This window comes from Ictalurus furcatus, chromosome 20 (assembly GCF_023375685.1).
Source record: "Ictalurus furcatus strain D&B chromosome 20, Billie_1.0, whole genome shotgun sequence".
NCBI lineage: Eukaryota > Metazoa > Chordata > Actinopteri > Siluriformes > Ictaluridae > Ictalurus > Ictalurus furcatus.
In genome coordinates, this window is record NC_071274.1 from 22073445 (window position 1) to 22217623 (window position 144179).

The following is a 144179-nucleotide window of genomic DNA, read 5'->3' on the forward strand; positions in this document are numbered from 1 at the left end:
ATGGGAAGTAGGATAACATGGCGGGTTACAGAAGGTATTAGCGGTAACAACTTGTATGTTGTATTTTGATAATTCAGAAGTGCTATTTAATTTAGTGAATAGATACTGCATGAAGTGTTTATAAAAGTAGTTCTGGCATGCAGGAAAGCAGTAAAAAGTGGCAAAAATAACATCGCTAACTATCTAGCACCTGACAACCTGTTGATTGATTTAAAAGTATAAATGTAAATATGGTTAAAGTAGCCTATCTTTCTATTTAAAGCTTAAGTTAACGCAATTTAGTGTCGAATAATCCAACGTGCATGTGTACCGTGTGTTTTTATCGTTGCAGAATTAAATCAGAAATGCCGATCAGAAATAATCCGATTATTTCTGTGTCATGTAAACCCGAGTGAATCGGTTCCTTCTGCTCCTCACTCGGCTATGAGAGTTCCTGATGTGTAACTCCGACCGAGAGCTGGTTGAAGATGTGCTGTCCTTGAGAAATCAGTTGAGAAGAACCGAGAGGAACCTACAGGCTCTGGGAGAACAGTTAAGGTAAGAACAAGTGATTCACAAAGAGTCAGAATCATTGATTCACAAAGAGTCGGATCCTGTAATGAATCATATCTATCTGTACGACACCAGGTAAGTTAAAGATCTATTTATTTATTTATTTTTGTAAAGAAAGCGATTAATTCGGTCCACAATTACGTTTAACTCTTTTGGAAATCTTTGAGGAAAAACTCCACTCTGAAACGCGTTAAAGGTGCATTAGGTAAGTTGTTTTTTTTGGAAGATTAGGTGTCTTAACGGTTATTTAAACATGGCTCCTGGCCATGTTCACGAAACTCCGTCCCTCTGGATCTTAGAGTTAAAATTTTTAGTGATTTTGGAGCTAATTTCTTGGTTGGTGTTCTATGCGTTATTCCTGTGAGTGCGATGTCCATCCAGCGTAGAAGTAGTGCAGACATCTACGCAAAGGCTGGACCCAAATTCCCAGAATACAATGCAGCTGTATGACCCTGAGTTAGACGGCAGAGAGTCTGAGACTCGGCTCGGCGAGTTAGAGGTCTACGAGATGACTCGCGATCAGCATGAACGTCGTCCGTGACCGTTATTACGATTACAGAGGTCTGATTTTCTGCATTTATTTTCAGCCAGTCAGAAAATGACGGCGTCGACAGCATCACTGGGCACAAAAGCGGGAGCGGATCAGATGGTTACGTCACCTTCGACGATCTTCACAAGCCTGGCGCCTTGAAAGCATCCTCATATCCAGGAAGAGTGGCGAGATCCAGCACTCCGAAGCCGGCGGGGCAGAAAACCCGTGCAAGAGCGCGCAGCTCTGACTGTAGGGTGAGTCTGAGTTTTTTGTTTTGTTTTTTACCCTTCAGCGTATTAGACGTTAGGCACTTTAAAAGAACGGATGCTGTGTTTTCCCGCAGCCCCGATCAGACCGAGACATGGAGAACGAGGCGGCTCAGCTCAGGAGGAAGCTCAGCTCGGTGAGGGAGGAGAACTCGTCTCTGGTGATGGAGAACAGGCAGCTGATCAGTGACCTGGAGGCCGCGCAGATCGAGATCGCCAGCTCCAAGTCTAAGGTACCACACATCTCCTGGTCCGACCCACCGACTCTGACCCTGCCACACGCTGGTACAGTAAAGCCCTCCTGAAAAGACTCTGGAGGCGTGATTTGATTCCGTACGTTGACGTATTTCCTTTTGAAACAGGAAGTGAAATGTTTGACAGTAGTGAAGCAGTTCAATTTTTCAATTGGCTAATGAATGGCCACTGTAGAGCAACACCTGCTCTGGGGGCGGGACTTATAAGTTTTTTTGGAGAGCATTTAATTGGACCAACATGTATGTATGCATCACAGACTATAACATTTAACTGAGAATATCTCCAAACTATTTTTTTTAAATCTCTAGATAAACTATCATACGGTCCCCTCCGAAACTATTGGAACGGCGAGGCCAATTCATTAGTTTGTGCTATACACCAAAGACATTTGATTTGAGATGAAAAGATGGATATATGAAACGAGAGTTTAGGATTTCAGCTTTTATTTCCTGGTATTTACATCTAGATGTAAATTTCAGGACGATCCAGAATCGTTGTATTGGCTATCGCCCGATGTTTATGCAACGCCTCTGATTGATTTTTTTCCCTTTTTTCTCAGCTTCACAATGGTTTGCTTTTCTCCCATAGACAGCTCTCTGGTCTTCATGTTGGTTTATCCGTTTTAACAGCAAATGCAAACCCAAATGTCTTCAGTCTACAGCAAAAACAAATGAATTGGCCTCGCTGTTCCAGTAGTTTCAGATGCGGACTGTATTTGTATCCGCAACACTAAGCGAGAGGGACTACAAGATGCGAAAACAATTCATGGGACATTTTCTATTCTAAATAATAAGAATAAGTATATTCTGTCTCAGGCAGTCGATTGCTCTTGGAGTTAAAACATTGATCGGGGCTTTACTGTCTCATTTTGTCCTGCAGATGCGTGTTCTCGGTTCCACCATAGGTGCACGGACCTCCAGCGTCTCCATCATGAAGGAGCGAATCCTGGACTTGGAAGCACAGCTGGAAGCTCAAGCCACAGCTTTACGGTAACTTCACTGTTCTGCTGTTCTTCCTCACTCAAAATGGCCGCCAAAAAGCTCGGTCTAGCCGCATGTTTTCATTCCGCGTGTTAAATCAGTCCACGATTGAAATCCACGTTTAAGGGGAAGCCTTAAAGGTTCCATGTATTACGTAGTTCCAAGCAAATCTGTTCTAAGCAGCTAAAAACTCTTAACCTGCTTTAAAAAAAAACCCCAAAAAAACCCAACAAGGAAGCTTTTTCTCTCCAAGAGTGTGGTAATAGATCATAGCTAGTGATGAGTTAAAACAGGAATAAATTAGGAATTAAAATAGATTGAAATTAGGAATAAATGATAGATTGTGGGTAGAGATCGACCGATGTTGATTTATAATTTTTTTTAATAAGCGATTTCGATTATCTGCATGTTTGTGCCCGAGAACCGATATTTATTTATTTATTTATTTATTTATTTATTTATTTATTGTTTTAGTTCTGTTTTTGACACAATGATAATGACACCGCTGAACTGAACAAACCGTTTTATTTATAACAATTTTGTCAATGTCACTTCCTCCTTGCATAAACAAAACAACTCTTACTTATACACCAATCAATAGAGGGGTCTGAAAGAGTTGAAAAAAATAAGTGCATGGTTACTGTTTGTTTTTGTTTTTAAATAAATAAAAGCTTCGATGAGGCGAACAAATAAAACACAAACAAAAAAACAGATCAGATGCAGTGCAATTCTCAAAACGCACACAAGATGGCGCCATTTATAGGTGGAGCCGATATTACAAAACCGATATCCGGTTATGGAAAAATGCTTAAATGTCGGGATAACCGATTATCGGTCCATCTCTAATTGTGTGCAACTATCTAACTGTGTGTTGTAGGGAAGCGGACCTGAAGCGTGCAGCGCGCGAACAGACCGCGCTGCAGTGTAACAGAGCGGTGGAGAAACTTGAAGAAGAGCTGAACGCGGCGAAATCGGAGCTGCGTGATAAAACTCGGCAGTGGAAGCGGTAAGGGACGCGTGTACGACTGCGTCCGTGTGTCTAGGCCTTTTTTTTTTTTTTTTAATCATGTGCGTGCTACACATCTTAAATTCGAACGCCGTGAGGTCACGCAAAAACCGATCCCGGTCACGTCCGTATAAGCCGATAACGTAATTATCGTGACGGGGCTACGCGTATCGTTAATGTACATTAATCTGAGGGTAAGCCGTTCTTTTTAAAGGACGGAGCAGCAGAGGAACCAAGCTCTCCGAAACGCAGAGAGACTCACTGCGGCTTTCAGAGACTACAAAGAAGACGTTGCTGAAAAATTAAAGAAGGTAGTGCACAGTTTCTCCAAACTTCTTAAAGGGCCAGTCAGTGATATGTTAAACAGACTGGTTCCGTTAGGCTTTGTTCGAGATCGGTTCTGATGGGATGAAATTTTGTTTTAATTCCCCATGTGCAATGTCTCTGTCGCACGCAGGTGATTGAGAATGAGGGCAAGCTGAAGGCGAGTTTAATCGAGTGCGACCGAGAAAGAGAGGAGCTGGAGAAAAGATGTACGGAGGTGGAGAGAGAGAGGGAGAGGACGAGTCACAGCCTGAGGTAAGAAACATCTCCGAACTCCGTCGCTGCCTGTGAGTAGAAGTCTGACGTCCAGCTGCGAAGCATAAACTATGGAAAATCTCTTTGGTTTATCGGACCTTCTAAATAAGTAATATATTTAGAAATTCTTCCACCGGCACTCTCCTCTCTCTCTCAGTAGGGAGCTGATGGAAGCACGAGTCCATTCCGAGGCTCTCTCCGCCGAGCGCCAGGAGCTGCAGGGCCGAGTCCGGCAGGCGTCGGAGCAGCTGGGTCGCCTGCAGAGGGAGCTGGAGCAGAAGGAGACGCAGCTGCAGGAGGTGGAAGGACTCAGGAGGGAGAGGGAGGACCTGCGACTCCTCACGGCGTGTCAGGAACAGAGGCTGACTCAGACTCACAGGGACGTGGAGCAGGCCAGAGCGGAGCTGGCCAGTCTGGAGAACGTTCTGGACATGTTGCATCTCCGAGAGGTGTGTGTGGACTCCTACAGGTCCTGCTAAGCACGTGTGTGTATACATATGTCTGATTATACATGAAGCCTAGTCCTGATGTATAGTCTCATCTTCTTGTTCGAAAGCTCACTGTGATTTACACAGGCCACGCCTCCTTTAGCTGAGACTGACACACAGGCCATGCCTCCTTTAGCTGAGACTGACACACGGGCCACGCCTCCTTTAGCTGAGACTGACGCGCGGGCCACGCCTCCTTTAGCTGAGACTGACGCGCGGGCCACGCCTCCTTTAGCTGAGACTGACACACGGGCCACGCCTCCTTTAGCTGAGACTGACGCGCGGGCCACGCCTCCTTTAGCTGAGACTGACGCGCGGGCCACGCCTCCTTTAGCTGAGACTGCCGCGCGGGCCACGCCTCCTTTAGCTGAGACTGCCGCGCGGGCCACGCCTCCTTTAGCTGAGACTGCCGCGCGGGCCACGCCTCCTTTAGCTGAGACTGCCGCGCGGGCCACGCCTCCTTTAGCTGAGACTGCCGCGCGGGCCACGCCTCCTTTAGCTGAGACTGCCGCGCGGGCCACGCCTCCTTTAGCTGAGACTGCCGCGCGGGCCACGCCTCCTTTAGCTGAGACTGCCGCGCGGGCCACGCCTCCTTTAGCTGAGACTGCCGCGCGGGCCACGCCTCCTTTAGCTGAGACTGCCGCGCGGGCCACGCCTCCTTTAGCTGAGACTGCCGCGCGGGCCACGCCTCCTTTAGCTGAGACTGCCGCGCGGGCCACGCCTCCTTTAGCTGAGACTGCCGCGCGGGCCACGCCTCCTTTAGCTGAGACTGCCGCGCGGGCCACGCCTCCTTTAGCTGAGACTGCCGCGCGGGCCACGCCTCCTTTAGCTGAGACTGCCGCGCGGGCCACGCCTCCTTTAGCTGAGACTGCCGCGCGGGCCACGCCTCCTTTAGCTGAGACTGCCGCGCGGGCCACGCCTCCTTTAGCTGAGACTGCCGCGCGGGCCACGCCTCCTTTAGCTGAGACTGCCGCGCGGGCCACGCCTCCTTCACTAAAACTGGCACACAGGCCACGCCTCCTTTTGCTGAGACTGTGTTTAAAGGCTTATTGGTGCTTTTCCTATATCCGTGTGATTTTCAGAATCGAGATGGAGAGTTATGTGTGAACCCCTGTCTTTTACCCTCGCTGACTTCGACCGCAGTCACAGAGAATCTCCAACACAAGCCAGGTGAGGGGTTAAGTCTGAAAATGTGTGTGTGTGTAATGGGTACAAGCAATTTCCTGTGTGGTGCTAAATAACTCTAAAGGTTAAAGCGATTCATTTCTCTCTAACGTTAGCCCATGGTCTTGTCTGTGCGCTGAATGACGCCACTAGGTGAGCGGTATGGGAAGCTGCTGGTGGCGCTGCAGAGCGTGGAGAAGGAGAAGGCGAGGCAGGCGAGCGCCGCACAGAGCCTGCAGGACAGACTGAGCCGAGCGCAGGAAGAGATCTCGTCCCTCCAGACCTCCATCACTCAGAGGGCCTCTCACTACCAACAGCTTCACAACCAGCTCCTGGATAAAGCTGCTCAGGCCACCACGCTGGAGAAAGAGGTGCTTCACGCAGCGTCGTGGCTCAAAGCAAACGCATCGTTCGCCTTTTAGCGCAGATATGATATGATGGGTCTTGACCTCATGACCTTCAGATTAGTAACCCAGAAAGCCTTAACCAGAAAAGTCCCAAAAGCACAAATTCAATTAAAAACATGCTTTTGAATAAAAACAGTGTTCTGTAAGGAGACGTTTATGCAGCATGTCGGAAAGGAGTCTCCAGTGTCGGCGCCTTCTTATATTTTTAAACGATCAAAGGCAGTACTGTAACTTGAGGTGTCTTCAGGACAGAGGAGTTTACGCTGTTCACAGTACGACACGTCCTTTAATACATGAATAATGTAAAAAAAAAAAAATAAAATAAAATCATGACACATTACTGTTGTATAAGTCTGTCACGTTAATATCCTACACACTCCACGCGTCACTGTGTGAAGTTGTGTGCGTTCAGTACGGATACTGAAAGGACTTTAACGGTGTAATGGAGTCTGATCTGTGTCCTGATGTGTCCTGATGTGTGTGTGTGTGTGTGTGTGTGTGTGAGCAGCTGAAGAAGAAGAGCGCTCGTCTGGTTGTGGTGGAGAAACAGCTGCAGGAGAAAAGTGCCGCTTACTCACAGGCTGCTATTAAAACCAGCCAGCTGGAGCAGGAGATCATGGTCTCACACACACACACACACACACGCATCACAGTTTATGAGCTTATCATGATGTATTTTCTAACGTCTATACTTTGTTTTGTTTTAATCTTAACGACTATAGATTACAGCTCACGGAAATCCAAAATCCTGTATCTCAAAATATTAGAATAAAGTGTAATGAGTCTAGAGAACGTGAAAAAGTTCCACTTTTTGAGTTAAATTTCAGGGAATAAAAATGAACAGCTCCCACGATATTCGAATTTTTTGAGATGCACCTGTATACAAGTATATTCGTGTTTTTATTTCGTCCTCCGCAGGAAAAGGACGGCAGCATCCATCACTACCAGTCGCTCCTAAAGAAGAGACAGAGGGAATACCAGCAGGCTGCGGAGACCTCCAAGATGGCCGAAACGCACAGATGCAGGGAACTGGAGGACAGGATGGAGGAGGTGAGTGCGTGAGGCGTGCGTGAGGCGTGCGTGAGGCGTGCGTGAGGCGTGCGTGAGGCGTGGATTTTGTTGACGGGCGTGTATTTGTGTGCCCGTGCGTAGTTGCGGTCGTGTCTGGATCAGAGTCAGGCCGAAGTAGCGGCGTTGAAGCAGACCGTGTCCGATCTCCAGTCAGAGAAACAGGAAGTAGAACATCAGGCCGGTTTACTGCAGGCGTCTGTGGATCAGCTCACACAGGTCGGCTTCCTGAAACGACAACAGCGAATCATAGTGCTTTTCTAAATATTAATATAAACGTACGGTTTATTTACAGGAAATGGAGATGAAGAACGCGCGTAGTGAAGAAGCAGCGCGTGCTTTTGAAGAGCAGGCCTTGGAGTCGGCTTCTAGAGTGAGTGTGTGTGTGTGTGTGTGTGTGTGTGTGTGTGTGTGTTAGTATAACTAAAAACGTAGTTATAGGGCCACCCTGATTTCAGTCTGCGGTAAGTAGGGAGTAGAACACGCAGCGTTGTGCTCTTCTAGGAATGTTTAGACAGTACCGTGGCGTGGAATGATGCTTTATAGCTGTTGCGTGCAGATGAAGTTCATGGAGTCGGAGCTGTCGTGCTGTAAGGAGGAGCTGAGCGACGGCCTGCGGCGGGTCGAGAAGGTCAAGCAGCAGTACGAGAAGCAGCTGGAGCTGAAGAACTCGGAGGTCTGCGTTTAACGTTTACGCAATAATATATAACACGATCTGTACACAACATCTTGCATGATGATCCAGAATAATGCATTACTCGGCGTAAATAACGTTCACTATTAATACAACCCCAATTCCACAAAACTTGGGACGCCTTGTGAAATGTAAATACAAACGGGAAATCTCATAAACCCGGATGTTCTTCACGATCGGACATAGAAAACATGTCAAAGGTTTAAACTGAGGAAATGTACCGTATAATGCTGCATGGATAAATTTTGTGGGTGTGTGTGTGTGTGTTAGTTGTCAGTTCTGCAGGAGGCGGTGAGGAGCAGAACGCTGGCCTGTGAGAGCTCGAGTGAGGAGAACCTGCAGCTGCAGCGCTCCATGCAGAGACAGCACGCCATGTTGCAGGAGAGCACCAGCCGCATCGCACAGCTCGAGGATAGCCAGAGTCACCTGCAGAGCCAGGTACACACACACACACACACACACACGCCGCACGAGTGTCCCTGCATCGATGCTCAGCTCAGGGTGCTGACTGTGCAGAGTTTCGCATGTTCTCCCCGTGTACATGTGAGGTTCCTCCATGCCCTCTGGTTTCCTCCCAGCTCCCAAAACCCCAAAAACACTGGTAGGCGGGTCGGCGCCGCTTAATCGCCCCAGATGTGAACGAGTGCGTGAATGTGTACGAGTATTCCCGTCTCACATCCGGCGTTCCCGGGATCCACCATGAACCCTGATCATGATAACGTGCTTAAGTCGATGCAGAGGCGAGTAGGCGGGGGGAAAAAGGCTCCGGGTTACGGATCAGAAGGTCGGAGGTTCAACCCCCAGCACTTCTAAGCTGCTAAATTTGGGCCCTTGAGCAAGGCCCTTAACCCTCTCTGCTCCAGGGGGCGCCATATCATGACTGACCCTGCGCTCTGATACAGTTTATGGAAAAAAAGATTTTCCCTTTGCTGTAATGCGTATATGTGACAAATAAAGGCTGAATAAAAGCGACACCCGGTGCTGTGGGTCGTATCACAAAGAAGAAGGAAACCGAAACGGCGCTAGAACCAAACCTTGCGGGACCACCGTATTCCATCGACGTGAACCTGACAAGAACGAGTCTGTCATTTACTACTTTAACCAGCGCTTATTTTGCGCCGTTCTCTCTCGGGATGCACGAATGTCGTACACCCATATTTATTATTTAGACTTTAATACGGAACATAGATTTTGGGCGGTTTTCTTATCAAAACACTGACACTAACAAACCTCTCACAATGTATTCATCGCGGTACTTCTAGACGTTTTCATGAATAACCGTTCCTCGAGGAGTTCCTTCTCGACCGGGACGAAGGATTACAGACGACTCCTGTGGGAAAATTAATCTGCGTAGGTTTGCGACACCGAAGTGGGTCAGAGCGTGACACACCGAAAAAAAAGACAGTGCTTGTTTCAAGCTTAGTTTAACTTTGACGTTATGCCTTTAGGCGAAATGGCTCATTTGGTGTATTTAAAAAAATAAAAGAAGAAAGAAACAAATAAATAAATAAAAAGAGCTCACCATGATGTCTGCAGCATTCTGTAACACTATAATAAAATACAATACTGTGACTATATAATACGTTATAATGGTATAATATTTGAAATTTAACTGTAATACCACAGAATTCTGGATACTGATTGGTCAGAAGGTGTTGGTTAATATTCTCTAACGGCGTGCAAATCACAGGTTTGTATAAATGCACTCGTTCTAATACGTTATCGTTTCTACAGTAACAGCTCGTTCACAGGGAGTCGTACGTCAACGGAAGGAGTCTCCAGTGTCGGTGCTTTGTACGAGTCAGAGGTAAAGCTGTAACTTGAAGTTTTCCGATTTCGCTTCATCCGGCGTTTCCGTTCTGCAGGTTTCTCAGCTGGAGCAGGAGCTGGAGAGGGAACGCACCACGTCGTTACACCAGCTCAGGAGGAAGCAGGTGGAGGTGGAGGAGGCCAAGCAGGAGGTGCAGAAGAAGGAGAAGGAAACTGTTGATCTCTCTTCTTCCATAACGTGAGTCTCAGACGGTCGGTAGTTTTTTTTTTTGTTTTTGTTTTTTTTCCTTTTCAGTCGCTCGGGTTCTTTCGAAGCTCTCGGAGAAGCTCCTTCGGGTCCGTTTAATCGACCTGACCAGTTTCACGCCAGCTCTCACGCAACTGGAACCAACATCGCGTCACTCTTGTATGATATGGTCTGATTTATATATACACCTACTATATGGCCAGAAGTATGTGGACACCTGACCGTCACACCAAAGTGCACAAAAGGTGCGAGCCCCGTGAAGACATGTTGGCGTTAAGGTTGGAAGAAGGTAGAAGAACTCGCGTGTCCTGCACCGAGCCCTGACCTCAAACCCACTGACTCATCACCTTTTGGGATGAACCGGAGCAGGAGCCTCATCGCCCGACATCGGCGCCTGACCTCGACCTCGCTAATGCTCTTGTAGCTGAACGAACACCCCACCCCCACCCCCACCCCCACCCCCAGCCCCCCACAGCCATGCCCCAAAATCTAGTGCAATGCCTTCCCAGAAGACAGGAGCGCATTTATAAATGTAGAGCAAGGGACCAACTCCGTGTCGGCACCCACGGTTTTACAACGGGTGTGACTGATGGAGGGATTTATTACTCCGCACACATACCCTGCGCCGACGTCTGCCTTGTGATCTTTCCCACCGTGATGTTGTGAATGAGCTTCCTTTACCCACAAAACATCCCCGTGCAGCTGGTATTTGAATTCCAGGCCGCCGCACAGCCTCGGGCGCTGTTTGTCGTTCTCGGAGAGTCTTATGACTCAGTCACGTTGTCTCGACAGCTGCATACGTCCGTATAAATATCGAGCCTTTCCTTCTTTTCCTCAGCAGTAGAAGACTGCACGGCAGACCGATTCTTGTCTATAGCAGTTGTGATAAGGTTTGATAGACAAACATTTTGATTGTTTGTTTATCATTTTATTCATTCTGCACTTGCACACACGTGTGTTTTTTTTTTTTTCTTTTTCCAGGCAGCTGAGCTCCGAGATGAACGCATGCAGAGAGGAGCTTTCAGACATGGAGAAGGAGCTGCTGCAGCTGAGGAGGGACAGCAGCTCTAAAGCCACACAGCTCAGTCAGATGGAGGAGACGCTGCAGGAGACCAGGGGCATGCTGGATAAGAAGAGTGAAATGGGTACACGATAAATAAAATCGCTGTAACGTAGTAACCATCTTCTACCACGGCACGGCGCTGTAGAATCTGATTGCGTCTGATCGGTTTTTGCTCAGTGGTGGACCTGGAGGAGAAGCTCCACCGGAGCGAGATGGACAGGCGGAACTCTCTGCAGCGGGCTCGCCTGTTGGAGGAGCAGTTAAACACGGTGCGCGGCGAGCTGTCCGACACGCTCGGCCACCTGGAGGAGCTGAGGGACGTGCTGCAGAGGACTCAGCTCGCCGCCGACCAGCGGCAGGCCACCATCCACCAGCTCACCGCAGAGCTCAGGTGAGGCTCCTCCCCCCCAGCAGCTACGCTGTCGGTCGAGGAGAAAGCCAGCGAGGCTCGTCACGTTCGGCGACCTCGTCGGCCCCAGAGAGCGTGTATGTATGTGTGGGCGTGTCTCTTCTAGCGCTTCAGCTCCAACTGGGTCAATCATCACGGTCTCTCACTCTCCTTTTTATTTATTTATTTTTAATTCGTTTTATGTAAATATATGCAAATCTGCCTCTTTTTTTTTTCTTTTCTGAATAATAAATTGCTTGATATGGTGCTTTTAAGATAAATAAATAAATAAAGTAAATTGATACATGAAAACATACAGCAGTATCTACACTTTAAATCCTCATTCCGAAGTTCTATCCTCAACCCTACATGCCCCGCCCTTCATTTTTCCTGGTAAACCTGTGTCACAAGACCTGCATTTGCATATTGTAACCTGATTGGCTGTGATATTTTAACGACGCAATAACTCTTTCCTGAAACGTGGTTAAGACGAAAAGCAGGTCAATTTAAGGTGATTTTAAAGAGCCAATACCCTGAGGAGAACCGTGACTCCTCGGCGTTTTTATTTTTCTTTCGTGGACCCGGTGTTGCAGTTCACTCGGGCGTGTTTAACACGCTGAAGATTCTCCACAAGGGGGAGCTAGTGCCACTAAAGGAAGCTCAGAGTCCGCCACCTTTTTACGAAACACCTACAGCGTCATCACACCAAGCACAGTAGGGTTCCTTAGTAGAACCGAACTGAAGGAGGACATTTTGTATCCTCGCTCCTTCAAAATGGCTGCTCAGGATGTGCGTCAAACCTGTAATGTCGGCCTGTTTTTATTTTTATTTACCATCATTTTTATTGTAAATTACATCATATACAGATTTTGAGTTATGAATATATATAATAATATATATATATTTTTATATATATAATATATCTTAAGAAAAATATCCATCCTCACAGTGTCCCATGAAAACAGAATCGCATCATAACCCTGAAGAAACATCGACAGTTTCAAGTAGAATTTTATTTACCCTAAGGGGGAAACAATAAATATATCGTTACAGCACGTGTTCCATGCTGGTGCAAAGTTGAATTCAGCAGCTTAAGATAGTTCTAGTACGTTGCAGAAACGACCGTCTACAATCATCTATGCCATGTTTATCGGTTGTTTAAAATAATAAATAAATACAACGTCTTTAAAAGGTGCCATGTAATTATATGACCCAAATACACACACACACACAACTCATAATTACTGTAAAGATGTGTATTTCTCCTTCTCACACACACCGTGAGTTTAACACCAGACCTTTCGTGCATTGTGTGTTCATGGAGCTCCACCCACTCCGCGGTCCGGCTCGATCCAGTTCGCCTTGTCGCTTGTTTATTTAATTTCATACGTTTCAAAAGGTGCACAGAAGAAGGAACGATAGAAACGCAACGTAAACCAGCGGGTAGAAATATGGCCTCGTATGTTTAGAGGTATGAAGGTTAGGTGGTCGGTGTAAATGAGAAGGAAGAAAGTGTTTTGTGCCTCAAGCAAATGATTGAGGTCTCAGATTTAGGGCAGAAGGGGGATGCTCAGTTAAATGTGATGGATTTCTGTTTAACTGTGTGTGTGTGTGTGGACAGGGAGAGCCAGCAAGAGCTGGAGGAGAGGAATCATGAGGTGTTGGATATGGACACTGCACTGAAGGAGAGACAGGGGGAACTGCAGCAGAGAGCAGAGCTGGTAACACACGCACACGCACGCACACACACACCCGACACGAGAGTAGAGCGGGTGTTTGCCATTAAACCGAGAACCCATGAGGCATTTTGCTTTAGACGTTACAACCAAAATTCAGAAAAATTCTGTATTGTACAAAAGTCTCTCTTCCTTTGCATTAAAGCGGCAGTATGCAACATTTTTGCCCGAAAAATTTACAAGCGCCAATACTTGGACAGTTTCGAAAAATCCTCAAAGGCAAAAAATATAAATTAAGGGTCAAAGGTGGAACGTGGAACTGATGCCAGACGTCCGGATTGTTTATTAAATGTGTTTACATGATCTGATTATCTTATTTACACGGTTTATTTATTTACATCCTTTTCATCATTTTACTTGCATCATAAATGATGACAGTGTCAAGCGCGGTTTGCATAGATACCGTTTAAAAAAAATACAAAATAGATATTTACAGATAAAATGACTCGGGTGTTAAAATGTAGGAATTTTTTCCTTCACCTTCAGGGTTTATTGGCTCGGTTGCTAGGCAACCGGTGAGGTGCGACATTATGAATTTCGACGCCGATGTGTAGACCTGAAGTTTTCCCATTACATAAGTGCAAGTCGGCGTGTTGGATGAGCTATGTCCCGAAATCAGATCTTTTTATTTTGAAATGAAAAGTGCATGCAGTAACACATTTCTACCAGAGGGGTCTCCAAAAATCGGCGATTGTGACTATTCACAAACAATAGTGTAAACAGTGCGTGAAAAGAGAGGGAGAGTTTTAAATAGGCTTAAACACTCGCTCGCTCATCGGAGAATGTATCGCAATTAAACCAAGTCATTTTTTTTGTTCTTGGAACTAAGATTAGAGTTTGAAAATCTGTTATGTTCCTTGGCCGTTCTGAACCCTAAAACTTATTATATTCTGACAACACGGTGAATTATTAAGTAAATATTACATCTGGGTTCCCTTAAAGGTTAATAAAGGTGCCTCGTTTGTGTTTGTTTTTTGTTTCTTTTTAAAAAAAAATTATTTCCCCCCAATGTCCAGCAGATGGCGCTATGAAACACAATTTGGAGGCTGTTACTCTTTTTCAGTGCTTTTAAAGTATATACAGATAAAATGTTAGTGAAAACATGTTTGTTTCACTTGCAGCTCGGACAGCTGGATGTGGTCATTAAGGAGCATAAGCTGGAGATGGAGAGGAAGGTGGAACATCTGCAGGAGGTCCAGGAGAAGACCGAGAGAAAGCTCAGAGAGAGAGAGAAACGGGTACAGAGCTCCTTACACATGTTTAAAAACCCACATGATGCGGTTATCTGAGGACAGAAAGGGGCGTCTCTGACTCTGCGGCTTCGTTTGTAGGTGGGGTTTCTGACTGAGAAACTGGAATTGGTCAAATCCCAGCTCCAGGGGAAGGAGGATCTGGAAAAGGTGAGAAACAGCATTGTTTAAAAAAATTTTTTTTTTTTAAAAGTCAAAAAACCCGACACAGCTGTGCTGTTGGATCAGAGGATACGGAGTGAAGCGGTGTGACTGTTGACACAGCGCGGTTGAGTTCTCGGTTCTGATTGGTCAGAAGAGGAGGTGTCGATGAGTTGTCTATAACAGCAGCCCTGTCCGTAGCAGGTTTATATTAACGCGCTCATTATAGTAATACTTTATCGTTTCTATAGTAACAGCTCGTTCACATTTCACATACGGTGAGGTTTTCTGTACGGAGATGTTCATTTGATATTTATGGAAGGAGTCTCCAGTACCAGAGGTAAAGCTGTAGCGTTACGTTTTCCGACGTCTTCGGGTTTACATTCTGCGGTTTCTCGTTAACGTGACAAGCTGCGTTTAGAGAGTGAGAGTGTGTGAGTGTTTATAGAGGGTGTGAATGTAGGATTACACTTCTAACTCCTGAGTGTGTGTGTGTGTGTGCGCGTGTGTGTGTTTCAGAGTGCGTTGGAGCTCGGTCAGCAGCTGCGTGTGTGTCGCGAGCAGCTCCAGAAGAGCGCTCAGGATCTGCAGGACACACACACTCGCTGTGACGCTCTGAGCAGGCAGCTGGACGGCGTCTCACAGCAGGAGAGACAGAAGGTACAGGCTTACACACTTTCCTAAACTCTTATACATTCATATACACAGGGTAGGAAAGTGTGGCATGGAGGAGCAAGAGGCCACGCCCCCTTCAGTAGGACTGACTGGCATAGAGGCCATGCCTCCTTTACCATTACTCTGTGTGTGTGTGTGTGTGTGTGTGTGTGTGTGTGTGTGTGTGTGTGTGTGTGTGTGTGTGTGTGGACCTTTGGCCAGTGTTGTATTTAATGAGTAACTGTGTGTACGTGCGCAGAGTACGATCGTTAAATGTGACTCAGGCGTGAAGTAAAGCCACGAGCTCTTACCCTGTAACTTCACACGTGTTTTCTCCAAAAGAGCAGGAACTAAAAATGTTCCTAGAACTGTGGAACAGGAACTAAAAGCTTTGTTTGCTTTTTTTATTATTATTATTGAATTTTTTTATTATTATAACTGCAAACAAGATGATGAGGTTCTGAGAAAGTTCCTCATATGGTGTACATGCAGCATCTGTCTCTGCCACTCTCTCTTTCTCTGAGCCGTCGGTTATCTCTCCCGATCTCAGTCATTCTCTCTTTTTGTCTCTTTTTTGGGGGTTTTTTTGTCCTTCTTTTTCTCTTTTTACACTCTCTTTGCTTCTCTATGCCTTTGCTTTCTCTCTTTACTTCCTTTTTGCCTCTTCTTACTCTGTTTCTCACGTTTCCTCTTTCTCTTTACTCTTTCTCTCTTAACACTTTCTTTCTCTCTCTTTACGCCTTATCTTTCTCTCAACGCATTCTCTCTTTCACTTACTCTCTTTACACTTTCTCTCTCTTTACACTTTCTTTTTCTCTTTACGCTTTCTGTCTGTCTTTACACTTTCTCTGTCTCCCTCTTTACGCTTTCTGTCTCTCCCTTTACACTTTCTCTGTCTCCCTCTTTACGCTTTCTGTCTCTCTTTACACTTTCTCTGTCTCTCTCTTTACACTTTCTGTCTCTCTCTTTACACTCTCTCTGTCTCTCTCTTTACGCTTTCTGTCTCTCTCTTTACACTCTCTCTGTCTCTCTCTTTACGCTTTCTGTCTCTCTCTTTACACTCTCTCTGTATCTCTCTTTACGCTTTCTCTCTCTCTCTCTTTACACTTTCTCTGTCTCTCTCTTTACACTTTCTGTCTCTCTCTTTACACTCTCTCTGTATCTCTCTTTACGCTTTCTCTCTCTCTCTCTTTACACTTTCTCTGTCTCTCTCTTTACACTTTCTCTGTCTCTCTCTTTACACTTTCTGTCTCTCTCTTTACACTTTCTGTCTCTCTACACTTTCTGTCTCTCTCTTTACACTTTCTGTCTCTCTACACTTTGTCTCTCTCTTTACACTTTCTTTTTCTCTTTATGCTTTCTCTGTCTCTCTCTTTACACTTTGTCTCTCTGCACTTTCTGTCTCTCTCTTTACACTTTGTCTCTCTTTACGCTTTCTGTCTCTCTTTACACTTTCTTTTTCTCTACACTTTGTCTCTCTCTTTACGCTTTCTCTTTCTCAACGCTTTCTCTTCGCTCTTTACACTTTCTTTTTCTGTACACTTTCTGTCTCTCTCTTTACGCTTTCTGTCTCGCTCTTTACACTTTCACTGTCTCTCTCGTTCCGCTTTCTCTGTCTCTCTCTTTACGCTCTGTCTCCCTTTATTCTTTTTTTTTTGCTGTTGTCTCACATAACGTCCCTCTTTACATGTTCTCTTGTTTTACGCTGCTCAGGAACCAGGTTGTACATTAACATTAATGGCTTTCTTGCTCTGTGGGCAGTGCATCAGTGATCCAAACTACTCGTGTGTTCGCACGCGCGTGCGCGCGCGTGTATGTGTGTGCGTAGGAGACCGACGTGCAGCAGCTGCAGGAGAAGCTCCGTGTGGTCGAGAAGTGGCGGCTGCAGAGTGAGGCTCAGTTGCAGACCACAATCACTGAACTACAACATGAACTGCAGCAGCAAAGAGAAGAGCACAACAGAGAGGTACACACACACACACACACACACACACACACACACACATTGCTACAGCAGTTCTCCGATGAAAAATCAAAATGTGTTGAAGCGGAGGTACTGTTACCACCCCGACCTTGATTCATCTCCTGCAACAGCACGTCGTCCTAAACCACACAACTACACAAATCCAGTTGTCCACATTCACGCCGTTCACTTGTGCGTCTGTTTGTTTCTTCCTCTCTTTTTAAACCCCCAAGGTGTCGGCTCTTCAGCAGACCCGTGGGCAGCTCCTGAAGGTGTCCGATCAGATCTCCATCAGCCTCCGAAGCTCTCAGGAGCAGCTGGAGGAAGCCAGAGCCGACGCCGCCGAGCTCCACACGCAGCTCCAGTCCACACAGCAGCTCTTGCAGCACGCCAACGATACGCTGCTCGTTAAGGTCAGGACGAGAACCCTCAGTATCGCGCACCCAATCCAATCCGATCCAATCAACCAGGGGGTGGAGCCTGTAACTGTTAGTACAAGTATGAAAACAAACCAACAAAAAACCCGAATTTATCCGAGTCAACATTCACACTTGGTACGGAATGTGGGGCAGCCATTTTAAAATTTGGCCCAGATGTGCTTCGTGACATGCCACGCCCACTTTTTTAAAACACTCTTCCGTTAATAACTCAAAGTATACATGCTGTGAAGAGGAAAAAGATCCGAAAAACCATACAAACATTATAAAGATATCACAGTATGTTTATATTATTAATTATAGATACATTATTGTTGATTTTTCTTTGTAATCTGGCTTACACACCCACACACACACACACACACACACACACACACAATTTACACTTATTTAAAAGATGAAGCGATGCTAAATGTCTCGGTCTGTGGAGTTTTCATTTCGTTCATATATTACGGATATACTAAATTTGTAGCTTCTGTTTCTAAATATTAAAGCGTAGTATACGTTTATAGAGCTGTTGTTGTTGTTGTTGTTGTTGTTGTTGTTGACACTGTTGAGATGTTGAACATTTTTATTATTGTAACACTGAGAATTTACAGAATGTCCTGATTTATCGACCTTGATCTTGCCATGAAAACAGCCGTTGATGCTGACATGGCATTAAAAGAACGATAAATAAATAGATTCTGATTTCACATCAAAACTTAAACGTCCCGACCAAAGTCCGGACCAAATTTTGAGACGGCCGCCATTTTGTAACGCACGAGAGCTGACTCAGGGGTGTTCAGGGGTGTTCAGGGGTGTTCAGGGGTGTGTGTTTTCATACTTGTACTAACATGAGGTTTTCAGTCGTCACCGTCGTAGCGTACGAGTCGAGCGTGTAGGCTGAAGTGGGCTTTTAATCTTGCTTTAATCAAACCCAAACATTTAGCTGTGGAATATCTGGCTGGCGTTCATCAGTTCTGATGAATTCATAGGAAAAGTTTGAGGTGTTTAAACACCGTGCATCGATGTAGGATAATCGTAGTAGTGATACGCCAAGCATGGGAGTGTCGGGTCTGTTTACCTGTAAGCACTGGGTGTGCACGTGAGGCGTTAAACCGATGAGGAAAGATCTGTTTTGGCACACCTGAGGACATTTAAAGCCGCTGAAGCTGTTTGTTGAAGAATTCTCAAGGTTACACCCTCGGAGCCTGTTCTTCTGGCTGCTTTTGGGTCGTGTCGTGCCATGCCCTGTCGCTTGATTTACAACTTTGACTCTGGATCACAAAAGATTTTTGTTAGGAGAACGCCGTAAAGCATTTCGAAACTTGATTTGCCTGTGAGGAGTCTTCACGGTCGTTTGTTGGCGTCCACCAAGACCGAAAACACGACACGAACTCCTTTCTTTGGCTTAGCGTGACCTGTTTTGTCATTGGTTGCAGGTGGAGAAGGTCTGCACAGGCACTCTCTCTACCCCCACCCACAGATTCCCTCTCCTCTTAGATGGACATTCCCATACCAGTGTCCCCTTCAGGGTTTCCAACTAGTTGTCTTTCCCGACACTGTTCGATCAAGCACTGACCAGGAGGCATCTTTGTAAGGTCTCTGAACCGCCTCGACTTGCGCCTCTCGATTAGCCGGAGCGGCGTCTCTTCCCACAATGCTCTCCCATGCTGCAGAGGGCCTCACGATGTTTCAGAGCGCAAGCCCGGCAATCAAAGACTTATAATCTGAAAGGAGAATTCAAGCCAATTCAATTTCTATTTAATTTGATTCGTGTAGCGCTTTCAACAGCGGACGTCGTCTCAGAGCAGCGTTACAGAAACGTATAAACACAGGATGGAGATTTTAAGCGTGTGGATTTATCCCTATTGAGCGAGACGGTGGTGACGGTGGTGAGGAAAAACTCCCCGAGACGATACGAGAAGGAACCTTGAGAGGAACCGGACTCGGAAGGGAACCCGTCCTCATCTGGGGAACGAGAGCCAAGCATGCTAGTTTATAGACGTAAAATACTGTCGTAGTTACACGGTATTTATTACAATCTTGCAAGTTTTTCAACCCGATAAATTCATTAAAACTCGTACCCTTTGGGAATCTATGACAAGTTATCCTAACCTTAAGAAGTTTAAGGTTAGGTTTAAGAAGAGTTTTTGAGAACACAAAATATTCGTAACTTTTTCCTTAAGTTGGAAATAAGAAGAAAACGGCAGTTAAGAAGAGTTTCATTCATTCTTAGGAATGTTTCTCAGATCCAGTCCGAGGTTCCCAGCCCTGGTCCTCGAGGAACTTGTTTCTGTCTGCGTTGTGGTTTTTTTTTTTTTGTTGTTGTTGTTGTTTGTTTTTTTTTTTCCTTGCTCTAATTAAATCAACTAATTAACAGGTTCCTGATTGGTGGCTTGTGCGTCCGTCTACAGAATCTGATAAATCCTTAAGACCATGGGAAAGTTTTTATTTTTCCTTTACAAGAGTTTTAAATCAAGTAGCTTATCAGGACTGTTATTTATTTATTTATTTATATTTTTTTTTTACCCGAGTAGCAACGATAAACTCCCCGTCTGTAGATAACTCCACATCTGCAGTCTGAACCGTGGTTTTTATTTAAATTAAACACCGACTCTTTTTCGGTCAGCGATCAAAGTTAGCGAGGTTCATATTTCCGGTCAGTTTGTTGGCGTCGCTTATCTGCTTTCAAGTAAAAACACTGCACGTTCACGTTTTCCGTTAGACATCCATCCATCCATCCATCCAGCCATCTTCTATAGCGCTTTATCCCAGGGAGCATGGGGCACAAGGCGGGGTACACCCTGGACAGGGTGCCAGTCCATCGCAGGGCACACTCACATACACACTCACACACACACTCACACACCCGTTCATACACTACGGACACTTTAGACACGCCGATCAGCCTACCATGCATGTCTTTGGACTGGGGGAGGAAACCGGAGTACCCGGAGGAAACCCCCGCAGCACGGGGAGAACATGCGAACTCCGCACACACAGGAACACGGCAGGAATCGAACCCCCGACCCTGGAGGTGTGAGGCGAACGTGCTAAACACTAACCCACCGTGCGCCCTCCATTAGACATGTATTTATTATTTTGCGTCGCTGCTTACAGACGAGGCCACGCCAAAAAAACGACATTCTCTCGGTCGAAAGCGGCAGAAAACGAACCGCATTCTCACCTCCTCCCTTCATTCCATAAATATCTGGCACCCTTACTGCGGTTTTGAGAACACAGGAACGTTCCTTTCTGATTGACGCTGGCGTGAGATGATGTGGGTGTGTCCGAACAGGAAAGATTCGAAAACATTCAAGCATTATATCCTGAGGTGTATAATAATAATAATAATAATAATAATAATAATAATAATAATGATGATGATAATAATCCATAATAAGGTTTCAAACTCCACGACTGTATAATCGTTTATTCGGTTTGTCAGTTGAAATTCATGAAGCTGTCGCCTTAACCAATCAGGAGTTGAAAAACGTCACGCACGTGTTTTATTCACGTTAGATGAATCCAATTTTATCTGGTTTAGTGCGTGCAGAACGCTGTCTAATTACACAACTCGCTCCTACGTTCCAGGAATCGGAGATGGCACGTCTCCAGGCGAAGATCTCCAGCCTTGAGAGAGCCTCCGAGCTCCACAGCTCCACGCTCCATCACGAGTCTGGCACATTTCCTCCCCTCTCGCCTCCTCTCAAAGACCCTGTGCCAAATGTTCCCCCTTCCGTCAACGACCCCCTCGGTCGCTCCAGCATCTCCTCCAGCTCCTGGAGGGAAGCCTCGTCAGACGGGTCTCTGGAGCTCTCGGAGAGCCTGAAGGCCAGCGTGAAGGCGGCTCTGAAGCCTCCGGGTTCCCCGTGCGGCGGCTGGCAGGGCCTGAGCCACACGGAGCTCTCCTCCGGCTCAGACGTGACCTTCAACCCACTCACCTACATGCTGGATGGAGAGGAACCCGAGGAAGCGGAAATGGACTCTCTGTCAGGCATGCTGAGATTCGTTAATCAGACTCTGGCCCTGCAGGAACGGCACTCGGACACGCACGTCCAGGCAAGTTAGAACAGGAAATAAAGGATCTCTTAATGCAGAGGTTTCTCAACGGCTTTACGATCAGACCCCGAGGATTACGCAGTTCTTGATGGTTTCTTCAGACGCTTAAGAGTCGAGGTTCTTTTTGTTTTCCTTTTATAAAAGGACCGCAGCGAGGACGGCTTTGGAGGGGAGGGATCATAACAGGAAACGACGTTTTGAAGAGGATCCTTTGATCTTTCCAGAGTTTAATACATCCTGGTTGTGGTTCCTGACCATGTGATGATCTGGTGTTCTCCCGTAGGACTCGTTCATGAATTAAAAACAATCCTGGCCACTTGAAGTTTCAATTTTCCTTTTTTTTTCTAATGTGAATATTGTGTGTTTGCCCCCTTTTTTTTTTTTTTTTTTTTTTTATACGTCTTCAATAAAATGAATCTGTTTTATGACTTATGAATGTTTTCTCTTTGATGTTTGTTTACGTCACCCACTGGTCAGTTTAATCCAATTCTATACCACGGGATTTGCTGTTGCAGGAAATGACGTCACTTCAGCGACGGTAAGCGTCAGGCCGCGTCACATGACTCCGTTGTTGATTATTTTCCTGACACGGCATGCCCCCTCCATTACTTCTCACATGAAACATGAACATTACGCGATGGCAGCAGATTGCTCGTACGAACTTCCCCCGGTTCTTTATGCGTTTCTGGACCGATTCACCTCCATTAGCGTAAGGAGCTAGCATAAGGACTTTTAGTAAGTCACTCTGGATAAAAGCATAATCCTTGTTCCAGTAATTACATCCAAAAAAAACCCCAAACGTTCAGCTGTGGAATGAATCGGAACTCAGAAACGATGCTAGATAGCTAACGTGAACTCTAGCGCTGTCTTTATCTACTCCACGGCTAATTTCTCGGTGCTTTAAATCGACGTACGGCGGTACTTCCTTCTAAACGTTACGTGCTTTTGGCTCGTTTTGAGGCGGGTTTGTAGAGCAATAAAGAGCACCGGTAGCGGTGGCGAAAGCCGACAGACAAGCAAACAAAGGACTTGATAAACAATCGCTCGCGAACAAAAGACGGGGGTTCTGCTCAAAGCTCGCTTTAACTCTTTCTCACTCAAAAGCCAGCTTTGTGCATCGAAAACGTCCTTCGTTTGAAATACGATGCCGAAACGAGCGGCGACGGCGAATCCGTTCTCGCTGTTCAGATCGGATGATTTTCACGCCAGCATCACTTCACGCCTCATCTCCACTGAGGCTCGTCGCTTCACTCCAAGAACAGGAACGAAAATAACTGAAGTAAAATTAGAAACGTGTATAAGATTGTAGATGTGCAGTACGATCCTGAAGGATGGGGTTTGTCGTGTAAACTCTCTGGATCGAGAATTGACCGAACGTCACGTCGTTCATCGTCACGACGCACGACGACCATAAACGAGGACAGAAGTGGAGCTAGTCTCACCCGAGAGCAAGAGCGAGAGCACGGACGGTGCCAAAGAAAACCTGCGCTAGGCTGGATTTCAAGTAGCTGACCTGACTCCCAAAAACAAACAAAAACGCGCTAACTACACTAGGCTAAGCTAACAAGAAATACAAGGGTGTCGGTGGAACCCGCCCTCTAGCCTAGGGTGTCTAGAGATTCAATCACACCCACGTGATGGGATGTAGGTCACGCACAACCTTACCCCTTCTCAAAGCAAGGGAGAGTAGTATAAGGGTGGAAAGGAGAACAAAGCAACAAACAAGCCAACGCTCCAAACAGCAGGCTAACTCAAGGGCATCGATGTTCTGCTTTTAAATGGATGGCTCCGCCTCTTTCAGCCAGGTTCCTGCCTTCCCATCGGTCAGGTCTTGTCGAACAGTAAATGGCGACCTAATAAATCTGCCGTTCTGTTAATCCGTGTAACAGTGATGGTGTGGAGAAGGACTAAATCGCCTTATTAAATTCATTAAACGTCAGTTTATATTTTTACACTCCAGCTCGGCCTTTTTTTACTTCTTCAATGATGTGTGATTTATGATCGTTGCGTTGATTCGATTCGATTCAGTTCTATTTGTGCAGCACTTTTAACAGCGGACGTCGTCTCCGAGCAGCTTCACAGAAACGTATAAACACAGGATGGAGATCTTAAGTGTGTGGATTTATCCCTGTTGAGCGAGCCGGTGGAGACGGTGGTGAGGAAAATCTCCCTGAGACGATCTGAGGAAGAAACCTTGAGAGGAACCGGACTCGGAATGAAACCCGTCCTCATCTGGGCAACGACGGAGAGTGTGAGAGTGAAAGAAAGGTCATTATGGTGTTTATACGAAGTCTGTTTGTTGAACTTGTTCACTAAAGGAGACCCGAGTGTAAACCTGCATGTGATGCGTTTCACTCGTTCCCTTTTAAATCGATGCGTCGAGCCAAGTCACCCCCGTACACCTTTTAGTACCGGCCCGGTCGGGGCTGCGATAGTTTAAATGACACCAATTGTTTGTTTATATTTCGGGAAATCGAACCAATTAAATTGGCTAGGAAATATCGTGGGTAGGTACGTCCGAGATGATAACTGCACGGGCACGACGATGAACTGGAGTGATGTAGCTGAGGTTGAGGAACTGTCAGATTTCACACACCATGTCGACACTGCTGACATTTCTACATCTGGATTAGTTCCAGTGTTTACAACGTGCAGCGTGATTAGAGATTCGATTTAATCCCCTCCCAACAAAAAACAGGTTTGGTTTAGGCCCCGCCCACTCCGGGCTTAAGCCTGAACACAGATACGAGTATGTTAAGCTATCTCTCGGATGGATGAAGCGATGTGGAAAAGCTCCTTCTTTCAGGTATACATCCTGCACTGGACTTCCTGCAATATGAGCGTATAATTATGCAGGGTTTGGTTTTGTTTGTTTTGGGTGTGAGGCAGCGTTTCTCTCTGTGCCCTGGGTCACGTTTGAACACATCGCTATCCCAGACTGTAGGCGTGTCGTTTCTGCTTCCGTCCTCGTTCCGCCGAAAGACGTTTCCAAATCCTTCTGTTTCCGAATCACTACAATCGCTTGAAATATCACAAAGATATCTTCTGTCTAAAAACAACCACATTACAAACACATCATGAATACACGCAGTATAAATGCATTGGTAATGTCTTCTACAGCGTACCTAACCCCGTACAACCCCCTGACCTGTATAAAGGATCGTAAAGGTTCAGGAAACCTTTATACGTTCATAAGAGCATAAGAGCACGTTCGCCTCACGCCTCCAGGGTCGGGGGTTCGATTCCCGCCGTGTTCCTGTGTGTGCGGAGTTTGCGTGTTCTCCCCGTGCTGCGGGGGTTTCCTCCGGGTACTCCGGTTTCCTCCCCCAGTCCAAAGACATGCATGGTAGGCTGATCGGCGTGTCTAAAGTGTCCGTAGTGTATGAATGGGTGTGTGAGTGTGTATGTGAGTGTACCCTGCGATGGACTGGCACCCTGTCCAGGGTGTACCCCGCCTTGTGCCCCATGCTCCCTGGGATAGGCTCCAGGTTCCCCGTGACCCTGAATTGTGAAGTTTTCTCCTCACGAGGTCTCGCTGATCGTCACATATGCGATCGTGAGAGTAACACGTCGCGCAGTTCTGCTTTTGTGTCGCGGTTGTGTGTTTTCAAGCGTGGCAAGAGGATGTGAGTCAAGACTGACCTGATTGCCAGAGTTAATCTCACGCAACAATTCTGTCTCGTACGAGAATTTGGAGCCTAATTTTCTTTCCTTACACCGGTGGAAATATTCTGCCATTTAATATAAACTCGCAGAACCAATGAAAAGGCTTTTTCCACGTTCGCTCACACCTCCGGGATGTTTTATTATTAAAACGCATCATGACCTCGTTTGTGAAGACGTCCCCATGGTTTTGACAGCTTGCACACGGTTGTGTGCCAGAGGGTTTTGTGGTCATGTCAATGGCGCTCTCGGAGAGGAAGTGGGGTTGTTGTTTTTAAAGTTGGCACGCTGTTTTTGCGAGCTGCAGAACCCTGCTTTGAGACCTGGTTTGTGTGCTTTGATTACCTTCGGCTCATTGCAAAGCTGTTTATGTGAGGACTGGATTTGAATGTTGTCTTTGTCTAATGCGAGAACGCAGCTTTGCAATTCAAATCCGACAAAGCCGTGAATCTTATCTGCGAATCCCCTCTGGAGCATCTGATGGGCCTGGCGACGTTGTCAGCTTTCTGCCCTGGACAGAATCTACACCACGGTTTCCTCACTGGTTGGTCTGAATGGAAACTGATGCTCTTATCTGCAGCGTTGGTGCTGCAGGGCTTTGTTCTTTTCCTGATGCGTGCTCAGAGCTGCGCTGATCAGAGTCATGATAACTATTTATAGTGAGATGCTTTAGAGAGAAGAGAACAGCGAGCTGTGACTCAGTCACGCACATTACACGAACGGTTGTGTCAGTTTGATATACTTAATCTATCATATACTTAGTCATATTACGTAAGACGATATACACCCCTGCACTGGGACTTATAGTATAGGCCCAGAGGCCACGCCTCCTTCACTGGTACTGACAGGCACAGAAGCCACACCTTATTAAATGGGACTATCAGGAATAGAGGCAGACGCCCCACCTTTGTCAATGGGATTGTTCAACCCAGGCCACACCTCCTTCGCTTTGACTGACAGGCACAGAAGACATACCTCCTTGAACTGACAGGAGCAGAGGAGGAAGCTACACTCCCATTGCTGGTAGTGAGAGACACAAGGCCACACCTCCTTTTACTGGGATTGACTGACTTAGAGGACACGCCTCACCGACTAGGATGAATAGCAACTGACGCCACACCTCCTTCACTGGGACTGAAAGGCACAGGAAGCCACGCCTCCTTAACTAGAATGCACAGGTACAGAGGCCACGCCTCCTTCAATAATACTGACAGAAATAGATTCAGAGGCCACGCCTCCATTCACTGGTTCTGACAGGAATGGAGACAGAGGTCATGCCACCTTTACTAGGACTAATAGGAATAGAGACCGAGGCCACGCCTCCTTCAATAGGACTGATAGGAATAGAGGCAGAAGCCATGCCTCTTTCCATGGGACTGACAGGAACAGAGACAGAGACCACACCTCTTTCACTGAGACTAATAGAATTAGATTCAGAGGTCACGCCTCATTCACTGGGACTAGAAGGAGTAGAGACAGAGGCCACGCCTCCTTCCATGGGACTGACAGGATGAGAGACTGAGGCCACGCCTCCTTTACCGGAACTGACATGAATAGAGACAGAGGCCACACCTCCTTCACTGGGACTGATAGGAATAGAGACAGAAGCCACGCCTCCTTCCATGGGACTAACAGGATGAGAGACTGAGGCCACGCCTACTTTACCGGAACTGACATGAATAGAGACAGAGGCCACACCTCCTTCACTGGGACTGATAGGAATAGAGGCAGAAGCCACGCCTCCTTCCATGGGACTAACAGGATGAGAGACTGAGGCCACGCCTCCTTTACCGGAACTGACATGAATAGAGACAGAGGCCACACCTCCTTCACTGGGACTGATAGGAATAGAGACAGAAGCCACGCCTCCTTCCATGGGACTAACAGGATGAGCGACTGAGGCCACACCTCCTTCACTGGGACTGATAGGAATAGAGGCAGAAGCCATGCCTCTTTCCATGGGACTGACAGGAACAGAGACAGAGACCACACCTCTTTCACTGAGACTAATAGAATTAGATTCAGAGGTCACGCCTCATTCACTGGGACTAGAAGGAGTAGAGACAGAGGCCACGCCTCCTTCCATGGGACTGACAGGTTGAGAGACTGAGGCCACGCCTCCTTTACCGGAACTGACATGAATAGAGACAGAGGCCACACCTCCTTCACTGGGACTGATAGGAATAGAGGCAGAAGCCATGCCTCTTTCCATGGGACTGACAGGAACAGAGACAGAGACCACACCTCTTTCACTGAGACTAATAGAATTAGATTCAGAGGTCACGCCTCATTCACCGGGACTAGAAGGAGTAGAGACAGAGGCCACGCCTCCTTCCATGGGACTGACAGGTTGAGAGACTGAGGCCACGCCTCCTTTACCGGAACTGACATGAATAGAGACAGAGGCCACACCTCCTTCACTGGGACTAACAGGCTGAGAGACTGAGGCCACACCTCCTTTACCGGAACTGACAGGAATAGAGACAGAGGCCACACCTCCTTCACTGGGACTGATAGCAATAGAGACAGAGGTCACGCCTCTATTCACTAAATCTTGGCGCCCCTGCTGTACAGTAATGACCTCATCGTGCTGACCTCGCTCCACAGGCCTGCCGCTGTTTATGACTCACTTCACACCAGATGAAGCAGCACTTCCTGTCCCACAGCCTGACTCTTCCCTTATACTTTTCTCTGTATTATTCATCATAGTGGATCCTTTTCCTTTTTGGTTTAGCTTCCGAAGCCTGAAGCGGGTTCTCCATGCTCACCTTCTAATCAAGTTTACTGTTTTTTCACATTTCTTTGATGGGGGGCTACACACAGTCTCTTCAGGGTTTTTCAGAGTGTGGGCCTCCCAGGTCTGTGATGTGATGACAGGCCTCACTGTGGCCTAAACACGTCCTCGCGGTTATTTAAAAGGAAGTTAGCGCACCAGGAGGCATGCTAATCCTAGCTTTATTCTGGACTGCACAGTCAGCGAGACCCGCTGCCTCTCTGTGTGTGTGTGTGTGTGTGTGTGTGTGTGTGTGTGTGTGAATTATCAGTTGGTGCAATGTAAACAAGCATGGGTGAAGCTGTTCATTATGTTCTTCATAATAATAATCAGATTGTGCTTGTGCTCTGATGCGTGCCGTGACGCAGATGTTTGCTAGTCATCTAGCGTGCACACAGAGAGCTATTAATGCTGCGTGTGGTAAAACACCACGCTGTAGTGGACTGATTGAGGTTCCTTCGTGCCGAAATGAACATGGTTAACTATCTAACAGGTTCATATGGGACTTTCCAGCATTGGCACATCTTTATGTAGCAACCAGGCTTAAATGAAGACACCTTCTCTTAACGAAACAGGCTCTAGCTAAAGGAATCACTTAAAGGAACGATTTCACCAGCGTTGACGATTCCCCAATATCTATAGATATCTAACTTCCTGATTCAGTGGTCACCAACCTTCTTCCTGGAGGTTTCATCTCCAAACCGAACTCTAACGCACCTGTTTTTGTTGATCAAGGACTTCCTGAGGTAAAGATTAGATGCTCAGGTGGTCATCATTATGGTTGGAGCTAAAATTTTCAGGAAGGTAGATCTCCAGGAACAGGGTGGGGGACCGCTGACCTTAGACATGTTTGGCAGGGATCGAACCCTGAACCCTGAACCCTGGAGCATTGAGGCACCAATCAGAACTAATATTCTAATATTTCGAATGATGAATGTCCTCTAGTCTGAACGGCAGGAACCTGTACGGTGGACGCTCCAGATAAATCTAAAAATACGACTAGTAAGAAACAGTGTGTAAAGATCGTGTGTGATTGTAGTTGATGTTTATGGAAGGAGTCTCCAGTGTCAGTCCTGATAACAGAACGTACTTCTCTCGAACCTTTTTCTTTATTCTTTCAATTTCCCGCTGTGCTCGAAAAGTCCTCCTGCACTTCCGTCTTCTAAACACTTGTTTGTTTGTTTTTTACGTCTGTAAACGCACACGGCTCCGGACACGACGCCGGCCTCTGAGCGTGACGTGTGAAGTAAATACGAGAGTTCTTCGGTGGAACGGTTTGCGCGAGCCGTCATCCGATGCCGCTTTAAGGGCGGTTTCTTTCCGGCAGGATTATCGCAAACACATGACTGTGGAACAAAACAAACGAAGAACAAGAAACCCACTGAGCACGGCTGCTTTTAATAATCGGGCGTCTAAACAAATCAGCGGCGGCTTCTTTGCCGTGACGCAGAGGACAGTCAGGAGGTCGAGACCTTCGAGTTCTGGGTGTGCCTTTGGGTTCAAACCTGTTTTTGACGTTCCTCTGCACAGGAGAACGTGGAAGTGTGGTTTATAGTCATTAACAAGACCGTCTTCATGCCTGCGTTGACGGAGGACGATAAATCTAGTTCATGTTCTCGTCTCGCTGGTGTTTCCACACCAAATTTCCATGCAAAGTGTTCAGAAGGTCTCTGAGTGTCGCACTGAACCAGCACGGTTCCCGATTTAGCAAATCACCTCAAGAGTGGCGGAGAGATTCATTTAAATGAGCAATTCGGCGATTTAAAAAAAAAAAAAAAAAAAAACGAAACGTACACAATTTTCCAGGTTACGCCAAAACACGACTGATGGTTGACGTTTACGAGGCGCGAGGGCAAATTCAGCTTAAAAAGTAAAGAAAATCTCAACCAAATTGCTCGGGGATGTCACGCGGTCTTCCTCTAAACACAAACTAAACTTTTCTTTGCGGGGCGGCCATGTTATCTCGGACTGTAGTACTTCAAAACACCGCTTCGGTATAACTCCGCCCCCTCGGGCCCCACCTCACAGAGTTTGAAGCTGGATGTCGTGGGTATGCAAATATAGTTCCTTAAAGAGTAAAACACGGCAAATTACAACGTTCACGTAGTAAAGAAGGACACGTCGTACGTCTTGATCCGTTTAGAGTTACGAGTAATGTTGCGAAACATCCCTGAAACAAGTTCTCGTTCTGACTTACGTTAGAGCAGCTCCGTATAAACGGTCGTTCCCTCACCAGCCTCCTCTCGTTCTTTCTCTCTCTTGAAGATAATAATAACAAACAAAATGAACGCAGCTTGTCATGTTACCAAAAAAAAAACAACAACAACAACAACAACGCGACACCATGGGAACTCCGTCGTGCCGAAGATGTCGGAAGATTTACAAGGTTACAAAGTGTTGACACTGGAGACTCCTTACTTTAATGTTACGTCACGATATTGACTTTTGAAATAAAATGAAAAAAGCTGTTTATCCGTACAGGATTTCGCTGCGTTTTTTTGTGATCGTTGCAAAAACTGCGTATCTTTTTCAGGGTCGCGGGGAACCTGGAGTCTATCCCAGGGAGCATCGGGCGCAAGGCGGGGTACACCCTGGACAGGGTGCCAATCCATCGCAGGGCACAATCACATACACACTCACACACCCATTCATACACTACGGACACTTCAGACACGCCAATCAGCCTACCATGCATGTGTTTGGACTGGGGGAGGAAACCGGAGTACCTGGAGGAAATCCCCGCAGCACCACACACACAGGGCCACAGTGGGAATCGAACCCCTGACGGCGTGAGGCGAACGTGCTAACCACTAAGCCACGGCGTGCCCCTTTCAAATTAGCCTCGTGTTGGGTTTTTTGTTTTGCTGAACTCTTTGTTTAAACTCTATTTGCCTGCATTTCCTCATTTGTAAGTCGCTTTGGATAAAAGCGTCTGCTGAGTGAAAAAATGAATAAATGTAAATGTAGAAACAGCACTACGCATCTGGTTGACATGTGACAGCTGTTACCACTGTGCATGGGGACGCATTAATTATGCTTCACTGCCCAAATATTTGCTTTAGATGTGGCTTTGTATTAGTGCACACACTGCAACAGGAATGACACACAGTAACACATCCTGCTGAAGGAGCGTTCTTTTAAAAAGACAACATTTGGACCTTAAAAATCTTTATGCATTGTAATTGTTGTGGTTTTCCCTTTAGCTTTTATTAGTAGTAGTATTTTTTTAAAATATATATATATATCTTTTTTTTTTTAATGCACATGCACTCTAAACTTCTGTAAAACTGGTTTGTACATCAGCACTCCTTCCAGCCTCATCCACGCCTCCATGTCAGGAGGGTTTCAGGGCTCATAGTGTGTACAGAACTGTGTGTGTGTGTCAGTTTGGACAGGAAACTCCACCGAGTGCTTCACCAAACTGCTCTGCTCAGGTTCTCTCCCTCTCTCTGTTTCTGCAAGCTAATCAAGGTAAGGATTTCATATATATATATATATATATATATATATATATATATATATATATATATACATACACATATGTATGTATTTTTCATGCTTGTTTGATGTTTTGTACAGTAAAGTGGGCTGGAGGTGCTGTTCGCTTTGAGATTGCATTGATATATAGTGCATTGCTGTATAATGTTGAGGAGGAAATAGAAATCCAGCAGGGTGTCATTAATGATCAGATCCTTCTCCTGCATGGAGTTTGCAACAAAAAAAAAAAAGAAAAAAAAAAAAAGAAGGACTCGTCTCCAGGCTGCACTTTTGCGCGCGTGCGTGTAAAATTCCCTGCGTGGTATTTGACACGAAAGCGCATTTCCTCTGATTGATTAGTGCACTTTCAGGTCTGTATCCTGAGCTGAATCAAGGACGGAGCGTAACGGAAAGATGCCGTGAAAGAAGCCGGAGTGTGTGATGTTGCATTTCTGCACAAATTGAGTTGTATTTTTGTCCGTTTTGTTTTCAGCGCGCGCACCATCTTGGTTTCTCAATGTTCTGAACTTAAATGGCTGCCCTTGGAACTTTTATGAGTTAATGCGTGTGTGTGTGTGTGTGTGTGTGCGTGCGTGCGCGTGCGTGTGTGCGCGCATTCGTTTTCCGTGCATTTTCCGGAAACACCCGAGCTCACCCCAGGCTGTAAGAATTGTGCACACATTTCTAGCCTTTTGTTTTGATTGTGTAGAATCTATCCCTTTTAGTTTTTATAGTTCTGTACAATGCATCTCCTTGCGCAATTGGTATGTCTTACAGGGTTTAAGATTTTTACTGATAGGCTAGCCCAGTGGTTTTCAAAGTGGAGGCCGCAAAGGGAGGGGGGGGGGGCGCAACGCAACAATTTGGTGTGAAAAATAAACAAATGTATGTTTTCTCTTTTCCACTCTCAGACAACCACACACACACACACACACACACACACACACAATCAATTCCTAATGTAATGTAAAGATGTAAGGTGTAATTATTAATAATAAAAAAAAGGGGGATATATTCAGAAGTCTGTATTTTTAATGTGTTTTAAAGACATCTTGCAAAAGGGGGGCCTCGGTCAAATGGTCAAATGTTAATGCCATTTGGGGGGCCTTGCCCTGGAAAAGTTTGGGAACCCCTGGGCTAGCCAATGAAAATAATATTCTAGACGGGTCCTCCCTGCTGAAAAACCAATAGAAACCATCACAGAAATGCTAATCATTTCCACTACAAATACCATTACAGACATTACACACCATCAGCTGTTAGCCATTAAAACCATTACCAAATGTAAAAAAAAAAACACACCATGGTATCCACTAGACATAACGTACCGCCAATAGAAGGCGACAGATTACCAGTAGAGACCCACAGGGACCATTAGAGTTTCCAATACCAATACAATTCCCTTTATGACCATTAAAACCGGTACACATTTTTCAAGCAACGCTGTCACTATCTACTAAGAGTTTAAGGTGAATCATAAACTGTCTTCTCATAACCAGAAAAGGGAATGAATAACTAACGCTGCTTTATAGCCTACAAAATTAATACATGACCATCAGGTGTGATTTTATTATTTTATTGTTTTATTAGCAAACGGTCACATGTTTGTTTGTTTGTTTGTTTGTTTGTGTTTATGCACAAGTGTCCAAACACATTTAACAAGCAGGACTGATACTGCAAATATGCAGTGGTATTATTTTTTCTATAATGTTTATATATATATATATATATGTGTGTGTGTGTGTGTGTGTGTAAAAGTTCCCAACAATGAAAATGTACTTAGGTTCCAGCTAGAACCGTCAAATGTTATTTGGGCTCTTCGTCTAAGAAAAATCTTCTTTGTAGAACCCTGCAACAGAGGGTTTCTCATTTCTAAGTAGAACGTCTTTAAATAATGCGAATATATATATATAATGAACCTCCTTGGTTGAACTGAACATCCTTCAACCCCAGGCAACAGTTGTAATTTTGCAGAACCATTTTCTAAAAGTTTCCAGGAACCTTCAGTTCAGAGAATGTCCAATGGTGCGTGTGTGTTCTGGGAACGCTTTTATATAACATTCTTACAACGTTGCAGTAACATTCTAATAACGCTGTGAAGCGAACCATTCGTACGGCAGAACATTTCAGGAACGCTATTTTTAGACCCTCTGTTGAATACTGGCTGAATGTTCTGTTAATGTTCTCGGGTTAGTTGGGAAGATACATCAACGGGACCCAGTTTTGTACTTGAAAACATTTTAAAGGTTCAGGACATCCTCTAGTCTAAGTAGCCATGTTTGTTTTGAAGCCTAACAGTGCCAGTAACCGTTGGCCAGAAGAAAAGCGAGTCATCGGGGCCCAAGCATTTTTCCTGCAGCTCCGACAGACTTCTGAATTGGCTCCGAGTTCTATAACCAAACAAAGACGTGACGAGCGCTTCGTCTTCACATTACCCTAGAAGCTAGGTTAATTGCTTTTTCTGGAGATTTTATGTTTATGCGCCTTAGTAAAACTAATACAGCCTCAACTTCATTATCGTTACGGATGTATAACTCTTTGGAGAAATTGGAGTCTAGGATCGTTTGTTTTGGTGATCACTGCAAAGGGAGAGCAATCTGATGACACCGGGTGTCGGCTGTTTGGACATTCGGATGGCCTCACTTTACATGTTACAGATAACATAACAGGAAGTTGTCATGCAATAGGTTGCTTATTGAGATGAATTTGCAATACTGCAAAAGCAAGTTATAATCATACTCGATAGCTCAGATTACAGGATATTAAACTGAAGAGGTCAGTTTCATTAACGTAAATAATGATCTGTAATCGCGATGTGATCTGCTGCTACCCAGAAGACGACAGGTTCCATTTAGAGTCCGGTTCCTCTTAAGGTTCTTCCGGAAGTGTTTCATCACCACTGTCTCTTCTGGCCTCATCGTTCTTGATCTAAAAGTTTCCAGCAGTATGTGTTCTTACATTGATGAACAAGCTTTCCATCTTCTGGTTATTTACAGTTCAGAAAGTTTGAATTATTTGACGAATTCGTCCCAAAGCTTCGGTGCTTCCAGCGATCCACAAAGAACGAGCATCTTCCCTCTTTGCTTACTTACTCTCCTTATCCCGCAAACTCACGGAATTCCTAAAGCCTCATATTTCGTGTCGATTGACCAGTTCTTTACCGGTTCTTCTGCCGTTATAATGCTTTGAAACTGTCTCACTCATATTCTAAGCTCCAGGTGTAGTTCTTCTTTCCGTCCACCTCGGAAACAGCCCAAAACATCTGGACCGCCGATGGCGTTCGGAGATTTGATGGGATGGACACACACGGATGTCCACTATTTAACCCGGTTCTTTCCGTCGCAGGCATCATGGTGTCCCACAAGGAGTTCGCTACAGCCGGGAAGGCGCCCGGTCTGCAGATTTGGCGTATTGAGAACATGGACCTCAAGCCTGTTCCCAAGAACTTCTATGGAGGCTTCTTCACCGGAGACGCCTACCTCCTGCTGTACACCACAACTGCACCATCCTACTACATCCACATGTGGCTGGGTGAGTGCCATTATTCTGTTTCCAGCGTTGCTCCAGATGTTTTCATTTGGAAAATCAGACTTAAGGTGATTAAACTTATGTTTTATTCCACAGCAAATTACCACGTTTTTTTTTTTTTATTAAAGAAGGACACGTCATCGTTTTTTTTTTCTTTTTTCTTCATCCTTTTACGGTTACGTTTAATGTTGTGAAACAAGTCGATCCACAAAAACAATTTAGTTAATGTTCTCACGCCGCTATAAACAGTTGTTCCCTCATAAACATCAGCCTCTCTTTTCTCTCTCTCTCTCTCTCTCTCTCTCTCAGTTAATAAGACGCTTTATTTATTTTTTTAAAATGCAGCTGCTCGTGTTACCGAGAATCCACGAAACCGTAAACTTCTCCGTCCTGAAGACTTTAGCTGACCGTTACAAAGTGCCGACGCTATAGACTTCTTCCGTACGTGTTAAACAAACGTCTCGTTGCAGAAAGCTTCACCGTATCGTCCGCCGGCTTTTAAAAGACGTTTATCCGGAGCGTACACGGAGCGATAAGATATTAGGACGAGCACGTTCGTGTAAACCTGCGATTTTTTGGAATTGCTCTACTGTCAGACGTGCCGTTATAGAAAACGAATCGACACCACGTCTTCTGACCGATCAGGATTGAGATTTCGCCGGCTTGTGTGAAGTCTTCTAACTCGACGCACTTTGTGTTTCACTATTTGCACATGACGCACACCGACTCCGTGTCGTTCTTCCTTCCCTTTTCTTCTCGAGCACGTCTAGCTCCTCCCCGCGAGACGTTAGAACGATTTACTGTTCGTGTCGTGGGAATCGTAACGGCCTCGACCGAAGTTCTTCTGTTCTGTGAGTCGGCCGTTATGAATCCCACGCAGCGGAAAGCAGAACTGACTCTTGTGCTTTGTGTTTCTTGGGCAATTTATTGCTGGTTGTCCTTATAGTTCGTTCTCGACCCTGTGGCGCAATTTCACTCCACTGCTTACCACGTCTTTCCGCTTTCGTGCAGTGTGTGTGTGTGTGAGTCTCATCCAGCATGTACAGCGTTACCCTGAATATCCAGAGTGGAAAGATTCCTAGCCTCCCTGCACGTCTTTTCTCAGGGTTACCATGTGGTTTTCATAGCTCCCTTATCAAATCTGGCCAAGTTTTCTTCCCCCGGAGGAGTACGCTGGCACGTCTCGACGTGTCTCCACAGCTACGGCCAGCTGGAGGACTTAAAGGAACAGTCCGGACAAAAAAATACGACGAGGTCTCCGCTGTTATCATCTTATCCGAGTCACAACAGCGATGCGCGATGACCGTAGCGTTACGCTTACGCGACACATTTAATGAGTTCATTCTTAATCTTCAGTAACTGTTGGTCAGGGTCACGCTGGGTTAAACATTTATTTTCTGGTAAAGAGAACTAACTAGGTTCTTTAGAAAATCTCGGTCAGGAGTGTCTGTATCTGTAATGAATGCACTCCCGTGTGTGTATATAAGCTCGTTTTTTAACGCCTGAGCTGTTTGCCGGTGTGAAGAGCGAGCCGCTTGTTCCGCTCGTGTACGATGAGCGTGACTGCAGATTTCAGGGTTAAAGGGAAGCGAAACTTCGTAATGAAGCACTGACGCAGCAACACAGTCGCACCAATGCAGCGATGGACGTTTATAGTATAGCTTCTATGAGATGTAAGATATACATTCCGGGTACAAGCTCCAGAGTGTTGGATGTTACAGTGTAATTGGCTGTAATCCATAATGCTAATGTTACGTGGTTCATTTGAAAATAATGTAAGTATAATACTATAGTTAGGCAAAGAAAAACAATCACGGGTCATAATATCACAAACTTTCTCCGGTTATGGAAAGAAAATGGTGGTAAGTCGTTGGGAGGTAATTGGACAACCTCTAGTTTACCGGGGAACTCGGATTTGATTGGAGTTCTGGCGATGATTCACTGTTAACGAGCGCTTTTGGCAGATGTAAAGAGTTCCCGCTTAAAAACGGCACCACGGATAATCCCCTCCTCCTCTGTTCTGATTTCTTCTTATAGGAGACGAGTGCTCGCAGGACGAGAGCGGCGCGGCGGCCATCTTTGCCACGCAGCTGGACGACCATCTCGGCGGGGGCCCGGTGCAGTTCCGCGAGGTCCAGAATAACGAATCTCAGACCTTCCTGGGATACTTCAAGTCTGGCATTAAGTATCAGGTGGGCATCTAATGATGCTTTTCATAAATCCTCCACAAACAAGGCTGTGTCGTCGTCATCCCCCCCCCTCGTCCCCCCCCATTCATCTACACCCATGATTCATGATGGAAACTTTAGTATTAATATGCCTGTAGTCTCACAAACCAGATATCTGTCACAATCTGGTACGTTTCATCGTTTAAAAAAAAAAAAAACAAGCCAAGACCCGCCAACTTTCACAGAAATAACCCGTTTGATTGACACGTCAAGCGGCCGAACACGTACTTTTTCCTGTACGCGAAATCTCGTTTGCTCGCCGCTTCGAAAAAAGCTCTCGAATGCATTTTTGAAAAGTTGAAAAACCCATGTGAACGGTTTCTTAAATCCATGATTCACAAAAACGATCAGAAGCGCCGTGTCCCCTGGGACCTTCTTATAAGCATGGTATTAACCCTGCAGGAACGTTTACAACACAGTCCAGACTGCGGCACTGGATAAACTGCTTGAAATGATCATCTCGCTGTGGTTGATTATTTTCCTGTAATATATAAACTCTCATTTTTTCCTTATTGAACTGATTCAGTAGACATAGTCGCAGAGAAACTTTCCAAAGCCGGATTATTACACGACAAATGATCTTACATCGCCATTATAACCAATTACAGTCTATTAACATTTTCTACAGACCCTAAAAGCCATGAACTCTTTTTATTGGTCAGTTTTTATTTCTATTTTCCCAGGTTTAGTTTTGCAGCTTTTGCAACTTCTGCTCATCTTTGTGCAGTGTGTGTGTGTGTGTGTGTGTGTGTGTCCATGGTGATGTGGTATTCATGTGCACAGAGAGACCATGCGAAGAAACAATTATAAGGCATTCAGTACTTCAGTGGTGCATTCTTTCCAGCACAACACACCAGTTTTGTTACCGCAGCATGTTTACTGACCTCGACTTTAGAAACGCAGGTCTGTTTTTCATTTCCTGCAGCTCTCACTGAACCCCCGTGTGTTCTTCTAGTCTTCGTTTTTTAAACTCGTGTTTTCAGAGCCTGCATAATAAAAGAACGGCTCGGCTTTGTCTCGTAGGCTAGTTAGGATTTAAGGTTGTGTTTGTAATCCTCTTTGTGTAGCTGCACGTGGAGATTTGTGTCCCTGTTTTAGTGATAATACAATCTGCAGATTAACGTATGATCATTCGTAGGATACAATTTTAGCTCTTTAAATGTAGAAATCTGTATTTTCGAGGCCACGCCTCCTTTAGTGTGATTGACACACAGAGGCCATGCCTCCTGTCTCTTAGACAGGAAGGTTCCACGCCTCCTTTACTGAAACGGACATGTACAGAGGTCACACCTTTTCTGAGACAGACAGGTACAGAGGCCTCACATCCTTTACTGAGACTGACAGCTACAGAGGCCACGCCCCTCTCCCTGAGTCAGACAAGCAAAGAGGCCACGCCTTCTTCTCTGAGACAGGCAGGTAAAGAGGCCACCCCTCCTTCTCTGGGATGGGCAGGTAGAGAGGCCATGCCTCCTTCTCACAGACGGGCAGGTAAAGAAGCCACGCCTCCTTCTCTGAGAAAGGCAGGTAGAGAGGCCACACCTCTTTCTCTGAGATAGGCACGTAGAGAGGCCACACCTCCTTCTCTGAGACAGGCAGGTAGAGAGGCCACACCTCCTTCTCTGAGACAGGCAGGTAGAGAGGCCACGCCTCCTTCTCTGAGACAGGCAGGTAGAGAGGCCACGCCTCCTTCTCTGAGACAGGCAGGTAGAGAGGCCACGCCTCCTTCTCTGAGACAGGCAGGTAGAGAGGCCACGCCTCCTTCTCTGAGACAGGCATGTAGAGAGGCCACGCCTCCTTCTCTGAGACAGGCAGGTAGAGAGGCCACGCCTCCTTCTCTGAGACAGGCAGGTAGAGAGGCCACAGCACAGGTTGTACAATGTGAATAATTATTCTCATCTTCTGCAGAAAGGTGGTGTTGCGTCTGGTTTCAATCACGTGGTGACTAACGAAGCGAACGTGAAGCGTTTGCTGCACGTGAAGGGCCGGAGAGTGATCAGAGCCACCGAAGTAAACTTTTCCTGGGCCAGCTTTAATAAGGGCGACTGCTTTATCGTGGACCTGGGAAAGGTAACGTCCTCGACTACACTTCCTCTCAGGAAGAGAAAAGACTGTGATATCCTGGATGCGTCAGAAACTCTTCCACTAACCTTGACTTCCCCTGCAGAACATCTACCAGTGGATGGGCTGTGAGTGTAACCGCTTTGAGAAGGTGAAGGCGTCTCAGGTGGCCATTGACATCCGCGATAACGAGCGCAACGGCAGAGCCAAACTGTACATGGTGGAGGAAGGATCGGAACCTCAGGAGATTATTGATGTGAGAAGCTGTCTCACGTACCTACACACACACACACACACACACACACACACACACACACACACACACACACACACACACACACACACACACACACACACACACACACACACACACACACACACACACACACACACACGTGTTCTTACACATTTAACAAACAATGGGCAGTGGTAGCTCAGCGGTTAAGACGTCGGGTTACTGATCAGAAGTTCATGAGTTCAAACCCCAGCTCTGCTGCCACTGCTGGGCCCCTTGAGCGAGGCCCTCAACCCTCAATTACTCAGATGTATAAATGAGATAAATGTAAGTCGCTCTGGATAAGGGCGTCAGCCAAATTCCGTAAATGTAAATGATAATAAAAATGATCACAGTATCCTTCCATAATGGTCACATGGTAATGTCCTGAATTTCCTCCAGGTTCTCGGAGCCAAACCGAGCATCGCTCCTGCTACCCCTGATGACGAGAAGGTCGAGCTGTCCAACAAGAAAAAGGGAGCATTGTACCTGGTAATGCAGAACCTCCACACGCTTCACTACCATACTCTTCGACCCGTAAACACTCTGCTCCAGAGTCATAACCGGATTTTTACGTTGTGAACAGTGAATGCACTCTCGAATAATATCGCTTTAATAACCCCTCTAATAATCCCATCAAATAATCCTGCTCTAATAATCGCACTCTTATAATCCTACACGGATAATCCTACTCTAATAATATCATTCGAATAATCCCATTTCGATGATCCCGCTCTATTAGTCCCACTCGAATTGTTCCACTCAAATAATCCCACATCAATAATCCCATGCAAATAATCTTGCGCTAATAATCCTAATATAGTAATCCCACTTTAATAATCTCTCTCTAATAATCTTACTCAAATAATCTCTCTCTAATAATATCACTCAAATAATCCTGTTTCAATAATCCCACTCAAACAGCTCCATTTGAATAATCCCGCTCAGATAATCTTGCTCTAATAATCCTAATGTAATAATCCCACAAGAATAATCACACTTAAATAATCCTGCTCGAATAATCTTACTCAAATAATCTCACTCTAATAATATCACGCGAATAATCCTATTTCAATAATCCCACTCAAACAGCTCCATTTGAAAAAATCCCGCTCAGATAATCTTGCTCTAATAATCCCACTCTAATAATTCCAGTCTAATAATCTCACATGAATAATCCTGCTCGAATAGTTCCACTGTTATAATCACACTCTAATCATCCCACTCCGGTCTCCATGCAGATCTCCGACGCCACCGGCTCCATGAAGACGTCCAGCGTGGCTCCATCCAGTCCGTTCAAACAGGAAATGCTGTCACTCGACGACTGCTACATCCTGGACAACGGCGTGGATGGCAACGTGTTCGTATGGAAAGGTGGGACGCAGATTAAACACGGTTCCTCATGTGTTCAGGAAGTTTCGATTCTTTCTTTCTTTCTTTCTTTCTTTATTTATTTCTTGGTTCCACGTTCGAGTTACCAGTGTTTTCAATTTCAGTCCATTTCCTGAGGTTATAATAGCAGTGTTGAGAATTTAGGACTTGTGATTAAACACTTTGGGACACGCTGTTATGAGAAAATCGTCAACGACACGGCGGTGTGTTCACGCTACTGTTACAGCCCCGAAGCTGATTATTTTCCTATAACAGCGTGTATTCCTCTTATACTCCAGCAATTCGCCGACAGTTCCAGTTTAGATTGATTAATGAACGTCATGCTTTTTGTTCGTTTATAGTTGGTTACATGTTTTGCTCTCAGGTTCGAACGCTAACACGCAGGAGCGCAAGGTGGCCATGAAGGTGGCTCAGGATTTTATTAAAGAGAAGAACTACTCCAGTAAAACACAGGTACACTGCCTCCATGTGCCAAAACATTCCACAGAACAGAACATCAGATTTATACATTTTCCTAATCCTTGTTTTTTGTTAAAGGAGATCATTTTACATATTTTTACCACTTCCCCCCTTTTTATTTCCTTTTGACCTGTTTAAAAAACACAGTAGACTAAAAAGAAGAAGAAGAACATCATTATTATAACCAAAACATTGAACTGTTTGTTGTTCTGTTTTACATGTTACAGCTGAGTGCAAACATTTGCATATTTTTATTACGATGAAACAGTGATGGGATTTAAAATAACGAAATAATAAAATGAATATTAATCCTGTGTTAAAGCTTTATTACAGTGTAATCTTTGCCTTTGCGTGCCTGCAGATCCAGGTGCTGCCTGCAGGGGGCGAGACCACTCTCTTCAAGCAGTTCTTCTCGAACTGGAAGGATAAGGACCAGACCACGGGCCCGAGCAAAGCGTACACCATCGGGCAGATCGCACAGGTGAAGCAGGTCCCCTTCGACGCCTCCACCCTGCACACCAACCAGGCCATGGCGGCGCAGCACAACATGGTGGACGACGGGTCCGGAAAGGTTCAGGTACGATACGCGTCCTCCTGCTCGTTCCATTTCGAGATTGTTCTGGAGGAAATCTGATGGAATGTACATTTACCGTTACACCGACAGTAACCTCCAGCTGCACCATGGTTCAAACTCTTTTAAAACAAAGGGAAAAAAAAATAGTTTGGGGTTTCTGAAAGAAAGAAAGAACAGAATGACAGAAGGAAAAAAAATGGACAGAGGGACGAAAGAATGGATGGCTGAAAGACAGGTAAAAAATGTAAGAAAGAAAGAAAGAAAGAACAGAAAAACAGGAGAACAGAAAATGACAGAGTGACAGCATGACAAAGGAAAATGAGTTGAAGAAAGGAAGGAAGGATAGAGGGATGAAAGGATAAATGGCTGAAAGAGGTCAAAAATATCTGAAAGGAAGAAAGAAAAGATAGAGGGATGAAAGGAAGAAAGGATGGATGGACAGGTGTAGGATGAAAGAAAGAAAGAAAGAAAGAAAGGATGTAGAGATGAAAGGATGGATGGCTGAAAGACAGGTCAAAAATATAGGGAAGAAAAAGAAAGAAAGGAAGAACAGAACCGGACGACAGAAACTGACAGAGGGACAGAATGACAGACAGGAAAAATGGATAGATGTATGAAGAAAGAAAGAAGGAATTGATGTGTGGATGAAAGACAAATGATCCGAGCAGATGTTTAATGTGTGTGTGTGTGTGTGTGTGTGTGTGTGTGTGTGTGTGTGTGTTTAGATCTGGCGTGTGGAGGGCGGAGCTCGCGTCCCCGTGGACCCTGCGGCGTACGGTCAGTTCTTCGGAGGCGACTGTTACATCATCCTGTACAGCTACAAACAGGGCAGCCGAGAGCAGCACATCATCTACACCTGGCAAGTCAATCCACACTGACCACGCCCACACACACCTCTTGACCAATCAGAACGGAGAATTCAGCAGAGTCTTGTGATGCACAGTGTTGTTAACGTGAGTGTGTGACTGTGTTTCTCAGGCAGGGATTAAAGAGCACTCAGGACGAGCTGGCCGCCTCCGCCTTCCTCACCGTGCAGCTGGACGACTCCATGGGCGGAGCTCCCGTCCAGGTGTGTATCATTTACATTTCCCAACCTCAGTGTGAACACCTGACGGTTACGCCGAACAGTCATGTGAAAAAATCCTACTGAACACCAGGGGGCAGTGTTGAACAGTCCTCTTAATGCACCACAAGTTGATGCACAGTCTCATGAGTATCGATTAGATTGAGTTGAATTCTGGATTCTGATTGGTCAGAAGGTGTTGATTAATTTTCTATAACAGCAGCTCGGACAGTAGCGCAGCTACAAATCACAAATCAATTCTTTTCCTGAATCAACACTCTCAATGTTTTATTAATCTTACATCCCAGCAGCAACGGTTATAAATTCCCTGATTCACGAAGCGTTTTATTTCTTTCTTAAAGAGTATGAAATGGACTCGGATCATATTTTTGTGATGCCTATGTGCGTTCAGGTGCGTGTAACTCAGGGTCAGGAGCCGCCTCACCTGATGAGCTTGTTTAAAGGAAAGCCCATGATCATCCACAGTGGAGGAACGTCACGTAAAGGAGGGCAGACGCAGGCGGGAACCACGCGTCTCTTCCACGTCCGTACCAGCACCGCCAAAGCCACTCGCGCCGTGGAGGTGAGTGGGCGGAGTCTCGCAGTTTAAAGTTTAAACTGAATGGATCTGGTTTATACTGCCCAGTGTATAGTGTTTATATGACCTCACATGCAATTACTGTTATCTCTCTCTCTGACTGTAACTCTAGGTGAAGCCTTGTGCATCCAACCTCAACTCCAACGACGTGTTCGTGCTGAAGTCTCCCGATTCGCTCTTCGTATGGAGGGGCGTCGGTGCCAGCGAGGAGGAAGTTAAAGGTGCCAAATTCGTCGTCAGCTTCCTGGGAGGGAAACCCACCGACGTCACCGAGGGCAAAGAGCCAGGTCAGGATTAGCTCTGCATTTTATAGTAGAAAATCCACCTTTTGGTTTTCATGCTCACAAAAAAAAAAAGAATAAACTGCCCATAGACTTCCATTGTAAGTGAATTTGAAGTGAACAAATGTCACGAATGAAACATTTCAAACTTCCTGCCCATACTAATCACACGTACACTACAGATGCGTTGGATAGAGACTAGGTTAAAAAAGAAATTAATTCCAGAGCATTCCGTTAAAGCGCCGCTTCATGGACCCGTGCTGCAATACTAACCCTTTTTAATCCCTGACGTCTCGTCGTAGCCGGATTCTGGACCGCTCTGGGAGGGAAGAAGGAATATCAGACTTCCGTGACTCTGAAAAATACCGTCAAACCCCCTCGTCTGTTCGGCTGCTCCAACAAGTCTGGCCGGCTCACGGTAAAAAAAAAATAAAATTTTTAAATAAATAAAAAGCTTTTCTCTTGATATTAATAAGAAATTAACGAGACATTACGGTGCGTGCTCGGATGAATTCATTCCCGATTTTCCACTTCCTGTGCTCGCAGGTCGAGGAGATACCCGGTGACTTCGGCCAGGCGGATTTGGCCACCGACGACGTCATGTTGCTGGACACTTGGGATCAGGTGAGTGAACTTCGTCCGTTGCAGGGTAATTAGGGAAAACGTAGGAAACACTCAAACAGTAATTCGAAGACGAGACGGAGGGCGGAGACACAACAAAAATTTAAACTCGAACTAAAGCACATGGCCTTTGTTGTCTTAAGAGACACCGAGTAATTGTAAAGTCCTCAAGATAATTACGATCCTCTTATCCGTAGCTCTTCCTGTGGGTGGGCAACGAAGCTAACGAAGTGGAAAAGACCGGCGCTCCAAAAATCGGTAAGACTCGATGGGTAAAATGTCTAAATATGCCGTAACACAACACTGAACACGGCTAAATAAATGGAACATTTTATTATTATTATTATTATTATTATTATTATTATTATTATCCTCTCCACAGCTAAAGAGTACCTGGACACAGACCCGTCCGGCCGGCGTGGTATCCCCATCACCACCATTAAACAAGGCACCGAGCCTCCGACCTTCACAGGCTGGTTCCAGGGCTGGGACGCCAACATGTGGGACACCGACCCCCTGGATAGAATCCGCGCTCGCTTTTAATTCTTCATCATGCTCTCATCCTCTATCTGCTGCTTGCACTTAGCAGGCCCGATGCACAAACAGCCGATTCGACATATTTCCCTTTAACTTGACTATCGTTAGCGTATCACACATGCCGACGTGCCGTATGGAAAGTTCCAGAGACAGGTCAGCTGACGTGTACGATACAGAACACACTTTCTCTAATGAGTTAGCATGCCCAGGAAATTCAAACTGGTGTTTTAAACCTTTACCGACCACACCGAACGTGGCAGAACTTTACATTACAAACAGTCACGTAATATTAACGATTAACGATGTGATCTAGTCATCCAGGACATTTACGTCCGACCGAAGGCGCTTAACGTCCCGCGTTTAGATTTAAAAACGAAATTCTGACAATTATCAATAAACTTTAAGTATTTAGAGCGAGTGTTTGGATTTAGGTCGGGTGCGTGTTATTTTAAATGCTGTTAGTTGGGGGAAAATTCAGTTTTTAAAGGACGCCGGTCATCAAATCACCATCCTTGGTCCATTTCTCCAATAATTATTAAATTAGTGTGAAGACCGGCTTCGTGACCTGAGTGCCAAAACAAAAAAAAAAAAATGAAACTTAGAAGTTTTTTTCTGTTTTTTTTGTTGTTGTTGTTGCCATTTTTCTCTGATATATTAAAGCATTTATCACGACTGATCCTCTCCGACAAACGGATTGCGATTGGTCGATTCGTGGAGTCCGGTAAATCATGTCCGAAAATGTTTTAAGATATTAAACAGTAAATCAGACTTGGGAGTGTTTCCAATCTCCGTATCTATTCTGCCTCTCTGTCTCTTTCTTTCTCGTTCTATTACTTCCTGTTTGACCCCAGGTGCGTACGGAACTGCGTTCTGTCATATGAAATGATATTTTAAAAAAATACTGTTTTTAATGTTTCTGGCTTGAATAAAAAATTCTCCTATTTTAAATAGAATTGTTTTGTTTTGTTTACGATACTCAGGATGACGCTCTGGTTCAGTTACTTTACTAAAGTGTATTCATGCAACTAATACGACTACTGACTAGCTTTCAGTTCTCGTTCTCGTTTACGTTCTAGCAGCTATGAACGATCGTTCCCTCGCCAGCCTCTCTCTTATCCAGTCCCTGTGAATGAGCTGTTGCTATAGAAACGATAACGTATTATAAAATTAGATCCTTCGCATTTGGAGGTCCACGCTGGTGGACTCTCCTCTTCAGTTCACCCCACAGGTTTTCTATGGGGTTCAGGTCAGGGGACTGGGATGGTCATGGCAGGACCTTGATTTTGTGGTCAGTAAACCATTTTTGTGTTGATTTTGATGATGTTTTGGATCATCGTCCTGCTGGAAGATCCAACCACGGCCCATTTGAAGCTTTAATATTTAATTAAGTCCGTGATGCCATGTATCCTAACAAAATGTCCAGGTCCTCTGGCAGAAAAACAGCCCAAAACATTAAAGATCCACCTCCATATTTAACCGTGGGCATGAGGTACTTTCCCATACGGCTACCTCTCTGTGTGCTCCAAAACCACCTCTGGTGTTTATTCCCAAAAAGCTCTATTCTGGTTTCATCTGACCATAGAATCCGATCCCATTTGAAGTTCCAGTAGTGTCTGCACACTGAAGACGCTCGAGTTTGTTTTTGGATGAGAGTAGAGGCGTTTTTCTTGAAACTCTTCCAAACAACTTGTGGTGATGTCGGTGACTTCAGATTGTAATTTTGGAGACTCTCTGACCCCAAGACACAACTAACATCTGCAGTTCTCCAGCTGTGATCCTTGGAGACTTTTTATCCACTCGAACCGTCCTCTTCACAGTGTGTTGAGACAATACAGACACACGTCTGATTCCAGGTCGATTCATAACATTTCCAGTCGACTGGAACTTCTTAATTATTGCCCTGATGGTAGAAATGGGCATTTTCAATGCGTGTGCTATTTTCTTATAGCCACGCCCCATTTTGTGAAGCTCAACAACCTTTTGCCGCACATCACAGCTATATTCCTCGCTCTTACCCATCGTTATGAATGACTAAGGGAATTTGGTCTATGTATTACCTCATATTTATACCCCTGTGAAACAGGAAGTCATGCTTGAACCATGACCTAGTTCCTAGTTCCTGTTCCTGTTCCCAGTCCCCCAGGTGTCCTAAAAAAGGGTAAAATATCAGTGGGAATATACTTCAAATATATCTTTTTCTCATATGAATTCATAGGGGTGCCAAAGTGTCTGCGAGTACTCGATTTACTAGACCAGGCACTCTCAGTGCTTACGTACTGTATATCTCAAAACGTCTCGCACTTTATTTATAGCAGAAACCATTCGCAGAAAGGACGAATTTCAGCCAAACGAGGACCAAACATCGGATTCTGTTAAACACACGCAAAGCTTTAGATCCTTATTAGCGTAAGATTTCCTTTCACGTACTAACAGTCGGGTACCTTATGTGCTGTTACAGATTTTGTTTTCACATAAAATGAGCAAAGTGCCAACATCCTTACAAGACCCTGCAATAAGGAAATCTGAATAGTAAAATAGAAGTTTCAATTATGATTATTCATTATGCTTACACCTTTCTTTTTCCCCCCTCTTCTATTATTTAGCTTTTAACCTGCAAAGTAGAATGTTGTGTATGACAATTTTGTGATTTAAACATATTGTTACAAAGTTATTTTTTTAAAAAATAATACATTTTAAGCACTATTTAAGTGTAAAACGTATGTCGAACAAACAAACAGAATAACAGGAAGTAACTGTTGTGTACATCAGTAATGACTGTACGGGTTCGGGGGAAAAATCCCAACCTAATACTATATAAATTCTTTTTATATAGTTTTCTCTATTTATTTCCTCTACACCTCTATAATTTTGTAGATAGGCTATATAGAATTATTGGCACCCTTCATATAGATGAGCACAATTTAATACTATATATATATGTATATAATTCAAATGCAGAAAGTGAATTTCTGAGGATCCCTACAACAGAATAACTACTGTCCACATCCATCTTCTATACCGCTTTATCCTTTTCAGGGTCACGGGGAAACCTGGAGTCTATCCCAGGGAGCATGGGGCACAAGGCGGGGTACACTGAGGACAGGGTGCCAGTCCTTCACAGGGCACAATCACATACACACTCACACACCCGTTCATACACTACGGACACTTTAGACACACCAATCAGCCTACCGTGCATGTGTTTGGACTGGGGGAGGAAACCGGAGTACCCGGAGGAAACCCCCGCAGCACGGGGAGAACACGCGAACTCCGCTCACACAGGGCCACGGCGGGAATCGACCCCCCGACCCTGGAGGCGTGAGGCGGACGTGCTAACCGCTAAGCCACCGCCACTTTTTTTTTAAAATAATGAAATAATTGTGGAAGATCTTTCAAAGGTGTACACGTGAGGATGTCTTAAGATGAGAAGATAATAACCTTTAGTGAAATATTTGACTCTGTTTGAAAAGGAGAAAATCTTCAGGCAGAATAACGTTAGGAAGTCCAAAACGAATACCTGTCGAATTTATACAGTAAAAATATCAATAAACAGACGTCTCATAGCTTCATCTTTCATCCTGCTTTAGCACAGACACTAAACTGGAGGAAGTCTCGTATCCTGGCCGTCTTCCAGCTGCCTCACTCACTCACTCCTCCTCTGTTCTCCTGCCAGCTTAAAGCACTGTGTGAAAAATTCATAGTGCAGCATAAATTTAGCAGCACGAACCCAGGAGCCTCTGACTGACAGACTTAGCCTCGTTTCAGCTAAACACCCAGGCTTTTATTCAGGACAAACAAAAGTATAGGCACCCTCATTTCTATTACACCCACCTTCATGGCTTTTGTGCTCCCCCGAAAGGTTTTTTTTTTAAATAAATAAATAAATAAATAAAGCACTTGAATGCTCATTTCTAATAACTTTTGGGAACAGAATGTACTAATTAGTGTGGTTGTAAGGGGGTATTTTGCAGTGACAAAAGATTGAGAATACTCAGACCGCGGAGCAGAGATTATAAGTATTGTATAAGTATAAGTATTCACCCCCACCCCGGGTTGGTGAACAACAATATTTGCGCTATTCGAAGGTGAAGCTCCACCTTCAGTCTCATGTACGTGTACACACGTGATTTTCCAGTCCCTCCAAGATGCTGCGATTTTGCGATCGCAGAAACGAACGAACGGTATATCGCAGGAGATCGCAACATTTTTTTTTTCTTCCAGAATTACCGCAGATTTTCCGTAGATCCGGGCCGAGACACGTCACGTGACGTCATCAGGACGCGCATTCAGCCAACGCCGTCTCAGATTCACGCGCGTCGAACACGAGTACAGCGAAAATGTCTCGTTTACTCACAAACATCCGTGCAAAAGAGCGTACGGAACTGTCAGACTGATTCTCAGACACGTCACGTCATAAGTTTCATGTGTATTACATATGTTTACATGTGGGTTTTATTTATTTATTTATTTATTTTACATACATAGGATTCATTTACGTTCACATGATTAGATTACTTTCATGTTCGATCTTTACATATCATATTTTCATTTCATACATCTAATCTCATTTCTTTTCACGTGGTTTTCACACGTCCCATTTATTTTCACACTCCGTTGTTGTTTGTTAAATGCATCTGCTGTGTGAACTTACTTCACGTTCATTTTTCACGCTAATGCGTCGGCATGAGACGTGACATGACGTCATATGGATAATTCGAGGCAAGTCTTCTACGCATGCGCTGCCTACTTTCTTTTTTTTTGGGGGGGAACAGAAAAAAAAAAAAGAAAGAAAAAGAAAAGCAGACTTTGGAAACAGGGATCGGAGTTGGATCTGGCAACCCAGGTCGGCTCAGCAGGCTGCTCTCGGTCTCAGTTCGGATCTCAGTCCACCTGGATGCAGTCACTTCTCTGTCTTCTGCATTAACTTTCCTTCCTTCCTTCTTTCCTTCTCTTTCTTTCTCATTGGGACGCAAACAAAGCGCAAAAATGGCCGGAGCGATCATCGAGAACATGAGCACCAAGAAGTTGGTGATCGTGGGAGTTGTTCTTCTGCTCTTCCAGGCTTTTGCCTTCATGGTCGGAGGTCTGATCGGTGAGTAGTTAGGAAACTCCAGGCAACATTATCGTGTTTATTCCCACTGCTACACTGTTACAGCGTCCCAGCTTTCAGGAAGTGGATCTGAAACTCGATGGAATTGATGTTTTGGGTTTGTTTGTTTGTTTGTTTGTTTGTTGTTGTTGTTGTTTTTAATGGAGCAACAACAACAAAAAAGTGTTTTTCTGTTGTTTAAAAAATACATCCTGTTTATTTCTCCACGTTGTATTTTTGTCCTTTTCTGTCTACACCAAGACCAAAAGCCTGAGTGTCCATGAAACACTTCCACTTGGTTTTCCTTGAACATTTAAAATAATATATATAATTCAGAGAAATCAGATTAAATCACAGCATGCACTGCGAGGCATCTCCTCCAGGTTCTCAACTTGATTCTCAAATATCTTCAGCATGGGATGATTTTCATCTCCTAAACTTCAAAGTGTAAGTGTGTGTGTGTGTGTGTGTGTGTGTGTGTGTGATCTCTGGAGGACAAAAGCTTCTACTTCTCCCCCCTCCTTCTCTCTCATGTTGCCCTCCAGGCGTTTTCACATCTCGTGTCTCACCTCTCTCTCTCTCTCTCTCTCTCTCTCTCTCAGATCTCCTGGATCTTCTGTCTTCGTCACGGGGATTGTTTTACTCCCCCTCCTCCTTTTAGAGGCTGGTTCTCGGGATTTAAGAACCCGGATAGAAGCACCAGTATTTCTGGAATGCGTTAATGTCTGTGCTTGCTTTCTTTTTAAGTTTGGTGTCTTTTGTAGTTAAAGTACAAGGAGGAAGTAGGCCTCAGTGTGCACCAGACAGACAGAGCTGAGAAATTAGCTTGTTTGCCTGCGATTGATTTAATGAAGCCCGGATTCCTTTGTGCTTGCTCGGTGGCCGGTGACAGCGGGGGTAATTGGGTAGAAAGGCTCGCCGCTCCCCTTGTTATTTGGGCAACTTCAACACGGCGTGAGGTCACTCAGCCCGGAGCCTTCCATTATCTCAGATCCTTCAGGGTGGAGGTTTGGAGAGTGTTTGCTCGATGCACGAAACTCGCACTGGCGAGCATTTAGTTTGCCTTTGCAGGATGGAATGGGACACACCCTGACTTTTCTAAACACAACCCTTTTTAAGAGATATGACCAAAATATCATATCAAGTACCATATATAAATATATGATAATTATGATAATTACATTTGATCCCAAAGAGTCAGCAAATCTTTGATAGTGCAGCTGCAAGACAGGGGTTTATATTAAAGCGCTCGTTCTAATACGCGCTACATGAACGGATGAAAGACGGTGTAATCTTTGATATGGTGGAGTTTGCTGTAAGGAAACCTTGCTTTAACTTTTAATTAAAGGAGTCTCCAGTGTCAGTGCTTTGTAACAGCCAGTGCTGAAGCTGTGAGGGTTGCGGTTTCTGTTAGCCATGAAATGCTGCTGTTTTTATTGTTTTTTTTTTTAGGTCTTAATAACTTCAACAGACAGGAAAAAAGAGAGGGCTGGTGAGGGAACGACTGTTTACAGCTGCTTTAATGGAAGTGAGAACAGAAACGTACTTGTTTCGTGGACCTTCCACGACATAAATTGTAGCAACGAACGAACGAAGTATGACGTGTTTGTTCTTTTTAATAAATAAATAAAATAAAATAAAAAACGCTCTGTGGAATGAAACGCTTAGTGACATGCTTATGTAAGAAAAAATAATTGACTGGAAGTGTAACTTCGCATCATCTTTAGAAAACGTCTAAGTTTAACGTTTAAGTGAATTTCACGTAGGACTGGGCGATGTGATCTAGATTCTTTTTGATAAATTGTCTTTGATATGCTTTTCTGAAACAGAATTATTTGGTTAGCCTTTAAATATGGCCTGGACTAACTACAAGAACCAATGTTTTTATCTTTGAAGTAGACAAACGCTGCCCAAAATATGCTTTTTACCCGAGCAAATTGTTGCTAAATGTAAGATGGGGTTGTGCCGATACTTCGAAATGTCCTCGTTGACGATATCGTGCATGTCAAATATCACAATCTGTCGTTTAATCAGTTATCGGTTCCCGCCTATTGCTTTATGAGAAGCGTGCTGCTGTCTTAGGATTTAACTCCATACCAAAATGAAAGGAAATGTCCGTGTCCCGCTTTGGGAGTTGTTGAATATTCTGGAAAGTTTCCTCTGAGTCAGTTTGGCTATTATCTTCCACTTCCTGTGGTTTTATAGACCTCAGGTGTCGTCTGCAATCCAGGAAGAGTTCCAACTGCTGCTTCACACTCTTACGAACGCCTCAGGAAAAGGACAGCCTGATTTAGCATGCTAATCACCACATGCCTGTTTTGGCATCAGTGGTGCTTATTTATCATCTCTGTTTTCCCACTGCGCATCTGAAAACGCATGGGAACTGGTCCACGTGGGAGTTGGTGGAACTTGGGGCTGTAAGAGCAACGTCATGGATCCGATGTTTAACAACACCATTGCTGAAGTGAACTCTCCTACTGTCGCTCCCTTAATCAATCAGTGACGTGACACTAAACAATTGTAGGTGCAGGCTTCGGGAGTAACGGAGTACATGTAACGACGTTACGTAATCGGGATACAAAAACCTGCTAGCTGTACATTGCTTTTTTTTTTGTTGACGTAACTATCACGGATTAATCAGATTGCAGGTACATTTTCTAAACAATGGGAATACTATCAGGATTACAATATTTTTTTTCACTTAAAATTAGGGCTGGGTATTGGATCCAATTTGGTGATTCGATTCAATTCTTATTTATATGGTGTCGATTCGATTTTTCGATTACTTAACAATATTCCAATTAAAATGTTCGTTTTGCAGACATGGAATCCATTTTTAATATAAATGCTGCTAACCGAAACACTCCTACTTGGCTATATTACTGAAATAGACATTTAGTTTAACAATAGGGCCCATACGATTATGTTTAATTACTTTTTACTTTTACTTTGATTAACAAACATTGTAAATATGTGCATTAAATGCACACAGGGTAAGCACAAACTACACACTAATGTAAAAAAAAAAAAAAAAAAAAGTAAAAACATTGTGAATGTGCAACAGTGCAATTCATTAACAACTTAAAACATGTTTAAGAAATAAAACCGTTTTTTTCAAAATTCAATACATGAAAGATGGCGACATCTTCAGGACGAGAGGCGAACTACAGATAATATTCACATCCTCCCAAATAAAGCACGCGCACTAAGAAAAAAAAATATATATAATAATCAGATTGCATTACTTTCATATTGTGATACTTGGAATGCTGGAATTAATGATGACATTTTTATGAAGTAACTGTAACGGAATACATTTTTAAAGTGACCCTCCCAACCCTGCGTAGGCGTCTATGACCTCATGTATGAGGAAGAAGGCAGATAGCACTTTCCTCAGACTGTGTTACTCTGCCCATGAGCAGCGGTTTGAAATTATGTAGATTTCTGGCTTCACGTGTCTCGGAGGAAGCACATGTGAACCTTCACCCTTCCTGGCTGGTAGCTGCTGTATGATCAAGGAGAACTGGCTGGTGGGTGGGAAATGGCCGGTGAACAAATTGGGGAGAAAATAGGGAAATGAGAAACTATTCGTAAATGGTCCTTTTCGCATGTGTTCGCTTTGTGGTCGCCATTTTGTGACCGTACCATGTGCGTAATCTAATGGCCTTCTGCCTGTAGTTTAATGACTCCTTATCAGTGTAGAATGTTTTTAGCTTTACTAAGTGTCTTCTCTCTAAACTTACATCCATCTATTTCCGTCTCCAGCCCCCAGTCCCACCACCGCCGTCCACTACCTCGCCACCAAGTGTGTGGACAACCAGAAGGGATACCATCAGGGTCGGAAGTGGTTCATGCCCTGGGGTCCGAACCAGTGCGACAAGATTCGAGACTTTGACGAGGCCATGGCCAAGATGATTGAAGCCAACAACATCGTCTTCTCCGTTCACATCCCTCTGCCCAATAAAGAGATGAGTCCCTGGTTCCAGTTCATGCTGGTCATCCTGCAGTTCGACATTGCCTTCAAAATGTACAACCAGATCGGTGAGTCAGCCGAGTTTAATCGGGGGGGGGCTCTAGTGACATTCCTAGTGCATGTGCAAGTCTGGTTCCAAGATGGCTGCCGTTTTAATCCTCCATTGTTCAGGTACATGGTGAAGCCTTGCGTATATTTGTCGGTTATAGAATGGCTACGGTTTGTACACTTGGTACTCTTCTCCTGTGAAGAATAAATTGCTAAAAGCTTGTCCCACCATTTCCATTTTCCTGAAGCAGATTGAGTTTCTCACACAATGAGATATGAGCGGCTTAACAATGATGGATGAACCTCTGTGACTGGGTGTGCTGGTGGCTTAGGACTCCCTGCTAGGACTTTACACACACACTTGCACAAACAATGCCAAATACTGTGGTTCCTCCATCTGGTTAACTTACGGTTTCAGTCCTTTCTTCATCTTTGCCTCATATTAAATGCTGAAAGGACGTTTTTTGTTTTGTTTTTTTGTTTTTTTTTCTTGGGTGAAATTGTGTTCCAATTCATTGAGTTTCAGGAATTCAGGGTTACGCAAAATTCACAGCGATCTGACCGTGTTTCATTTCACTGATTGTGATGCTGTAGCCGTGTGAGCTGTGTGAGCTCTCCAGGCCGTGTGAGGGTGAAAGGGATTAAAGGGATAATACGGCAGATTAATGAAGAGTTATTGTTGGATTGAAGCACTCTGGGAAAAGGAGTAGCGCTTTTCTCCCCCCGTTATAACTTTAGCAGCCTGTGGAGGAAACAGAATTGTGTTCGAAATGTCATTACTGTGTATTTTACTGTATTCCTCGACTATTGGACTTGGCGCAATCTGAAAATAACTAAAAACGAATGTGAGGGATATGCGTTATCTTAATGTTAGCTAGCTTGCAAAACTTGGCTAGCTAGAAAGGGAACATGGCGGATTAGCTTGGCTAAATTTACTAAACACTGATTGATGTGCTATTCTGATCTGATTTTTGTGTGTGTGTGTGTGTGTGTGTGTGTGTGTGTGTGTGTGTGTGTGTGTGTGTGTGTGTGTGTTTTAAGAACTCAAATAGCTGTATTGCTACGAGGCTAATGTAGCTAAACAGATATGGAAACATATAGCCAGATTGTGTAAACAACATGTTTAAATCGTCACACATTGTTTGGCCTAGAGACACCATTTTGTATTTTGTGCTTCAAGATGGAGCTACAGCTGTTTTTATGTCCTTTTGTGCCTTTTTTTTTTTTTTAGATAACTGTTTGTCAGAAACCACATCAAGCCTCTCTGAGACACTGAAAAACTCCACAGAGCTTTCTGAGGTGACATGACCGTGTGATATAGAAGTGTTAGTTAGCATGATGCTAAACTGAAAGCTGTATGCTTTTCTTGCTAGCTAGCTAGCTACGCTATGGATTAGCGTTGTGGAGGTTAAACCTTGCCTGGTTATAGTTTGTGAACAAGATGAATAATGATTTCATTTGTTTAGTAAATTTCTCTTTTTGATAGGCCACATTTGCAGCTCTACCCTGCTGAAAAGAATCAGCATACACCATTAGAGATTCCTAACGGTTAAAAACCCACTAGGAATGGTTTCTAATGGTTCCTGATTTCATATGGAAAGTTCTGGAAATCATTAAGCCAGTTGGGTTCTGAATGTGTGCTATATATTGTGCTATATATTTCTGATCCTTAGACATTTCCACAAACAGTACGTCTCGTTTTATATCATTTTCATGTTTCTCACCATGAAAGGTGTATAGCGTGTCTTGGTCTTTCAGGAAAGAACTGTGTACTAGCAAGAGATCAGATTTTAGGTACGTGATGTTTAAGTGTGTGATTTGAGTAGATTACAGATCCTCGTAGACGAGTCTGCGTGCAAGTTTATTCCTCGAGCCGTGACGCTGTATCTTCCTGGAAGTTCCTCCTCTCCAGATGTTGATGTTTACTGCGGTGTCGGTGTGAAAACGTTTGATCGTCTGCCAGCGCGGTTCCTCTGCGATTGTGTGTGTGTGTGTGTGTGTGTGTGTATATGTCTGAAAGCGAGCTCAATCAGGAAAAGACCTCGTTCCTCATCAGGCCGCACGCCGGGGTTAATTCGGATCTGATGAGCTGCTGATGGGGAATACATTTTAAATGTATTTTTAAAAAGTCACATGTTACTATTGGTCAGTTTATAGTTGCATCAAATGATGATGTGAAACAACCGCAAAAGAAGTCAGTTCCTGTTTGTTACCGAGTAAAAATCGTAACCAGTCTACAAGCTCTGAATATTTGTAAGGCGTACAGCTGTGGTTTATAATTAATTTAGCATCTATTTGGGTGTATCTCGGTGTACAATGTGGGGGGGGGGGATTTATTTTAGTTCATTTGAAATGCTAAACTGATGATTATTCTTAGATTAGCTGAATAATTGTTGTAAATAATCATGATTTTGTGATTATTGTGTAAGCCGTTATCATGGTTGTAGTTTTTCTTTTCTTTTTTTTTAATCATTTTTTTTAAGATAGCTTTATTTATGAATGGATTTTAAAAAAATTTTAATGAGATGGATGAATGAAGGAATATTATTACTCTGAATAACTCGTAAATATTTAAAGGTTTTGCCTGAATACGTGCTTGTCTGTCTAAAGTGTAACAGAACAGGTGGTGTATGAACATGTACGAACAAGGTGGTGTATGAACAAAGAGAAAATGTAATAAAGGTTAGGATTACAGATGTACACCGGTCAGCTATAACATTAACACCACTGACCGGTGACGTGAATAACATTTCGATTATCTTGTTATAACGGCACCTGTCAAGGCGTGGGATTTTAAAATGGGCGAGTACCAGGATGCATTATGGGAAGAACGTGAGCCGGCGGATACAGCGTGGTGCTCTGGGCGATGTTCTGCTGGGAAACCTCGGGTCCTGGCGTTCATGTGGATGTTACTTTGACACGTCCCACGTACCTAAACACCGTTCCAGACCAAGTACACCCCTTCATGCCAACGATGTTCTTTAATATCAGTGACCTCTTTCAGCAGGATAACGCGTGCTGAAACACCGCGAACTTTGTTCAGGAACTGTCTGAGGAACATGACAAAAAGTTCAGGCTCTTGACTCGGCTTCCAAATTCCCCAGATCGCAATCCGATCGAACGTCTGTGCGATGTGCTGGATAAACCAGTCCGATCCATGGAGGCCCGACCTCCCGTCTTATAGGACGTAAAGGACCTGCTGCTAACGTTTGGCGCCGGACACCACAGCACACCTTCAGAGGACTTGTGGAGTCAGTGCCTCGGGGGTCAGAGCTGTTTTGGAGGCGCAAGGAGAGGGTAGACCTACACAATATAATGCAGGTGGTTGTAATCTTATGGCTGATTTGGTGTCGAGTGGAAGCGCTGTGTGCTTTCCAGTCTGTCCATGACTGTGTTTTTGGCTGCTGCTTGTTTGACGAGATCATTTTACTCCTGTTTAGATTCTTCAGTGGAGCGGTATTTAATGGAAATGCACAACTGATTCTTGATGAATGTTTTTGGGAAATATAAACTCCCTATTTTGAGCTGATCATATGACACTGACCCACCTCAGTGGTGTAATAAAGTGGTGTCGTTGTGTTGTGTTATGCCCCCCCTCTTTCTCCCCCCCCTGCCTGGCACAGCTCCAGCAATAACACAGCTGTTGAAAGAGATTAGTAGCCGGGGTGATGGCCGCTGTGATGGCGAAGAATGTTTGTGTGCTAAGCTGACATTCAGAGAGAGAGACACAGAGAGATAGAGAGTGAGAGAGAGAGTGTGTGTGTGTGTGTGTGTGTGTGTGTGTGTGTGAGTGCGTGTGCGTGCACTGCCAAAAAGAGTTTCGGAGAGACGACACGGCTAATAATGCTTTCACCCCCTTTCACCCTGCAGTCCAGGTTCAGCTTTCTAATCTCTCTGTGAGCTCTTTAGTATTTTAGTTACACACTCGTGGATAAAACCGAGCTCAAAGTCTGTGCAACTGCTGTGTTATTTACACCAGATGTTCTCAGTGCTTACAAACGTGCAGTTTTCTTTGAGGAGGTGTTTTATCTGACCTTTTATGAAAGGAGTCTCCAGTGTCAGCGCTTTGTAACAGTCAAAAGTAAAGATTTTAACTTTTAGGTTTTCGGAGTCCGGGGGGAAAGTTCAGGACCGAGGAGCTCCCGCTTTGCGTTTTCTCCGTAACGTCGACGTTAAACGTAGTTCTAAACGGAGGGAAAGTATGACCTCGTGAAATAAAACGCATTCTGTTATAGGACCTTTTAACGCCGCTTCATCACACCACCCTCTTGTTGATTATTTTCTTACACGAGGATGATACAGAGTGCAGTATTGGTTATTAAATAACGCTTAGCATTACGACAAAGCGTTGTAGCTAGTCTTGCTATACGTAAATTTAAACGCTAGCGCCTTGACCTCTTCGATAAACGTCTCCGCTGCACGTCGTTCATCGGGGTTTCATCTTAATGCACAAATATTAGCGTGTTGGCTTTGATCTTCATAATCCACAGTAATTACACCTTATTCCCTACAGCGGTGTCGTTTGAGCTAATGTTTGTTTAGCTAATATTCAGACACCGCATAGACACCTTTAACACTCCTTTATGATATATTGCGTAATGTTTATTAGCTAGTGAAGAGAGTTAAACACGTACAGTACCACACCTCTGGATCTGTAGTCTGTGTATGTACCTAGCTAGCTAAGTAAATGACTAGAAAGCTAGTGCTAGCGTCCACTCTCCATACCAGTGCTAAACATGACCGCTAGCATCACCTATCATGTAAAAAGCAAGTGTTTTGCAAGGTTTTATATAAAATAATAATAATAATAAAGCTGTATTTTCTTTCTCCTAAGTTGATTTTCTTTTGCTTAGAGATGGATGAATTATAAAAAAGGACGATCTCTGGTTTCCATCACACAGTGGACTTTAATGGTTCCCATTAGAGATTTAATGGTTGGACCCAAGAGCATGAGGGGGGGGAAACAGATGTATGAAAAGGGGAAGGTTCTACTCTCTGCGATTCTTACTCTTTTCAGCATAATTTAAGTGTGTGTGTGTGTGTGTGTGTGTGTGTGTGTGAGTAGAGGACAGAGCCATGGTTACTATAGACGTCAGCCTGGCCTACAGAGACGACACTGTGAGCGAGTGGACCGAGATGGCGCACTCTGTGGAGCAACGCAAACTCAGCTGTAACTTCACTACGGCCAAGGTAAACACACCGAGCTGATTTAGGACACACTTGAGCCAAGCACACACACACACACGCACGCACACGTGACCTTTTGACGAAGCCTGAAGGGTGCTTTCACACTGAATGGTTGTGTTTTGTTTTTTTTTTTGTGCTGATATAAAAAGTGACTTGGGTATTTAAGAATTAATACATTTGCATGTTGTTCCTTATAAAATGAATTCTGAGCTTTAACATGGTTCCTGTTTCGTTAAAGAATCTTTCAGTGCTGCAGCTCAGTCTTACATCTCCTCGTACAATTTTAGTTGCACGCTTGAAAACGAAATAATCCGTCCTGCGATTATTTTTTTTTCTTCTTCTCTAGATTAAAGAGAACGAGGGTCGCTACTACGAATGTGACCTCTTGCCCTTCATGGAGGTCGGCACCGTTTCCCACAAGTACTACCTGGTCAACGTCAGGCTGCCGGTGTACGAACGCAAGAAGGTGAACCTGGGAATCGGCGAGATCAAAGACATCCGGCTAGTGGTGAGGATACGATGCGTTACGTTACGTTTATGCCACACGTTCATGTCCTTAGGTCTTTCCCCACGGCACCACCGCATTGATCTTTTCTTTAACGTTTTCACGGGTCTGGCTGTGGCTCAGAACCTGAGCATCTGAGATTGATTGTTTGCTATTTAAATTTTTTCTTGTAGGGAATCCATCAGAACGGTGGTTTCACCAAGGTCTGGTTTGCCATGAAGACCTTCCTCACTCCCAGCATCCTCATCATCATGATCTGGTACTGGAGAAGGATTACCATGATGACGAGACCACCGGTCCTGCTGGAGAAGTAAGATGCATTCTCCATACCTCTACCCCATTGTCATCCACCACTACCCCTGCTATCACTATCCCCTCTAACCCCCCCTAACACCATCCCCACTAGTCCCCCCTATCACCATCCCCACTACCCCCACTATCACCATCCCCACTACCCCTACTATCACCATCCCCTCTACCCCCACTATCACCATCCCCACTACCCCCACTATCACCATCCCCACTACCCCCACTATCACCATCCCCTCTACCCCCACTATCACCATCCCCTCTACCCCCACTATCACCATCCCCACTACCCCCACTATCACCATCCCCTCTACCCCCACTATCACCATCCCCACTACCCCCACTATCACCATCCCCTCTACCCCCACTATCACCATCCCCTCTACCCCCACTATCACCATCCCCTCTACCCCCACTATCACCATCCCCACTACCCCTACTATCACCATCCCCTCTACCCCCACTATCACCATCCCCACTACCCCCACTATCACCATCCCCTCTACCCCCACTATCCTATCCCCTCTACCCCCACTATCCTATCCCCACTACCCTCGCTATCACCATCCCCACTACCCCCACTGTTCCTACTACCCCATCCCATTTCCACTACCCCACTATCCCATCCCCATTTCCATTATCACCATCCCCACTACCCCCACTATCACCATCCCCACTATCACCATCCCCCACTACCCCCACTATCCTATCCCCACTACCCCCGCTATCACCATTCCCACTACCCCCACTGTTCCTACTACCCCATCCCCATTTCCACTACCCCACTATCCCATCCCCACTACCTCACTGTTCCCACTATCCCTACCCCAAACCCATTATCCCATCCCCACTACCCCACTATCCCATCCCCATTTCCACTATCCCCATCCCATCCCCATTATCCCATCCCACTACCCCACTGTCCCCACTATCCCATCCCCATTTCCACTGTCCCCACTACCCCCATTATCCCATCCCTATCTCTATAGACTCTTCGGGAAAGACTCTTCGGGACAGAAGAGTTTGCTTGTTCATTTCTCTGTAACATGACAAGCTGCAGTTTTTTTCATTCATATGAACTTATTAAGAAAGAGAGCAGGGGAAAAAGAGAGGCTGGCGAGAGAACGACTGTTTTATAGCTGCTATCACATAAATCTAGCAAAAGTAATCATCTTCGTGAAACACGGACAGCACGAGTGTTTTATTCTTTGCTTTTATATGTGCACTTCTTTCTCTCCACTCCTCCTCCTCGCTACGCTCCGACACCTTCGTATCCAGTCTGTCTATCCGCTGTTCCAACTTGCCCTTGGCAGTCCCAGGAGACACGAAGCTCTCAGACGGTCACAGGGAGATGATTTTTTCATGTTGTAAAAGCTCGAGCAGGCGGGCTCGCCTGCTATTCCTCAGGGTGTCGAGATGGAAAGCGAGGAGAAGTTTGAGGAAGCGTGACATCGGCTCCCTGCCGGGTTTCTTAATGTGGGAACGATGACCAAATAAAGCCTGGGAAAAAAATTAATAAATAAAGTGCAAGGCGAGTCCCAACTGGCGGTCTTTATCTTACACACTTTTAATTTAGGTCACGCATGTGTGTGGTTTCGGTTCCGTGCTTTTATACACTTTTGCTTTTATTGATTTATGAACCTCAGGAATGAGGAAGTGTGGAAAGAGAGTGGCGTTCGTCTGGGAGAGAAGAACGGCTCCGTATAACTTCAAATCTCCAACACGTACTCGCCATGTTTGGATTTATGAAGCTTGACATGTACATTTAAAGTATCTAGTCCCAAATATAATAATAAACTCTATTGCGGATTATGCAGAGAAGTTAATGTTCCCAGATGTCCCAGTGAGTTTGGTCAATGATAAAGTAAATCTACATCTATCAGAACATTTTTTAATTTTTTTTTTCTCTTTCTCTCTCTTTGGACTTTACCTAATTTATTGATTAATACGTCACACCTTGGATCCGTTCTGGTTTTTTTGCGTGCTCCCGAACCGATTTAACGTTCCATCTTCGCACTTTATATTTTGTCTTTTTAATTAACACGCGTTTAAACAGAAAGAAATCCCCAAAAACGTTGACCTGTGACCTTTAACCGGTCTCGTCTTTTACTTCTTTGTTCTTTTAACTAGACTTTGCTTTGTATGGACGAGCCATGTGCTGATAATTAGGTATAAAATATTTCACAATATCCGACATGTGCGAGAACACGAATACACTGATTCAATTAAACGCGCCATCCGTCGTTCAGGGCGATGGAGTAATCCTTCTCACTCATTAAAAATGACTAAGGTTTGAAAACCATGGCCGTGTTCTAATATTTATATGAATATTTAATATACCGAAACCACATATAATATAATATAATATACTTGTGTTTTATTTGAACTACATTTTGTTCTTGCCGAATTAGACATAAAAATGCACATAATATATTATTATATTAAATATAAATATCCATGTGTTATGTTATAAAATACAACACATGGATATTTACAACATTGTAAAAGGGCTCAAATATAAATAAATAAAAAGCATATATGGTATAAAAAGGAAATATAAAAAATCCGAATGTATTTAAAACAAATATAATGACACATCTGTGCTTTTTATCTATTTATTTATTTATATATTGTATAATATTATAAACCGATTTAAAGTTTTTCTTATTACGTTTTGAAATCTGTACTACTTTTCTAAGCGTTATTTTTATTTCTAATGAAGTTAATATTGATTACATTTCCTTTAACTATTAAAAAGTCCTCAGCAGAACTCCTTATGATTATTAAAAAAAAAAAAACTATCTTCAGAACGTTTGTATCGTTTGCCGATTGAGGAGAGTTCCGATGCAGATGAGACGAAGCGTCTTAAAATAAATATATAATTATATAATATAACGAAGTTAATATACATGCTCTTGAATTTTATTTATTTATTTATTTATTTTTCCCCCCGACAAATTATTACTCAAAATAAACGTTTACAGACTAAACATTTGCATAAATCAGTTACGCTCAGTTGTTAAATATTGTAAAACATCTCTTTTTTTTTTTTTTTTTTCTTTTTTTTTCCTTTGAACATTTGATGGATCGTAAATACAGGAATGATTTTATATGGAAACCATTTAAACACGTACAGATTTTTAAAAAAAATTAATAATTTTTTTTTTTATAAAGTCCTGTGGAATTTTTTTCTTTTTTAGAAGAGTTTTTTTCTGCGTTCTGAGTATATGATGAATCTTTTCTCTCACACACACACACACACACACACTTTGATGGTCTGCAGTGTGTGTTTACAAGGCTAGAACATTCTCAGCATACCAGTACGGTGTGGTCCCTCTGTGCTGCCGTAGCAGAGCATGCTGGGATTGTTCAGGCCGCAGAGCTGCTGGAATGTGCTTTATGTTTTTAGAGTCTGTGTCGTCTCCCCTCCCCCGTCCTTCACCTTGTCCCTGCAGACGTGTGTGTGTGTGTGTGTTTGCATGTACGCATACGTGTGTATGTGTGTTTGATTGTTTTCAGCCCTGTGATGATAACTTCAGTAACAATAGAACCATTTAAATGACATTAAAATTTACGTTCATTACAAAAAGAACACAGAAATAAAACTAGAATAAATCGATAATCTTCTTAATTTACTCTTCAGTTCTTTTATATCAAACGATCGATTTGATAGCCGTTCAAATGAATATACTGCAGTAACTTTTCAGCAGTAATAATGATTTTTACTATCATTAATAGAGCCGTGTTGGTATTTAAAGTGATGATAAATAGAAATGATAAAATAGAAATGCAAATGGTGAGTAAATAAACAAGCAAAAAAATATAATGAATGATTGTTAATTGAATTATTTTATATTAATTGATTCTTTGATTTGATGATGTGAGTAGTTTTGTTATTGATGATGATGATGATGATGATGTATTAGAAGACTGCGTTGATGATGCTTGTCTGTGTAAAGGGTGATCTTTGCTCTGGGCATCTCCATGACCTTCATCAACATCCCAGTCGAGTGGTTCTCCATCGGGTTCGACTGGACGTGGATGCTGCTGTTTGGAGACATCCGTCAGGGAATCTTCTACGCCATGCTGCTCTCCTTCTGGATCATCTTCTGTGGAGAACATCTCATGGTGCGGGAGAACTTCATGGACGTTACTGGTGTCGTTTTGTGTAGATCCTCGGTAGCCTGCTCTGGTGGACTGTTAGGGATGTTTAATGGTGATGTTATCGTAAAGTAAAATATCTCCACACGCTACGATCTCTGTTGTGATTTGTGCTGCAGGACCAGACGGAGAGGAATCGCTTCTCCATGTACTGGAAGCAGGTGGGGCCCATCGTCTTCGGCTCCTTCTGCCTCTTCATCTTCGATATGTGTGAGAGGTGAGACACGCCGTATAGAATCCACTACTCCAGCTCTCCGTTATTAACCTGAACCGTCTGAGGGAGTCTGATTCACCTGGGAATGAATCTTCTGGAGATACACGTGTGCTAAAAAAACAATTCATCCTATACCGCAGCGTTGTCGAATTCTGGATTCTGATTGGTCAGAGGGCGTCGATGAACTTTCTCTGCAGCTCTGACAGTAGTGCAGCTACACAGGTTACAGGTTTATTTTAATGCGTTTCTATAGTAACGGCTCATTCACAGCTTGCTTTGTGGACGTTCCACAACATTTGAATATAACTACAGACGGATTAAAAAGTACGTATTATTCTTTACCAAACGAAACTTGTGATTGCTGTGGTATAAGAGGAATAAAACACTTCGGGATACTCATCTTCGGAACGGTAACGCCGCCCGATCACTCCGTTCTGTTTTCGATTGATTTCCTATACTAGCACGACACCGTGTGGACATTACTTAAGGTCATCAGGTAAGGTAATATTTTTCAGGGAAGAAGCCGTTTTTAAAGAGATGATCATTTCTTGTTTTCTAGAGGAGTGCAACTGACCAACCCCTTCTACAGCATCTGGGCTTCGGATGTTGGCACCGAACTGGCCGTATCCTTACATTATACACATCTACAATGCATTTGTGTCACGTTTTCTATCCCCATGAAGAATTTATCATCATATAAAATGCTTTTTTTTTAAAAAAAACAAACTGGATCTACAGTCAGCTCCAGATTTATTGGCACAATTGAAAACCTCGAGTGATTATAGGTCAGTCCTGTTGGCCTGCACAAAATACTAAGTGTGGAGGTGCCAATAATTGTTAAAAAAAAAAAAAAAAAAAAAAGCAACCCCAAACGATTAGAATAAATTTACTTCAATTTGATTTCTGATTAACCACAAAGACTTTTTTTTTTTTTTTTTTTTTTTTTTTTTTTTTTTTAAATGATCATTTTAACTCATCTTTACCAAGGGTGCCAATAATTCTGGAGCCGACTCCAGAATCGTACACGGTTATAGATGACAGTACTGTCAGCACAGGGGTATATTTTAGTTCGATAAATTGCAAACTTTTTTTTTTTTTTTTTTTTTTTTTTAGTGCTGTGCTTTTTAAAAAATTTATTTATTTATTAATTTTTAGCTTCATTGATCAAACTTGTTGTTTTGTTTTTTTTTTTATAAAAAATTTTTTAATTATGATTTGGTCAAAAATCCCAAACAGGTTTCCTTGACAAAGCTCATTCCAGATGGCGTTCATCATCGTGGCTGGAATATGCGCCTGCCTCTACTTCCTCTTCCTGTGCTTCATGGTGTTCCAGGTGTTCCGAAACATCAGCGGGAAAAGATCGTCTCTGCCTGCGATGACCAAAGCTCGCCGTCTGCATTACGAGGTGCGTTCACTTTACACGCTCAAACTTTGGAAATGTGGAAAAAGTGGAAACATCTTCGAGGATCATCGTACTGTATGATTCCCAATAGGAAGTACGAATTTGAGATTCGCTCTGAAATGTTGTTCTGGCAAGCTCTGTTACCGTAGAAACGGGTGTGAAAACGATGTAATTAAAAAGTTTATAAGATGGTATGAATTTCACGAGTGCAGCGTTCAGTGAGACGTGTAAACGAGGAGACGGTTTATTTTCTGCTGTCGATCTGATTCGCGTTTCCGTTCTTCTCCACTCAGGGTCTCATCTTCCGCTTCAAGTTCCTGATGCTGGTCACGCTGGCGTGTGCGGCCATGACGGTCATCTTCTTCATCATCAGTCAGGTGTGCGGACCGACACGGGATCGTAATCGTCAGTCCGTACAGGATTTCGTGGCCTTTTTTAAAAATCATCGTTGCTGCCAAAAGACGCTCGATTTTGCTGCGGCTTTTTTCAAAATTTGCGATGCGACTTTGAGGTTTTTTAAAAAAAATTTTGTTTGTTTGTTTTTTCTCGGGCAGCTACTCAAATTGACGAAATCGCGTTTGTACGAAATTGTTCTGCGCGCTGTTTCGCAGTGATGTTTGTTGGTAAACGGGACCTTTTTAGCTGTACTCATGTTCGACGCACGTGAATCGAAGAGGGCTTTGGCCGAATACGCGTCGTGACGACGTCACGTGACACGTCTCGGCTCGACTCGGCGGTAATTTTGAAAAATTGCGTCTCCGAATATTACGGCGTTTGCTTGATTCTGTGTTCATTTCTGCGATCGCTCAATCCTGGAGGGACTGAATAAAGCACACCTTTTATGCTGACACAGCTTCGTCTTAAAGCTAAACAAATTACTGCGTGTGTGTGTGTGTGTGTGTGTGTGTGTTTAGGTGAATGAAGGACACTGGCACTGGGGAGATTACACAGTTCAGATAAACAGCGCGTTCTTCACTGGTATTTACGGCATGTGGAACCTGTACGTGTTCGCCCTCATGTTCCTGTACGCTCCGTCACACAAACGCTACGGAGATGAACAGTCCAGCGGTAAGAATCCAAAGCTCTCTCACACACACACACACACACCTGCACATGCATGTTAATCGTCACTGTCTGCTCACTTTATCTGTTTATTTTCACATTAAAGGTACACTATAACAAAAATGCATGAAACAAAGATTCGGATAAAAGTCATAATTACACAGAAGAATTAAATAGAGAGAGAGAGAGAGAGGGGGGGGGGGTGGGGGAAACAGATTCCAGTTAGATACTAGACAGAAAACACACCCAACTCCCACCCAGAAACCTCAACCCAACTATCCACTATGCAGTAGTAGCAGAAAATGAAGATATAAAAAACAATCTGTATCGGGCAGTCTCAGTGACGGAGGCGTGGCTTCTGTATCGGGCAGTCTCAGTGACGGAGGCGTGGCTTCTGTATCGGGCAGTCTCAGTGACGGAGGCGTGGCTTCTGTATCGGGCAGTCTCAGTGACGGAGGCGTGGCTTCTGTATCGGGCAGTCTCAGTGACGGAGGCGTGGCTTCTGTATCGGGCAGTCTCAGTGACGGAGGCGTGGCTTCTGTATCGGGCAGTCTCAGTGACGGAGGTGTGGCTTCTGTATCGGTCAGTCTCAGTGACGGAGGCGTGGCTTCTGTATCGGGCAGTCTCAGTGACGGAAGGCGTGGCTTCTGTATCGGTCAGTCTCAGTGGAGGAGGCGTGGCTTCTGTATCGGTCAGTCTCAGTGGAGGAGGCGTGGCTTCTGTATCGGGCAGTCTCAGTGACGGAGGCGTGGCTTCTGTATCGGGCAGTCTCAGTGACGGAGGCGTGGCTTCTGTATCGGGCAGTCTCAGTGACGGAGGTGTGGCTTCTGTATCGGGCAGTCTCAGTGACGGAGGTGTGTACATATGTTTACATAACCTGTTTATAAGCTAAAATGAAAGGATGGGGTAAACGTGCAACTTTTTGTAGCCTAACTTTGATGTGCTTATCTCCGTTTAGGAGAGAGTGTGAGAGAGTGTGAGAGAGTGTGAGAGAGTGTGAGAGAGTGTGAGAGAGTGTGAGAGAGAGATCAGGGGAAGCAGGGCCTCCTTGGCTTGAGTGGGTGTAATGGAGAGCAGGCTTTCTTCCAGGACTGGCGTAATGAGAACCATCCATCTCCTGACGTCAGACCTTTTTTGTTTTTTGTTTTTTTGCCCCTTATTATTTTCCAAGTTTAGTCCACACTGGAGGACCTCTGAGTCACTGTGTAAACATGGTCTCTAATAGCTGTGTGTGTGTGTGTGTGTGTGTGTGTGTGTCTCCTACCTGGCCAAGACAATCCATTAATATGTAATTAACAATCCACTATATAAAAGCAGCCACCAAGTCACCATGATGTCATTCAGAGCTTTCATGAGAAAAGGTTTTGATTTTAACAATTTTTTTTTTTTAAATCACAGATGTCACTATAACCCTTGAAATAGAGTATGTGAATGGATGTGACGCCGTCTTGCATTGTCTGATACATGTGGTGACTAATAAATACACGATAAAAATGTTCGCAGAAAGGGCAACGGTCGGCGGGAAAGAGATTCACAGACATCATTCGTGATGCATTATGGGAATAGTAGTTCTTTCCCTCGTCTTGTACACAGTCTTGTTACTTTGAACGTATTTTCATAAGGTCACGGCCAAGTCTGTTTGGTTTGGTTTGGTTCGATGCTTTAACTCGCTGGCGAAGAATTTTCTGGAACGTCTCTGGAGAAAACGAACGGGATGTTTCCTTCCAGAACCCCTTATTGATTGTGAAGTATTTTTCTATTGTTCTTCTTGATGAAGATGTAAGCAGGCACAAAGAGCAACCGTTTCTATTGAAGCTTCATGTGCATACAAAGGTGTTGTCTCTTCTAGGTTCAGTCCTCGATTACTCACACACCAAAAAACTGTCTCTTAGGCCCTGGCAAACACATTCCCGTACACAGTATACGGCCAGTCTGGAGGGTTTTTTATTAACCCGTGAGTCTTGAGAAATGTTTAACGTACTCCGGTAAGTCTGAAAATTTAACTCCTTACTGTACTGATATCAAAAGGTAAAAGAGGTAATTATTCATCACCCTTTGTTCATCTCTAGATATTAAAATAGATTATTTATCACTCTGGTTATCGAGTGCTTTTGCTTCCGGAGCCATATTTGACCTTTTTTTTATCATTAATAGATAGATATATAAAAAATAAAGCTGAAATAAAGTCACAACCCAAAGGCAAATTTAACTTTCTAAACCTTTGGAATTTATAATGCTGTAACAGGCTGAGAGTCGAGGCACTAAATCACAGGACAAATGACCGGCCTATAAACCGTTTATAGATAAATTATAAGCTTTATATATATATATATATATATATATATATATGCTTTCCTATTCTGCAGAGACGGAAACATCGTATGTTTTTATCACTACATTAATGCCTGAGAAATGTATTTTTAACACAAGCGTGTGGGTGAATTCATTTGACGGCAAGGACGGGTTTTTTCTGCTTTCGTCTACTTTCTTTCTACGGCTGGGCAAAATATGATGGAAAATCTTGAATTCAACAGGATCTCCACATTTATTTCAAGTTTTTACATTTAAAATAATAATAATTACTATTGTATTCTTCAAGTAGTGCGATACGATGCTGTTCTTATCATCCACATCCTATTCAATTGAACTGTTTTAATTGCGTGAACACGATTACAAACGTTGTTGTTTTCCTTTGCTTTTCTGCATTTCTCTTACTCTCTATCGCCCCCAAGAGGTCCAACTAATTCCTAATACGAAGGCCAGATCTATCAAGCTCTAAACAGCCATTAATTATATGACGTACTGTATGTAAGTCGCTAACTAGCATTTTTTCTCATTTTTAGTCTTCCAGAAGGTCCGCTGATGGAAATAATGCTGCAGTTTTGCTGCGAGTGAAAATTTCTAAAATCGAAATAAATCTCTGACAAAAACACAATGTGATGCTGAACATCTGCTCATGACCCCAGGTTTGGGTTCGAGCCCACCATTCTTGAACCAAACCGCAAGTCTTCGATAATAACTTTCGATGTCTCGAACTCTATTTATTTATTTATTTGTTTGTTTGTTTGTTTGTTTGTTTGTTTGTCATCTCGATGCAGGAGACCAGGGAGGGACCAGTGGTGAGGACATCCAGCTCACCACCACCATCACCCACGCTGACGGACCCACTGAGGTGTACAGAATGGTGGGAAAGGAGTCGCAGGAGTAGTCACTTCACCTCGCTTCCTTCCTCGATCATCTCAGCACACCAACATGGCCAGCATTCTTTTATAAAACTCCTCACGATGTGCACTGTTTCAGGCGATCCAAACACCTTATCCACCTTATCCTTATCCAAGTGCCCTTGGTCCAGTGTTGACTTATTTTGTGTTCCAGTACTCTTTTTACCTTGCGCTTATTGATTTCCTCTTACAACTCTGTTCATTCAGATTCATCACGAGTAGCCACTACCTTCTTTTAAATTAGATGCTGGGGTTGTGAAGTTTTCCCTGCTGAAATCCCTAATGGTCTAATGTGTCCCATTACATAATCAAACTATTGTTAGAGTAAACCATTAGGATAATTCTCATTAGGAATTTCATAACCTAGCAATATTACGTTTGTACTAAAATATTTCAATATCCTTTTTTTTTTTTTTTTTTAATGTTACATTTCATTGCTTTTCCTTTCATTTATAATGATGTATGACACTTTTTAAGATGCAAGAAGGGTAAAATGGCAAAGAGGAAGTCGATAAGCAGGAGTTAAAAACAGTTTTGTTAAAAAAAGAAAAGAATGATGCTTTTGCAGAGGAAGGATTGGTGAGATGGAATTTGGTGCCATCTTGTGGATGGAAGAGGAAGTTACAAAGTGTATGACGATCACCACCTTGACCAAATCCTTAGAAAGAACATTCTTGGTCGTCACCAAGCAGGTATTTTCCATCTATAGTTCGGTAATCTTTAATATAGCCATGTGTTGATGATTATCATGGGGTACAGTATCACAATACTAGATTACAACACTTGTCCTCAGTCAAAGCAACTGCCCTGATGAACAGAATTCTGGGATTGCCTTCTCCACGAAGGATCTTCAAGTTTCTGCGAAATAAGGAACTGTCTTACCTAACTGGTGTGTAATATTGTGGTGTGTACATCACTGATCTGGACATAGGATATTACCTAACGTGTTTTTGTATTATTTTCATCACTTCAGATGATTAACAGTATCTCAGCTTATCTCACAATCTAGTATATTCTCTGCCTCGTCTCGTCTATACAAGCGCGTTCGTAACAATACAGCGTTCAGCGTCTTCACTCCATGTTTTACAAAAAGTTCATACGTAGTATGTTATGATGTAGATATATTTTTTATAAAGTGCTTATTTTCAAGTGTGTTAACTGTATCACTGTCTGTTGTATAATAAAAGGACTTTTTCAGAATGATTGTACTGTTTTGTCATGTTCCTGGTTTAAGAAGGAATAAAGAGGAATGCTTGAGTTGTGCTGTTTACTGGAAAATAATCAACTTGGTGGTAATTGTCTGTGATTATTTTGCTATACCTGTGTAGCAGAAATTCTATCTACATTACTTAATTGTAATGTAAAGATCTCAGTGTGGCAAATCTTAACGAATAATAATTTTATTTTCAAATAGAAATGACTTGAACCCCACATTTATACAATAATGACTTTTTATATGAGTGTGTGTGTGTGTGTGTGTGTGTGTCTTGTTAGAACATTAATCTTAAACCTTAGTGACATTATTATTGTTGCGCAAAATAATAAACTATAGATAATTAAGATGTGAGCTTCACAGAATGGATTTCTCAATTCAAAAACAATTCAGAACTTTCTGAAATTTGCATATTAATGCGTGTTTGAATGTTCCGTGGATCGGACTTGTTTGTCCAGCACGTCCCACAGACGCACGATCGGATTGCGATCTGGGGAATTTAGAGGCCGAATCAACACCTTGAACTCTGTCACGTTCCTCAAACTGTTCCTGAGCAATGTTTCACGGCGCGTTATCCTGCTGAAAGAGGTCACGGACATTAGGGAACACCGTCGGCATGAAGGGGTGTACTTGGTCTGGAACGGTGTTTAGGTAGGTGGGACGTGTCAAAGAAACATCCACATGAACACCAGGACCCGAGGTTTCCCAGCAGAACATCGCCCAGAGCACCACGCCGTATCCACCGGCTCACGTTCTTCCCATAATGCATCCTGGTGCCAACTCCTCCCCGGGTAAGCGGCGCACACACCCGACCGTCCACATGATGTAAAAGAAAACGTGATTCATCAGAGCAGGACACCTTCTTCCGTTGCTCCATGGTCCAGTTCTGATGTTCACGTGCCCGGTGAAGGAGCTTTCTGTGGTGGACAGGGGGTCAGCATGGGAACTCTGACCGCTCTGCAGCTACGCAGCTCCATACACAGCAAGCTGTGACGCATTGTGTGTTCTGACTCCTTTCTATCAGAGCCAGCATGAACTTTTTCAGCAATTTGTGCTACAGAAGCACTTCTGTGGGATCGGACCAGACGGGCTAGCCTTCACTCCCCACACGTGTCAGTGAGCCTTGGGCGCCCTCGACCCTGTCGTCGGTTCACTGGTTCTCCTTCCTTGGACTACTTTTGGCAGGTACTAACCATTACATACTGGGAACACCCCACACCGTTTTTTAGACTCTCTCACCCAGTCGTCTAACTGTCACAATTTGGCCCTTGTCAAAGCCGCTCAGATCCTTATACTTGCCCATTTTTCCTGCTTCCAACATGTCAACTTCAAGATCTGATTATTCACTTCCTGCCTTGTATATATCCCACAACTCGACAGGTGATAATCAGTGTTATTCACATCACCTTTCACTGGCTTTAATGTTATGGCTTATCAGTGTAAGAGGAATAAAACATGTGATGTGCTGTTTATAGGAAAATAAACATTTACTTTGTGTTAGTTGTCAGTGATTATTTTCCTATACCTGCATGGCACAAAGTGTTTAATTACTTACTTATTAGTGTAATAAATATTAAAGAATAATAATAATAATAATAAAAAATAGAAATGACTTCAAACCCACAAGACTTTATATCATAATGTAAACATATCTACAGAGGTGTATAGCAGTGTCTGGTTAGAACACTTTTCTTAAACCAAGGTGACATTTCATTATAATTATTATAATTATATCAGGTTACACTTGATTAAAAAGATTGATAATCCTCGTCCATTGGGATAATGATGCTTTCACAGACGGAAAACGGAACATCCTGTAGTTCCTTAATGCTAAATGGCTTCTCTATAATCGGATCGTCACAAGAGATAAGACCATCCTGGTCATCCAAGCTCTGATATCCAAGAACCACAGCTGTCTCGTTCTTGGGGGGCATGATATGAATCAGTTCGGAGATTCCTGAGTCTGTACAATGGCTCAACACGCTGTACTGAAAATCTGTCTGTATCATTGGGTCCAGGTTCTTAGACGACACCAGGAAGTTCTCACTCGGATAAATGTTTGCAACTGGCTGTTTAAAAAAGTACGAGCTGCTGGAGTTTGATGGTGAATATGTCCTATTGCTGATTTCATTCAATTGGTTGAGGGTTGTAGATTGGTTTTCCTTATCAAGCCCACACCGAACATCTTCAGAGCTGTTCTGGTCCACGCTCTGGTAGTCTGTCATGGAGCAGATCAGTGGCGCCGAATCGACGTCTTTTCCGAGACTGATGCTATATTGACTGTCTTTACACTGGACTTGAGAAGATTCCACACTGTGGACAGGAGAACATTCAGATTTATTTTTTAGAAACGTAACATGCTTTGGATTTTGCACAATGTAAATGTATAAAAGTTGAAAGCGTCACCATGTTGTCTTGTGGTTTGCTGTTGGTTCAAGACTGACAGACGAGAACTCGTTTTGAAATGACAGAAACTGTGGGACCTGATCGAGAAAAATATAAAGCATGAAGGAACGAAATCAAACATCTTGTACTTTTGTAGGACAAAAAGACAAGAATTAAAACATTTCCAGAATTTTTTAATAGGTTACTATTGCCTAGTTTACAATTCTATAAATATGAAACACCTGCAGCTACAGTTTATATTCAGCTGCCATAGAAAAATATAGGTACCAACAAATCTGATGTTCAGGGTTGTAGCTGAATAATATTGTTAATTTAACAGTTAAGCTCATTAGAATTTATTTCGATAAACAGGCAGCTCGGTTTCTAAGTCAAATTAATATTTAGAAAAAAAAAATCATCCATTTAATTTTATGATGTTGAAAAAAAAAAAGCTGCTGTCCAAGCAGGATAAATTCTTTGAGAATAAATTTTAATGCATCTCTTTGTATGGTAGATTTACGTCTTCACGTTAAAAACAAATATAAAATGAAACGATTTGTGGAAATGTATTATTAGAAATGCTCCATATTGGAGTAACTCATGGAAACGGCATTGCCTACCTGTTTTACAAAATTCGTAGAAAATTTCGGAGTAGGAATCTTGTCCCACCATGGTTTTAGGACTCTGTAATAAAGAGGTGCAAAAAAAAAAAAAAAATTCACTAATGAGTTTCTGACGTTAAGGCTTGTGGATAAGAAGTAGTTAAAAAATCCATGACAAAATTGTTGATGAGATCTGTGACAGGGGATTTGGAGACCTCTCTGGTAGAAATGTGGTATTGCAACCACCGCATGGGGGCGCATACGTACAGTAAGTACATTTACATTCATATTTATTCATTTAGCAGACTCTTAAATGGAAAGCGACTTACAAATGAGGAACATAATTGCACTTTATTAATCCCAGGTGGGAAATTCCAGTAAATATTTTAAATTTTTAATGGTGTGTTTCCTCCACATACCCAAACATAAAAAAATAAAAGGCGACCAAAATGGGAGAACTTTGTGGTCCATTTTTGTCCAAGGTGTAAAAAAAAAAAAAAAAAAAAAAGAGACTGGCAACTAATTCACAGTAACACAGGTCATTTTGTAAATGCTTGTCATTTCCTTCAATTTGGTAGAAGTGCTTGGATTAACATTGTTCCTTGACTGATCAAAAGTCTTGTTGATGACTTGATGAAAAAATTTGTTGATTAAAAAAAAAATAATAATAATAATAAAAAATTAAATGAAAATTATTACAAGAACTCTATTCATTTGGATATGAATGAATGAATTTAATTTTATTAACCTTTTAAAAAAAAATTTGCATGCTGAGACAAATATTTGCAAAGTAAATAGCACAGTGTTAATACAGTATTGTTTTCTTTTGGGGATTTTTTTTTTGTCTGTAACTTTTGAAGATTGTGATGCACGATCTATGCTCAGCCAATTAGCAACAAAACACTGCTGACAACCTTGCGTTCCGATGTTGACCTTGGGCAGGTACTAAAAAAACATTTACACTGTTTAACACTGGTACCTTTATTTCTAGACAGGTGCCTGATAGAAAAAAAAAAACAGTTCTGTTTTTCAACTGCCAAAAGTTTCAGTACTTTCTCTAGTGATAAAGTAATAATGCTGCCACTAATGCAAGTCCTCTTATGCACTCTGATAAATATGACTGATGAGACTGCCAAGCCTGTATGCATTTAAGTAATGCGAGATTGCAACAATAAATCCACCATGACTCATGGCTCTGAAATGCGTGCGTGAAATCCGACCTGACGAGATACTCTATGCTGATTATGTCCAGATTCTTCTGAAGAAGGAAAAAAAAAAACAAGAACACACACACAACACACGATGTAAGAGGTCTTACCTGTTGAACCAGAAGTAGATTGAACATACACAAATGGTCAGAATGAGACATAAGATGGGGATTATTATCTTGAGAAGGTTTTGTAACGATAGTGCTGGGGAGACACACAGACACGAACTCTTGTTAAACATGCCGATAAAAAATAAATAAATAAAAAAAATCGGTTTCACACACACCTACGTAGTGAAACTTACGTGTTTTGAGCACATGTGCTTCACTGTAGTCACTGAATGTCTTACTAGGAGGGTAGTTCGATTTCACTCTCGCTCTCAAAGTATATCTGGAATTAGGTTGTAGGTTCCTGCCCACAATCTCATATGTAGTCTGACCAACTGCCAAAATCTGTGTCACCTGTATGAAAAGTGAAAATTATTTTCATAGTTTCATACGGAATAAGATAAGTTAATGAGTTATGTTTTTGACATTTAAAAAAAAAAATTTTTTTGAAGTAAGTGACTCACGAAATCATTGCTTCCAGCAATGCCGTACGTGAGCTCTACAATCAGTGAGTCAGAGAAAGGTTTCTTCATGTAGGTGGTGTTCAAGCTAATGAGAAAGTCTCCGTTTATGTTCTGAATGACTGACGTGATGATCGGTCTTCTAGGCTTGACTGCATGGAAGAAATAAAATAAATAGATTCGGATGTGTGGGATGTGAGCTATACATATCAGGATATGTTTACTTGAGGATATTCCTGTATAAATGAAAGGCTGGACAGATTCGTTGAGTGATATATACACTTTAACGTTCAGATCTACGTGTTACACGTCACTAGCTAAACTTGTTGAACTAGCCTAGAGTCTGATCAGAGGCACATGTAAGCGCAGACTTGTACTTGGATGCTACTGACGCCAGAGCTGAGGTCAGACATCGAATTCTCCATCCAAGAAAGGCCGGCCATTGTGCTTTAAAGATCTCTCTATTGACATGCACGAGCTTCCATGCTGCGCACGCTCAGTTCCAGAATAAACTATTTCAACCTAAAAATGCTGGAAATGTGTTTCGCAGCCTATGTATGGATGTCGAGTGAAGTGCTGTTTGATGCAGTGGACTAATAAATGAGCATAAATATACTGACGTCACGCAGCCCTCAGTACAAACCGTAATTCACTTACTGCTTTCTTCAGTATTGATCGTCTCTGTGTGCCAAATCTCGTCTCCTTTCGACACGTTTACCGTGAATGTCTCCGTAATGACAAACCCTGCCACTTGGATTCTGCATTCACACGCACCGTGTCGGATTTCATCAAAATGGCAGGTATACATCCTGCAACATCGGAAAGAACAATATAAAGCAAATCCCACGGATGAACTGTATTTAAAAAAAAACAAAACTGTCATATGAACTAACCTGTTATTAGTGAAGATTATTGAAGCATTGAGTTTGTTTTTGGAACAGCTGTCGGGATCATCCACGGTCAAACTGCACTTTAGCTCGGTGTCATAATCGTTAAAGCATTGCAGAAGCTCTGAAAAGTTCAGTTTTAAGGTGTCAGAAATATATGAGAGTTGTTTTGAAAGTCTCATTGATAGAACAATAATTCAATTAAGTGCCAAAAATATGTTGAATGATTTATTCATTACTTTTCGTTTGTTTTGGTTTATATTTTCTGGTCATTGACCCCTTGTTCTAATATTTGTTCATCCGATTGTGTGTTGTTTATCGTTTGGATGCCAGAATTTTACTGTTTGGATGCCAGAATTTTACTGCCAAAAACCTAGCATGTGTCAGTGGAAGAGATGTTCGCCAATTTACAGGAAGTAAACAGTGTGGAAAATGTCCACTCTTACTTAGTTTATCTATCTATCTATCTATCTATCTATCTATCTATCTATCTATCTATCTATTTATTTATTTACAGAAGCAAAATTTTTCCCCTTTCCCCTTCAGTGAATCGGCTTTTCTGTCAAGTGAATTTTATTCTTGTTTGGTGTGCTTGGTATCTCGGTAGCAACAGGTTAAAATTAAAGAAAAAGTTAATCCTAATACAAACCATAAATAATGGCACCTCTGAAAATGACCTAACCTAACAGAAGGTATTTGTCGATGCGCTTTGTCACTCTGCTGTCTGTGAAGAGAACTGTCCTTGCTTCGAAAAGCTTGATTGAGAAGTCTTCGATTCTCCCCCAAATCTGTCCCTTATATCAAAACTACAAGTGTCTTTTAAGGAAAAAGGAACAAAGGGGGGAAGAAAAATCGAACGAAATCCATTGTACGGCAAAAATCTTAAGAATCGCAGTTTTTCCTAAGTTATCTTTTGAACATTACATAGGGCACCTTTGACATGCGTAACGACCGAAACAAATTTAGTTACGTATTAGTTATTTAGACAAGACAACAAAGAGAATGACACGACACGATGTGAAAAAAAAATTATAACCGAAAGGGACGGACAAATCGGAATCGGCAAAGTATTGGAGAAAGCATTTAACATGTTTCAAGGATTCAAAAGGTTTTAATTGTCACATATTTTGGCACGAATAGAAGCCGGTTCGAATCATATACGTTTTTAAACATGATGGAATTTTAGCATGAAGACGATTTCCCAAATATTATATGACTCTTGTTTGCTTGCTGAATAGAAACTGTAATAGTAGTAATAGTAATAGTATTACTAGTATAATAGTAAAATTAGCAGCAAATTTACCAGAGGATTCGGTGAAGCCGACACTGGAGAGGAGTAGAGTTACTTGCAGGATTATAATTAAGGCACCCATTGTCTATTCTGAAACAAATTAAGCACAAAAAAATACTTTTGAGGGTTTAATAATGTCATACATAACATAGCCTGATGATAGAGAACAGTGGTTGTTACCATTACCATCTCCATAAGATTCATTTAAACTCACCTTTGCAGGTTGCACTGGGCATCAGGTCAAACAGGTATCAGAGTCATCCTAAAATTCACTGCTGTCTGTAAATCACAACTGAACCCAGTCTATATCTGAGCACTTAAGGATTTACAAGCATTATGAACCGCAGCTCGTCTCTCAGCCTTCCCTGTCTCGAGTGCTGTGTGATGACAGGATTGCTTTCAGTTGTAGTCAGAACGAGTTGAAGCAGTTCTATGGAAATTTAGAGGCACAGTTTCCGCCTTGCTCTTCACGCACACCCAACAGGAAAACAGCTAAGAATAAAAAGGTTGGTACTCATATTATCTAGAATGGAATGAAGGGAAAGGACTACGCCTGTGTCCAACATCAAGTTGTTGATGTTATCCATGTTATTGTTTTACACAATAATTTCCAGCGTGGATCTCAAAATGTGAAGGATCTGGAGTGATTCTGTATGGAGGAACGGTCTCAGATCCCTCGCCATGTATTCTCCAACCTCATCAGGCGTTATAGGAGAAGACTCAGAGCTGTTATCTTGGCAAAAGGATCTCAGCATAAAGTATTGACTAAAAGGGTACCAGTAATTGTTGCACACATATATTTAACACAGATTTTTTTTTGGATAAACCTGTGTTTTATTTGCAATTGTTTGATATCCATGAGAGCAGAGTATTTTTGTGATTTTTTTTTTAAAAACAAAATATCAAAACGTTAAATCTGCAAAGTCTCCTTTGCTCATATTTACCAAGGGTGCCAATATTAGTGGAGGGCGCTGTATAAACGCATGCACTAGGTGTGATAAATGTGTGAAACATATCATAAATTTAAAAGTGTATTACGTGATTATTCTCATGTGAAGTTCATGTGACTTTTCTGTGAGCAGAGAGAGAAACACACTCACACTCACTCAAAAAAAAAATAGTAGAAAAATCAGATCTGATGAAATTGAAAGTGTTCAGTAGCTTACAGTTTGTTTAAGGTAGAGTTCTTCACTGTAGCATGGAAATATGCAGTGTTCTAATGGTAGCCTACATAAACACTGTGAAATGATTTGATGAAAGTGCAAGTCCAGTAGTTGGGACTTTATAGTGGTGTGCATAAGTATTCACCCCCTTTGAACTGTTCCACATTTCGTAATGTTACAATTTGGAATTGAAATGGACTTGATTGGGATTATATATACAGTATATCTCATGAATCGACACAAAATAGACCATAATATTAAAGTGGAGAAAAATAGTCAGTGTAATTGATATTGTTATATATATATATATATATATATATATATATATATATATATATATATATATATATATTTTACAAACAAAAATGATTGTAACTACGTAAATTTCCCCCTGATTTCTGTGAACCTTCGAAACATCAAAATAATTTGCTGATGTCACATAATTAGTTAAATGGAGTGAACAATTAAATGTGCAATTAAAATGTCATGTGATCTTAATATGCGAATACATATATTATATATAGGTTCCTGGAAGGACCTAAGAGAACATACCTAAAAAAAAAAAAAAACAGAACCATGCAGAACAACAAGCAGGTTCAGGATAAAGTTCTTGAAACGTATCAATCAAGATCTGGTTATGAAAAAAATTTCCCAAACATCCTGCAGAGTGAAATAATTTTTTTATTTAAAAAAATATGGCACAAGTGGAAGAGGGGATTAGTCAGAGAAGCAACCCAGAAGTCAAGAGTAACTGCAAAGAGAAACTGCTAGAAACTACAAAGTGTGAAAAAGTTCAATGGGGGTAAAAACCTATGCAGACCACTGTTAATGTAAAACGACAATAAAACAGATGTAAAGTCTCTTATTCATATTTTACCTGTACAGTAAAATACAACCTCATAAATAATACATGATCACAGCCTGATTAAGTTTAAATAAAAACACCACCTTTGTTGCAGTTCCAACGAAATCTAAACCTAAACAGAAACCTAATTTAAAGAACTACTAAACAGCTGCACTCGTGTCAGTCATCAAGTGCTTTTAAAAGGGCTTGTAATGGTACACATGAAAAACCCTGACAGCACTCCAAACAAACTATATCACTTGTGCTGTAATTCAGCTGAAATTAGTCAGGATTTTATATTTGTTGATAAACTGAACATTTCAAAACATCAATTGTTTAATTCTCGTCCCTACGCATCACCCATGCACATGTACACGAAGCCAGAGTCCACAGTGACTGGAGTTCGTCCATGTTAGTTCGGTCTCTAGGAAGAAAGTATATTTTACTGAAATATTTTACTGCTGTAAAGTCTTACGGTACAGTACTAAACATTTATAGTAATTGAAACTAAAATGAACAGAAACACTGTCAGTTTCAATGAAGTCGACATGCAAAATTATCCAGAAAATTCACTTGCTATGTAAGTAGGCTATAATAAGCGATACTAGAAAAACAATACTGATGAAGCTGAAACTCCATCATCGAAGAATCCACATAATTATAATATTTTTAAAAAAATAATAAACGTGAAAAAGGGTTATGTGTACATTCCTGTTTTTCAATCCTGTACCTTTCCCATACATGTTTAATTGTTAGATCAGTTTTAGCGCACGTAAATCAGATCATCAGATAATTCATCTGGAAAAGCCTGAAGCAAGTTTCACTGGGTGATACCTGGGAATTTAAAACTGAAATATCCTGTAGATGGGTCTGATGATAAACTCTGAGCTGTAGGTCTGAACTCTGATCTGAGTTCCCATACAGTACGTAGTTAACCCGGGATGAGTCACCATTCACGGAATAACTGCACAAGTATAGTCTTGTTTATGGGTTGCATAAAAAGGAAATGACTACTAACCTATAATTTATTGTTGACGTTTTTTCAAGAACTGTGATTTCTAGGCAGTATGCAGTGCTGTACATGAAAGTGGATCCCCCCCCCCCCCCCCCCAAAAAAAAAAAAAAAAAAACAGTTTTGCAGACTCTTTCCAGGGAAAATTTGGTAACCCATGCTCAAAAAGTCACTAGAAGTCACCTGAAGGCTTCATGGACTGATTTTCTTATTCATTTAATTGTCCTGATCATTTGCCTTTCTGAAGAATAGGATGGAATAGAAATTGGTTTTTTTTTTTTTTTCAGAAAACAATAGATTATATCTTATTTCTTGTAGAAAGAAGAATTCTTTGATCAATGCAACACAAACCGACTATTTACTGTATGTATGGACATCAAATACTATAATTCATTTGTATGCAAATTATGCAGTATGCAAGCAGTATACAAGTATGCAGACCAAACAAAGCAATGGTAGTGAGGAGTTGGGTAATAAACACGAAGGAATCGGTTGCAGATGGAATAACTCTTCTTTTTTCTTTTTTTTTTTTACTGTAAATACAGTTTAAAATAAGATCAAAGATCAATGATGATCAGTGATTGGCTGGTAATAATAGTGATCGGTGATTTGTCTTTTTAATCTTATATATTTATCACTAATGAGCAAGTCAGAGGCGACAGTGGCAAGGAAAAACTCCCTGAGACAGCATCCAAATGTCCCAGTTCACCACAACACTCAAAAAGCTTGAGTAAACAAATATGTTTTCAGCCTGGACTTAAACACTGAGACTGTGTCTGAGTCACGAACACTAATTGGAAGGCTGTTCCATAACTTTAGGGCTTTGTAAGAGAAAGCTCTTTCCCCTGCTGTAGCCTTCGCTATTCCAGGTACCAATAAAAAACATGCACCTTTTTATTGAAGTAGGCGTGGTGGATCATAAAAGACCAAAAGTTCGCTCAGGTACTGTGGCGTGAGACCATTCATTGCTTCATTGGTCAATAGTAGTATTTTATAATCAATGCGAAATTTTACTGGGAGCCAGTGCAGTGTGGATAAGATCGGGGTGATGTGGTCGTATCTTCTGGTTCTAGTAAGGAGTCTTGCAGCTGCACCTTATTTGTTCTGAAACTGTTAGCTATCAGGGTAAACTAATTAAAATGTAGACTACATATTTGCAGGGGCTTTTTATTGTATTATTTAACTATTCTTTAAAGCTTTGTGATTAAGTGATGGTGACCAATAAAACATAGAACATTTCTACTTTCCTTTTTTGTACTATAAATACTTTTCTCTTGTGTCACATATATCATGCCTAAACAAACAGACATTATGTCTTTTTCTATTAAATTTCCTTTGTTACCCTAAATGGTACAAATTTATTTTTTGTGCCACCTGCTGGACAAACGTCATAGTGGTAAATGAACACAATAACCAAGTAGCACTACAGAATATTATACAGAGGTGCACAATGCATATGTAGATGACCATACAAAGCATGTTTAGTGACAGAGTTTTGTTTCTTTCGATTTTGCACTGAAGGAACAAGGCTAAAGTAGATAATAATGGATGCTTGCTACCTTTTGCTTATAGTTGAAAAGTACTCAGTTGAAAGTGCATGGCTAAATCGTTGCACACACTTCTCAGAATACATTTGTTTTTTTTGTCTTAAACTGATTTGCATAGTTGGTTTCGGACACTGTGATTGTTATCTATACAAATGAAGTAAACGGCCCAACAGACCTATAAACAAGTTGTTGTTCCACAGTTGTTGTTCCACATTGCAACCGAAAATTTCAAGTGTAAAAGGATTTGGCTTATAGTGTCACACTACATTTGTAGCTATAAATTTCTATTATCTGCTGGCTAAATCAGCCTTGTAGCTGCAGTGCAAAACTAAAGACACCAAACATTGTCTTGGTAAGCCAAACTGGAACTTTTAACCATCCATCCATCCATTTTCAAACTTCAAACCTATCTAAGGGATCTCAGGGCACACCCTGGCCCGATGCCAGCCCTTTGCACGGCACAGTCACATGTCAAATGTCAATCAGCCTACAAGGCATGTCTTTGGACTGGTGGAGGAAACCCTGAAGCACAAAGAGAACAAGAAAGGTCCGTGCACACAGAGGAGAGGCAGGATTTGAACCCCCAACCCCTGAGGTGTGAGGCAAATGTGTTAACCACTAATCCGCCTACTTTAACTATACTTAGCAAAGCATTTTAAAATTCCAATAGGCTAGATATTCTACCATTAGAGGGAGTTTGCAAGTTTAAATTACTTGAACTATTCATTTATGACCTTCACATGGTATGAATGTTTGACGTCATTAGAGATGTGAAGCAATTTGTAGTCTGTGAGAAAAGATTTCTATTTACTTAATTAAATTATGAGCTAATACGTCATAACACTGAGAATAGCTGTGTAGTCTGCCATTTTATACTTGTATTTGGGCGTCTTTGATTATTATTATTATTATTGTTTATTTGTTTAAAATTCATTTTACGATCGAGTACACATTTCACGTTGTACAGTAACCTATGTGTCGCCTAAGTCCGTATTTGCTTGAATTTTCCGCCACCTGCTGGACACATGTGGTAGTTGCACATTTGAAATAAAATAGTAACCCTAAAAACACATACAAACAGTAAATTATATTCACGTGTAGCTCCATTAATACAAAAGTAAACCTCTTTAATCATTTTTAGTGATATACTAATGATACCAATTGAACACCGGGTTTGGCATGCGAGTCTGCTCTTTTGGACGTGTTTATGCTTCTTACGCAAAGTTCCTCTCCTGCGCAAACAGCGTAGTCAGCGGAAGGTCGTTTGTTTTCGTCAATGTGGTTGATCATAGCGTCGCTGAAAGTGTTACAAACTGTTATTATCTCAGTGAAAACACCTAATTACACTGTAGCTAAGCGTCTGAGTGCTGCTTCTGGACAACACACAGCTTGTCCGGTATTGTTGTGTCTTTTTTGGGGGTAGGTTTCTGCGTCTTGACGGATTTGGAGAAGAAACTGGAAGCTCGGCATATTTGAAGGTAAAATAACTTCTCGAAACAGTCCATGATTTAAGGTGGATTTTTCCTAAAAGTGTGTACTTTTAATAAGCATGACTATTTTGTCTGTGTTTGTTGACGTGTAGTCCAGTTTAACAAGGTCTCAATGAGTTGTAATGGGCGTAGAAAACTTTATAGTTCTGTATAATGACCACATTACATACATTTAACATACTTTCGTATACATTCATGTTTAACTCCCTGAAAGTAAGGTAAGATACTCAGATTTTTGGGTTTCAACTTAATTCCCATAGGTTGGGTTCATTTAAATCATTGACATGTTGTTTTAAAGGAGTAGTTCAGTAAAAACCAAAACAACAAACAAACAAACAAAAACAAAACAGATTTCCACCATTTCCACTTTACCCCAAGTGTGGATCCGAAGCCTGTCCCAGGAACGCTGGGCTCAAGCCGGGAGTACACCCTAGAAGTTACACCAGTCGTTCACATGTTGGGGTAATTTACAGTAGCGTGTCCACCAACTGGCATGTTTTTAAACCGTTGGAGGAAACCGGAGAATCCAAATGAAACCCATGTGAACACAAACCGGAGATGGAGCTGTGAGGCGTCAGTGCTATCTCCTGCACTACCATGCCGCCCGCCCAAGTGTAATTGATTAGCCAGAAGAAATTTGGCATCTAATGTTTGCTTCCTTAGTTTTGTATTAGAGACTAATAAATCAGATTCGAACAACCGGTAACTTTTCACGGGAATAACGAAAATACTGCACCAACCAACAGTTTTCACTCAACACATCACAAATGTTTCAATATAAAGATATTTTCAATGTTTCAGTAAAGATATATAAAGATATTTTCAGTTTTCAATGAACACTTCTTTGTAAGTTCAAGTCCCACAACAAACGTAGGTGCTCATTTGAAATAAAATAGTAACCCTAAAAACACATACAATCTTTAGGCTAAAAATATACATATGTAGCTACATTAATAATAACTCTTTAATAAGTTCACGTATAATAGTACATCATGAACTTTCATAAATAACAGATCATTTTCTTAAAAGCATCCACCAAACAAGGGTCCAGCAAACTCTTCACTGTCCTATTTGTTAATGGGGTGGAATTCTGTCATCGTATTTATGTTCTTCATGAAGAGAAGATCAGAGAATGTGAAGGAGCAAGTCTCAAAATCCCACACAAACTTACTTTCTTACTTTCTTTTTGGTTAAATCCTGGTCACCGTTAATAATAAAAGCTTTTCCAAGTCTCCTTTCAGCTCAAGGGAAGTGAAACTCTGACAGTAGTGCAGCTGAAAATGACAGGTTTACTTTATTGCACACGTTCTAATACGTGATCGTTTCTATCCCTTTCTATGCTTAACAAAAATGTGTTCTTTAACAAAGAGAAGCATATAATCGTTCACGTGATGAAGTTTTCTGTGAGGAGACGTTAATTCAAAACTTTATGGAAGGAGTCTCCAGTGTCTGTGCGCTGTATCAAGATTTGTTTCCTACGCATTGTGGATTCTCGGTAACATGACAACATGTGGTTTATCGTTTTATTAATTTCAAGAAGGAAAAAAAAAAAAGAGAGGCTGGTGATGGAACAACTGTTTATGGCTGCTATAACGTAAGTGATAACAGGAGCTAACTTGTTTCGTGGACATTCCGCAGAGATTAAATGGATAAAATTATAATGTATCATTTTATAATCAATATTAACTTGTTAGCGTTGGCGTATTGCTGTGGTAAAAGAGGAACAAAACACTTTAAATAATAGTAATTCTGCTTTAATCATGCCACAATGTTGTTATTTATTTTCCTTTTACAGCATGATACAGAATGTCTTATTCTTTACTTAAATTAAACCACGGTTCACTTTATTATACACAAAAAATATTGATAGGTGTCATTGTATTTATACAAGAGAACAAGTCTCAAAATCCCAACACACAAAAAAACCAACACCTTATGTGATTTAGGATGGTTTTTTAGACCCCTGTATTATTCCTGATTTCCAAGAACTTGATATCTTGACTTGTGGTTTTTCCCTGAAGAGGTCTACAGTATCCACATGACTACAACCGTCAAAATTAGTAAGAATTTCAGGCTAAGCAGTGATCCTGCTCTAAATACACTCTCTCATTAAACAGGGAGGTGTTGTGGTGAAGTTCTCATCCCTCGTCATACTTTAGAGGGCTAGCGGCGACAGATGATGCGTCCTGGACTAACGCTGACTAAGACAGCTTTATGCTTTATTTGTTTAGCAGCTGAAGACGCTTTTGAGATTTGGGAATATATATGTCTGGTCTGGTGTCCTGGTTGCGAAACCTCTTCCCTAGAATATGACTAGTGTTTTTAACACTTTCATGATCCCCAGTGAAAAACAGCAGCGTCCATAAAAGTGTGTTGTGAATTTCCTCAGACTTTGGCATGAATGACTTCAGTATAAAATGTCCTAAGTGTATTAAAATGTATTAATCTCTTTCAAACCATATTTCATATGGAGTTAACGTGGAGTTAAAAATGCTAACATGGTTAATGAATGAAAGCTAAGGGAACAGTTAGCATGATGTAATTAGCATGAACGCTAAAACAAATGCCCTGTGTTTATCATTAGCAGTTTTTAGCTAGCATTTTTGCAATGCTTTTCCTCACACACCGCGCGTGTAACATATATATTTTTAAAGTGATTAAAGTGATATTTCTGGCGTTAAGGGATTTATTTCTTTTTAAAACCCGAAACTCTGCAGTTCCACTTCCTTCCAGATGATGTCGCTAAATGATTGTGTTTAACTTAGCCCGGTTTGCCCGTTGCCATTTATCTTTTCTTTCTTTCTTTCTTTCTTTCTTTTTGTGGTGTATCATTAGCCCTGTTAAAATTTTAAACCAGAATAATAAAACTTTTCTTTATAATTTCAAATGTCTCAGAATTTAGGAATATTGCAGCGATTACTTTAATAGTGGTAATCAGACAAGTTAAACAGACGTGTAACATTAGCGTGAGTGTCTTGTATTAGCTATTGAAAACAACAATACTTAATCATTTATTCATGTATATTGCATATAATTATGCAATTATAGATTACAGCAAATTAAATAAATATATAGTGCACGAATTAAACATATTTAGTATGACCTACAAACGTATCTAGACACTTTTCCTTCACACGTTCCACTTTTATTCTTTTTTGCTTCTTTTGAGGAAACTTCTGACTCTTGTTGTACAGTTTTATCCATGGTTAAATCCTGGAAACCATTTATAAAAGTAATTTCAATTCTTTATCAGGCCATGCAGTTTATTAGATGCAAATTATGATGATATGGGGACGTTTTCTTTAAGGAGACGTTGAACTTTTTGGGAAGGAGTCTCCAGTGTAAGCGCTTTGCTGCACCATACCTCTTAAAGGCAACTCTTAAGTTTTTTTCTGGCCAGGATTTTATGCTTTAAATAACCAACTTCAGATTGGTGATGATTTTCTTCCCACAGAATGACACTGAGTGTTGTATTACTTTTTTTTTGAGAGAGAGAGAATTGTGGGTCCCGTTAGTACATCTCTAACACGCAGTAACTCTACCATTAGACACAGATTAAACATTTACATTTGTACCCAATGTTCTTGTCAAATGAATAATTGCGTAAATCAAAATTCGTGCGAATCGTGCATTTTGTGTCACAAAAAATTGTCTTTGAGTCTAATTAAAAACATATATATAAACTACTAACTAGCTAGCAGGGTAGATAAAGAGCAATGGTATTTTGTTTGCAAACCACTCAGTTCTGAGTCTGTACTTTAGAAAGCCAAAAATAGCTAATGAAACTGTTTTTCAACCACATTTTCTTGCCATGATTCTTGTATATGTGTACTATAAATTGTGCTTTTGATCATCTCCACTCCTCAAAAAGTGCACCTTGGTGTAATGTACACTTCAGAGTCATTAGGGGAAGTCAACAAGGGCACGATGAGGACATTATGGGAAAGTAGTGCTCTTGTTACAGAATGTCACTTCTACTTTCTTTCCAAATGGTGGCACTAACATACCACGTTTAACTTCTTTTGTTGAGCATCGCACTTAGGCCAACACTTTCAACTTTAGTCTGTAAGCTGCTGTTTGCTCTTTGGGTCCAGATGGACGTAGACACACAGATGAACGTAACATCTGTCCTACGCGAATCCTGGTTTTAAGCTGCCTGGCAGCAGGGGACAGGAAATCATAGCGTGCTGATTAATGCTGAGCTATAGCACCACTTTATTAGATGACTCCACCTTGTAATGGCTACGTTTTATTGATTAGCTTTGCGCCTGTTGCACTTTTTAAGGAGATCTTTCATGCAAAGTGACAGCAACTAGGAGCCGAGGTTGTCGTGGGTGATGAGCGTCTGCTATTAAATGCGTTATTGCCTTACATGGAGGCATGGTCAGGACAGAGTTGTGTGTGTGTGTGTGTGTATATATATATATATATATATATATATATATATATAAAATAACTATTAAGTCTCATTTGAATGCATTTACGATTTATACATTTGAAGCAGTGTGATTAAAATTTTTTAAAATCTTATATAAAAAAATAAGTCAGGCGTGTGATATAAAATGTATTATTTATTGCAATAATTATCATTTAGCGAACATTGGCTTGACTCACTGGTATCGCAGAAATTGCAATACAGCCCTTTTGTGCAGCCGTATTTTTAGATGATTTTATTTAAAAAAAAAAAAAAAAAAAAAAGAAATATGCTTTGAGAATATTTGAATGCTAATTATAAAAATGCAAAGCTGTAAAGCTTTATTAAGGTTTGTATTTTTGTTTAAAAAAAAAGGCTGAGTCATCTGTAGGTCTGTTCTGTTAAAGATTTTTCATTGCCTAATCTGCATCACATGCAAGTTTGAAGGTGTGCCATGTCCTGTGACCTTACCGTATTTCATAACCAGCATTGCCCTAATATGGGCATTGTTTCCGTGTTTGTAAAGCCGAGCCCTGTGTCAGAGAGGAGGTATGTAGAGTATCACTTCCCGTGTTTTAGGAACGCTGCACCCCGCCGGTGCCGTGAGCCGATGAATATGGACGTATCCTTGTTGGCAGAAAGTGAGAAGGCAGGAAGCCTCAGGTGGCCACGATGCTGAAGATCCTCAAACAAAGGAGCCTCAGGACTCCGGCGGGACAGAGTCGGGGATTGTGAGAAGGTTCCCTATCAAGGTTTTATAAAAGCGGGAGGCCTTGAGGGGTCTCATGTTTAAGACATTTGTTTTGCGTGAGAGAAAGAAAGAAAGAGACGATCTCACAGACCTTCTCACAGAGCTCCTCGGAGGGCCCCAAATCTTTTGACCTTTTTTGCTCGTGTGGAGGAAAAAAAAAAAAAAGTCTGCAGGTGCCAGCGTGCCACACAAGTTCCCTCACAACCACAAACATCACTTCACTTCCTGCTTTCTCAAAGACTCCAGCAATTTATTGTGGCTTTGACTAATTATCCTGATAACGCCTGAGAAAAGAGAAGTTAAATCAATTTAATAACTTCCTCTGTGTGTGTGTGTGTGTGTGTGTGTGTGTGTGTGTGTGTGTGGGGGGGGGGAACACAACATGTATTGTTATTCATTTTGATGTGAAGTCGGGATGTCTACCTAAACGTGTCTCTTTAAGATAAAAATTCCACTGCTCACCCCTCCAATCCTCTTGCTTAATATTACTAACATTAGCTAATTTAACTAGCTAGCAAGTTGCTAATAATCTCAGATTATCTTAGCAAGTTGAAAGAAGTATAATTTCCCAGGGAATGGGATTACGTAAGGAGTAAGACACTCCATGTCACGCTGTTATAGTGAAATAATCAACAATGTTATAGTTGATTGATAGCTATAACAACAATAGCTATAGTTGATTGATAGCTATAACAACAATGTTATAGTGAAATAATCAACAACGGTCGATGAAGCGAAGGTGTGGGTTTACTTCGCCGAAGTTATTTATAGACCAGCCATTTGCCAATGATTGCATGTTTTGTTTATTTTATTTTAAAGAATGACACGTTTTATCTGTTTATAGTTATAGTAAACGTTGTGTCCTGTTATCACTGACATTACAGTCGTTCCGTCATTAGCCTTTCTTTTCTCAGGGGCCAAGCACCTGCATTTGCGTAGGCGCCTTGTTGCCATTGTATGTTTTCTTCTTCTTCTTCACATTTGATCAAATTTGGCACGGTGATAGAGGACAGTCTCGGCTCCCTACACAGCAGTTGTGGTTTATGCCGCTGAAATGCTCCAACATCCCAACAGGGCAAAGTTGGACGTGTGTTTGCGATCATAACTCCACAACACAACGTCCGAGAAACATGATTTCACTTCCCTCTGATTCTGTGTTCCATGCCGTGTTCAATGGATTGGCGATGAACCTGGTATGTCACTGGAAACATGGATAGATGGCCATACTGGATTGTCGTCTTCATTCACCACCATGGGCCGCTACTAAAACCAGGAAGTGACGCAATATCTGATTAAAGGCTTAACACATTGCCATCAGATTTAGTGTAGTTTCTCCTTGGGAAAAGTGTTGATTGTTTCTGGACTTCTGCTTTCGTAAAGGGGCCAGACTGTGCTTGACCCGTTAATCGCTGCTTGCAGTTATATTCTCTTTTGAATTTAATAAATGCAGCTTGTCACATCCAGTCCCTCCAGGATTTTAGCGATTTTGCAATCATTTGCAACCACGAAATCCTGTATGGACTGCAAAGCGTTAAACGTTAAACTCACAGCTTTACCTCTGACTCTCGCAAAGTGCTGACACTGGAGACTCCTTCCATGCATGTTACAAACACGTCTCCTTACAGAAAACCACGTCAACTATTCCATTTTTTTTCCTGTTAAATATCAATGCCTTTTTAATAATAATAATAATAATAATAATAATAAAAGAATTTAAACTCGCACCTAATGTGCTCCGTTGGTGGAAATTGAAGTAAATCAAAACCCGCAGAAAATTACCGTACACATAATAAATAACATTCCTAATATTTGAATAGTTAAAATCACTCTGTACGAATGGGGTCTGTGGAACTTCTTTTACAGTTCAAAGGCTCCCTGGTTGCAAAAAAAAAAAAGTTGAGAACGTTGTGTTTGACCTAGAAATGATTTCTTCTTCATTCGGCAAGCACGATTTTCACACACATCGGCTGTAAACTTCCCCCAGCAGCTGCGGGGGTTTTCCGAGCCGTCGCTCATCAGGTGCAGTGTGAAGGCACTGTCTCAGAGCCAGGTGTTTACTTCGGCGTCTCGGAAAGCCTCGTGAATTTCTCTCGGTTACATCACTGAGTTTCCCTTTCGATTTCCTCGTCTCGGCCTAGCTCTTCTCATGCGCGCTCAGATCAGCTCCTCCCGCTCTCACATGCTTCCTGCGTGTGTGTGTGTGCGCGTGTGTGTCCTTGAAACGTGGGCATGCCTTCATACCGCTGGTCTCTTATCATGCACTTGCATCCCATAGTGTGTGCACTTATTATTTATGGTCTAACAACCTTCTCAGTCGCTCTTCACAGACGGGGAAGTCACTGTGGCACCGTGACTGTCGGTGGAATTTCCTTTCAGTCATATAGACCAGGTCATGTGATGTGATGTGTTTTGATGTCTGACTGACATCAGCTCATGTGATCTCTCAGAGGTCATCTGGTGTTCCTTCTAAAGATTGGCATGACGTCTAGTCTGGTGGAGAAAAGTCAGAAGATACTGTAGGGCTTTAGGTTTGACGTTTGTGCTTGTAAGGAGGAAAAACACTCCGTATCATGCCGTTTTAGGAAAATAATCAACGACAAGGGTGACACGTTCACGTCGTCGAACGTCCGTGAATCGAGCTAGTTCCTAGTTTATTCTCTCTCTAGACGTTCATTAGACGACAAAAATAACGCAGCGTGTTAGGGAGAAACTCCTCTGTCCTGAAGAAGTCTGTGACCGTTCCAAAGCACTGACACTGGAGACTCCTTCCATGTGTGTTAAATAAACGTCACCAAACCGGCAATTAAAACCCATTCGCGTGGAACGTTCGCCGCAAAATTCGCAAAATGTTTACGTTGTTACTAGAGAAACGTTAACGTACTAGAACGAGCCTTTTCCTGGTCTAAACTCTTATCGCGGCGTATTCATGGCAAATAAAACTGGACACAGTGTGGTCTGCTGCTACTGTATGTTATCTAACCCCAGTGGCGCATGTTTTTATCGGTCTCTCCCATCTCTGTAAATTAGCCTGTGTTAGTTACTAATCACACACAGCACACATTTCCGCATAACACCACTGTAGCTTTATGGCCTCGTCGTGTTTCCCTCTTTTACAGAGGCCTTGTTTTTGAGACCACCAGCGAGCGAGGCGAGTTACAGTCGGACTTCTTAACCCCGGGGGAGCGGCGTACGCCGTGACGGAGCCGCATGCGGGCACGGCGTCTGTAAATGCACACTTTGTTTTAAGGCCGTACGTGTTGAGGCCTGGTGGAGTGAGATTGTAGGTTTGAGCCGAATAGTGGTGCGATTCTTCACCGCTGAGCTGAATGGAGGCATTTAGAAGGAGGGAGGAACCCAGAGACACAATGACCTGAGAGTTCGCAGCTTGTCACGTTCCCGAGAAACCAGAAAAAAAAGCATCAACGCTTCGGTCCTGCTGTCGGAAAACGTAACGTTTAACCGGAGACTCCTTACAGAAAACCCTTCTTACCCTGTGAATGAGCTGTTACTATAGCAACGATAACGTATTAATAGAACGAGAGCATTAATTAATGAATTAATTAACCTGTGGTTTGCAGCTGCACGACTGTCAGAGCTGCTGTTCTAGAAAATTAATCCACGCCTCCTCTTCTGACCAATCACAATCCAGAATTCAAGTGTGTTGGTGTACATCACATGTAACATATATATATATATATATATATATATATATATATATATATATATACATATATATAAGGTTTAATAAGATGTGTGGCAGTTTTATAAAACTGTTGCACTTTACTCGTTTATATAAGAAAAAAACCAAACAATAGAAACATTACAGAAATTCTAATGGTTTCCACTACAAATACCATTACAGGCCCTCAGCTGTTAACCCTTAAAACCATTACCAAATGTCAGAGGTGTTCTAGACACAATATGCCACCAATAGAAGGCAACGAGTTACCACTAGAGAGTCACAGGGACCGTTACAGTTTGCATTAAAACCAATACAATTCCCATTATAACCATTAAACCCTTCGCAAATTCTGTAAGGGTTTCTATTGGGGTTTATTTTTCAGCAGGGGATATTTCAACGTGTCCATGATAACAATGCGTATGTTACGGGTGCAATCAAAAAACAAAAGCAGCTGAAATAGTTCAGCAGGACGAATGCTTCAGGTGGTTTGCGGAATTTGGGGAAACCACCTGAAGCATTCGTCGTGTTGAACTATTTCAGTCGCTTTTGTTTGATCTGTTCATCGCTAACGGACGAAACTCTGTACATTTTGACAATAAACCTGATTTGCAGTGGGGGGTTTAATTATTTTGACTGCAACTGTAGATAAGGCATTATAATAATAATAATAATAATAATGTAATAAGACATTCACACCACACAGTTGAGAGGACGTTGGACACACCATTTAGCAACGTTTGCTCAAAGCCAATTGTTTGTATTTGTAGCTTTATCGAAAATCGTTTAACCCTGACGTGTATTTTGGCTGGATTTCTGGATTGTGCGTCGCGAGAGGAGGAAATAAAAAAAAATACTGACTAAAAATAAAAAATTTCAAACAATAAGAGGGACTCCAGCTGAAGAGATGTCGCTATGGGTATGAAGGAATGGTGTAAGGTTGATAAAAAATATTGAAAAAATCCTTACCTAAAATGTGTGTGTGTGGGTGGAGTGGGGTGGGGGTGGGGCTAATGGGTGGATGGGTAGTGATGTATTGCGTATTGGTGTTGAGTTACAGTTCTTCTTTTCCTTCACTACAATGCCATTTCATTCAGAGTTGTGTTTTGAACTATGAGCTGGCAGCTCCTGACTTAAGCGTGTGTGTGTGTGTGTGTGCACATGCATGCTGACGTATGTTGGCATTATCTCCAGGAGCCGGTGTTTGGTTAGGGCCGGGCACATCATGATAATGGCCCATTATTGCAACCGAGGCCTCATGTTGTTGTATGCAGATGGACAGACACACACACACACACACACACACGCGCAACTTTTTCCACACACCTGCGTTTGGGGATTTGCAGAACATGAGCTATTTTTGACCCATCCATTAATTTTGCATGACACTCGCCCGAGCGGATGACGTCAGCCCGAGAGGATACACATGCAGGGTTTTGTTTGGAGCTTCACAACATGCTGATTGTCTCGTAGTAGCGATTAAGTCCGGTTCTCCTTACAGTCGGTTCTTTCTGTACCTGCACCGAGGGTAAAATCACAAGTGCACAATCCCCCGCCACTCTTCAGGCAGGACGTGCTTGGGGACTGAAATTTGCTGCATTTCGCTCTTAAATCATTAACAGCATTGAGTTTTTATTTATTTATTTATTAATTTCTTTTAACCAATACACAAAATGTGGTTGTCGAGCATCCATGCTAATGGAATGAAAACCTTAATGTCATTCTTACTGATTTAAGAATTGGGTTAACTGGGTCGGAGTCAATATCACGACATCATCCAAATAGAAAATAACGACATAAGAACAAGAGAACTTGCTTTTCTTTATCCTGTGATCTTCAGGAAATTCATGGATTCAGGATGTTCCATGTCCCAGGGGTCAGCTTACTTACGTGCCTGAGGTCACGGGTTTGACCCCTACCATTGTTACGAGCAAGACACAGATACGTTAAAGCCTGCAGCCGGTTAATGCAGGTCTGCTTATTAAACAATTAAACATAAAACTATTTAGCATGCTCAGTTTTTTTTTTTTTTAAGTTGCCTTTCCTAATCGCGCCGGAATCATTTGGATTTTGGTACCATTTTCGTACCGCCCTGATTAAACGGTCATAAACGATACGTATGCATAGTTTGCCTTTGTTTCGGAATAAATGAAGCCCCCCCCCCTCCCACTCCTCCCCAGTTCGTGTTTTAGCCATTTTGAGGAATAAAGATGTGATTTGTAACGCTAGCGTGTTGTTCCTCTTTGACCTGGAACTCCTCCTACGCATCTTCCATTGAAATGTGGCTTTCATTGTCACGAGCGTTCTAAAAAGGAAACAGTCCCCGTGGCGCATGGTTCAGCTGAATTTTTCTTTCACCAGACACTGGTTGCATAACGATTGGCAGTGAATAGTTGGACAGCGTGTATTTATTGTCTTGTAACTTGTTGCGTATTTGTGCTACAGTGTTAAAGTAAAAAAAAACCCCCGAAACAAACGTGTGCGTTTGTGTGTTTCTCAACAGTTGCATGTTGGTGAAAATGTCCTCTAAGTCGAGCTCGAACAACATGGCCCTTGCGAGGAGGACGGTACAGCAGCTCCGGGTCGAGGCCAGTATCGAGAGGATAAAGGTAGTGATGTTTTCTACGCACACGTTTGTAGAGCTTCAGTCCCTGTGTACCAGACTAATGAATGAAAGCGTTTCACAGGGACATTTTCATGCCTACACGCCCCTCAGACAAAGTGTTTTGCATTTTACTTTGCTTAATTACAGTGGTGCTTGAAAGTCTGTGAACCCTTTAAGAATTTTCTAAATTCCTGCGTAAATGTGACCGAAAAACATCATCAGATTGTCACGCAGGTCCTAAAAGTAGAAGCAAATTTAACAAACGGGACAAAAATATTATACTCGGTCGTTTATTTATTGAGGAAAAATGATCCAATATTACGTATCTTTTGTTGAACTGGGTTCTGTTTATCTGCTTTTAGGACCGTATGTGTAGTGTGAAACCAAACCAAATAGCAAAGAGAAAGAAAACAAAGCACCACGAGCGTGAAAGCCACTTCTTAAAATGCCCGCGTGAAAATTCTGACCCGTCTCTCCTTGTGGTTTTATTCCTCAGGTGTCCAAAGCTTCAGCAGATCTCATGCGCTACTGCAGCGAGCACGCCAAGTACGACCCCCTGCTCATGGGCATCCCGGCTTCAGAAAACCCCTTCAAGGACAAAAAGCCTTGCACGTTATTGTAGTTAACTTCTTTGCACTTTGCCTTCTTTCTTATTTAATTAACACTACCGCTCAACACTGCCTTAACTCTAACTGGACCAGGCTGCGTGTAAATCCACTGTGTATTAACGTCAATCAACACTAATCACAGCCCAACGATTAGCATCTTTTTGTTGTTATGGATAGCGTATAGCGTGTGTTCCTTTGTTGTTCATACTGAACTTAATGCATTCCAGGGAGTAAAAACTGTGCCATGAAACCAATATGTTTTGGTCTGTATGAGAGTAAATAATTCCATCCCTCATTTTTTCCATCACTGTTGCTCGGTGCCAAACAGCTTACATCAAATTGGATATAAAAATCATGCATGCAGGAAGTTATTTGAGTTTAGAACGGTATTGAAAATTGAAAGTAGTACAAGTGATGCAATACAATATGATTTAAGTATTGTGGAAGCAACATTGTTACCTTTGAAGAGGCCACACCCCTTTCACATTCATACAATTATACATGTATTATTTAGTTTTACAAATTATAATCTGCGTCCTTAAACGACCAGTTGTATAGTGCATCACTCACACACACACACACACACACACACACACACACATATGAGTGTAATATGATGAAAAGAACGGTGAGACTTCGATAATAAAGCTGTTGTTCTAGTTTAAACGACGCAGTGCCTTACACTACAGTACATGCCACATTGTTCCTCGTACGTGACGCTATGAAAACATCTGATTACGTCTACTCACGTCACACTGCACCTTTCACATCGCAGTGCAGCATGGGAAAAGCCACCTTTGTCCCACTGACCTCAAACGTCTCTCCTCAGATTGCAAGAGCTTTGTAACAAGAGGTTATGTTTAGAGTTTATTCTCTGTCGGTCGAGATATTGTAGGAATTCCGTTTACAGTCAAAACACCACATGGTCATGTTATAGCACAGGGAATGCAAGACGAGCTGAAGAATTAGCAGCGGGGCGCCAATACTTAAAAGCACCCGTGATCCTGGTCGCCATTTTGAGGTTTGAGATTATACACTTCGGAAGCTGAACTTAACTACAAGGCATTAGCATGCGATGCAGCGGCTTTCAAATTTTGAACGGACTTTGCGTTTTTAAATATTCAGACACTATTATGTAAATGTCATCCTTCTGGATAATTAGCGAGCGCAGCAGTGAGGTTTCGGAATAAAAAGTTCCGTAGAGAGATTGATGTTTAGGGGTCAATTTCAAACCTGATAGAATCGAAGCCATAGGTTTAATCCGATGTGAACTTTATTGCAAAACAGCATTGCTGAAATCTTGTTTCAATCCTAAATGTCATTCGAAGATGCGTCATTTTAAGATACGTCTTTTAAATTCTAAGTTACGTCATTCAAGTTACGTTGTCCTAAGTTACGTCCTAATATACGTCATTCTAAGTTAAATTGTTCTAAGTTACGTTATTCTAAGTTACGCTGTTCTAATATATATATTATTCTAAGTTACGTTATTCTAAGTTACGTTGTTCTAATATATATATTATTCTAAGTTACGTTATTCTAAGTTACGTTGTTCTAATATATATATTATTCTAAGTTACGTTATTCTAAGTTACGTTGTTCTAATATATATATTATTCTAAGCTACGTTGTTCTAATATATATATTATTCTAAGTTACGTTATTCTAAGTTACGTTGTTCTAATATATATATTATTCTAAGTTACGCTGTTCTAATATATATATTATTCTAAGTTACGTTATTCTAAGTTACGCTGTTCTAATATATATATTATTCTAAGTTACGTTATTCTAAGTTACGTTGTTCTAATATATATATATTATTCTGTTACATTATTCTAATATATATTATTCTAAGTTACGTTGTTCTAAGTTACGTTATTCTAAGTTACGCTGTTCTAATATATATATATATATTATTCTAAGTTATGTTATTCTAAGTTACGTTGTTCTAATATATATATTATTCTGTTACGTTATTCTAATATATATTATTCTAAGTTATGTTGTTCTGTTACGTTGTTCTAATATATTATTCTGTTACGTTATTCTAAGTTATGCTGTTCTAAGTTACGTTGTTCTAATATATTATTCTAAGTTACGTCATTCTAAGTTACGTTGTCCTAAGATACATCGTTGTAAGAGATATCGTTCTAAGATACGTTGTTCTAACTTGCATTGTTCTAAGATACATCACTCTAAGTTCTAAGATATGACATTGTAAGATACATCATTGTAACTTCCATCATTCTAAGTTACGCTGTTCTAAGTTACGCTGTTCTAAGTTATGCTGTTCTAATATATATATTATTCTAAGTTACGTTATTCTAAGTTACGTTGTTCTGAGTTACGTTGTGCTAAGATATGTCAGGTGAAAGTAAATACACAATACATACGTCATTCTAAGATACGCTGTTCTAAGTTACGTTGTTCTAAGTTACGTTGTTCTGAGTTACGTTGTGCTAAGATATGTCAGGTGAAAGTAAATACACAATACATACGTCATTCTAAGTTACGCTGTTCTAAGTTACGTTGTTCTAAGTTACGTTGTTCTGAGTTACGTTGTGCTAAGATATGTCAGGTGAAAGTAAATACACAATACATACGTCATTCTAAGTTACGCTGTTCTAAGTTATGTTGTTCTAAGTTACGTTGCTCTGAGTTACATTGTGCTAAGATATGTCAGGCGAAAGTAAATACACAATAGATATGTCATTTTAAGTTACGTTATTCTAAGTTACGTTGTTCTAAGTTACGTTGTTCTAAGTTACGTTGTGCTAAGATATGTCAGGCGAAAGTAAATACACAGTAGATACGTCATTCTAAGTTACGCTGTTCTAAGTTACGTTGCTCTGAGTTACGTTGTGCTAAGATATGTCAGGCGAAAGTAAATACACAATACATAGGTCATTCTAAGTTACGCTGTTCTAAGTTACGTTGTTCTAAGTTACGTTGCTCTGAGTTACATTGTGCTAAGATATGTCAGGCGAAAGTAAATACACAATACATACGTCATTCTAAGTTATGCTGTTCTAAGTTACGTTGTTCTAAGTTACGTTGCTCTGAGTTACGTTGTGCTAAGATATGTCAGGCGAAAGTAAATACACAATAGATGCGTCATTATAAGATACGTTATCCTAAGATACGTCATTCTAAGTTACGTTGCCCTACGATACGTCATTCTACGTTAAATTGTTCTACGTTACAAGGCATTGTTCTAAGTTATGTTACCCTGAGATACGGCATTCTAAATTCTGTTGTCCTACGATATGTCCTTGTAAGACAGGTCATTCTAAGTTACGTTAAAAAGCATGACGTGTTGTTCATTAATAAATAAAAAATTGTTTGTGTTGGCAAATTGTTGTGATGTATGAGGAATAACACACTCTAGTCCTTGCTATTATAGTAAAATTTCAGGGTGGTAACAGTAACTCCGCTTCATAACACCACCTCATTGTTGATTATTTTCATATGACAGCATGACGCCGAGTGTTTTATTCCTTACTTAAACCACAGTGCGGCTGAATTCTTGAATCAGAAGGCGTTGATTAATTTTCCATTGTTCTAGCTGTGACATTTTATATTAATGCACTTGTTCTAATACGTTACCGTTTCTATAGTAACGGCTCATTCACACAGACTTGCATGGTGGACCTGATCTAAGGCTAATAATAAATGTATTTTAAAAACGGTAATGGTTGGTAAATTTCCATGATATGAGAGAAAATCAAACACTTCAGGCCTTGCTGTTTTAGGAAAATAATCCACGCACGAGTGGTTCGGCTGTGAAGCTCGTGTTATTCCTGACATGCTGTAATATATGGTGTGTGTTATGTGACTGCGTAGGAGTGTTTAGTGTCTCAGTGACCTGGAATGTGCTGATGTGGAAGCCTTGGCCTTTGTCCATGTAAGGTCACACCCCCTGTATATCAGGCTCCTCCCCCTTTCTGATGTAACTGAAAGAAACAGTAGTACTAGAGTTCAGAAAATAACATGCAATAATAAAGTGAACTTAGCACAACTTTCTTTCCCTTCACCCCAAACACCAAATACTGTCGGCAAACAGCGAAAATAACATTTGTTTAATTATTTATTTATCTATGCATAATGTGGAAGTGAAGGTTGTTTATACGCTGTAGTTACGCTGTTATGATACACACCGTCAAACCTACAGCTCCACCTGCTCTCCAGAAATAACCCCACTGAAGACAGGGATGACATCAGACTCGACATCACCGGAACGTTCCAGGTTGAGTAAGTTTTCTAAACCGTGCTGCAATAATGGAGGTCAAAAACCTGACATGATTGTCATCATCAATATCCCGTTATGATTTCTTAAAGTCTTGGCAAGGTGACATAAGTGCGAGATGAGGGTTTTCTTATTTTCCTCAAAAATATGGATGCCGTCTTGTACACGCCATTAAATTAAGTTAAATTAATAGCCTAATCTACTAGTTAGCTAATTGACTAGCCAAGGCACGCTTTACACTGAGCGATTTCGGGATTGTTACTCGTCACACTGTAAATACACCAATAAAATCTCGACCGGATTCTGGGACAGACTCCGTGATGACACGTTCTCCAGATCACACGATGAAGATCCTCTAACGATAGACCTGTGATTAAAGAAAATGACCAAGTTCTGCCTGCGTCATCGATCCGCATGATCCGTTACCGTGTTTAGTACGTACCGTTCTTGTGGAGTTTGGCGTCGTCCTAATGCCGTCTTCCTACTGGTGGCTTTGAGACGAGCGACGTAGCAGCGCTCACGCTCTGAGATTTTAATAAAAAGTTTGTCACGCTGCCAGAACTTTGTTGTCGGCCATTTTGTGACCACGTCGTATTATGCGTTCTACGACCGTCCACCAAAGGATTCTTGTACGATGTGCGATGTTTGTCCGTGACAGCAAAATGCAAAGAAAGAAAGAATAAATAAATAAATAAATCACACAGTGGCTTAAGTGATCTGTATTATTCATAGGCCACGCCCATCTCATTAACATCTACGTGAGTGATTACAGCATGGATGTTTATCAAAATGGAAACTGATTGGAGATCATGGTGTTTATGTGTTTATGTGTGTGTGTGTGTGTGTGTGTGTATGTTGATTTAATTTAGGATATGTGTATGGAAGCACATCACCCGCTCTGTCTCGTGATTCCTGCTTTCTAAAAATAATGCATTTAAAAAAAACACTGACGGTATTTAATGCAATTCTGCTAAGATTATATTACTGTTATACACATTCTATTTCAAAATTCTGTTGTTGTTGTTGTTTTTTTTTTTTTTTTTTTAAATCAAAGCTCCATTGACGTGCTAATAACATGCCATAAGATACCTTTATATGCATTGCAAATCCAGCCTTCAATTTTTATAAAACTTCGGCTCTGTTTTCACTTCGTTTAATGCTTTCCTACATTACCCACAATGCCGTTCGACTCTCCACTCACAGCGGTGACTGAAAAGGATTCGCATCAAAGTATGGAAAATAATCCTAATATTCATAATTATGCTAGTTTGTCCAGTTACTTTTACGCCTGTGAAAACGGAGGGACAAGATGGCTGTAATTCCTAAACGGTTAACGTAATATTTCTGTTAAACCCCATGAATTGATGCCGAAAGTCTACACTTCAAACACACCTTTGATTGTTTCATTTCTAATCCGGTGTTGTGGTCTGCGGAGGCAAAGTGACGAAAACTGTGTCGCTGTCCAAATACTTATGGACCCGACTGTATCTGCATACACCTGGAGCATCGAGTGCGGGACACGAAGAGCATCAGACATGACAATAAATACAGAAAGTGCAGAAACAGGACTGTAGTGTGTGGAGAAAAAGAAAGGCGGTGCAGATGTGCACTAGCGTTCATGGTGTGATCGGGAATCCGAACATGATTATGAACATCTGAGACGTTTCTAGAACAAAGCATAAGCGCATGTGATAAAAGAATAATCAGTGACTGTGAAACACGCCCACACTGTCGAAACTCGCTTCACACTTCACGCTCCTTCCTCACAGACCGGAGTCCATGAACTTCTGACAGGTGGGTTTTTGCCGTGCAAAGGTAGATAACGCCTTGTGATAATGACTCTGCTTTTATATAGGGAATTTCCTGCTGACATCACCGGCAAAGCCTCACCTGCTTCACGCTTTTATACACAGACAAGCAGGTTGAACAAGCCGAATGAGTCTGGTGGATGTAAGGCACAAACGCTGAGTTCCAAAAAGTGCTCAAAATGGTGGCGTGGAAATGACCAGAAGGTCTTGGGTTCAAATCCCGGCACTGATTAGCTGCCACTTGTAGAACATAATCCGATCGCTAATTAACAGAAAAGAATTCGACGACGTTAGCTAAGCTAGCTTGATAATAATCATGTAGCTAAATTGATAAAACCTCCACTGCACTAGCTATTTGACTGTAGCTACGTTTGCTAACAAGCTAGCTAATGTTAGATACTGCTCTATAGTGTAAACCAAGCTAGCTAAAATAGTAGATATAAATGTTCACTAGCAATTTATCTATTGTATGTAACACGTAAACGTCGACATGGTGAAGTTTTCGGTAAGGAGACGTTTACGTAACGTTTATGGAAGGAGTCTCCAGTGTCGGCGGTTTGTAACAGTCAGAGGGTAAAGCTGTAACTTGAAGTTTTCCGACTTCTTCAGGACAGAGGCGTTTACGCTTCTCTGCGGTTTCTCGGTAACGTGACGAGCAGCGCTTATTTTTTTTCCGTCTTATCAACGTCGAGAGAGAGAAACGAAGGTGAGGGAGCGACTGTTTATAGCTGCTTATAATGTAAGCGAGAAGAGGAACGAACTTGTTTTGTGGACGTACCACAGTGCTGAATGTAACTATAAATGCATAAAAAGTACGCCGTTCTTTCATAAAGTAAAAATTGTAATCGTAGAATAACAGTATCAGAAACGCCGCTTAATCACAACGTTGTTTATTTTCATAAAACAGCACAACGCTGTTTTATTCCTTACTCGGATAATCCTTGGACTGCCCAAATTATTATTGTCCATGTAAACACGTATTTTTTTTGCGCTACCATACCGCCTGACCCCGAGCAACTACTATTAAGGATACGTTCCAAATTATAGCACACAGCCGAGTAATTGACGGTTATGAGGTTTGCTCGAGATCCCAACTCTGGCGCTAAATCGCTCCTATGGATAAACGCCTCAGCTGACGGAAGATTTATCGCTAGTTTATTATTATTATTATTATTAAAATGGTATGAAATGTTTTTATTGGCATAGAACTGAGTCAGAATAACTTTCTGTTTGAGCACTTTACCTTTTATGGAGTTTTGTGGGCGTCGCTTCATGCAAACGAGCTGTTTCGTGAAGGCGTTTTGCGCTTCACTGCTAATCAGGTGGAAAATTTTTGTTCGGTTTGGCTTACGCAAACATTTACACACAGCTTTACTAAAAGATTGATAAATGAGGCCTGTTGATTTTACAAACAAGACCACGGTTAAGCGAGACCAAAGCACAGGACTGAGACGAGCGCAAGTACAAATCCAAAAAAGAGACAGGAGACGAGCTCAAGCCAATACAGAAAGCATCTCGGGACTTTTCTCGAGTCCTCCAGGCCTAGAAGCGAAAGCGCTGAGCTCTTTGCACAGAGTCGGTTCACCATGTTGGGAGGCTGAAAAGGGTGCAGGGGCGACATGAATACCTCGTTACGCTGACTAAAGCAGAATAAAGACAGGAACTGGGGGCTTTTGTCTGTTTGTACTGAGAGTCACTGAGGTCAGAGTGGGGCCTGAGAGGAAACGGAGAGAAAAAGAGAGAAAAATGTTATGTTTTCCTGCGTTTCAGAACTATCTCTATACATCGATACGATAGAACAGTCACGTACGTTAGCGTATCTTAAACCCTGTGGTGTTTCAGTGGTACATCAATTAAAATTACTACACCTGTTTTAGTATTATAGTACATTTAAAATCATTTTTTAGGATATTCTCTAATGCTTTTACAGTTTCAGCACGTTGATATGAACCTTAGGATTACTATTTATGATTATACACACATATTTATTTCTAAGTGATGGACAGGTATAGATAGATCCAGTGCACGCTAATGAATCCACTGCTCCGGCAGTGTGAACGTCATCATTTTTAAAGCTTTCATTTATTTATTGATTGATTGATTGATTGATTGATTGTTATAGATTTTAGGATTCGACCGATTGATGAGTTATTTGTTTGCTAATTAAACCGCTAACGAGAACAAGATAAAACTGTCAACTTACTATTCAAATATATGCTAATATTTACATATTTTTTTAAAAAAATTACAATACTTTATGATTTACGTCAGCATTTAGGGCAAAACGCCTTCGGAAAAATGACACGTGCGCGCAAATTCGAATGCCCACGAACATAAACTTGTGAATATTATAAAAGGTAATATAAAAGATGCGTCAACACCGTCTTGTTTTTTTCTTTTCAAAATATATTTTATTGCATCGCAAAATACATCTGTAGCCAATCACAGGTCTGGTGTCAGTATAAAAAGAAAGAAATAAGCTTAAATACTTTTTACAGTGAATAATATGAAATAATTTAGAGTCTAGAAAATGAGTGATTAACTTAAAAAAAAAAAAAAAAGAAGAAGAACGTGGAACAATTTCTGAATCCATCTCTTTTTCATATATACATCCATATATAAATACTTTTCACAATAATGCCAATAATAGTAATCATTTTTAAATAACGCGAACGCATAAACGTCGAGATTTCCGAGAAACTGAACAGCGTAGCAACTCCGGCGGCCTCGTCCGGAATCCATACTTCCTAGAAAGAACTCCTTCACGTGCGAGCCTCACTGCTCAGCACAGACAGTTCATGATATTTTCTTCCCTCCAGCTCAACGCCCTCCCTTTCTCCGAAAGCAAAAATAAAAACCCGCTGAGTCATCTTGACAGGGGTTGCTGGAGAAAAACACTCCTCCTCCTCCTCCTCCTCCTCCCCGAGAGCAGGCTGAGATCGAGTTCCAAGATCCGCCGTACTCACGAGGCAGCGCTCAGGACTTTTATAACATTTTGTTGGTTTATGTTTATTTTTAAAAAGTATAACGTTTTTTTATTTTTATTTTTTATTTCGCTCATCGTTCGGGGAGGTTGATGACGGGGACCCACTGGTCCATGCAGCGGCTCTCGTGGCAGAAGCTATGCACTTTCCGGAAAGCCTGAGTCTTCCACGAAGACGCAAGTGGGTGCTAACGGGGAAAAAAGAAAAGATGAAGACTTGTTAGCATTTGTGTAGCGGAAAAATATTATATCATAGTAGCTAAAGATGACATCATGATGTGCAAAACATCACGATGTTTGATTCAGTTGAGAGTTCAAAGAGAAAAACGGTGCTACGATAATAAATAAGCTTTAACGTCGTAAACGTTAACCAATCAGATTGTTACATTTTCTCTCTCTATATATATATGTAATTATATTTATATATATATATATATATATATATATATCATTGTCTATAATCACTTGTAGAAAACATGAAATGCATTTCCGTTTGGCCGAAAAGCAAAAATATATCAGTTACGCTGCCTTAAGTAGCTTAGCGTTGTAGCTATTTTAATAAAAAGATAGCTTGGTGGTAGTTCCGATTTTTAAACATTTTTTTAAACAATGAGTAGCTTGTATCGTAACAAGTTACAATTGTAAAGTAGTTTTCCCAGACTCGTATGTCGATTGGTTCATTCGTTTCATAACTGTGTGCGATGTTAAAATTCGGAGCTCCTGCGTAAAATGTGAAAACAGGAGAGAGTTACGATACGAAAACAATCTATTTAGAAGATAATTATTTGCGTTGGCTGATCGTTACCGTGACAACGGTGAAGCTCGAGACCCGTGATACTCGCAAATGTAATTCATCACGATACTGATACAAATATGAAGGAAACTAAACAAAACAAAAAAAAACAGTTTTACGCTAACAGTTAAAGCCGGCTAGCTTTACAGGTTTATAATTGTATTGTCCTGAGCAAGTTGGAATAAAAATTTCCTTCAGGATTAATAAAGTTGATCTTATCTTATATCTGAATGCTACTTCATAAATGCAAATTAGACTCTGAACCCGAGACTTCATGGCTGTTGGAGATGATATTTGCATGAGAGCTAGAAAGCAGGCCAAGGGTAGGTGTTGTAACCGCCAGGCATGCTTAGGCAAGTTGAGCTGGAAAGCTCGCTTCGCTTACACACACATGTCATCCACGTGTGTGTGTGTGTGTGCGCTTCATTCAATTAGTGACTAATTTACATTTTTGTACAAACAGTACAAAGTTTTGACCTTCCATAAGGATCTGTACACCGCTATCTTGTTATATTTTGCGTTTTAGTGGTCGATCCTGCGTGGTCCGATACGTACAGTGACTAGGATGCAATGCAGGTCCATTTGCTCGCCTCCCTGCTTCCCGGGTCCTCCCAAGATCTTTGCGAGGCGCCTGGTGTTGTTCACGCGCAGGATGTTGATGTCATTCTCGCAGCAGAAGGCCTGGATGAGAGTGAAGTGGATCTGCAAGGCGACGTCCTTCACGTCCTCGTCGTCGGTGGCCAGGACGCACAGCACGACGTTATCCGGGTCTCTGAAAATTCAAAACGTAGACGTTATATATAGACCCACGCGGCGGTGTTGCACGCCGTTCGATTAGAAAGGGTTTATGATTTTAGCGCACAGGTGATACTTACACATTCAGGGCCTTTGCAGATTCATAGACTCCGACTGTAACCCAGCCTTGGAGCAACGCAGAAGCGAGGACTTCCTCGAGGGCTTTAGAGACCGAATCCATCCTGAAGCATGGAAAAGACAGGAACATGTTTAGGAGCGTTAGGAACTCGGTTACAGACTGTACATATAATATAGACTTTGCTGCACTTTTGCATGATTAATTACATGTTACAATAACGCAAATGCAAATGAAATACGACAAGAAATGCAAAAAACTACACTTATTAGCAAAAAAAAAAAAAGATACCTTGCAATAAATAAACAAACAATAATGTGCATCACTGTGAAAGCCTGTGCTAAGTCACGTGACCCCGCAGCTATCACGAGCCCCCCCGGCTGGCTAACGGCTTTTCAGCAAGTTTTACTGAAGAACTTTTTAGCACTCGTAAGCTTAATATTTGTAACTTATACTGATATTATTTAAAAAAATTCATGTAGGTTGATTTAAATTAATTAATATACAAACGCATACAATGCAGGTCATTCAACTGATATCACTGTCACGAGAGTGCACGCGCCGTCTAAAAAAAATGTACAGTAATAATAATAATAATAATCAATCCTCCAAAAAACTTACGTTTCGACAGAAGTACAATCTCCGTTCAGCTCTTCAAAGGTCATGTTGCTTAGCAAGAAATCCAGTACGGACTGAAGTGATAAAAAAAAACGCTTTAAAAAGTTTCTACACACAGATTTACTCCACACACAGGTTCAAGTCGTTCTGGCTTCTTCTTCACTGTCACCGGGTAAGTCAAGCAGGAATCTCGGTCCAAAATTAGCATATAATTTCTGATTGGTCGTATTCTAATTCTAATTCGTATTCTAATTCTAATCTTCGAGTCGATTGGCCGTTGCGCAAGTAGTTACTAGGCAGAAGTCTTTTTATTGACGTGATACAGGAAGGTGCTGTGACGAGCTATGGAGCAGCTCGCGCGCACGCTGATTGGACGTATGCTAATTTATGTGGACAAACCCACCGGTGCCCCTGAAAGCCAATCGCTGCACGGAGCAAGAGATAAATTGGTCTGATTGGTTTGTCTAACTCTAAGAGGCGGGGTCTGTAGCCAGCCGGTGACGTCACGTGGTTTCTGAAGGTGAAAATCTTTGCCCTGACATGTCCGAAGTTTGTTTCATGAACACTGATTCGTGTAAAATTATATAAATGATATTAATATGTAATAATTCTCAGACCACGACCATATCAATTCATGAAAAAGTGTTATCTCACCTGATACATTTTATTTAATTAATTATTTTTTTTGGGGGGGGGGGGGGTGACAATTTTGTCTAACAATGTAAACATAGCTTACTTATGACTAAATTAAATTCATGCACTCATTATAAAGACCCCACCTGGAAGTTTAGCACATTTTAAAATCAAATGCATATAAACAAATAAAAACATGCTTTTAAATACTCTGGAGAGCACAGAAGCCCTGAAATGCAAACAAACAAACAAACAAACAAAACAAAAAAAACCCACCAGATGCTATGTCTCTATTTCCACTTAATATCTAATTGTTTCGACTTAACAAGTCGTTATTTCAAGTAATTGTGTTGCTATTTCAACTTAATATCTTGTAATTTCATCCTAACAACTCCTGTCTTGAAACAAATGAGTTATTAAGTCAAAATATCAAAACAGTACTTCATAATTTTTGTCACAATTTGTGCATCAAGGCTTCTGGAGCGGAGGTTTAGGACTATATTCATATATAAGCCCCCCCCCCCCCCTTCTTTAAACAAACACATTAATACATGCTTTTGAAATGCACAGAAGCCCTGAACTGTAGTTTGTGTAAAACTGTCACTGTTCCAACTTAATATCTGTTTGTTTGTTTTTGGTTTTTTAAAATAACTTAATATTTTGAAATTACAAGCTATTATTACATTATTTTGACATAACCTCGTGTAATTTCAACTAAATAAGTCATATCTTGAAATAATAAGCTATATAATGAGTCCATATGCAAGGTATAGAACCATTTTTTAAATGCATAAAAAATGCATTTTAAAAATGTTTTTCCATGCTTTCTGACCCTATTAGGCCTATGTTTAACTTCTGTCTTTCCAGAAGTCACATGCCTGAGCAGATTTGGATGACTTCATCGTGTTTTGTAAGATGCAATTTCCCTTCAGGAACTCTATTGGTGTGTTTTCTGTGAAATAGTGACACCATGAGGCCAAATTTCATAAACCTTTGTAGTGGACATGCAGTCCAACGTGCATTAGAAAGTGCAGTTAGAATATTTTTTCACACAAAGTGCACATAAACTCTTATCCTTCAGCATAAATGCAGAAATAACATTCTCAGATGTTCACCTCTGTGATAAAATAACAAAAGGCCAGCATAAAACAACCTACCTATCTATCTATCTATCTATCTATCTATCTATCTATCTATACAGACAAACAATGTTAATATAATATAATTTCTAATATAGTCTTGTATAGAAATTATAAATGTATACATAGACAAATGCACATATTTACAATGATCACAAGTAGTGTTAATAGCAATAGTGTTTATATTGTTAGTTTATATGTTTATTTACAATTTAATAATTTACTAAGCTATGCTATAAATAGCATGAGAGTTAAAAATAGTTCTTATTTTCAGAATTCATTTTAATTTCAGAACCCTACTTGCAATCGCTTTAGCAATAGCACACTATCCTTATTTTGCATATTATATTGTTTATCCCCTGTAGGAAAAAAAAGAAAGAAAAAATCTTACAAAAACCCACGTGAATCTGTTGGGAATTTTCCCAAGATCACTGTGAATCAATTGATCATTGTGTAGTGAACTGAAAAGGAATAAGCAGCCTGTGGAAATTACTGCAAAAAACACTGGCTCTGTTCCATTACCTCTTTACCGCACCCATGTCAACTTCCCCTTGAAGTAATCCCCGTTAACGTCATAAACTTAAACTCCACCCTGGAACACATTGAATATGCTGAGTTGTTGGTTGGAGCATGGCAAGTCGTAGCGTAACAAAACGTCAGAAGAGTCAGGACCTTTCAGAATTTGTTTTTGCTTATTTTTTTACGTGTTGTTGCACATATACAGTTGCAATCAAAATGATTCAATACCCATTGCAAATCAGGTTTATTGTCAAAATGTACAGACTTTCAGCTGTTTGCAATGAACAAATCAAATAAAAGCAATTGAAATAGTTCCACACAACAAATGCTTCAAGTGGTTTCCCCATTGTCCTGTTGGAAAGTCCAATGATGCCCAGGCTTCAGCTTCCTCACAGACGGCATGAGGTTTTCTTCTAGGATTTCCTGATACTTCAATGAATCCATCGCGCCTTCCACACGCTGCAGGTTTCCAGTGCCAGAGGATGCAAAGCAGCCCCAGAGCATCACTGAGCCACCACCATGCTTGACTGTGGACAGAGCGTTCTTTCTTCTTCCTTCTTCCTCTATCCTCTGATCCATCGTGCCAAAAAGTTCCAGATTTGTTTCCTCGCTCCACAGAACAGAATCCCAAAACTTCTGTGGATTATTTATATGATTTTGAGCGACTTTTCTTGTGCTTTGGGGTCAGTAGTGGTGAACGTCTTGGAGTCCTGGCATGGAAACCTTCTGCGTTTAGTACGCACCTTACTGTGCTCAGTGAAACCTCAGTGCCTGTTACACCAAGTCTTCCTGCAGGTCTTTTACAGTCACTCGAGCATTTTTCACAACCTGTCTTCTCAGAAGTCTGCTTGCAGCCCTTGATAGCTTCCTTTTTCTGCCCCGTCCAGGTATTTCATACATTTTCTACCCCTAACCAGTTCAGGTATTTCATGTGTTCCAGCTCAAGCACACCTGGTGCAACTAATGAAGCCCTTGATTAGTTGCATCAGGTGTGCTTGAGACAAAACCTGTTTTGTATATTTGTGCTGTTGTGAGGGATTCTATTCAGGGGGTTGAATAATTTTGAAAAAGGAGAAAACAATATAAGTTGCATTTTCAGTTGAATTTGTGGAAACCACCTGAAACACTGGTTGTGTTGAACTATTTCAATTACTTTTGTTTGATTTGTTCATCGCAAACAGTTGAAAGTCTGTACATTTTGACAATAAACCTGATTTTCAACGGGGGTTTAATAATTTTGATTGCAACTGTACAGTATGATGACACCCAAATAAAATGTAGGGCTTGCATTCATGCTTTTGAATAGTACAAAAAAAAGCTGAAGGTACAGGATTAAAAAAAATGCATCCATCACCGTGGACATTGGCTTAAGTGGTTACTGTAAGCACGTATCTGTAGAGATATCAGTGTTAGAAAGTGTATTACACTGTAAAGAACGTGTTTTTTCTTTCAAATGAATGCAAATCTATTTCAGTTATATTTTTTAAAAATCAAGTAATCATGTAAATACGGGTTTATATTTAGGGTTCACTGCATTAGAGGCCCTGAAGTTTTGAAGAATGAAGATCCACTCACAACTGGCGAATTTAGAACTGGCAAACGTATTTAATATGTTAAAAAAAAGAGTCTGATCTAGCTTATCATATATTTACTGGCTCTTTTTTAATAATAAAATGTCATAAATAATAATTTCCCACAAAATAACCAATTTAGACAGCAAGGCAGGTAAGCAACAAAAAAAAATATGTGAAAAAAAGAGGCCTGTATTTCTGTTTTATTATTGTACTATTTAAATCATTTTTTTTTTCCATTATCAAAAGTCAATATTTGTCTTATGAGTTTCGTCTCTTTGGATCATATATTTATTGTACACGAAAAAAAAACCCCACTGCAGTTTTGTGTTCAGACACCAGGGGGCGACAGAGCTTCATTAAATACAACTTTAAAGAAATTTGCATCTGAATTCATCCTGAAGAGATTATTTCTGGAACATGGGCCACGTGTGAAATCGCAGAGAACTTGTTAATGCGATTTAAATGCTAAAAAGGCTATTAATCACGAACTTTTGAAGAACCGAAGATAATTCTCGTCTATTTAAATTGATATAAACAGTGACACGAGTAGACTACGCAGAGAGTGATGTGATTAAACGTCTTTATAATGATCAAACTTGACCTGTCCTGCAAATGCGACTTGTTTAACCTTTCGTTTTTGTTCTTAAAATACAAAAACAAAACAAGTCGTCTAACATTTTTCTTTTCTGTGCTGTAAAAAAAGATCATTAACATAAAGTTAATTGTTAAATATTGATATATATATATATATATATATATATATATATATATATATATATATATATATATAGATAGATAGATAGATAGATAGATAGATATAGATATTCATTCTGGAAGGGTTTGTCTGCTGATATAAAAAATAATAATCCAGGCTTACTTAGTTATAAATGATTAATTTATTTATAGTGCATAATTAATGTTCAAATCTTCATAGAAAATACAGTGTATATTTTAACTTAGTATCTAAATAATGTATATACTGTACATAAAATAATTTCTGCATGAATAAAATATATATCATGAGCTCAAATCAATTTTGTCTATATTTGACTTAATTTTTTGTGTTAATGCACTATATTTTATTAACACGGATACAATGTTAGAAGCAAATTTAGGGCGTGACTTGTTTCAGTGTATACAGATTAAATATTTAATACCGGTGCTATGTTTTATTTTCTAAAACCACATCAGGCTATAAATGTGCTGAAGGTCTAAATGAGCTAAATGAGATATATTATTATTATTATTATTATTATTATTATTATTATTATTATTATTATTATTATCTTTCTATTGACAATATTATGGTATCTATGGGAGAGCATTTTACAGCATTCAGCTTTCATTTCTGTTATTAAAATATTACAAACACCGATTCTGAGTAAAATTGCTTGTATTTTGGACATTTAGTGTTTTGGAAATCTCTTATACAGAAGTGTTTTTTTTTTTAAATACTTAAAAAAAATCTTTACATTGATAAACACAACGCACCAAAACTATGAGAGTGAATCGAGAGTTTAACATAAATCTATGTCAAACCCTTGTGAAAGTTGTGTGATGAACAGTAGGTTAATACAGTCCAGTGATGCTTTGAGAGGTCTATTCGTGTGACGGCTGACAAATGTGCCGAGTGCTAAAGGATGCCAGCTAAAATATGTCTCCTTAATGGACCAATTGCTCAATTAAGTGGCTGATTTGTTCCGTGCCGCACTCTTTAATATGGAGAGAGTCATATTTCCTCCTAGATTAGTATAGATACTGGCTGACAGACTGCACTGCTCAAGGTATTTGGCCGGCATAATTCATTCATAATGCCACAATGCAGCCCATCTATCATCTCATTTTTTCCCTGCCACTTCCTCTCCCTCCCCAATTCACTTCCAGGCTCCTGGCTCTTTATCGAGGGGGGTTCTGTGTGTGTTGTGCGTGTGTTGTGTGTGTGTGTGTGTGTGTGTATGTGGTGGTGGTGGTGGTGGTGGGGTTGCAGGACAAGGTTGGGACGTTGGCAGGTTTTTTTTCTGTCCGTTGATGTATTAGGCAGCATATGCAAGCGATGAATTACCCGGCGAAGGGAGTCAATTATCCAGTCTGGGAAAAAAAACGGGAACGGTGGCCCTTTGCTTGGCCTAAGGGCCCCTTTTTCCATTTGAAGGCATGATTTTTAAAGAGGGGGTGAGAAGGTGGGGGGTGTACGTATAAAGGAAAGGGAAGCACAAGAAGAAGAAGAAGAAGAAGAAGAGAGGGATGAAGATTACAGAGGGGACATGATGGGTCTCAGATCCTCTCTTTAGCTCATTTGGTGTCATTTCTTTTTTTAAGTTTTTTTTTTTTGAAGGAGATTTGGAACAGGCAGCCATTTTTTTCACTCTCTCCTCTCATTTGTCCCGCTTCACATCAAACCCTGCCCCTGGTTTGACTATTAGAAGTGGAGGTCAATAGGGATATGAGAACTGCCACACGTGCTCGCACGTCCCAAACCACCGAGCCTTGTCACTTTTCCCCACTGATTTCACCCCCCACACCTCTCTCTTTTTTTTCCAAGGCGGAGGAGGGGGGACGTCCCGTAAGAGTCGCTGAAGAGATGCTGAATGCTTGCCAGAACAAGCTGACTGACATGGGTGACACTTAGGGAAATGAGGTCATTAGCTCGAATTACGGGGGGTTTTGATAGCTCAGTAATGGGTTTTAATGATGGAATTTAGCACGCTCAGCCACCAGGGACACGTGCCCAACACAGGCGGACAGGTCGTTTAATAAAGAGACTTTCCACTGCAGAATAAGGATTGTGTCTAAAAGAGTCTAAAATAAAATCCAGAGACTTACCTGCACCATCGTAGAGCCGTTTTTTTTTTCTTTTCCGTTCCTTCAATTTCCTGAATACTGAACACTTTTCATAAACCATATCAGAAGTCCAAAACCATACCTTGTTGTTCTTCTTCTTCTTGACCAATCCTACAGAGATAGAAGAAGTTGCGTAATAGTTTTATCAAGATAACAAACTGTACGATTTTCATATGATTTTATATTATGACCCAAACGGTGGATTCTGATTGGTCAAAAGGTAAGTAGTTTGCAGTAGTTCAGCTCCTAAATCACAGGTTTATACGCCATTAATGCACTTGTTAAAATACGTCATCGTTTCTATAGTAACAGCTTGTTCACAGGGACCTGTATGGCAGACGCCAAAAAAAAAAAAAAAAACGTTTATGGAAGGAGTCTCCAGTGTCAGCACTTTGTAACAGTCAGAGGTAAAACTTGGTTTCTTGGTAACTTCAAGAGCGAGAGAGAGAATAGAGAATAGACAACTGTAGAATTTACAGTTTTGATAGTTACTCCAAAATCACGTGCAGGTCATACAGGGATAGAGGTCACATTTATTATATTATTATATTATTTATAGTACTTTAAGCAGCATCATTAAGTAATGTCTGGAAAATACAAAAACGTCACGAAACTCTGTAGTTTTAACATCTGGAGGCCGCGCATTTCATTATCTACGCAACTGAGGCCACCTATAACATGTTGTATACGCGTGAGCATGTGTATGGCGCCTTCTAGTGGGCCTTCACTGAAATATGATAACACTATGTGTGGTGTAAAAATGGCTGCCAGTCCTGGATGTGATAGATGCATGTTGAGAGAAGCATTCCACCAGAAGATTGTCCAATTAGAGGATTAAAATCAGTACTATGAGCTTTTTTATTTGAAGTATTATTTGTATAATGCTGCTGAAATAACGTGCGTCAGTTTTGATTCTGCAGGCTTTAAGTGTAAGTGTAAACAAAACTACTTGCTAGAGGAATTTCAGTATTTTGTGTAAGTCAGTTAATGGCGTGAAAGAGAAACGGGATGGTTAAAATGCCTTATGGGGGGTGGGGGGGGGGGTTGGAAATGGGTGAAAATAATAAACTCAAAACGCCAACAACGATCTGCAAAATACATTTACCCACTGGGATGAACTAAATGTTTAATTTAGAAAAATAAACTGTTTTGCATGGTTATGTATCAGTCCTCGTATCAGGAATTTAACAGCACACGGTTGCCAGATGTAACACACGACAGACTACAAAAGAAAGAAAAAAAAAAGAAATAAAGAAGATTAAACAAACTGGCATCAGGCCACTCGGGGATTCTGCAGAGCTCCAGCTGTGTATGAAGAACTTAACATGAGTTCGTGCATCATATCTACTTCACCAGTAAGCTTGTTGAACTTTTTAAACTTCATTTTCCACCAGAACTCCTTCTGAATCATTCCATAGCCATAGTGAGGCGCCTAGTGTGCTAAAAAACTATGCTATAGCTCTCACAGAACCGTGTGAGGTTCTCTGAGGGAACAGACGGACTCTGATCTGGATATAAGGAGCAGATCCAGTGCTAAGCCACGGAGAGCGGAGTGTGTAATGGCTCGTTGAGCTGCTGAGGCCAGGCCCGGGGCTTCTAGCAGCCATATTTCAGCGTGTATCGATCAGGCACTGCGTAAACGCCGCCAGGCCTTCCTCCCCTCCGTCCTTGATCCTGTAAAGTAATAACCGTACGCGTGTCAGGGAGGTAATTATCATTGATCTGCTGGAGAAAAAGTGACAAATTTTGCTGTCGTACCGTGGCATGATTCATACCCGCGTTGGTGAACGGTGCTGAGCAAAACTGGGTTTGTTCCATTAGTACACGTAACCTTCACAACTTTTATCTAGAACATGAGTTACAAACATCAAATCAATCCAACATACCGTATTTGATAAAACAAATGCAGGACAGAGGTGTAGCTATGTGCTAATGACCAGAAGGTCGTGAGTTTGAATCCCAGCGTTGAACGTTTACGATTTATTCCATACGGTCACTGGGCCTCATTTATCAAACTGCATATGAAATTTATTCATAAATTGTTCGTAGGAGCATCTAAATGAGAAACTTGCTATTCCTGGACATCCAGTTCGTTTGGAAAAACGTTCGTACATTCCCTACGTTTCGCTCCCGATTTCGTGTAAATTTACTAACGTCTCACTAACGTGAACCGTGAACGATTCGGTTCAAATCATATAATTATCGATGAGTTACTGCGATTTTATGTATGATTTTATCGTCCGTCATGTTTAAATCACTTATTCATATGAATTGCATATCGATTTATTGAACGCCTTGTCATTTCCTATTAAAGAAAGCATAAAGTAAGACAAATAATTCGAGTTGTTTAATTAGGACAAAAGTAATGGCACCCGATAAGAGCAGGAAGCGTGTGTCTATGGCACCCGATGCACTGCAGTGGCTGAGCTGCACTATTGGAAGATTTAGCACATGCTGTGTTTAGGAGGCGCTGTTTCACCGTATAGTCAATATTTTGTCGTTTTCAACTCTGCGTGAAGTTTGGGGTGTGGTTAAATGTAAACGTGCTTGGCAAATTACGGGTGATTTGCATTTAGGATACCTGACGTTAGTGTTGAGATAGTTTGATGTATTTTTGTCCATAAGCTGTTACGATGCACTTTAGTTATCGACCGTAAGATGTAACTGGCTACTACTTGTTTGTTTAAAACATGAAGAAAGAGGCTTCATGACGCCGAGTAGTAAAAAAAAAAAAAATCCAAATCCAAACCAAACAACAAGAACCAACTTTGTTGCGTTGACTGGCAGCCTCTCTTCGGCCGAGTCTGCTAAAAAAGTTATGATCCTACTTAGCCGGCAGTCCCCACTGGCAACGACGGAGCAGAATGCAGCGAACACGTCAGCTGGTAACAAATGAGCGGGACAAGGCAAAGGGCTGTGAGATTGCCACATTCATCATGATGACGTCGAGGGCTCGTAGCGCTTACTGCTGGGTTTGTACGGACAGGCTAAGCCTCGGATCCTCGGATCCTACAGAACTTCCTTTTGATTAGAAGTGATGTGCTTCCGTGCGCCTTATCGGTGTATGGAAGTCTTTTGACTTTAATTCTCTAAAATCTCTTGTTTTTGCTGTCATTATGATTGTAGACATTAACAAAATGTTAATAAATGTTAATACAGTTCCCTAACCATCTTCTTGCTAATATAAACATCTATAAAAGCACTTTACATGCCAGAACACTCCTCTCTCTCTCTCTCTCTCTCTCTCTCTCTCTCTCTCTCTCTCTCTCTCTCTCTCTGTCTTCCCTCTCTTTGAGTTTTGATAGATGACTGATTGCCTGCCGGTACAGAAAGATTTATTAGTGTTTATCCAGCACTCGGTGGTCACCTGCGGCTTAGGGACCAGGGCCTGCTGCGTCAAACACACCACACACTCAATATGTGTGTGCATTTCAAGACTCTCATCCATTATATTCTTATATACACAAGACCCAGTGTGTACAGTATGCATCTGTATGCATGTGTGTGTGTATATATATATATATATATATATATATATATATATATATATATATATATATATTTTAGATATTCCATCCCTCGATTTCATCTCACCGGTTCAGACCCCTGAAGCCCATCGCCGGTCGATGGAGGAATAAACTTATAGGGAAAAACCTGATAGAGGTGACTCCTCGTGCTCCGACCGAACGGAGCGACCCTCAGATCTCAGCCATAAATTGTGATTATGGGCTAAGTGGGGTGAGCGGATGCAGGAATTCTTCGTCGGGATATTAGTTTGACACGGACGCACTCCGGGGAAAACACGCCGGCATCCAGGAAGTCTAAAGGACATTAAAGTCAGTCAGAATGCATTCATTCTTGGCTTCAGATGTAAAACCGTCTTTCACTCCAACTGTTAAGGGTCTGTGAGTGAAATTTTAAAAAGTTTCTTCAAAATGAAATCATGAAAGTTGTTCCAGTGATGTTTTTGGCTGATTACAAACTGAAAACCAGCGCTAGTTTACTTCCACGTCGTCATAGCGACAGAGCAAAAAGTGTCAATGCTAGACCAATATTATCATTATTTTGACTTCAAGATCATGCTAGCTATGAAACCAGACAGTAAAAATACTGTGCTACTTGCTCAAGTTATTTTACTAATACCAGTACTCTTTGATAATATGTTTTGCTAATATTTTGCGCTAACACTTTTCACTTATATGTTTGCTAATTCTTCCTTTTTGTTGCAAGGAAATATTATCTACCAATGATTCTAGCGAGTCTAGCGTCGTACCTCTTGAATCTTGAAAATCTTAATTTGTCTTATATTCTTAAAAAAAATATATAAACCTCCAAAGATAATTTTTGTGGGTCTAGAAGAGTCTATAGTGCTTCAAAACTTTAGATTTATTATATTGGAATATTTTAACAGTTCAAAATGACAACGTATAGCGTTTAGGAACTGAAGCTGTGCTAGTTTGTTTTGGGGTTTTTTTTGCTAATAGGAACTGCTTAGCATTAGTTCTAGGACTGTTCTTGGAACATTTTATCAAATCAAAATGATGCTAGCTGTTAAAAATCTGGTAATATGTTTCATGCTGTACATCTTATCCTCACGTCATGGCAAGGCTAGTTCACACATACAGTATATAAAGGGTTCGTGCTCGTAGCTGAAGTGAATATATGATTATAAAGCCGGCGTTTGACGTGTTTCGCACCACATGTGCATGTTATATCGACGTATATTAGCCTTTGGTCATGGGAGATAACGGTGTCCATTAGTGATGACACGTGTGGACTCAGGATGCTCATCCTGGTCGCTGTATATCATTGCGCTTGCTGTAACCTTTCCCGTGTGAGAGATAGGGAGATAGCGAGAGTGAGGAAGCGGAGAGGATGGAAGGAGACGGTGAGAAAGACAGGCAATCATTTCTCTCGTTGAGGGCAGCGGAGCGGGGAGGCGTGTAGATGAAACCCCATTTTCCTCTGATTAAGTCCTCCAAAAATATTCCATTTGTCAGTGCCAGCGCCGGTGATGGCGGCCCCGTGCAGCCAGCCGAGTGTGTCTGTTGACTATGTAGCGCTGCCGATTTACATCGGTCACTGACAACATCATCTACTCACTAATGTCCTCCTTCACTCTTCTCTAAACCCCCCCTCTCATTGTCAGCCCACCTGTCTCTCTCTCTGTCCACCTGTCTCTCGGCGTGCCCCCCCTCCTCTGTCCACCTGTCTCTCTCTCTCTCTCTCTCCCTTTGTCCCTTTGTCTCTTTCTCTCATTCTCTCTCGCTCTCCCTTTGTCCCACTGTCTCTTTCTCTGTCCCTCTGTCTTGCTCTCTCTCTCCCGCACTAGCTCTAGCTCCCTCTCTCTTTGTCCCACTGTCTCTCTGTCTATCTCAGTCTCTCTCTCTTTCTCTCTGTCCCCTTGTCTCTCGCTATCTATCTCTCTCTTTGCCTGTCTCGCTGTGATTCTCTGTCTATCTTTCTCTTTCTCTGTGTCTATGTGCACTGTGTTTGTCTCAGTCTCTTTTTCTTTCTCTCTCACTCTTTCTTTTTAACTGCCTCTCTCCATCTCTGTATGTCTCTCTCTCTCTCTCTCTCTCTCTCTCTCTCTCTCTCCCTCATGTTTCCTCTTTCAGTGTTTCAGCCTATTTTAACTTGATCTGCTCTCATTGCAGGGTTGGCTGCAGCGATTTCCTAAAAAAAAAAAACGAGAGAGAGAGAATAAAAAAAAAAGAAAACGAAAAAGGACCCGTCTCTGTCATAGGCGCGCTCAATGTCATCAATTTCAATTTCCAATCTCCTCTCGTCTTTTTTCCCTGTCTCCTCACTACCAACCTTAGCCACTCTCTCCTGCCCTGCTTTCTCTCAGGGAGTTTTTTCTCTCTTTTCTTTTTTACTTCTCTCCTCCCCAAGCCTCATGGCCCTCACCCTCGTTCTCCTCTCTACACATATTACCCATTACCTAGGCCTGCGCTTTCTTAGGCTTTGTGAAATAGAATGCAATTTCGCCCCTCGCCTGCCTCGTGATGAGACCCAAATGAAAGATCGTTAATATTTTGTTTTAAAGAAGAAATGCACACACAATTGCTTCCTCACATTTCAATATCTGCACTCGTGTGTGTGTGTGTGTGTGTGTGCGTGTGTGTTTGGGGGGGGGGGGGGCGCCTTTTTTCCCTCCATCGTCTTACACCTTCAGCCGGCTAATGGTGAACACACGACCTCGCAGATATGAACAACACAATGTTTCCCTTCCAAGGTTTGTAAGATTGAAATGAAACCAGCGGTGGGGACGAGGGGTTTGGTGTCTGGGGGGTGGAGAGGTGTATTTGGGGGGGTTGTGGGGGGGATACTGGGGGCTGCGTTCCAATTTGTCAGGTCAGAAGACGGAGTGGCAACATTAGCAGGCCAGACAAACCAAACCGGGTCCCGGTCTGTCATTTGTAAGCGTGCAATGAACTGACAGGTTTATGAGGTGTCTCTTTTCTTTTGCCTCTAAACGCTCTCTGTGTTGACTGACAGACTGTCTGTGCTAAAGTGGCCTCACTGCTCTGAATGTAAAGTCCCATTTCGTGCTGTTTTAAACCATTAAAAGTAACCTGGCTGGAAAAATATGAAACAGGAGCTACTAAAACGATAATACATCACTAACATTAGCTAAGTAAGCTAACCAGCTAGCTATCTCCTAGCAAACTACTAGCTCAGTGGAATTTCAGTATCTGTTCCTGAGTTCACATAGTTATTGTCTCAGTAATTTATTTAACAATATAAAATCTGTCAAAATATAACCACTGTTGTTTATCACTAACATTGGCTAAGTAAGCTAACTGCTAGTAAACTAGCTTGTATTTATCACTGAGTGAGATTACACTACGAAGCATTATTGTCTCGGTAGTTTACCTAACAGCAACCAAACCCGTGAAAATATAAAGTTACCACAACAACAATGATTGTTTATCAATAACATTCGACAAAGAAGCTAACTGACTAGCTAGCTGCTAATAACCTAGCTCACATTTGACACCAAGTCTCCGAGACTCAAATTCCGTCATCAAATTACAGTAATTTATTTAACAGCAGCCGAAGCTGTTGAAATATGAAACGCTACTATAACAAGCGCGATTGTTTATTACTAACATTAGCTAAGTAAGCTAACTGGCTAGGTAGCTGCTGGAACACTAGCTCATATTTGTCTCCCAGTTTGTTTCATTTTACATTGACTCAGTGATTTATTTTACAGCAGCTAAATCTTATAAACAAACAAACAAACAAACAAACAAACAAAAACTGTTATATTTTATCACTAACATGAGCTAAGTAAACTAATCGGATAGCTAATTGCTAGTAAACTAGCTCAAATTTGTCACCGAGTGCGAATTCTGTACCCGAGTCACAATTTACATCTCTATTACCTCAGTAATTTATTCAACACCAGCCAAACCTGTTCCATTATAATGTCACCGTAACAACTGCTAACACGAGCTAATCCGTGGCTAAGAGCTTCCAAGAGGAGTTATCTATTTACGCGTCATATTATTCAATTCACGGTTATGTAGAAACAGTAAAACAGTGTGAAAATGCTAGCTTTAATGCTAATAATAAAAGAAATGCTTTTAGGAAATAACTAGCACTCAATATGAGATCACAGTAACTAGCTTTGCTCTGTTTTTACAGATACATTAGCATTATGGAACTAAGAGTATGCTAACTTTCCTATTTTAGCATTCATTAGCTATACAATTAGCATGATGCTTTTAACATGGCTTTCATTTTTAGGATTTTTAAAAAAAAAAATTGCTAGCTTTGTGCGTGTTTTTATTAGTGATTTGAAGAAGATCATGCAAACACATTTTCCCCGAGAACTCCTCCATGCTAGTCAAAAATGTTGTTTTTTTAAAAAAAAAGAATAATCATAACGAATGTTTGAGTCTTTATTAATGGTGGAAAGGGATGAAAAAAGAAAAAAAAAAACACGCTGCAAGTAAAAAGGAGGAAGTGGGAGGAAAAGAACATGATGCGAGGAGGAAAATGAGAGAGAGAACAGTTGTGAAATTTAATTTGGAAATCAATCAGTATTCATTAGCCCGTGAGGCATTTGCTCACTCGCTGGCTGGCTGTTTCTCGCTCTCTTTCTCTCTCTCTCTTTCTCTCTCTTTCTCTAACGAAACATTTTGCCACTCAGCATGGCACCTCTCGTACTCACTGCTCACCCAGGCATTGCCCGCTTTCCTCGCCGCTCCGCTCCCTAACCAAACTTTACCCCCGCCGCCCCCTCATTAGCATTTCATTAGCATCTCATTTGCATAGCCGTTTCTTAGGAGAACTTTCCTCGTCTTACTTTAATTGTTTTTTGTTCTTGACAGCAGAAGGAGAAAAACCAGGGCCTGAAGCAGCGTGGCTGAACAGAACAGAGCATTTAAGAAGATTTGAAGCCTGGAAATAGCGAAGCATTATATTATATTATATTATAAAACATCATTTATAATAGCTTTAAGCATCTTACTGTCTATGATTCAGTCATCTGAGTTAAGTTTTTTTTTTTTTTTAAATGTCAATTAAAAAAAAAAGACGAAAATTTCACCTGGGGTTTTTCTCTTTAAAAAACATGAATAAATGTAAAAAAATCCCCCAAAAAAACCCCTAAATAAACGTTTATAAAAATAATAAAAATGGTATTATAATATAACATAACAAAATATAATACATTTTGAATAAAAATCCAATCAGAAACCACAAGGACAGTTAACATACTGCCTCTGAAACTCAGTGAAATAAAACTCAATTAAAATGAAACATTTATTTATTCACTGCTCGTTAAATCTAAAAACCTCAAAACTCTTTCAAAAAACTCAAACTAAAAATGTGTAAAAATCTAAATAAATAAATAAGTAAAGACAAATAAATTATAAACCCAGAATTTGCAATGAAGCTTTAAAAAAGAAAAAAAAAAAAGAAAGAAAATACCTAGTATCGCATTTGAATTATTATTTATATAATTATATGTAATCATATTCTACAGATTGTAAATGCTTCTTGTCTGCAATGTTTTGCTAAGGTTTTATTTTTGGCAGCCTCACACACACACACACACACACACACACACACACACACACACACACAGGGTAATTAGCAGGCTGTCAGTGAGGAGGATGGGGTCACACAGGCAATTAAGAGTGTGACAGCTGCATGAGTGTGGGAGTGTAGTGCAGTGTGTGTGTGTGTGTGAGGCCTGACAGACTGAGGGCTCACTCTCGCCAGGGTGTGTTCACCCACACACACCCTGTCACCACAAACTGGTTTTGCACTGGAGGCTAATGTTGCTAACAAGTACATGGACACATATCCAGTTTAGCATCAAGTGAAGTCAATGAGGTGTTATCGTCATTCCTCAATACAGCCTGTATACGCTGGGACGGAATGGTGTTTCTCCTGGACCACGGCGCAACACAACAGTACACAAGACTACATAAAGTGCAAACACACACCAGCGTGAGACGAGTGCAAGACCCAGAACATGGACCGTAAAACTATTGTGTAGTGGAGCAGCAGATAAGTGTCGTAGCAAAGAGTCTCGTAAATAAACGGCGTCTGATGCAGCTTTGTGCTACACGCGGATTAGTGTTCTCTTTTCAATGAAGTTTGTTATCGAAGTGAAAACATTAAATAAAATGAAAAAGGAAAACAAAAAAAGTTAGAGAAGGTTAGCTTTACAGTAATTACGATGTGCCGTGCGGAACTTTTTCTTCTTTTGTATATAAAGAAATGGAAGGATATGTTTGTGACCGTATATATATATATATATATATATATATATATATATATATATATATATATATATATATATATATACACGCTACATATGTACAGCTATGAGCTCACGTTTTTTTCTAGCATGTTTCGGTTTGTACTCCTCACACTAAGTAAGAAATTTCGGCCGCTAATAGATAATCAGACAGAAATCATAAAGCTAAACTTGGCTTATGCTGCGTTCGGCGTACCTCAGAAGTAAGGACGTGGAATTATGTGGTCTTCAACCTACAAAGAAGGGAAACAACATGGACGCCTCGACGTTCGTCTTTTGTTAGCAACAAGCTAGCAGCTAAGTGTGATGAGTGATGTATGTCTTCCTCCTCGACAAAACAGTGAACCGGACAGTCAGTGTTTTAACTAGATTTAACAAGTGAACGTGTCTGTGTTGAGGGATCTAAAGCTAATACGTGTTATATACAGTGGAATTCATTTAAAGGTAAGACGCGCCGCTGCTGTGTTTACTGCTGATGCTGCGAGCGGCCATTTTGATTCGATGTCACTTGATGAATTCAGGATCGAGGAGACCCGAGTTTCCGGGTATTCCAGAATTCTGAGCCGAGGGGGCGTTCACTTTGGTTTTTCCTAATCGGAGGTTGGACACGACGAGTTATTTTGGAAACGCTGTGTTAAATGATAATGTTTAGTCCAGGGGTGTTCAATCTTATCCGGAAAGGGCGGTCACGCTTTCACCCCGGATTGGACACCCCTGGTTTAGTGAAAATGGAACTACGGCGGTTTTTAACTTCGTGACGTACATTTTTTTTTAATAGATAACAGTGTCATGCAGCAGCAGAAACGACATCAGAACGTACATCTGTTCTTCGTCTTATAGAGCAAGTAGAAAACGAAATATACAAACTTCAGAAAGCGAAACGATTGCAGTTTGGATACGGAGGGGAAATTTTACCGAGCTATTTCTTTAAACTGTGGCGCTGAATTACAGCTTAGCAGCATTTGTGATTGCTTATCAGTAAAGCATGTCACTAAAGCTATCAGGGATTCCCATTCTTGTGCTTGTGCGCGTGTGTGTGTGTGTGTGTGAGAGAGAGAGACAGAGAGAGAGGGGTTTCATGCTGTGCAGTAATGTAGCTGTGATTTCCCAGTCATTGCATTCTGACAGACACTCATCCGAAACTCACGGCGAGAAGCCAGTGTGCCACGTGGCACAGAGAAAGATCCACACAGAATAAACAATCTAAAATCACACCTTTCTGGAAGATGTGTTCATTTCAACTTCTGAGATTTAAAAACAATGATTTTTCAGGTGTATTTTTTTTTTTTTTTACTGAATTAGGCAATAAAGTGAAGTGCGTTGGAGTTTGATAAGATGCTGTAATCCGTCAGCAGTTCGAGCTTGTCAAAGGTGCGCGTGATAAGTTGACATTGACGGCACGCCTCGCTTTGACAGTGTCCCCTAAACTCTATTAAAAAAAAAAAAAAAGCAATGCTTTGCTAGGTACACATTCGGCATGGTTCAGAGGGGAGCGCTTTTTCAATCTCTTCTCTATCATTTTTGAATATCATTAGCGAAGAGCAGTCCATTTTCCATGCTTGCCAGAATCAAGTCCCAGGGAGAGTCGGCGCGAGAGACAGAGAGGAGAAAAAAAAGAGAAAAAGGGTGACTCAAAAAGTCTGGTGATTTATCATCTTAGGCCCGAGCTGTGCATTGACATTAAGGGTCTGATGAGAAGAGCGTGTTGGCGGGATATTAACATCCTGTTATCATTTCAAATCTTTCTCACACACACACACACACACACACGCCAACACCGGCGGCCGTGACAGGCGGCGAGGCAGCACACGCTCTCTCTCGATGACTGGGCTCGATCACCTGTGACAGTTTTGATTTGATGTCACTTTTCCCCCGTGCGTAGTTTGTCTGAGCGGTTAAGAGGTAATTGTGTGACATTAGCATGGAGGAAGCGGACGGAAGGGAAAGGAAGGAGGGAGAGGGAGACGGGGGAGACGCCGGGCTCTCGCTTTGTCTCGAAACACGGCACAACTCGGGGCAGCGGTTATAAATGGCCTCCATTTCCCAAACCGCTCCGTTCTCCGTTGTGGAACGCAGCGCCGCGGGGTAAAAAAAAAAGGAGAAAAAAAAAAAAGAAGGAGGTGGTGGTTTGTGTGGAACCGGGGCTGAGAGAAAAGAGGCTCTTTTTCTCAGGGGGGAGGAACGGTGACATGGAGGAAACACACCCCAGGTAGTCTGGTATCAGTCAGGAAAGCGAACAGGCCCACCATGCGCACTCGGATATAAACGTACCAAACCATCACCAACAAGCGTAGACTTCTACCTCAAAAGGTCCGAGTGCTGTACCTGTAACGAGCTCTTAGAGTAAAGGTCCAATTATGTAACTGAAACATATACTATATGCACATTCTTTACAGGTAAACTATACAGTAGGTACTAAAGGTGCAAAGGATAAACGCTTCATAGTACCACACCATCATAGGCCTACTTTTCTCCTTTGAAGGTTTACTGTATGTACAGTACATTAAAAAAAATGACCGCATTCACTCATATATGGCATTCCCTCCACTGTCTAAATAAAACCTAGAACGGTTCTTCTGTGTCGTCACCGTATACACTTCTAGCGTTTAAACATCATCTTTGGCGTGTTTTTATGATTTCTCGTCAGTCCCTTTAAAAAATAAAAAATAAAAAATAAAAATAGGAGTTGTTTAGAAACCTGGAACCTTTCACCATCCAATGAACCCATGAAAATCTGTTTTTTTTTCTCTCTGGAGTATACTTCAGAGCGGACTATACCGCTGGATTGTACTGTTTTTTGTTTTTTTTAAAGCCTTTTTTAAATACCTATGTATTTCTGCATTTAGGGACCAAAATATACGCTTTTAAAAGACAAAAATATGCACCATAGTATATCAATTTCTACAGATCTGTTTCCATTTGTAAAAACTGGTGAATGGTGAACCGAAAACACTTCAGTTAGCATCATACAAGTGTTAATACGGTGGGGGAAAAGAAAGAAGATGAACTGGAGATTAACTGGAGAAAAACGTCCAGCTAAAAGTCAGCACACTGCCGTTTCTCAACATGGAGCAACACACTGAAGTTGGGTTAGCGGTTGATGCTAAGTGTAATCACGGCAGTCTTACTGATGATTCTTTTAGTAATTTACCAACACATCTGAGGGAAATGTTGACATCCTCATCGATTTTATATCGTTTCCACCGTCCCTATACCTTTAAGTTTCCCGTATGAAGGAGTTTAGCTACGTACTGCCTAGCTAAGTCGTCAGCTAGCATCTTCTCATGACTCGAACCGTTTGAACAAGACACGTATTGACCGTGAAACTGTGTGTGGCTGTGAAATCTAAAAATCCTGTGTAGAAACTGACAAATAAACAAACTAAAACACTTCAAGTAGCATCACACAAAAACGGCTAATCCGAACGCAGCTCGCAAACAGCTTGCTAAACAGTGTGATGTTCATTTTGGGAGGGGGGGAGGAGGGGGGCGGGAGGGGTGTCTTACTGATCATATTTTTAGTCATTTACTAACACATCTGAGGGAAATGTTGACATGACTAGCAAACGCTTTCTCTTGACTTGAACCACACGTGTGTTTACCTGGCCATCTTTTCATTTGAACATGGCTGAGAGACTGTGTATGGCTGTATAATCAAAATAAATAAATAAATAAATCAATAAATCATCTAAAAACTGACAGGTTAACATTCGGTTAGCATCATATACAGTAAAATTCACTTATCCAAATTAACAAATCAAATCTTTCACAGAAAGTGGACTCTCTTTTTTTTTTTTTTTTTTGACAGTGGTAATACATTAAAAAAAAAAAAAAAAAAGGTTTACAAAAAGTCAGTACACTCAAACCTTTGTTTTAAAAGAAGGTAGCCTATGACATACTGTATATGCATGTATGTCTTGAATACAGTTCCTCCCTTATCTACACACACACACACACACACACACACCAATCACAAATCAACACTCCTCAAACGAGGTCTCATCCCAGTAACTCCCATTAAGGACCGGTCTTTAAGACTCATGATTCTTTTAACACCATAAGGCCCTTCTACAGTGCTCTCTTAAATATTGATGATAGGCTGATTAGCCCTCTGGTCCCACACACACACACACACACACACAGTGAGCTTCAGGCAGCCTGGTGATAAACTGGCGCTCATTAAACACACCACGCAGAGTGTGAACAAACATCTCTAATCACGGCCTCTTAAAGACTCTTAATGAGCTGATGTAATTAGCCGGCACCGAGTAAATCTTTTTCTCTCCCGGTCTGTTTGCCAGGCTAATTTGTCTGGTATAGATTAGTGGATGAGAAGAAGCATGTGTGTGTGTCTGAGAAAGAGAAAGAGATGTTTGCTTGGTGATTTGTCTCCCATTGATTAGAGTGAAGGAGAAGCAACAGTCATTAGTTCTGTGTCTGTTTAACGGTCCAGAGTCTCGACCCTTTTCAGCTGAAATGTAATATCTACAGTATCGACAGCTCGGCAAGAAATGTATTCAGGTGAAGCAAGACGTTACAGCACGAGATCTTATCAGTGGCTTGATAAGACAACGTGTGTATGTTGTGTTCATTCGTTTTAAAATGAAAATGGGGACATTGCTTTTTATTTGTTTTGGGGGTTTTATTGGAACGCACTAAAATATTAAATGAATTCATTTGGCTCATGAAATTTGTTTTTTTATTTTTTTATTAACATATCTCGTCATTTTCAATTGTTTCTAACACACAAAGTGTAGAAATCCAATTTGTATGAGTCCAAATATATATATATGTATATATATATACATATTTACACACACACACACACACATATTGTATATATATATATATATATATATATATATATATATATATATATATATATATATATATATTTGGACTCATACAAATTGGATTTCTACACTTTATATATATATTATATATATATATAATGCCACTGTGTGAACTTTTCGACCTGGAAGTACGGGTGGGAGGTTCTACAGACTTTTAGACATGAGTAACTATGGATACTTATTTAAAAATAAATAAATAAATAAATAAACGATATAAAACACGTTCAGAAATACATTTTGGATGATTCAAATATTCTTCAATATTTCAGCTTGTAGCAGAATCGCAGCGGAGAGCTTTGTGTAATATTTTTTGTTGTAAAGATCGAAAATTGATTTGAACATCTCATCCGCGTAGATAAAAAATTCAAGAAAAACAAAACACGGACCGATGGAGCCGACGCGATACGCAGGACTGGTATTGGACGGATATCAGCAGAAAACAAAATGGTGGATCAGACATCTGAGGGGAAAAAAAGAATAAATTCGATCTAATCCTGTAACAGATATAAGATCAGTCAGTCCGTCCAGGATCTCTCGATTTTACGATCGCAGAAATTGACGCAAAAATCAAGCAAACTACGCAATATTCGGAGGAGCTCGCAATTTTTCACAAATTACCGCAGATTTTCAGCAGATTGATGACGTCATCACGACGTGTTCGACCGAAGCCCTCTTCCATTCACGTGTGTCGAACACGAGTACAGTTAAAAGGTCTCATTTACCAACAAACACCACTGCGAAAGCGCGTGCACAACTATTTTACGCGATTGCGATTTCGCCGATTCGAGTAGCAAGTGGCATCACAAATTTATTTTTTTTAAAAAGCCGTAGCGAAATCAAGCATTCCTGGCCACAACAATCACAAATCGTTGATTACAACTGGATTTGGAAGCTTTTTTTTTATTATTTTTTTTTTAAACTGGTAACGTTCACATATAAAGAGACTGTTTTGATTGTATTTTTTTTAAGGATTGATTTGTATTTTATCTATACTTTATTACATTTATCTTATTTGCAGTGCAAGTCATTTTTATGTAAACGCTTTGTAAAGGTTTTGTGTTAGTCGTATTTTTAAATGCTTCAGTATTTAAATATGATTTTTAAGCTTATAGAAAAACAGGTGCAGTATGTACAGTACATCGATATGGTCTGATACTCAAGGATTCAGTATCGGTATTGGAAAAAAGACAAATTGGTATCGTGCCGTCTCTAACGCAGGTGGCTATTACTACTACACACTCGCATTTAAAGACAGACAGACAGACAGCCAGACAGACAGACAGACAGACAGACAGACAGACAGCTTTCATGAGCTCTAATCTTTTGTTTTTTAAATTCGTAATGCTCTACCGGGTTCATGCTCTCCAGGTTTTTCTCCGCATTCCAAACCAACACGAAAGCTCGACCCTTTTCATTACGTTCTGTCGTTCGTCCTTTTGCGTCGTCATTTCTACTTCGCTTGGGCAAACAGATGTTTAGTCTATCTAGTTTTACGTTCTAAAAGGAATGTTTTGGGGAAAAAATTACGATGGAGTAAATAATCCACCTCATTCACGTGCATTAGGGCCGTACTGCACACTTGCTGATGACGTGTTACGGAAAATATCAGCGCAAAGCTAGGGGGCGTGTCACTCTGAGGGTCTCATCGATAGGCTGTGGGAATCTACAGTCTGGGCTGGAAAGAAATCAGCTCCAGTCTCGCTTTTTTACTTTTTCATACCCTGTTGCGTGGGCCGAAATAATTCGCCTTCTCTCAGACGTTTGTTAACACCGAATAATCCGATGCGGACGCCAAAAACTAAACTGTATTGATGTCTTTTGAGCTTTGAAGTTGAAAGTGAGGAGTCACGCTAGCACATTTGTACTACTTTTTTATTTATTTATTTATTTTATTTATTTATTTTTTCCCATAACATTGACTCGCCACAGCTGAGAGCTTTTAGAAAAATGTACAAATCTGAGAAGAGTAATAGTTCTATTATGAGGCGAGTTTCTGAGACCGAGTCCCAGCCTTGATCCTGCAAATGTCCTCTTCCTCTCCGCCGGCATGGATGGAGGGGTATAAAGCATATTTTTGTGAGAGAAAAAATCCAAGAGGATCAAGAGAGAAAGAGAGAGGGAGGAAAAAAAAGAGAGCTAGACCATTCCTGGCCTATTTCTGCCTGCCTTTCTTCCCCCCGGCCACAAAGCCGTGCTAGGCCACTTTTCAGCCTCCCGTCCTCTACATGTCGTTCTGATCCATTTGTTTTTATCCCGATCCTGGATTTGGAGAGATACAAAGCTGATTAGACAACAAAAGCATATGGGAAGATAAAGGACACTTAGGTAATGGGTTTTGACAGCCTCTTTGGCGCAGAATGAAAAGGAAAAAAAAAAAAAGCCGACTCATCCTCTTTCTGTTGCTTTGCTGCAAATATGTTTGTTATTCAGTTTCTATGCCAACTGATTTGAAGCAGCTTGAGTGGATGGAAAAGGGGCGAAAGATGTTCGTTTTGGATGAGAGAAACAGTCAGAGAGGTCGGTAAACCCAACACAAAGCTGCATGAGAAACGGGTCTGCCTTGGCTGCAGCAATCTGCCTGGAGATGCAACAATATCAAAATTAGGCACTCGAAATGCACCGGTGCTGTAATGTAAATCATTCAGGCCGATTACTTTTTTTTGTAATGAAATATTTAAAGAAGGAAAATTTTAACGTCAAATCACAAGTTATTTCCTACTCTGGAAAAACATTGAAGTTGGTTGATGTGGTAAAAATTATTATTATTATTATTATTATTATTATTATTATTATTATTACTACTACAATAAACCTTAATTATGCAGCACCTTTTACAAGGCATCTCAAAGTTCTTTAAAGTGTAAAGTAAAAACAACAACTAGTAAACATGTAATAAAGAAAATCAAATATACAAAAATACACTTATTAGATAGTAAAATTATTTATATGGAACAAATAAAAGCAGTGACCAAAATATATATATATGTTATAATATAATATATATATATATATCAATCATTTATTTTGTTTAAATCAGTGGTATATGGAGTCGGAAGAATGTTTATCTGTCATGAGTTCCAGATCTTTGGCGCATAAAAATCTGATCTTTGGTCAGTAAAAAATCCTGAAGAAATTGATCATAAACACAAACGTTTCGCTTAAATACTGTCGGGGAATTGTTTTGTTACAGCGTATTAGATCGAAGTCACCCATTCAATTGTTTTTTTGTTGTTTTTTTTTTCAAAATGTAAATGTAAATACTACGACGGTGGTTCTCCAAAAAAAACAAAACAAAACAACAACATAAAAAATAAATAAATCGAGATTTAATTCATAAGCAAATGGGAAATTCTCGCAAGCTTACATCTTCTTTTCCCAGTGTTGCATGGACTTCATTTGCATATCGGAACATGATTGGCTCATATATGTTATGATGCAATAAGTTCTGCCTGTCACATGTTCAATACAAATGCAGGTTTTTCTGTCGTCTGCAGTGACAATTTTCACACTTTAACACCCCCAAATTGATTTAATAATAATAATAATAATAATAATAATAATAATAAGTTTTATTACATTTATGGTACTCTAAAAATAACCGAGATTAAATTGTTTAGTTCTGCAGTTACAAAAATCAGGCTATGGAATATATAACACAGTGCATGTAATCACAAATAACAATTATATAAACAAATTATGAGAACATGAATTCAGAATTTAAGCACAAGTCTGATTTTGATTACTGCTTAAATCATTTCAGTCTACATTCATTTATATTAAAGTGAATTATATAAACAAAATGTTAAAAAAAAAACAAAAAAAACCGAGCAATGGGAAAAACGTTATGGGTATGTTAATCGATGGTTGTTTGTGGACTGTCTACATACACAAACACCCTATAATCCAGTCAAGTCATATTTTGCAGGATTTTCTTCTACAATAAGACAAAGTACAAAACATATTTACTGACATTCTTCTACCTCCAGTATTGCGAATAACACTTGGGAGGTGTTTACGTGCTTAGCTGAGATAAAGAAGGAGATGAACAGAGTGTGGATTAGAGTGGTGGGATGATTATGGTCCGGCACAAGTGTCGTTTGTGTGTGTGTGTGTGTGTGTGTGTGTGTGTGTGTGTGTGTCAGGGGGGTGGGGGTCCTCAGACCTCAGCAGTGGGAGAGTATTAATCCGAGCTCAGTGGGAGCAGGACCTTGGCAAACAGCTCCCGCTGCTAGAGCTTTAGCCGACACCCGAGCCTGAGAGAAAGTCCAAAATCTTCACATTAGCTCCCTGCGATTCTTCGGCTCAGGCCGTAAGCTCTTTTTCAAGACGGAGAGCGCAAATAAATCTTAAACCCTGCCCCGCCTCCTTTCCTTCCCTTCCCCAGACCGTGACCCATGAGAACACACACCAGCGTCAGTCACCAGCGACCCGCTCACTGAGAGTCATGAAATCAGACGGATTTGGAAATCGAGATTGCGTACGTTTTCTAAAGCGAGGAAGAGGAGGAGGAGGAGAAGGAGAAGGTGGAGGAGGAGGAGGAGGAGGAGGGAGGCACTTTAGGACTTTAAGAGGCCGACTCCAAAGCAACGGCACTCCCCAAAATCACATCCTGTCTGTTTAAGCTTTAGCCCGCTTTACATGTTAGTCAAAGCCAAGTTCAGGTGATTTCACAGTCGGCAGGCCGAGAGCTCGATGTCTGAGAGTTAAAAACAGTCTGCGCATATTTTATAAATGTGAACATTTTTAATAAATGTGAAAATCTGCCCAAAATGAAAGCTGGGAACAATCAAACTGTTGGGATGGTTACATTCCACCTCAAAAAACAGGAAATTTGTCTGAATTTGTACAAGGATTAGTGACGCAGTTGATTTCGTTAAATTTATCATTAATCAAGTCGTACGAGAAAGCACGACCCTGCGCCTGATCCGGACAAGTGTTACACGTCGACATCTTGGAAGATGCCTTGAAAAGATTTTAAAAACACTTTGATGGCTGGAGAAGACACAGAGATGACATTTTCTTTCCCGAGTGTTACGTTTAACATTTAATCGTCACAACAAAAAAAAATCTTAACCATCGTACAGTGGATCTAAAAAGTCTACACACCCCTGTTAAAATGGCAGGTTTGTGTGATGGAAAAAGCTTGAACCCTGGATAAATCATGTCAGAACCTTTTCTACCTTTATTGAGAAATTTCAACCTATTCATTAAAGTGAAAAACAATAAGAATCATTTTAAGGGAAAGAAAAATTAAAAAAATGTATAATAACCTGGTTGCATAAGTGTGCGCACCCCTAAACTAATACTTAGCTGAAGCAGCTTTAGATTTTATCACAGCATTCAGTCTTTTTGGGTACGAGCCAATCAGATTGGAGCATCCTGACTTAGCAATATTTTGCCTTGTAAAAGCATTCTAACTCGGTCAGATCTCCTGTACACGGCCCTCTGCAGGTCACCACACAGATTTTTGGTTGGATTTAGGTCTGGACTCTGGCTGGACCGTTCCAGAACCTTGGACTTGTTTTGGCGAAGCCGTTCCTTTGTTGATCTGGAGGTTTGCTTCGGCTCGTTGTCGTGCTGAAAGGTCAAACTCCTCTTCATCTTAAGTGTTTTAGAAGAAGCCTTAAAGTTTTGCACCAGAATTGACTGATATTTGGAGATGTTCATGATTCCCTCCACCCTGATTAAATCCCCAGTTCCAGCTGAAGAAAAACAGCCCCAAACTACGATGCTGCCACCACCGTGCTTCACCGTGGGGATGGTGTTCTTCTGGTGATGCGCTGGGTTTTTTCTGCCAAACATATCTTTCGGTATCGTGGCCAACAAGTTCAACTTTGGTCTCATCAGACCAGAACACGTTATTCCACACGGGTTTGGGAGATTGGATGTACTTTTTGATTTATTTTTTGGTTACAAAAAATAGGGCGGTTGCCGCCCTACCCCATCGCCCAGAGATACGAAGCATTCAGGAGATTACCGTCACATGTAGGGAGGAACCAGTACTTGCCAGAAATTGCTGCAGATATTTTAATGTTGCTGTAGGCCTCTCTGCAGCGTCCCTGACCGGTTTCTCCTGATCTTCTCATCAGATTTAGAGGAACGTCCTGTTCTTAGTAGTGTCACCGTCGTGCCATATTTTCTCCACTTTACAGTGTTCCATTGCATAACCACTGCCTCGGAAATTTATTTGTAACCGTCTCCTGATTGATATTTTTCAACAATGAGACCTGCTTTGTAAGCTCTTTGTGGCCCAGGGCTTTTCCAGTTGGATGGTGAAGATGATGTCAGGAGAATCCGATCGGAACAGCCGGACTTTATTTGGGGTTAATCAGTCACTTTAATTGATGGCAGGTGTACACTAATTAGTATTTAACATGAGTTTGAACGTGATTGGTTGATTCTGAACACTGCCACGTTCCCAATAATAAAAGGGTGTGCACAAGTTTTTTTGTTTTTTTCCCTCCTCCCCTCAAATGATTACTGTTTCGCACTTTAATTAATAGGTTTAATTTTCACAATAAAAGGTAGAAAATGTTCTGACGTGATTTATCTTGGTTTCGTTTTTTCTTTTACATCACAAAAATCTTCCATTCTATAAATGTATATATATATATATATATACATATTCACAAATTACTGACAAATCTTTAAATATTTGCTCGAATAATAAGGCTTATTGGTCAGATTTATGCAATCCGTTACCATAACGCTTCAATCAATTTCTCTCTGTCGGGTTTTGATTAGAATAAAAGAACAATTTTGCAACATAATTAAAACGCATTAACAGTGTTAAACATTTCATATTTAAAAACGTAAGCAAGTTGTTAATCAAGAGCTAGAAATGGAGTTAAATGGGAAAAGAAAGAAAAAAACCTCCAGCAAAACCACTTTTGCTGATTAGGAATGAAAATTAGGTTCCGAGTCGAGGGCTGTGGAAGTCACGGCTCATTTGGGGTGTTCTTTAATAAGAAGAAAAAAGACCTCCTTTCTGCTGATGAGAAATATTAAACATTAAGAGGTACATCAGAGCGAATTCGTTAGGATCCTTGCTTCTATGGTCTTCATTTTATGTTGTTTTTTTTTTAATAGTTAAAGATCATAATTGATCTCCAAATGAACAGTGACCGATGTAAACGTTATCACGTTGGTTTTATCAAAGTGATGTTTGTAATTAGCGCGTAACGTTTTAAAGAAAGAAAGTGACAAAAATACTATTTTCTTATACATGATAAATAGCCAGATCCTTAACGACCAGCTTGACCGCAGCATTTGTAAATAATGCAAGACTATTAGGAGGTCACGAACAGTATTCACATGCTGATGCTAAGCTAATCAGGTGAGGCGCAAAATCCATTCCTCTGGCCCGGAACTGATCAAAGCGCATATAGGGCAGGACACGGCGAGGCCTAAATAAGTTTTTTTTCTTCCAGATGGAAATGACTAGAGTGGAAGGATGGAAAGAAGCGAGAGAGAGAGAGAGAGAGAGAGAGTGCGCGAGTGAGGGAGGGAAGAAGGACGAGGCTGAAATGAAGGGGAGTCCGTGGAGATTGCGCCGTCTATCTGGTCGTAGCCCCGGGCCAGCGGTGGAGTAAAGTTGCTAATGATCTCATCGACGTCAAATCTCTGCGATGTCAAACAGCACGGAGCTCCATCAGGGAAATGAGACACTGGACGCCGTATGTCCTGAGGTCCGTCGGCCATCCTGAGTTACTTCACAGCCAGCCGGGCAGCCAGATTAAACAGCAGGACGGAGCAGATTCTCTCAGGATGTGCAGGTCTCCGCTAGTGCGCCTGACGCCGGCGCAGTAATAACTAATGAACTACATGATAATAAAACAGGCACGGGGCTAAAACTGAGCCATGTTCAACATATTTCAACATTGTGAAACAGTCAGTGGAAATAAAACAGCGTTAAAGGAACGGTTTGGTTGAGACAAAATCAAATTTACAGGATTTTCAATACAAATTCAGCCGATCAGCCAAGACACGTTTGGCATCCGGAGCTGCAAGGCTGATGTAGAGGTCAAAGAGATAAATATTCATCTTAATTAAGAACTTCATCCTGGGCAGGGTCACATCATATAGAGGGTTATCTCGGGGACGACGGTTGTGAAGCGGGGAATGCACGCTGGATGTGATTCCGGTTCACCCAAACTTTCACTCCATAAATACACACCCAAATCCTCAGAAACTTCTCAAATGACATTGTTAAAACGGATTTGCAAAACGTGTGCGTCAGTCTGGGAAATCCCATCGGAGATCGCTGCTGTAAATGATGAAAGGTTTTGACCAGAATTGGCCTTTTCTGGCTAGAACATACACCGATGCTGCTACTTTAAGAAAAGCAGAAATGCATGTAGAGACCTGGAAGACATGTTGGCAGAATTCAGCTGCAGTGACATCTGACCTGTTTTTTCAGACCACCACAGTTTTTTAAAAAAAAAAAGCCAATTTCCATCCAATTTGCCAGTTCCCAGCCACTTCCAACTCTTCCCATCGTCACTACAGCGAGAGTGAGACACAGAGGAAAGCGTCCTTACTGCCCTCTTCCACATACATGTTCTCAAAGATGCCCACGTTTGACAAGTGTCGCTCTGATTGACAGGTGAGAAAGTCATGTCATCCCTTGCACCCAGAGAGGACGGCCAATATCGCCGTCAGGATTCGAAATTCAAGCTAGAACTAGATTTGCATCACTTCCACCTTTCAGGCACAATCCCACCTTCAAACTTTAGGAGGCGGGGCCTAGCTGGGCGGAGTCGTACCACACACACACACACACACACACACACACACACACACACAAAAAAAATCACTTGTCATCTGGTCTTCCTCTACACGGTGAAGGTTTGTCCATGTTTTAATCTAAAGGACAGGAAGTGCCACCGCATCTGAGTGACATCACTGTAAAGTGGGAAGATTTTTAGGTGACGAACTTCCATTGCTTGTTAGCGACACTAACCTAAATTTTGTTCCCTGGCACTAGACATGTTTGTTTTTGGGGTTTTTAACCAAACCATTGCTTTAATAAGATGTTTTATTTTAACTAGTCATCTTCAGGATTGAACGAATACAACGCTTTACAATTTTAAAATGGGTATTGTATGAATTTAGAGGGTTTTTTTGTTTGTTTGTTTTGTTTTGTCACTAAACTGTTCCTTTAATTCTAAAATCGGTTCCAAAAAAAAAAAAAAATCCACTAAGACAAAACAGAAGGAGGGAAACAAATCAAACAAAAATCCCACTACATCAATCCACACGCTGATGTTAGAAGACGTGACGGATTTTAAGGGGAAAACATGTTTATCTGACTAAAGACCTGCAGACTTGAGCATGAATCTATTTTATCTGTTGATATCGGGTGAGGATCGAGGGTGAGATTACAGATTAAAACGGCGATATGGAAAAGGATGTCGATGGGAGAAACTGTACTACTGTACACAACAACAACAACAACAACAACGTATAGCACGATCTCACACTCGGAGTTGAAACAGTATAGAAAAAGCTGTCATACACTCAATTAACAGTTAAATCGAAATGTATAAAGTTTTTTTTAAAAAAAAATAAAATGAAATAAAAGCCTTGAACAACACTGCAGCAAATTTGAAAAGGTTTTAGGAGCACATTTTGTCTAACCTGTCCCCTTCTCGATATTCCTCTATCCGTTTCAATTTCACATTCCTAATGGTCCTCCCCGTCACATGCTGAATGGCTTCAGCATAAAGATCAAGGCTGAGAATATTTCTATATTTCCATGGCCCATATTAATTCACATACACAAAGCATAAAATTCCTCTCTCAGCCCGGAAATATATAAATAAACCAACGTTAGAAATAAACAGCTGCAGTAATGAGGTTAACTATTTTGGCTTTTGAGAATGCTAGAGAGAGAGAGAGAGACAGAGAGAGAGACAGAGAGAGACAGAGAGACAGAGAGAGAGAGAGAGAGAGAGAGAGAGACAGAGAGAGACAGAGAGAGAGAGAGAGAGAGAGAGACAGAGAGAGAGAGAAGAGGGTTTGCAATATTTTTCCGGCCCAAATTAATGACAGCGGATCTAATGCCATTGCCGTACTTCGGAGTGTGTCCAATACTTTTAAAGCACAGCGTTAATGGAGACTTGGAAAGAGATTGATTTGAACATCAAACAGTACCCAATAGGTCGCCTTCTTTCATGCTTTTGGGTTTTGAAAGTTCTGATGGCAGTGCCGGAGCTTCAACCTGCTCCTCGGATTGATGTAATTATGCTCGGAAGTGGCGTGTACGAAGCGTACGGTTGCCGGCAGCCTCACCATGAAGGGCTGATGATCTCTAAACGAGGCTTATTTATTAAATAACGCTCTGGAGATTGAAATAAACATTCATTGTGGATGATGAAAAAGAGTCATCATCGCTCTACGATAATGATAATTATTTTGACTGATAGATAACCTGTTCACATCCCAGTGAAAGGCTGAAAGTCTATTAGACGGCATCTTATTAGCCATCCATCCATGAAGAAAGTAAATGATATTTCAGTAAGCAGGCCGTCGAATGAATTGCGAACTCTCTGACTGTTTCGTGATGACACCTCGGTGACTTTGAAAACCGCAGCTTTTTTTTTTTTTCCCCTATCCGTGAAGGCCGGAACGAGCTCGGCGGCATTTCCGTAAACGCCGGAGTCAAGAGGTGAGGTCACGGTGCGACTCGGGCCGTATTCATCATCAGCGCTGGGTGGAAATGCACGCTCTGAACTGATGAGGCCTGGCCATCGTATTCACGTCGACCGGTTCAAGGTGGGCGCTCGAATGGACGAGATATTAGCGTGGCGGGTAAGAAGGTCCAAAAGTGATCCAAAAGGCAAATGGCACAAAGTCCAACAGCTCTGAAGTTCTCCAGAAAGATTGGGGGGGGGTTGGGGATAAGGGGGGCGGAATAGGTGGCTAGAACTCAAGTATGAGTTGCAACAGTTGCAACATTCTGCAACAGTGACTAGTAGCGGATAAGGAAATTGACGACTCCGATCATCTAACCTTCATTTTATTGTTTTATTACGCCATAGACGCTAATGACCACCATTCAAATGTCTCCCTTCTAAAAAAGTACATTTCCCACTTACCCATGTTGCCGTTAACCAACACCCCGGCGTCCACCTGCTTCTCCGGCGTCCACGTTTCGGTCCTCCACACACTCGCGGCCCCGGGGCGGTGTTTAGGGTGAGCTGGCTCAGGCCTCGGCGGCTAATCACCCCTTCCCAAGACGCTGCTCATCAAAGCGCCTCGTACAACAGATCAATCTTCTCCTGACAGTTCATTTAGACTGAATTAATTTGGAATTAGAGGCCATTATGGCAATTGGCAGCCGGTGATATTCCCCGAGCGCAGGCTGAAATCCCCTCTCGCAGAGAGAGCGGCCTTTTCAATCGACTAGATAAGGACCTTTCTTTTTTTTTCTTCTCCTAAGCACTTCGAAGTTAGGGCTGAGCAAAGAGTTTAATTTTCACTTTAAGCAAGTCATCATTGTTTAAAATGGGCTACAAACGCAGAGCACACTCACACACACACACACACACACACACACACACACACTAAGTTGTTTTTGTTGAATGCCATTTTATCGCTCGTCGTATTCCAAAGTCACGAGTGCGTGTAACGAAGACGGAAGCTGGCAAAAGTATTAGAATATCATAAATTTCATACATTTAAATTATATACGTGCCATTAAATATTTAACCCCCCCCCCCCCTCCCCCACCCCCAGTGGTGATTTAATACATTTACATTTTTTGCCAGTGTTTTTTTCTTTGTTTTGAAATTGCTAGGAGTATGGTTCTCGTTTAAAAATCCTATCATTTGTAATGACATGTTATGGGTTTGAGATAATAATAAAAAAAAATAAATCTGAACCCTAAATACAGCATCACAAAAGTACAGATTTTATGTAAATTAGGCCAAAAGTGAAGCATCCAGGAATCCCAGGGAAAAATAAATGCTTTCAGAGTGGTAAAGTGTAAGCAAATTTAGTTGCTTAGGTGTTGGGGGTTCGATTCCTGCCGCTGCGCTGTGTGTGTGGGGAGTTTGCGTGTTCTCCCCGTGCTGCGGGGGTTTCCTCCGGGTACTCCGGTTTCCTCCCCCAGTCCAAAGACATGCATGGCAGGCTGACTGGCATGTCCGAAGTGTCCGTAGCGTATGAACGGGTGTGTGAGTGTGTATGTATGTGTACCCCACCTTGTGCCCCGTGACCCGTGGGATAGGCTCCAGGTTCCCCGTGACCCTGTAAGGATAAGCGGTATAGAAGATGGATGGATGAAATAGTTGAATAGCTGATGTGGCACTTTGTGCTTTTCTGTCTGGTAGATCTTGTGTAAAGTAAAGTAGTAAAATTCATTTTAAGTAAAATTTCGCTACGCAAATCATCAACGAACTAACAGATCGTGTTTTTATCAGAGGTCCACGGTTGCATCCTGAGTGTTTGGAAGGGGGATTATATGACTAATCAGTCATATAAAAAGGCGCAGGTGTAAATGCGATAAATCCTTAAATAAAATGCATTTAGACACAAAAAAAAAACACGAAAAAAAAAACACACAACACAATATTCCTCCAAATAAATGATACCATAATGCACGAAAACAACCCAAGGTTCAATCCCACAGCGACGATGTTGGAACGTTGGATAAATCATAAAAAAGTAAAGGTTATGATTTATTTTCTGTCTGATCTTTAGCAAGATTTTGCATTTCTTACTGTGCAAAATAAATAAATAAAATCAACACTTCAAACAATAAAGATAAAAAAACCCCCCCAAAAAACATCGAATTGGCTTCCTATTCACTATACACGCTCCCTACATAAGGTTTATCGTAACGCGGTGCACTAGATGACCAACAGAACGCTGTGTGTAATGTATTTTTGTTCGGAGTCTTTTTGCACTCAACATCCTCTCCGTTTATTCATAAAAGATCATGATTAAAGTATTGGCACCTCTACCGTCATATTGCTCAAGCTCCACCATTATCACTGGCTAACAAACAACGTGTCTCACGTTCGGTAGTTTGCCACGCGTTGCATTTTAACATAAAATAAAGATAGAGAGCCTGTTTGTATTTCATGTAAAAGAACATGGATTTGTTTTTACTAAATATTTAGGTAGCTACAGCTTCCAGAGAACTTCTGAGATGGAAACCGGACGCAAGTACTCAAAAATCAGTGTAGTAAGTGTACTGTACTGTACTGTACTGTACCATGACATTTGGTGGAAAAGCACTAACACAGATTATTAACCACTAAGCCTACAGACTTCTTCTGAAGGTGCAAAATGGCACCGTCTTGGCAAATCGTCAGCCGTGCCTGCTCGGCTTCAGATCTGCCAAGTGATGAAATGTCGACTATAAATATGAAGCGGGTGAAAATATGTGCAAAAGAAGTGCAGGAAGAAACAGACGGTATCCAAACATGAGGAGGAGTCTCCAGGCTGTTCTGCAGAGGTAAATATTAACTCTGACACCATGCTGTGAAACCTCTCCCTCACTCACTCGCTCACTCATAGACTGGAAGAGAGGACAAAAGTAAAGTCGAGTGGAGTCAAGGGAAAGAAAAAAAACAACAACAACTAACCCTTCCCTCCTCTGCTCAGCATGACACGCCGGATGACATGCTCCCTCGACACCTCCCGACAATCCTCAAAGAGTAGCTGAGCGAGCCTCTCGTCTTGACAGCTCACCCTTTTACACCAACGCTACACACAATCACACGTCCATGACAATTCTTCTAAAGCGACTTAACACACTGCAGAGTTTCCAACCGACACCTGACCCTGTTTTAACCTCAACCTGGACCAGAGGTAAGAACTAAAGGTCTAAGTGTCATGCTGTTTAAGGGGGGGGGGGGGGGTTAAGAGGGGGGGGAGGCGGGGTTACTGTTACCAGCGCAAAGTTAATTATTTTCCATAACGAGGTGTATTATTCTTCATACCACACAGCAATTTGCAGACAAGTACAATTCTGATTCATCAAAGAACAACATGTACAGTGCTGTGATGGGGGTGTATTTGCCCCCATCCTGATTTCTTCAGTTTTTGTGAACATCTCTTACTAAATTGTTTCAGAAATTAAAACAACATCTAAGATAAAAGCAAGGCAAACTGAGTAAACACACAATACAGTTTTTAAAGGATAATGTTATTTATCGAAGCAAAAAAAGTTCTCCAATACCAACCGCGCCTGTGTGAAAATGTATTTGCTCCCCGTAGTTACTAATTCCCCAACTCTATGAAACTGCATTGATAATGGGGTTCAGCTGGACGAGACACACCCAGGTCTGATTACTGCAAACCCTGTTCAATCACATCTACACTTACATAGAACTTTCTCAACAGCGTGAAGTTGGTTAAAAGATCTTACGCAGTAACACACTACGCTAAGTGGAAAGAAATTCCAGTAATGATGAGGAAGAAGGTGATTGAAAGACATCAGTCTGGGAAGGGTTACAAAGATCTTTCAAAGGCTCTGGGACTCCAAAGAACCACAGCGAGAGCCGTCATCTCTAAATGGAAAAACTCGGCACAGTAGTGAACCTTCCCAGAAGTGTCCGACCTTCCGAAATTCCTCCAAGAGCACAGCGACGACTCATCCAGGAAGTCACAAAAGACCCAAGGACAACATCAAAGGAACTACAGGCCTCTCCTGCATCAATAAAGGTCACTGTTCATGACTCCACTATCAGAAAGACACTGGGGGGAAAATGGCTCCATGGAAGAGTGGCGAGACGAAACACGCTGCTGACCCAGAAGAACATTAAGGCTCGTCTGAATTTCACCAAAACACACCTTGATGATCCTCAAACCTTTTGTGAGAATGTTCTGTGGACTGATGAGTCGAAAGTGGAACA

General features: G+C 41.5%; 6 protein-coding genes across 9 annotated transcripts in view; 4 read left to right on the plus strand and 2 right to left on the minus strand.

The window, feature by feature from the left end:
* Window positions 1-22083, plus strand: part of ccdc18 (coiled-coil domain containing 18) — a 22115-nt gene extending 32 nt beyond the window's left edge. Inside the window, exons 1-27 of one of the 4 annotated variants that reach the window (XM_053651350.1) lie at window positions 1-34; window positions 332-537; window positions 1140-1338; window positions 1428-1583; window positions 2485-2594; window positions 3463-3591; window positions 3806-3902; window positions 4049-4170; window positions 4328-4619; window positions 5741-5828; window positions 5976-6193; window positions 6738-6848; window positions 7148-7279; window positions 7382-7516; window positions 7593-7670; window positions 7857-7973; window positions 8262-8429; window positions 9857-9999; window positions 10990-11153; window positions 11249-11462; window positions 13081-13180; window positions 14317-14433; window positions 14527-14595; window positions 15106-15246; window positions 17069-17206; window positions 17437-17616; window positions 21220-22083. The exon at window positions 1-34 is cut by the window's left edge and continues 32 nt beyond it. In XM_053651350.1, coding sequence (XP_053507325.1) covers window positions 437-537; window positions 1140-1338; window positions 1428-1583; window positions 2485-2594; window positions 3463-3591; window positions 3806-3902; window positions 4049-4170; window positions 4328-4619; window positions 5741-5828; window positions 5976-6193; window positions 6738-6848; window positions 7148-7279; window positions 7382-7516; window positions 7593-7670; window positions 7857-7973; window positions 8262-8429; window positions 9857-9999; window positions 10990-11153; window positions 11249-11462; window positions 13081-13180; window positions 14317-14433; window positions 14527-14595; window positions 15106-15246; window positions 17069-17206; window positions 17437-17616; window positions 21220-21696 — 3996 coding nt within the window. In that variant the 5' untranslated portion in view covers window positions 1-34; window positions 332-436 and the 3' untranslated portion in view covers window positions 21697-22083. Of the gene's footprint in view, window positions 54-331; window positions 538-1139; window positions 1339-1427; window positions 1584-2484; window positions 2595-3462; window positions 3592-3805; window positions 3903-4048; window positions 4171-4327; window positions 4620-5740; window positions 5829-5975; window positions 6194-6737; window positions 6849-7147; window positions 7280-7381; window positions 7517-7592; window positions 7671-7856; window positions 7974-8261; window positions 8430-9856; window positions 10000-10989; window positions 11154-11248; window positions 11463-13080; window positions 13181-14316; window positions 14434-14526; window positions 14596-15105; window positions 15247-17068; window positions 17207-17436; window positions 17617-21219 lie in introns of those variants that run through there. The other 3 variants (XM_053651352.1, XM_053651351.1, XM_053651353.1) reach the window with 3 other exon arrangements.
* Window positions 22084-31435: 9352 nt separating this feature from the next.
* On the plus strand, window positions 31436-46166 carry scinlb (scinderin like b). Its single transcript, XM_053651354.1, has 17 exons — window positions 31436-31594; window positions 34946-35131; window positions 37166-37320; window positions 39262-39423; window positions 39521-39670; window positions 40091-40180; window positions 40930-41062; window positions 41445-41533; window positions 41901-42116; window positions 42839-42976; window positions 43096-43182; window positions 43589-43759; window positions 43887-44061; window positions 44358-44473; window positions 44602-44679; window positions 44874-44934; window positions 45059-46166. The coding sequence occupies exons 2-17, from the start codon at window positions 34951-34953 to the stop codon at window positions 45217-45219; spliced, it is 2163 nt and encodes a 720-aa protein (XP_053507329.1). The 5' UTR covers window positions 31436-31594; window positions 34946-34950; the 3' UTR covers window positions 45220-46166.
* A 3828-nt stretch (window positions 46167-49994) lies between these two features.
* On the plus strand, window positions 49995-71588 carry wls (Wnt ligand secretion mediator). The gene is made up of 12 exons (XM_053651357.1): window positions 49995-50305; window positions 54068-54343; window positions 59389-59513; window positions 59857-60018; window positions 60189-60325; window positions 64284-64452; window positions 64605-64702; window positions 65259-65322; window positions 65961-66104; window positions 66395-66478; window positions 67016-67169; window positions 70262-71588. Exons 1-12 carry the CDS (start codon window positions 50200-50202, stop codon window positions 70369-70371), a joined length of 1629 nt encoding a protein of 542 aa, XP_053507332.1. The 5' UTR covers window positions 49995-50199; the 3' UTR covers window positions 70372-71588.
* Window positions 71589-73214: 1626 nt separating this feature from the next.
* On the minus strand, window positions 73215-79273 carry LOC128624072 (uncharacterized). The gene is made up of 10 exons (XM_053651358.1): window positions 78753-79273; window positions 78551-78628; window positions 77254-77371; window positions 77018-77169; window positions 76364-76512; window positions 76097-76253; window positions 75903-75996; window positions 74603-74666; window positions 74004-74080; window positions 73215-73910 (listed from the first exon to the last, which is right to left on the minus strand). The coding sequence occupies exons 2-10, from the start codon at window positions 78618-78620 to the stop codon at window positions 73346-73348; spliced, it is 1446 nt and encodes a 481-aa protein (XP_053507333.1). The 5' UTR covers window positions 78621-78628; window positions 78753-79273; the 3' UTR covers window positions 73215-73345.
* A 5056-nt stretch (window positions 79274-84329) lies between these two features.
* gng12a (guanine nucleotide binding protein (G protein), gamma 12a) lies at window positions 84330-98054 on the plus strand. The gene is made up of 3 exons (XM_053651362.1): window positions 84330-84582; window positions 95942-96047; window positions 96540-98054. Exons 2-3 carry the CDS (start codon window positions 95946-95948, stop codon window positions 96663-96665), a joined length of 228 nt encoding a protein of 75 aa, XP_053507337.1. The 5' UTR covers window positions 84330-84582; window positions 95942-95945; the 3' UTR covers window positions 96666-98054.
* A 6796-nt stretch (window positions 98055-104850) lies between these two features.
* Window positions 104851-108202, minus strand: gadd45aa (growth arrest and DNA-damage-inducible, alpha, a). The gene is made up of 4 exons (XM_053651361.1): window positions 107977-108202; window positions 107360-107461; window positions 107040-107256; window positions 104851-105879 (listed from the first exon to the last, which is right to left on the minus strand). The coding sequence occupies exons 1-4, from the start codon at window positions 108018-108020 to the stop codon at window positions 105766-105768; spliced, it is 477 nt and encodes a 158-aa protein (XP_053507336.1). The 5' UTR covers window positions 108021-108202; the 3' UTR covers window positions 104851-105765.
* Window positions 108203-144179: the final 35977 nt, after the last annotated feature.

Coding starts and splice junctions, on each gene's coding strand:
- scinlb (XM_053651354.1), top strand. CDS start 34,951: ATGGTGTCCCACAAGGAGTTCGCTACAGCCGGGAAGGCGCCCGGTCTG. Junction 41,063..41,444: donor CAACGTGTTCGTATGGAAAG/GTGGGACGCAGA, acceptor TTTTGCTCTCAG/GTTCGAACGCTAACACGCAG. Junction 44,474..44,601: donor ACAAGTCTGGCCGGCTCACG/GTAAAAAAAAAA, acceptor CTGTGCTCGCAG/GTCGAGGAGATACCCGGTGA.
- wls (XM_053651357.1), top strand. CDS start 50,200: ATGGCCGGAGCGATCATCGAGAACATGAGCACCAAGAAGTTGGTGATC. Junction 66,479..67,015: donor TCTTCTTCATCATCAGTCAG/GTGTGCGGACCG, acceptor GTGTGTGTTTAG/GTGAATGAAGGACACTGGCA. Junction 67,170..70,261: donor CGGAGATGAACAGTCCAGCG/GTAAGAATCCAA, acceptor ATCTCGATGCAG/GAGACCAGGGAGGGACCAGT.
- LOC128624072 (XM_053651358.1), bottom strand. CDS start 78,620: ATGGGTGCCTTAATTATAATCCTGCAAGTAACTCTACTCCTCTCCAGT. Junction 74,667..75,902: donor ATCTACTTCTGGTTCAACAG/GTAAGACCTCTT, acceptor TCTTTATTACAG/AGTCCTAAAACCATGGTGGG. Junction 73,911..74,003: donor GCAAACCACAAGACAACATG/GTGACGCTTTCA, acceptor TCCTGTCCACAG/TGTGGAATCTTCTCAAGTCC.
- gng12a (XM_053651362.1), top strand. CDS start 95,946: ATGTTGGTGAAAATGTCCTCTAAGTCGAGCTCGAACAACATGGCCCTT. Junction 96,048..96,539: donor CCAGTATCGAGAGGATAAAG/GTAGTGATGTTT, acceptor TTTATTCCTCAG/GTGTCCAAAGCTTCAGCAGA.
- gadd45aa (XM_053651361.1), bottom strand. CDS start 108,020: ATGACCTTTGAAGAGCTGAACGGAGATTGTACTTCTGTCGAAAC. Junction 107,462..107,976: donor GATTGTACTTCTGTCGAAAC/GTAAGTTTTTTG, acceptor TCCATGCTTCAG/GATGGATTCGGTCTCTAAAG. Junction 105,880..107,039: donor TGCATTGCATCCTAGTCACT/GTACGTATCGGA, acceptor TTTCCCCGTTAG/CACCCACTTGCGTCTTCGTG.